At 41.7% G+C, this 141,889-nt stretch overlaps 6 protein-coding genes across 22 annotated transcripts in view; 3 read left to right on the top strand and 3 right to left on the bottom strand.

The window, feature by feature from the left end:
• NOS2 (nitric oxide synthase 2) overlaps positions 1 to 5,832 on the bottom strand; it is a 19,587-nt gene extending 13,755 nt beyond the window's left edge. Inside the window, exons 1-7 of the mRNA XM_086624383.1 lie at positions 5,613 to 5,832; positions 5,425 to 5,511; positions 4,256 to 4,427; positions 3,042 to 3,138; positions 2,327 to 2,452; positions 2,089 to 2,237; positions 1 to 59 (exon numbers count right to left, since the gene is read on the bottom strand). The exon at positions 1 to 59 is cut by the window's left edge and continues 104 nt beyond it. Coding sequence (XP_086480509.1) covers positions 1 to 59; positions 2,089 to 2,237; positions 2,327 to 2,452; positions 3,042 to 3,138; positions 4,256 to 4,362 — 538 coding nt within the window. The 5' untranslated portion in view covers positions 4,363 to 4,427; positions 5,425 to 5,511; positions 5,613 to 5,832. The remainder of the gene's footprint in view (positions 60 to 2,088; positions 2,238 to 2,326; positions 2,453 to 3,041; positions 3,139 to 4,255; positions 4,428 to 5,424; positions 5,512 to 5,612) is intronic.
• Positions 5,833 to 23,143: 17,311 nt separating this feature from the next.
• LYRM9 (LYR motif containing 9) lies at positions 23,144 to 55,687 on the bottom strand. Of its 12 annotated transcripts, XM_086624585.1 has the most exons (6): positions 51,816 to 51,850; positions 42,301 to 42,373; positions 40,016 to 40,057; positions 25,470 to 25,610; positions 24,668 to 24,760; positions 23,144 to 23,488 (listed from the first exon to the last, which is right to left on the bottom strand). In XM_086624585.1, the coding sequence occupies exons 4-6, from the start codon at positions 25,593 to 25,595 to the stop codon at positions 23,471 to 23,473; spliced, it is 237 nt and encodes a 78-aa protein (XP_086480711.1). In that variant the 5' UTR covers positions 25,596 to 25,610; positions 40,016 to 40,057; positions 42,301 to 42,373; positions 51,816 to 51,850; the 3' UTR covers positions 23,144 to 23,470. The 12 variants fall into 12 exon arrangements, with proteins under 12 accessions (XP_086480711.1, XP_086480708.1, XP_086480710.1 ...); XM_086624582.1 differs by lacking the exons at positions 40,016 to 40,057; positions 51,816 to 51,850 and adding an exon at positions 55,610 to 55,687; XM_086624584.1 differs by lacking the exons at positions 40,016 to 40,057; positions 51,816 to 51,850 and adding an exon at positions 55,571 to 55,590.
• A 601-nt stretch (positions 55,688 to 56,288) lies between these two features.
• Positions 56,289 to 120,879, top strand: NLK (nemo like kinase). Of its 2 annotated transcripts, none has more exons than XM_086624795.1 (12): positions 56,289 to 56,310; positions 56,859 to 57,884; positions 89,543 to 89,672; positions 91,264 to 91,319; positions 100,866 to 100,972; positions 102,813 to 102,898; positions 103,823 to 104,032; positions 108,586 to 108,687; positions 112,663 to 112,749; positions 114,500 to 114,698; positions 116,480 to 116,573; positions 117,124 to 120,879. In XM_086624795.1, exons 2-12 carry the CDS (start codon positions 57,427 to 57,429, stop codon positions 117,176 to 117,178), a joined length of 1,584 nt encoding a protein of 527 aa, XP_086480921.1. In that variant the 5' UTR covers positions 56,289 to 56,310; positions 56,859 to 57,426; the 3' UTR covers positions 117,179 to 120,879. The 2 variants fall into 2 exon arrangements, with proteins under 2 accessions (XP_086480921.1, XP_086480922.1); XM_086624796.1 differs by lacking the exon at positions 56,289 to 56,310 and having other exon boundaries at positions 56,622 to 57,315; positions 57,449 to 57,884.
• A 357-nt stretch (positions 120,880 to 121,236) lies between these two features.
• TMEM97 (transmembrane protein 97) lies at positions 121,237 to 124,734 on the top strand. Its single transcript, XM_086624520.1, has 3 exons — positions 121,237 to 121,356; positions 122,630 to 122,774; positions 123,318 to 124,734. The coding sequence occupies exons 1-3, from the start codon at positions 121,237 to 121,239 to the stop codon at positions 123,566 to 123,568; spliced, it is 516 nt and encodes a 171-aa protein (XP_086480646.1). The 3' UTR covers positions 123,569 to 124,734.
• Positions 124,735 to 125,059: 325 nt separating this feature from the next.
• Positions 125,060 to 127,082, bottom strand: IFT20 (intraflagellar transport 20). 2 transcript variants are annotated; one of them, XR_015222759.1, is made up of 5 exons: positions 126,956 to 127,082; positions 126,572 to 126,657; positions 125,966 to 126,069; positions 125,661 to 125,889; positions 125,465 to 125,501 (listed from the first exon to the last, which is right to left on the bottom strand). XR_015222759.1 is itself a non-coding variant. In XM_086624521.1 (4 exons), the coding sequence occupies exons 1-4, from the start codon at positions 127,080 to 127,082 to the stop codon at positions 125,420 to 125,422; spliced, it is 399 nt and encodes a 132-aa protein (XP_086480647.1). In that variant the 3' UTR covers positions 125,060 to 125,419. The 2 variants fall into 2 exon arrangements, 1 of the variants encoding a protein (XP_086480647.1); XM_086624521.1 differs by lacking the exon at positions 125,661 to 125,889 and having other exon boundaries at positions 125,060 to 125,501.
• Positions 127,083 to 127,189: 107 nt separating this feature from the next.
• On the top strand, positions 127,190 to 140,262 carry TNFAIP1 (TNF alpha induced protein 1). Of its 4 annotated transcripts, none has more exons than XR_015222764.1 (8): positions 127,190 to 127,225; positions 129,691 to 130,080; positions 132,185 to 132,354; positions 134,204 to 134,293; positions 134,397 to 134,449; positions 136,925 to 137,120; positions 138,362 to 139,165; positions 139,900 to 140,262. XR_015222764.1 is itself a non-coding variant. In XM_086624606.1 (7 exons), exons 2-7 carry the CDS (start codon positions 129,861 to 129,863, stop codon positions 138,578 to 138,580), a joined length of 948 nt encoding a protein of 315 aa, XP_086480732.1. In that variant the 5' UTR covers positions 127,190 to 127,225; positions 129,691 to 129,860; the 3' UTR covers positions 138,581 to 139,638. The 4 variants fall into 4 exon arrangements, 2 of the variants coding, with proteins under 2 accessions (XP_086480732.1, XP_086480733.1); XR_015222763.1 differs by lacking the exon at positions 139,900 to 140,262 and having other exon boundaries at positions 138,362 to 138,855; positions 138,965 to 139,638; XM_086624606.1 differs by lacking the exon at positions 139,900 to 140,262 and having other exon boundaries at positions 138,362 to 139,638.
• The last annotated feature ends 1,627 nt before the right edge of the window (positions 140,263 to 141,889 follow it).

Genomic DNA, 141,889 nt, shown 5'->3' with positions numbered 1-141,889 from the left:
TTGTTTCTATCTCCTTGGTCACTGCTTCCAGTCGGTCCAGGTGTTCTTCTATTTTTGGCCTTTTGAATAGGAAACAGCCATGGAGAGAAACAATGAGCATTTCATTACTTAGAACTGATTTAAAATGCAGACATTCCTCTCACGTTCTGGGTCAAGAAAAGCACAGGCATTGCTGGAGCCATAAGTCTTTTGAGCATCCTTTTGCACAGGAAGACTTCTACTCACATCACTGATTTTATCTGCCAAGATTCAGGTACATTTCCAGGGAGGGGATTAGAATCTACATAGGCTGAGACATGGAAGGTTTGGAGAAACACTGAGAAACCTGTCCCTGTTATAAATCTACACTCTCTGGATGTGAAACAGGTCAATATAAAATACTCTATCCTTTATGAAAACATCCTTCACCTCATGAAGTCAGCAATTTCACTGTGCTTCAGCCGTGAGAAGTCACCTCACCCCCCCTCTACTGCACCACACTTTTGTCCCCAAAGCATAGCTGTTATCTGTTGCAGCAGTCTAGGCTCCGAGATTTTTATCAAAAGCAAGGTAAAGGGATGAGGACTCTGACTGAAGACTGCTGAGAAGAACTTTTCCTGGCTTCAGAATTTAGGAACTGTCCTTATTGAGTGCAAGTGACAGAGCTTACCAGCCTAATGAAGAAACTAACACACTAGAAATTTAAGTAGCTGTCTTTTCACCACCCAACACACACATGAATCGATCTCACAAGCTTTTCTGCGTAAGTTTTCTGTTTGAATTTGGATTTTCTAGATTAGTTTGGAAAAAATTGTCAAATTCACAAGCAAATGAAAAGTAGAGAAAGAGCTAGCTTCAGCCCAAAAGTACGATTACAGCGACTGTTCCTCTCAAAGTTCTATTAATTTCACAGGGATACAGCTCTTCTGAGCAAAGTAAGTAGGATTTTCATTCCTAAGAGGAAGTGCTGAGCAATTCCTTTGTCAGGGAAAACAACTCAAAAATACTTTAGTTTGATAACAGAGAATGAAGTCAAAACATTAGGAAATATTTATCACAGCACAGACAAAAATTGTTTTGTTGGCTTACAGACAGAATGAAAATAGTCTGCACTGTCTGAGAGTTTTCACATTTTCAACAGGATGAAAGATCAAGGGCAAGCATGTAAGATAGTGTGAATCAATGTGATCAAATAGCCATGAGCAGAAACACAGAGATGTGCAAATGTAATATGCTGGCAAGTGAGCACAGCCTGTGTGTAAGACAGGGACTTTCAGAAAGATTCAGATGGACGCAAGCTTTGTAGAAGAGTTCAAAGTGTCTAAAGAAGTAGCCGTTATGTACTGAGACCCTTTGAAAGTCTGATAGATAATGTTTTAAAATGGGATAAGCAAACACTGAATTATCACTTGAAAGCCTGTCACGTGAAAACTTTGTCACTGCAAACTCTTGGACCTCAACCAGACGTTCCAGCTTTTCCTGCAACAAGATGTCTCTGCACCATGTCCATTTTTTGTGAAAACAGAAACCTCTTTTCTGAAGCTAGAGCACCTCTCAGCACGCTCAATAGCTTACGCTGATGCTAGCACAGAGCAAGGTTGAGAAGCGAGAGACTGGCCTTCCAGTCTTTGGCTAAAGCCTTGAGAGTCAAAACAGAGAACAAAAGAACACAGAGAAAAGATACTTGGAACAGCACAAACAAAAAGCAGTATCCACATCATTCCCGTCCAAGGCTGGTCTGAGTGGGAGCTAATCCCGTTAGCATCCACCGTGAAGAAAACAGAAGGTAACGTTCTGTAAGAGAGCCCGAACCAAGCTGCGTGCTATAAACGTGCTACCGTGTAACACACTCAAGGGATGGGGCTGAGGAGTGCACTGTACAGAGTTCACTTCTGGATTCCCAAGACCTGGGATTGGTGGATATAGCATATGAAGTGCAGTAATAATTTTATTTGCCTTTTCTAATAGTCCTTATCTATTTTTTGAATGCATGCTATGTAACAGGATAGATACTGATAGCGGTGAAGAAACCAAACACTCCTGTAGTCTCACAGACAGGTAGATATGTAGCAAACTTTTATACCGAAAACGAAAATACAGTTGGCTTACTCTTTAAATGAATTGTAGTACTGCTTGATAAAGTCTATTGCCTGAGGTAAAAGCTCTGCCGGTGGAACTGGCCCGTCTCTGGTACCTTTCACCAGGCCCTTCGGGGTCATGAGTGCCCCTTGGCAGGCTTTGGTCCGGCAGTTGATAACCTGAAAAACAACAAATTCTCAAAACCAATGTTGCACTCGGTATCTTTTCACAGTTACGAAAAATGACTGCTCAGGTTTCCATATCTTACCTCCTTTGCTGTCAGGTGTAGTGTGTCGACAAAGCTGGATCCATTTTCTAAGTTTCTTACTTTTACGTGTCTTGGACATCTTGATATTTGGTTTGAAGGTTTGATACCATTTTGAGGGGGAGGGTTCTGGATAGAGAAATGAAAAATACATCATGTCTTCAGATCTATGAAATATCTTAAAGCTTCATTTTCAATTTTATTTGAGCATTAAAATGCTACAAATTAAAAATCAAGGTACTAGGTATAAATGCGATCTTCCCTGACACGTGTGTTTATTCACTTGAGTACAAAACTACTGACCTAATCTAGACTTTGATATGAAATGGCCAAAAAAAAAGTATGTTTGTAATAACCAAACAATAGCTGCTACTGCAAACACCTTTTTAATTTCCATAAGGCCTTAATATAATAGTCACAGTCTCAGCACAACAGTGCACCAGGCAATTTCAGAGGAAGGACATGTTTGACCCTGGAGGCTGGGTTTTCAAAGGTGAATAAAGGAATCAGGCACTTCAATGCCACTGGGTCACCTCTTTTCCTTAAGTCCTACGAAAGCTCCTCTTGGATCAGAAAAGATCTTTCATCCAAAGATCTTCCAGCAGTCCTAACCTCATGTAGCCACAGTTAGTCCTCACACGAGAGCTTTGAGAAGTTCTGAGCAGTGAGCACAGCCTGTGTGAACTGTTAGTATCACACGACGACGCTAGAAACAGACCTCGTTCCCATTACTGGCCTTTGCTGAAGCTATGACGGGTGGCATCTCCATCTTCTTCTTGCTCAGGCCATATAATTCGGCGTCACCATTTTCTAAGCTTTAAGAGATAAAGACAATTCATTATGATGCAGCATGCTTAGTTTTTGTTAGTTCTACCCGCAGCATCAGCAGGGAGTGCTCAGAGCAGCCTCTGAAAGATGCACTGAGTCACAGCAGTGTGAGGGGTAGAGTGGACTACAAGGAAAGAGTAAAGCTACAACCAGCCTTTCCAGATCACTATGTGGGAAGGAAAACAACAGACACGGCCCGGAATGGTAAAGGTTGAACATCACTGCTGTAAGCTAAACAAAAAGGCATCTGCACAGTTATGATCTGGCTAGAAAATACGCCGAGGAATTAAACAAAGAGGTTGAAATCTTCAGGGAAACGTGTGAAAATGTCAGCTGGGTCTCCAGCCCATTAAGCAAATAGTATACTTTCATATTAATTTCCTTTGTTTTCTGCATTAAGTCTTACTTTCTGACCTCCTACATTTTAATTCGGGTAGGTTTCAGAAGCTGTTCAAAAACACCCAAAAGGCATCCCGCGTACAAACTTCAAATAAAGCCCTCAGTTTTAGCTAAGTGACGTGTTTTAGCTGGCAGGACATATGTGATCACCCACTTCCACTAGTCAACTTCGTGTATCTTCACATCTGAGTATAAACTACTGTGAGCAACAACAGGAAAGAGTAGGGAATGGGCAGAGAAAGCAATAGTATGCAATAGAAAACTGAAATAAGTAACAGCCTGAAAACTAAGAAATTTAATATGCATGTGCAATTTATTTCATGCAGTGTCTTTTATAAATTGTATCGCAGAAATACTTTGCCAACTTAATTACAGCATTAATAATCACTTTGCTAGTTTTTATGGCATACACATCTCCTAAGTCCTGGCATATACGAAAACATCGTAAAACACCAAATAAATTTAGAACTGTGAAAGAGAAAGCAAAATAATTTATTTCCTTAATGATTGTGTAACTCAGACACAAAAGCTTGAATGTACCTTACCAAGTCAACACCACTCAGGGACTCCCTGGGACACTGTTCTTTGGTTAATATTATTGCTTTGGAAACGCATTATGGGTTTCTCCAGAACCCATGTCACTTAATACCTTCCCTTTTCAAACAAAAGAGAAACTATGAAACCATTAAAAGTCAAAGACCTTACCCATGGATCTTCAGATCTTTCTCCACGTTATTATTGACATCCTTCTCTTCAAAGGACTGGTTCTTAGCAGCACGAGGTTTGAACACATACTGCCACGGGCACAGCATTTTGTATGCTTCAGGATTTTAGTTCAAGGTGCTGAAATCTTGTTTTGTGAGATGAGGTAACGCTTCTGGGAGGGGGAAAAAACACGGTCAGTTTTTAACTAAGAAGGTAATTTTCTTTAAAAGTACTCAGAAACTCAACAGACTAACTGGTCTGATCTAATTAGCGCCCCATTTTTAAAAATGAAAAATGTTTGACTCAGAGTAGTGATACTAAAACTAACAGTTCTCTGTCAGCGTAACGCTGCAGCCACACCTTACTCTAAAACACTGACAAGAAAATTTCACATGTCCCCCAGTTGCATAAACCAGCAAATATCAGTGTCTAAGAAAAGCACAGGCATGCTTTACTTCTGTGAAAAACGTGTCTTGACACTTGTGGGTTTTTTTAAGTTCTGTGTCTTTCAAAAGTTTGTTTAGTGTTATTAAATGTTCTGTTAATTGGGATCACAGTATATTAGCTAGGAAAAGGGATGTAAAATGTTGCTGTGTTATTCACATAGTAATGAAAAAAAAAATTAGTCTGTAAATTAACTAATATTGCTGGGCTCCCAAGATGCTGTCTGCTGTTCAATTACACAAAAAAAGAAATCCATTCAACTATCTGTGCAAAAACTGTAAGGTGTTAGGACTAGTCTGGTACTCCAAGAAAAAGAAATTGTGTGCAATAAGCATTTTTCTACAGTTAAAAACAGGAACAAATCTAGATTAGGATCCTGCAATAAAATTCTTGTAGTGTATCTATACATTCTTGTAAAACATGGGGAGGAAAGAAAGAGAAAGGGAGAGAAGGAAAGAAAAGAAAGGAAGAAAGAAAGAGAGAGAGAAGCAGAAAGAAGAAAAAAGGAAAAAGATTAAAAAGAAAGAGCAGAAAAACTATACATAAAAAGAAAAAAATAAGAAAAAGAAGAAAAAATTAAAAATAAGAGGAAAAAGACTAAAAAGAAAAAAAGAGAAGACACATTTTCCATTCAGTGGCATTCAGAGCAAGAACTTGCTTTTCATGTTCTCCACAACAGGGTTCTCTGAACAACATTTGCAATGTTACCTGTCATATGCACAAACCTTCAAATCAGCAGCAAGAGGGATAAGTTTTCAGAGCAGCAGGACAGCTTGGAAATAGAGCAGGAGACCAAGTCCAACACTTTACTTCTAACATGGAAAAAAAAAATACATTTTGCCATAAAATTACTTCACTTGCAAGCGGCAACAAACGAATGGCAAAGGAAACACTGGACAGAGTGCTGCCTTACCACGCTTTCGTGAGAGACTTCTCCAAACCTCCTAGGAGATGGTCTTCTCTGCCAAAGTCTCCTTCCTTTACTCGCCCCTGCTCTGCATCCCTACTGGGAGGCAAAAGCATTTTATACTCCAGGCCCACGTATGCAAAGCAGCAGAGGAAGGCTGCAGATGGACAGTGCTAAGAGGGGAATCCCAAAACTCCCAGCACTGCTTTCAGACGGGAGGGTGTGTGGCTGCTGACCCGCCGCAGCGTTACATAAGTGCATGACACAGGATGGAGAGCAGCGACCGGCTCCCGGGGCGCGAGCATCCCCGCCTTCCTGCCCCGTGCTGCAACCTTCGCTTCTGGACGTGCCTAATAAGGACAGAGGACCACACCGAGCAGGTTTTGCAATCTTGCAGGCAACTTTAACATAAAGTGAAATAAAAAAAAGCAAGCAACTCGAAGAGAAATTTTACAGAACCATAGAGCTTTAGGCTATGGACCAGTAAAGCATTTTAACAGGCGATTAAGACAGGTATTTCAAGTTTAAGATAGATATCTATCTTCCTTATTTTTGATCAAGTTCTAAAGAATCTTTCTCAATAGAGTATTTGTAGAATTTCTTCCAATCCAGAGCTCTCTATTCTGTATGTTGCTGCCCGTGAGGTTTGTCCCTTTGTGCTTTTCTAACTTACTAGAAAAACTGGAAGGAAACTGCACCTCCCTGAAGCATAAACTATTTATATCACGTTGCCTGTGTGAATGCCAGAAGGACAGCTAGATGATGAAGATGAGATTAGTGAGCTGATTTTTCATTTTAGACAACATGTGGACACTGACATATTACAAACTCAGGTTTCTGCAGTCGGAAAGGCACAAGCAATGCCCGAGCCAAGGGTGGCACACAGCACACAGTGCTGGCAGGCAACTGCGGACTCCGAAGTGCTGTGGTATGCCAGCACACTCTCAAGGATTTTGGCCAGAGTTATTTGTTCATTGATATTATCTATGACTACTTAAAGGAAACTCTTTGGACCCGTTTTCAAAATAAAGACAGTTCTTAAATCAGCTGACTAATGCAAGGTCAAAATCGTTACAACGATAACTAGAGAAAGATTTACAGGTGCTGATCAAAGATCTGCAGAAATAAGGCACAAGGCTGCACGACAAACAAGGAAACGTGCATTCTCTTTTCACCTGTCACATTTTTAGGGGACAAGCTTGGGCAACACATTTCCTTCTTTCTGTGTCTCGTTTCTTTATTTAAAAATGAACATTAAGTTGTAATGTGTAATGCACTCCTGGAGGTAAACTGAGTTATGTGTACACGTGTTCATGCACGAATACACCTGTACAGATTCCATCTAGGGCAGCTAGAGATGAATCTCTTGAAAAGAGACCTGAGTTTTCTTAGTCTGAGCATTCATCTCCTTGACTGTATCGAGCCCATCCTCCTTTGCATTCACTGCTCATCAATGTTCACACTCAGATTTATATATTTTTTTCTTACATGATGCCCTTCCTCTCACCGGAATTATCACTTGACATCCCCTTGTTTAATATATTCCAGACATCTAATCAGCAGGTAGGAAAAAAAAAAAACAAACACTGAGCTGTGTGACCCAGTGCCATGCCATAAATTTCTACCCTGATTGTGATTCATGACAGCTCTTCCCAAACCATACAGACAGTCGTAATCTTGGGTATGAATACAACACTACGTACCTCAAGGGTCAAACTGAAAGTGCCTGAACTGAAAGTAAACTTCAAAGAACAAGGTTACACTCTTCTTTGCATTTGCTGTTTTGTCAGGGTTTAAAAATTCTATTTGCGCCCTTCCCTTTCTTATTAAATCTGACCTATCTTTTCTACAGAACATGGGGAATCAATGCCTAGGACTGTAAAAAAGAACATATCTTTGTAGAAATTTAACTGAATTCACTTATGTCCAATGGTTTCCAAGTTTTTATTATCCAGTCTCCTTATTTCCGTGTGCTTGGAGACTGCTGAAATCAAGGAAAGGCTACATAGGAACTGGATATGAAAAATCAGATCTGGAACGACCAGAAGAGGAGAAGCATCTTTCCTCATCAGTTGTTTAAAGGATTGGCTGAGGTACAGCCATTCAGGGAACTGCTTAATCATTCCAATTTTTCAAACAGGACCTGCTCTTTTACTCAACGAAATTTATAATAAAACTCCCTCTGTATACGAAGAACAAGAGAGCACCATTCATTTCTTAGGTGGAGTCAGAGATTAACAAAACAAGCTCACTGTGCACTCCTTCTACAAATATTCTACACCGCTTGGAAAGATCCTCCCTCAAAATCAATTCCACTCATATTTCCTATTTTTGCACAGCCACTTCTGCCTCTGTCATATCAAAATGCAAGAACTAGTTGCTTTTCTTGCCCTAACTTTGATGCAAGAGGTGCCCTTTCAGGGCAGAATGTTTGACCTGTTCAGTGGCATTCTGACCGTGCTGTCATTTTGAGTTAAATATTGTTTTGTGTCTGAAAACGAGATAGCCTGTACCCTGAACAATAAGCTTTCTGCAGTTTCATTCAAATCAAGTCACATTCTTTGTCTGACTGCAATATTCTGCATCAGCTTGAAGAGTTGTGTTCTTAAAACCATTTGAAAAAACAAGCTCTATTTGTAAGGCTGTTCCTCTGAGATCAGGACACCTTGAGCCTCCAAAGAACTATTACACTGAAGCAAAGTGCATAATAACAAGGACTGATTTTCCTAACTTCATGTAACCCCAAAGAGGTGGTGTTCAATTGTCCCAACTTTTCATAAATTACTAGCGATTTTTTCTAACTTTCTCCTCTCTAATCTAACTATTTTCTGACTGTTTGAGATGGCTCCATGATGATCTTTCAGAAACGTTGCATACGACATCTGAATTCGACATGTAACATTGCAGGCCCCTGTAAACACTTGGTATCTTGGAAGACTGGTTAAGACTCCACAAGCTCCATCCTGTGAAAAGGATGAAGTACTCCATTTGCAGTTACAGACTGATGGCTGTTCTTTATGCATGTCCTTTTCCTGAGAAAACGCACCCTGCTTCCAGCTCTACCCCATTTGATTAACTTCACTCACTGAATAGGAAATTTGGTCCTTAAAGTACCATATAATCATTAAAAAAGGATTGGAAAGGACCCCAACACAGCACCTGGTCCATCTCCCTGCCCCATCAGCAAGATCAGCTGTAACTAAGATGTTTTTGAACCACCAGAAAACAATTACAAGTCAGTATGAGGGGCAGGATAAAAAAAAAAAAAGCTGCCTAGTAACCTGAGAGGAGACACCCAAGAGACAGGCGATCGGTAAAACCGGAGCCAGATCATACAAGACCATTAAATTGGAAACGGCCTCGTGCTTTTCAGTAAAATGCTTAATGTCCATCAAAAACATTCATTCACTTTGTTCCTTTTCTGGGCTGAAGTGCCGTTTTCTTTCCTAGCTCTGCCTCTTCATTCACATTTTCCAGCTTGCTATCACTTCACTTTAGAAGAGACAATTTCCCTGGCAACACTTTAGTGTTTCTTACATACTGAAAAAGTTATTTTAAGACAAGTATTGTCTCTTTGTTTGTGCTGTATCCAGTGCCTGGTACGATGGGGCACTGAGCCACAGGAAAGCCTCCCTGTACTTCTTCAACTCAGAGCTAAATACATAAATAATGACAATGGTGAAGGTTTGCGTCACAGAGCGGGTGCCAGACCACCCTGGGATAGTATCTACAAGTCTCAGCAACTTGGCACTTCTCATCCCAAAATGTTATCTGCAAAAAACATATTTTTAGTTCCCCAACTCCTGCACTAAATACCCAATATATCAGAAATGGAAGCGAAAGCCTGTGATACATGGGTTGTGATGAATCCAGGAGTTGTAGGAAAGAACTTTTTAAAGGTTATAGGTGACCCACTTCTGTTGGTCTTATTTTTCAGGGCTTGCTAATCTCATGTGGGTACATTTCAGAGACATTGTCCTTAAAGCTCTTCTGAGTAGAGTGTGGTGAAAGTGTTCTGTACTAAAGGATGGAGACACAAACACTGACAACTACATATGCATGTCACACTTGGACAATTACAAAACAATATAGACTAGAAATTTCCACTTTTTCATCCTCTACGTCTTTAAATGACTAATGGAGACATGACAAATGAAACTGGTAACTTCCATAAAATGCAAGATTTCAACTTTATCAATTTGATACATTTAATTTGGAAGGTAAAAAAAATGTAAAAATAATTCTAAGGACACTCCTTCCTTATGACATTCCACCTGTAAACACACAAAAAAGCTGGTACATGGAAGCCAATTCCCAGGTACTGTATGTCTTAAAATGAAGATTTACACAACAAAACAATAGAGCTTCTTGCCCATTCTTCCCACCTTTGGGCTCTGGAATCTCAAGAGATTCACTGTTTTTATTGGAAGCTTCTAGTAGTTTCTGACAAGGAAAGATACAATTAATAACACTGAGAACTACTATTAAAAAGGTGTTCCCAATATCTCCTCATATTGACTACTGCTAATCATCATTTTTTACAGTGGTTTGGTTTTCCATTTCCCAAAGAAAATCTGTCTGATTTGAACATTCCCTCAAACTTTCCAAGATTGCAAAACTGTTTCTTCGGTTTAGAGTTTTGACTGCTTACTGTCCCTTTAAGGATTTTAATGTATTTACCATTAACTGCAGCATCTCCTTCACTAGCTGCTGCTTTACTTTGGAATGTTCTTTATAAAGTGGGGATAACAACTTTCTGTCAAAAGGAAAAGACTCCGATTTAGACACTTTCAAATAATACAAGTAGGATCCCAAATCTACTATCTGGACTCCTTTCTGCAGATTTACGGTCTATTAAAAACAGCAATTTAGATGAAAAGTGTAATGTTTCATTTGCCATCTCCTGATCTAGGCAGCAGAAGTTTGCATGAAAATGATGACAGGGCACAGTGGAAAATTTCATAACGTGAACATCTAAGGGTGAAAATGAAAGTTAAGGAGAGTGTTAAATTGACAGTACTGTGCCTACTGTGCCAGTAAGCCCATCCCTTCCTGTGCACTAGTTGTAAGCATGAGGCTGAATTCAGACATGCAGCAATAACAAAATTCCCTCCTCAGCCACCCTTTTCAAAATTCCCATGTGTGCAAATTACAAACACTGACGAGGAAGGGAAGGAGGGACGAAGCAATTGAACAACCAACAACCACATTTTTCTGTGCCTGGGTGCACGTCGTCCCCAGCAGAACGATTTCTGAGACACTGACTCACTCACAGGATCCTCAGCCACAGCTGCAGCAGGAACAGCTAACGTGGATTAGAGCAAAAATCTAAAATACGAATCATCAGTTGACTGGGCGTAAAAACCAGTATCCTGCGTGCAGTTGTCTGCTGGGCTGCGTCCACCCGGGCTGGGCATCCTACGCTCCTTGACAGAACGCCATCGTATTTAGCCTATGGAAGATGTCTGGAGCAGAAGGAAAAGCTGGCATATGGATGTGGAGAACAGTTGTTTATGTCTCTATACAACAATGTAAAGGAAAATGAGATTATCATGTGCAAAAAAGATTTTTCTGCTTGAGAGCAGAATTGCAAATGTGTTTCCATTCAGTGAAAGCATGGTCTGAGGAGGAAACTCCAATTTAACTAACAGAGCAGAGGTCAGTGTCAGTAGGACTCAATTTCTAATCAAGGTCAGATACAATACGAGAGATTTAAATACTGGTTTTCAAAAAACAATCCATAAATTTCTGGTCTGAAATGAAGAAAAGGATACTGAAGTATAAAAGCAACTTCAACTTTTGTTGCTTTTATACTTCAACAAGTTTTGAAATTTAAAAATACCATAAACAAAAGGGAAAAAAAAGCGAAAATTCAGTCTAAGAAATCATGATAATTATTTTTATATGGTATAACTGCATTCTGCATTTCTGTGCTGTTTTTCATCCAAATACATTAAAATATTGCTAAAATTTTGATACACAAAATTTTCATCTCACAGCACAGTCCCTAACCACAATGTGAAGGAACATAGAGCCAATTGTTATATTATTTTTCATGGGAATATGCTAGAAATACCATTAAAACAAGGCACTTCCGTAGAAACTGCTCCAACACCTGAGAAGTCACATAATGATGTCGTTCCGCACTCGGTAAACCCTTGAGCGGGGCTGTAAGTCTCTGTTACCAGGGACGGTGAATCACGCTTTTCAGCTTAACACAACTTGAAAACTTACCTGCAACTCACACCAAATAAATGTTTAAAGTCAGTCTGGGCAATGATGAAGGCTCTTAATCCAGTGTTCCATCACCGATTTCTGGAATGTGGGGTTTTTTGCTTCTTACCTTTTATGTAACTTTCTCTTAAATGACTGATTTCACATGTTTACATTAGAGCAAAATCCCCAGAGCCTGAAGTTTGCACATAATCAGACTATTGCTGCCATATTCTGTTTTGGAAGCACGTATACACAATATTCGAATAATGAAAATCACATTTTTGCTTAATATTAAAATGAGTAACATACACTCAGGATTACCTTAGACTACAGGATTACTTTAGACTACAGAAGCAACAGCGCTCCATCTTGGATTAAGGTAGTAGGAAGTTAAATAATCAGAAAACTATTAATAGTCTTATCTGTATCAGGAAAGAATCAGAAAACTCGCTTTCAAGTCCCTTTTTTTTTTTTTCCTCACAGCACCATCTTTTCATTATCCTTCCCTTGTGACTGTGGACTCACTAGTACAGGCAACAACCACCTTCACAGCGATCTCTTTCTCTTTCCTTTGGGGACTGTGCTGAGGTCTCTGCCTCTGGAGCTCTGACCAACTGGAAAGCATGTTTTCTCTGCTAAATCACCACTAATCCTCCTGTTGGCCTTTCCCACAAAACCTCTGATGGGTACAAGTGTAAAACTTTCCTTGTCCTCCTGTACCGGACCCAGAGACTGCGTTTCTCTCACTCTACTCCTCTCCATATTTGGAGATATCTCCACACTTTGATACTGACCATCACTTTTTGACTCGGGCCAACGGAAATTGGTCTTAGGCACATGTTCAGCCATTGGTTGAATTTCATTCCCAAAGTAAGTGTTTGCATTCATTGTAGCACTGCATTCCAGTCTGAAAATTCTGGCTCTGAAGAACATGGACCAACTGTGATATTCAGAGAAGGATGGACCATCATCCAGTTCCATACTTCCTCGCTGAGGGACAAACATGAAGTTGAATTTGAAGGGGATGAAATAAGAGCATACTCATAAATCATTTTGTCTTCTGAAAAGTGCACCACTTCCTTATTTATGCCATTAAACCACGTGCTTTCTTTACAAAGCAATTGCAAGACACTTTCCTTCCATAAAAAGTCTGTGATGTTGGCTGGCTACGAATGCTAAAATGAATTCACAAGATGTTACTACTTCATTATCAAAACAGAAGGAACCCTCCCGCAGAAGCCTTTACAATGTTTGCAGCAGTTGCAACTGCTGGAGCAGTTGATTTGCTTAACATGGAGACAGAATTATTGGGCATCTTGGTCATTTGCTCCAAAAATCTCAAAATGGCTCCACTAAACAGTCCACATAAATAAAGAGAAACTATTCCAAACTACCTGGTCTGCATATTTACCACACCTTTCTTTCTATCAAGTCATACTTCCACTCAAATCTCTGGAATTTTCCTCTCTCTAAATTATTTCCTCTAAACAACCATCAGGGAATTTTTCTCAAAAACTGCCTAATATTTCTTTGTCGATAGTGTCCCAGCCTGCTTATCTGTTTGATAAAACCAGGGATTAAATGCTTGGGTAGATCGAGAACATAACAGCCACAGGAACATTTCCCACATCTAAAAACGCTAAATCCCACTCTGCTGACCACATCATCTCTGACCAATCTTTTGTACCCACCCTGACTCACTAAGCCCACGAGTAAGTCTTCGTTAATGAAGCAATAATATTCTGGAAAACATCAGATCTGGAAATAGATGACTGAGACCAGCTCTGCACAGCTTCGTTTTTGCGTAGTTGACAATCCATCCTCGCAGGTCGCCCGTGCAATGCGAAGCACTCCTTTCTGTAACCATGTGTACTTCTTTGGGTCAACCTGGTTTGACAGACTTAGGTTTATCCAAAGAGTAAGTTTCTTAGTTTCTGTGACAGTCTACCATGAACCACGAGGTAACCTCCACATAAAGCCTGGCAGAGAGGCATTCATTACACAAGCACACTACTAGTAAGAGCCAGTGTGAAAAATTTGGTAGAAACTGGTATATTTGGTTTTGGAAAAGGAGACGGAGGTGTTTCATATGGCTTCTAAATTTAAATTTTTTAGTCTATGGGGAATCTGTCCTTTTCTTTCTAATTAGCAGTAGTGGCGAAGCCTTCCTGCCTCAGTCCCGCAGCAAACACAGTGTTCCTGCCACTGCTACCTGCAGCAGAACACACCTTGTTAACGAGCTCATTTCCCCTCACACCAGTCTCTCACCTGCTAAATATAGTACAGACCTCTCTGCTGGAAAGTGAAAATAATTTGCAAACCCTAATTTTGCTTTCAATACCTTTGTTTTTTATTGAAACATACAGCACTGTTGAAACAATTTCAGTAAACCTCGTGCTTATCTTTGTTGCTGACCTACAAGTCTCTAACTTTTCCTTTAAACCAGCCTTTACCTACTCAATTTCTCTGTTTTAATTTAGAAAATCTTGTCTCATCACAAATCTAAATAAAGACTTTAGTCCCAATGGATCTTCTCACTAAATCTACTATGTTTTTTTTATTTGTTTGTTGATCATCCAATGATTACATGAACGGGTAAAACATTCATGCTGAATTGTCACTCAGCAGGAGGCAAGGAGTCTCTAACTCGCAAACTCCTATCCAGGCAGGGCTGTTAAAACGTGATGCTTACTCGTGTCCTTGATATTTTGTCTCTGTTACATACAGAAGGCGTGTTTTGGGAATATCTTCACACACATTCAGACTAATTGAGTAAAACAACTGTTTTCTCATTTGGAAATGCCTAGCAAGCAAAACCAACACGTGGGTGAACTTCAGGGAAGTTCATGGGGAAAAAGTTTCTCCTTATACCCAGTCTGGACTTCTCATTTCAGCTTCCACCCATTGCTTCTCGTCTTCCCACCATGCTCCACTGTGAAGAGCCTGGCTCCATCTTCTTAATCACCTCCTTAAAGTCACTGGAAGGCTGCAGTTAGGTCCCCTGGGTCTTCTCCAGGCTGAACAAGCCTGGTTCCCTCAGCTTCTCACAAGGCATGTGCCCCAGCCCCCATCATCTGGGTGGCCCTCCACTGAACTCACTCTTCTTGTATTGGAGGCCCAAACTGGACACAATATTCTAGCAGTAAAATATGCACACATTCTAATCACGTTGTTTATCCTACGTCACTCTCTTTCTGTAGGAATTCCAGGCTAGGGACATACTATTCAGCTTGTTTTTCATTTGGCAAGCAAACATGCTGCTTATTTACACAACTCCTTAGCACTCTGACAGTGAGGATAGCCTTTGAAGCTGCATTTGGAAGGTGGAACAACACTACAGAGTTTGAAAAGTCACTTAATAAAAAAGAGAGATGTGGAAGAACATGTGTTGATATATAGTAAGGTCAGATTCTAGAAAGTGATGGATGGCTTTATGAAGTGGGTTAAGTCATCGGGCTTAATCTATAATAAGCAGTCCTAGTACAAACATCAAAGGATTGTTACAGCTTAATTAGCAGGTGCTATTATTGCCCATAACAATTTTTGTCTTTATTCCCAATAGGATAAGATGCAAAATAATCACTTTATGCAATCTAAATGCTTCATCTAACCATTGCAGTACGGGAGTACTTGGACCATGGCCACCAAAGCAAACAGAGCTGATGTAGACTGTGTACTTCACTGTTAACTGACAGAAATAGTAAGATTTTTTTGGTCAAAAGCATGTTCTCACCTCAACTCATTTTTATGATTATTAGGTTTGGCTTAGTCACCTAAGCCCTGGCAGAAGGGACGGTAAAGGGGAATTTTCTGTGACTTTACAACATCGTCTGTAAGATTAAAGTAGATTAAGATAGCTCTGACCAGCACAAGCTGAAAACCACTATGTTATTTCCTTCCCTCTTCTCACAGACCGCCTTCTAAGACTTAACGACAAGCTGAGAATTCTCCGAAAGAACACCTTGTTCATCTTCCTAGTAGGGCTTTTGGAGAATCAGTATTTCCTGTATTTCCATGAAGTGTGAAAACCCTCATCCAACATAAACCATTTCTGATCCTGATTCTCTCCCATGTTTTTTTGTTTTGAAATCCCATTACTTTTCAATGGAAGAGCAAATCTGCATGTATGAAAGACAGATGACTAGCATCTTGAAACGACTTCCCAGTGATAAGAGAAATCCTCACAGTTAATGTTCTGATTTGGTAGAATGACCATAATGGGAAAGATGATTTCTCAAGTACATAATGCTATACCTACAATTTCTGCCCACACAATGTCTGATAGTTCTGGAAAAGGAACTAAGACATGACAGCTCCTGCATGCTTTCGGTAATTTTTTGTAATAAGTTCCTCATCTCACATTAGTTCCTACCCAGTTAGATGACCATTTTGCAAAAACACGTCACCTAGCACCTTCCTAAGCGAGAGTCATGCTAGTAGGAGAATAACCATTTTACTGCTACTCCTACCAATAGTCCCAGCCAGTCAGAGAGGTGCTCTGTGCACCAAAATCATCAGGCTAAAGGAAGACGATGAACACAACCCTGGGAGTGGGAGCGAATGAATATGTGAGACACTCAGGTACGTTAAGAGCTCTCACTGGTTCTCAAAAAACCCAAACAGTATTGAGATCCACCATAAGCCACTGTTGACTCCTGTCTTGCCATGACAACCCAACTGTTAACTGCAGTTCCAAGTATGCATCACTATGTAGGTGAGCAAAGCAGAGACCCTTCCGCATAATCCAAACGGACAGGACAGAATACAAACCAGCAGTCCACAGAAGAGATCTTATTTTCCTGAGGTTATACAGCAACACAGTGAAATATGTAAGACTATCACCACATATGCTTTTTAAGGTCTCCCAAGTTAAGCACCTAAAAAGCAATCTGAGAAATACTTTTTTACAATCTTGGCCATAAAGCTGCAACTTACTGTGTGAGGTACTTCCAGCTAAGAGAGGATAAACTCTACAGAGCTTTTCAGGCAGACGAGTCTCCAAGACTCAACAAATTCCTGCATTCTGTACTGTAAACTGCAGTTAAACACATCATTTTGTGACCTCTAAAAAGAGGAGGAAAACACAGAAAATAAAATAGAAAGTAGCCCTTGCAAGTTGCACAATTATGGAAAACACAATACTCTATTTTTAGGCCTTAAAAAAAAAAATCAGCCCTCAGATTGGTAAGTATCAGGGAGGTGTCTCCAGCAAACGCAGCCTTTGCCTGCGTCTGCCATCATGATATAATATTTTCCAAACTACTAACTTCTGTTTGACGTTTGTTTTGAAACAGTTTTCCTTGTTCCTTGTTTCATACCATCTGAGATACAGCCCACCTTCTGTGGATGAAATAACTACTGAGAAAATGAAAGTAAGACAGAAAATCCCAGATCCCATGTGATGTTACCTAATACGGAAAATGAGTCAACCCAATCAGTTGCAACAATTTGTTGCCAATTTTCCATTTTATAAAAGTCCTTTCTGTAGAATGGCAGGGAATATTAATCAAAACACCACCATTTTTAGATTTTGATGAAGGATACCAAAGACTGTGCAAAAAAAAAAAGCTGTAATAATAAAAGGACGTAAAGTGCACCAGTTTTCAAACAGAAGAAGGTGAACCCCAGCAGAAGGAAGCACACAAGCAATGAGGCAGTTCAATCTAATGTTCTGGGGTGGCAACTGAAAGTGTATGTCATATGAGGCACTGAAACACCCAAACAAAGCTGCCTCAGAAGCTACTGATTAAAAAAAAATAATCAATTTAATCCTTCTCAAAATAGATTAATGCAGAATATAAAGGCAGATTCTTCTGGGAGAAAAGGCACTCAGGTTGATAGCTACGGAATAGGGAAGGTGACTTCTTCGGCCTCTCTGTTCATAGGTAAAGACAATAAGCAGCAGCTCAAGAACTGTCCTCCTCACCATCTCCCAGCTCACTTCAGTGTGCAGGATGCTCCCTCGGAGCGTGCCATGCCAGTGACCTCTCCCACCAACGATAAATACAAACATTGTTAAGCTCTTCGCTGCAAATGACAGATGCCTCCATCTGCTTCGAAACTTTTAAAAGCTATTTTAAATATCAAACGCAATTATGAGGAAAACAAATATTCTTCAAAGAACAGGGCTTTTTTAAAAGTTAATGTGTCTGCCCTGATTAATCACAAGCTGAAAGAGTACTCGATGACTAGTGCATACTTCAGTTAACACTATCTCATAAAACCGGGCTTGACAGAAATATAAGATAAATTAATCAAATAATACAAAAGTTGAAAGATGCGCCAGCTGGTTTGTGCTCCAGAAGAAACCCAGTGCCTGCGAGCAGCAGGACGGACGGCGGCAGAGCAGCGCAGCACCGCGCCAAGCCGCTTCCCTGCGTGACTGATGCCAGAACCCGGCTCTTGATGAGACCGCTCACACGTTCCAAACACACACGCTATTTCGGATGACACTGAGGGACACCACGTTGTGGAGCAGAAAGCTCTGAAGGCTCCTTCTTACAGTGCAACGGCGAGGACTCGTACCGAGCGTCACGGCACCGAGCGCCTGGGCCCCGCGGCCGCGGCGCTGCCTGCGGGTTTGCATCTCACCCGAGCCGTGTACAAAGGCACAGTCTGCAATGCCAAGTTCAAAGCTATTCCCAAACGAGAAACTGATTCCCGTAAAAAAAGATCAGTGAATGTTATTTGTTTCTCTCCGAAATGGCGTGTATACTTGTTCTTTACAGTATCGCAGTAACGATCACTTCCTCATGACATTTGAAAATGGGCCAAACACCACAGAAGAGATGTTTTTGTTTAGCATCACACTCTTGAGCTCGTGCGTCTCTAAACAAAAAAGCAATGCCTGTGACATAACACACCAAGTGAAAAGGAGTTTACAAAGTGCTCAAGCTAAAGAATGATTTAAAGAATATTCAGTTATTGACAAGGGGTACCAGGCAAAGCCTCGTTTCGGATGGAAGCATTCTATTCAGTACCCACAGGGCTCAAATGACTTTCAGTGCCAAGAGTGAACTGAAATCAATAACACCTCTGACATAACAATGTGAGCAGAAGAATATACATCTCTTTAACCATGTGAAGTGCAGAATACTATCCTATATTTTAGATAAACCACAGATTTTCTTTTCTATACCAAAATCTGTTATCAACAAAAGAAAAAAAAAAAAAAAGAAATATTTTCACTACACAAAGCTTCTACATCAGGCTCCAAGGCTGGTAATGACAAAAGTAGAACCTTCAACATCTGTCTGTGGGCTTAAGAGCAAGAGCCTATACACTAAAACACTCACATGAACTAACCCACCAGCCAACTGCCATCGTTCCAATCTTTCTAGACCTGTCACTTCCGCATTTATAACACAGATTATTTCCACACAATTTCAGCTTTAGGTTCCTAATGTTAAATATATAGAAGAGAAAATATAGCACCAAACTGGATTCTGTCCTTGGACTGAATGTCAGTAAACCTGTAACTTGGAGCTAATGACTAAGAACTTTTTTCTCATTTTCCTACGCTAAAATGTGATCTAAATAATGTTTCTTTGTATTTTGAAAATTAAAAGCGTGATCCCAGCATATTGATCAGAAGCCTCCCAACTGTCTTTTCCTTGTTCTAATGTTTGTTTTGCATAACAAGCCTCCTGTGAAAACCTCTCTCCAGCTTAACGGACAGCGCTGTCTGTACACAACCTTTGAACCATTAATTCCACTCACCTCCTCTAATTGTGGAGGAGCATTAGGAGAAGTTATTGACTCAAGGTCTTACAGTAACCAGCTGCAGAACTGTTGTTACCAGAATGTAGTTATGCTTGTGTAAACACAATGAAAACTCTTGGGCTAATGAATGGCCAGGTGATACTATTACATGCTGAAAGTGATGCTGGTAACTGAATGCTTACTGCAGAAGTGCTGCTTATCAGCGGGGCAAACAAAAACTGGGGCTTTGGCATGGCATTTTGACAGGCCCTTAATCATTCAGTTATTGCATATTCCTATCAACGGTCCACTACTTACCAGAACTGGCATGATACACAAGTACAGAAATGGGTTCCTCATTTCAGTAAAGAGAAAACACACCCTATGAATAGAATAGGCTTGTCTCTTTTTACTGACGTTATGTTTTGTTGCATCAACAGTTTATTGAGCACTGAGCTTTTTTCTTTTAAACTTTGCAACAGTGATTACAATATATGACACGGTCTCTTTCGACCCCTGTAACTTAATTTGCACCCAACACCTCTATTTTCAGAGATTCTGGATGACTGAATATAGAAATATAGATTCACCCATCCATTTGGTGCTGATGTTTTCTTTGCAAATGCCATCAGAGAACCATGGAGGAGACTGACCAAAGAAGCGTTCCCCTGCGAGCAGCAAGAATAAAACCATGCCTGTGACTGTGCAAGTCTTTCTGCAGCGGGCCCTGTTAGAGCCACTGGCAGCTAATCATTAGCACAGTGGCATTAACACCAAACGAAGACATTGGTGGGACAGAGAACACAGTTCTTCAGTCTCAGCAAGGCTGAGTGGCAGCGAGTTGTTCAAAGGTGACCCTGGGTACTAATGAGCACTCAATTTACCGTATAAACTCTCAGGTCAAACAGGTTAGCGAGCGGTAAATTAGGGCAACTCCAGGATTAAATTACTTCTGAGTAGAAGTTTTCTGGATAATAATTTTGGTCAAAAGCATTGAAGCTCTGCCTAAACCCCTTTTCAGAGTTCAGGTTCTCATCTACATCTTTGGTCTCTAATCACGCTGCTGAAGAGCAGAATTTGTATAAAGTCTCGAAACATAAAAGCCTCAGCTATGCAGCTGACTGACTCTTCAGCCCAGTCATTAGAGAAACACGCGTGTCTCACACTGGTGTTACTTTCACTGTTACAGTTCAGTAAATCATTGTTTGCATGGTGTCTCCTCAGCATGAAGAAAATTATTTGTTCTGTAACAGAGCATATAAAGTTATCTTCACATTATATTTCCATTCTACTAATAGGTTTGTTATTTTGAAAACCAGATTATCTTTGTATGAAAAAATAAAAAGAAAAAATGACTCTGATGTCTCATGCCCTACAACTGAATCACTACTGTCAAAATATTTAGTCATGGCATCTCCTGCCTCAGCAACCATATTCCCCCTCCACACCTTACTAAGAATTGCATGTCTACCAGTTTCCAAAGACTAAAATTCACAGATCCTGGTCCTACCATATCAGTAGGTATATCATACCTATCATACCTTTAGTCTGATGTTCCCATATCTCAGCTGGCATCTCAGACACTTGGAGCTGCAGACATGCCATGGTTGCACCTTCCAGTTCCTCACTGCTTTTCCTCTCGAACCATTCATAAATTAAATAACAGGCATAAGAATGATTTAGACATTATTTAGTAATTGAACAAAATACTATGCCTCACGCTACATAAAGCAAGACAACTAAAGCAATGGAGGACTGCTGAGCACACTACACAAAGTTCAGGAAACTGAGTCATATCGTTTTCACCATTGCACCGATAAAAGGCTCAGTGCATCTCCATACTACAGCCCAAATATACAATAGAACTGGAGTACAGCATGGGTCATCTGTTTGCTGTTCGTGATTAAAAGTAGCACATTCAGTTATCTTCTATCAAATCTACTTGAGCTTTTTTTATGACAGTGTTCAGTTTCATGCTGGATATTCTCTATCAACTGCCAAGGTTGAAGTTTTCTATGCTCTACCTTACATCAAATTACTCTGAAAGATTAAACCAGAGTGGTTATGCTTTCAAAAAAATGTATTAAGTAGAAAGAAACATGGTTTTCCTCACATGAAGAAAAACTTACACCTACTTTGTTGAGAAACTCTATTACCTTCAGGCTTTATTATCTGAAATTAAGGAGGATAGCTCCAGCATAATACCTGAGTATCTCCTGATGGACCTGCCAGAAACGGATTTGAGGAGGAGAAAAAAGTGATGTAGAGAGATGAGAGACAACAGAGTTAAGGAATACGTAGAACAAAAGTTGAGAGTGTAGAAGGTGATGTGAAATATGTAGGACTAGTGAGAGGAACAACAGTGGCAATGACAGAGGAAAGAATAACAGGGCAGGAATTCTTGAAGAGGAGGTTTTAGGGTTAGCAGAGAAAGAGGAAATTTTTGGATACAATGCACTTCATGGTATAAACATCCGCTTATGGCCCCTTTTCCTTTATAGCATTTGTGAAATTCTCAACTACTGTGAGCTAGGATTTTCTTTTTCCTTTTTTCATCACTGAACAAAAAAAAAAGAAAATCTGGACCCTAAAAGAGATCTGCCTCAGTACATGAGTTCTATTTTGGCAGGTGAGGAAGCTCAGCAATTTGGAAACGATAAAAACAAACCCAACCCTCCAATCCTTTGGACTTGGGACACGCACCACAGCAGGCACTGCCATCTGGAGGCACAAAGTTCCAAGTACAGCTAAAAGCCAAGGTCATGTTTCAAAAGTAAACTCTTTTACCCCTAAATTAGTTTTATTTAAGATAGCAAGTATTTCTGTTGAGATTTCCCCGATAAAAATCTATTAGGGCAGTGAAAAAACAGTCTTTTTGAAAAGGACATGGACTCCCATTTGTTAAAGGACATTTATTATATGTTTCAAAAAGTTCTGAAGGCCTTATCTGTACAACATTGCACATTTCAGTGATCACACCATTCAATGCACAAATTCTGTCTGAATGGTGTCTGTTTCCATGAGAGTTTAGAGATGAGGGTGACAGGCACTTATCTTTAAACAAGACAACACAACCATTAAAGTTCGAGTGCAAACCTACAGAGCAGAATGAAGATATGCCCATAGCATGGACAGGCAAGTGGAAAATTCTGTGGTTCAAGTTTCAGATGGGTTTGAAGCTCTTGTGGACATGTTCTCCACTCAGTAGCCTATGCTTTTGTCTCTATTAGATTAAAACCAGACCTGTGCTCTCATCATGCCTCTGCTTCACTCTGAAAATTTATCTGCGGTGCTGACAGAGGATGATCTGACGTAACAGCCTGACTACCCTAATTCAGAATGTTACACAAACACAAATCCACTGTTGCAGAACCACCTTGCCATCAAATAACCCATGGAATCAGTATATCGAATGCTGCTATGCTATGGTGAGCCTAAGCTTAAGAGCATAATCTAGTCCACAATCAAGTACAGAGAAATTTGCTCTGATCCTCAATGAGCATTTCTCAGGTTTGCAGGCTCACAGTAAAAATCTTTATGCTCAGGTTCTTGTTAAGTTCTTCCAGCTGAGATGCTGTAATTCATCAGATATGAATGGCAGACAGGATACTATTTATTACTTGTTAATGACTTGTACTCCATTACATTTTTATTCTTAGTAAAGGTTCCTGAGAAGCTGTGTTACTGAAATGTTAAACAAATTTGGGCTTTAAGCTAAAGTGTGTGATTATACAAGCTAGTACTTTGAACCTAGACTGTGCCTTTTAATCTATAGGCTCAAATAGCTTCAGAAATATTAATTTAGCTTCATGACATCCCAATGACATATAAATTATTGTATTATCAAAGAGAAAACTCCAGGCAATAATTGTAACATAGCACTAGGCTTGACTGCAAGTCCTCTAAGGATGTTTACCGATGACATTCTTGTCTTCATCATTCCTCTTCTACTTCTGTTTTTTATACTAAAAAAGAGAAAAGGAAACAATTATTTGTGGGAAAGAGCACATAACTAAAGGCAACAGTTCATACCGACAAGGATTTACAAACCTCTTCATAATCTACATAAAATTATCTGTTTCCTTTAAGTTAGATTGAAATTTGATAGGCTTTCCCTGTACAGTATAAAATAATGCTTCTTGGCAAGCACTGTGAATCCAGTCCTCCTCTCACACAGTTCAATTACCAGTTTGCCAATGAAGCAGACTACAATCTCTGCCGAAGACTCAGAATGAGGCTTTTCATAATTGTAGGGAGAATAAAATCAGATTCAGGCACAGAGTTATTTACCAGGCTGTAACTGCTGGGATTTGGCTACCGCTGTAATTTTATAATCTATGACTAATCTGTGCTTGCTCCTGTAACAATTCTCATTTGGACTTCATGGGCTGGCAGAAAGAAGGACTTAACAGTAATTTAGTGAATTAAATCACAGATATTTAGAGCAAGCTGAACTTTTGACTTGTTTTGTTATACTCTGAGAAATCCATGTTACCGTATCATGCTCCCCAACCAGATTTAAATCCAAAGAAGTCCAAGTGACTCAGGTGTCTAAGGGTAAACAAGCTTAATTCTTTTATTTAAGGAACCAGTTTGAGCAGTATCTTTCAGTGCTGTGATAGTAAAGAGGCGTATCCACTGGGTGATCACTACAGCACAAGCAAACCAATTACCACAGTTTTGCCACTATGTTGTCTAACCCGGATCTGCGCAGTCACAGGCAAGATATGAAGGGGGAAAAAATAATAATAAAAAAATAGACTCCTGTTAGGAAAGCAACTGATGCATCTCGATAAACTGTGGCTTGCAAAACACTGTTATTCTTTTTCTCTATAACACAGTGATACTAGCCATCCTTGCTGAAATTTAATATAATTATTCATGGAAGCAAAGATTTATACATAGACCAAATGAAAGCATCATCGGTTCTAAAAAATACACTTAAGTTCCTATCAACAAAGAAGGATTTTTAAACAAGAACTACCACAGTCATGAATCCTTAGTGGCTAGATATTTCCTTTCACCCAGACACTTGAACATCCAGGACAATGGAACAGTTTTCTGTTCCTAACTTGCTTTCCAATGTTTTCTTCTTCTTTGATCTGCACAGAAAGCACAAGGCTTAGACAATCTGATGTACTTACTTTGTTCATGACCCAGTCAGCATCTTCAATGGCTCGCTTTATAATCTGCTGGATTCGCTCAGGATTGTCTTCATCTGCATGAACCTTGAAACTCTGCAACATTCAATCCAAGTGTTACACTGACCAGCCAACTTAATGCAATAATTGACAAAATAAGTATCATTTCTAAGCGTCAAAGAAATTATTTGATGCAAACAAACTGTTGATCAGAAAAGGTAAAAATATAAATTGTAGCACCTGGCTGCGCTATTTCCACAACAGGTCTTGTCAAATGTAATTTCCTATTAGGTATTTTATTCCTTTCATGCATCATCAATAAAAACCAGAGAACTTCAATTCAGGACAACAACTGAAGTTGTCTGGTATGTTAAAACTAGAAAGACACAGGACAACACGTATGATCAAAGGCATGAAATTACTTCCATATAAACAATTAGATAAGATTTACCCAGCTAGCGGGACAGGATATATATTGAAAAATGACCAACAAGGAACCAGCAAGTCACAACAACAGTGTTCAGGTGAGTCAGGAATGACTGTGCACTCTCTTGACTAACACAAGAATTAGAGCTGAAAGCCAAGGAAAAGAGAAGGGTTCAGGTTCAAAGTGAACAAAAAGAAATGCTCCTTCACATAGTTCCAGTACAACCCTTTAAATCCACTAATGTCTCAAGCTTGCAGAAGAATAATTTTTTGAGTGCCAGGAGTTATAAAAAGTTGGTCCAACCTGTAGGAAGAGAAAAGCAACAAAAAAAGCCCATGACACTCAATTCTACCAACACAAAAGAAACGTGTTTCTCACCTGCCTGACTGCATGTCTGTAATGCTGACGAATGTTCTCTTCGGGAAGCTGCTTGCAGCACCGAAGCAGGTAACGATACAACTGCAGAGAGCTCTGCACTAGCTCAGCATTCGGCAGCGGCGCCATGAGCAAGCTTTTTAGCTGGTGAAAATAAAACACATCGAAGTATCTAATGAATATTATTAAAAACACAGCAATAAAAGTGTGAAGTAATTTTACAACAATGAAAACAGGGCCAGCAAATTAAGGTTTAGCAGCACAACTTGAGAAGAAGACACAGTATGAAATGAATCAGAACTTGCTTAGTTAACGGTCAGATGGGGGTTAGTTGTCTTTGATCAAGGTATTAAAACACAAAAGTGAGCTGTTCATGCAGGAAGATCGCTTTATAACGGTAATATTAAGGTGTATTACAATATTTATTTTTTTCTAATTTAGAAAGAGACCCACAGCATAAGCTGCTATCAGTACACAAAGCAGCATCACAGCCCCAAGGGAGTTCTCTACTGGGTAAGCCAGGATTCCCAGATTCATTCAAGCTTCCAGTGCTTTTCATGTGCAACCACAGAGCCCATCCACACGGTGACATTGTAGAACCAGGACGCTCATAATCACTGCAAGTGGTGTTGGAATTTAACAATATTCCTAGTATTGCCATTGTCTCAAGCATATCTTGTGAACCAGCCTATGAATGTCAGGCTTTAACTTGAAATAACAGGAGAAGACAGGCAAAAATATTAGAGGTTCGAAATTCTCTTTTTTTTGGTAACAGCAACAGGAAAAGAACAAACCCAACAAGTTTCACCTCCATAACTGCACTTACATATTGTAACAGTAAGTCCACCCAAGCTATATAGAGTGCTAATCAAACACTGTAAATGACCCGTCACTTAACAGATGGTTACCATCTGCAGGGAACTAAATTAACATTTGGAAAAAAGCACTTTTACATCATTACTTTTAAGAATAAAGATAATAAATAAGTAACTGAATAATGAAGTAGGTGTATGGCATTATTTTAGCACCCGTTATGATACTTACTCATCATTTGGAATATTTTTTCCTTTTTCGTAAGTAATTTAAGTCCTTCAGTCAAATTTATTTCAGAATAGAAGATCACAGCTATTGCGTGCTTGGGCTGTATATTTGCCTAGATTAGCCCTTCTTGCAATGGGGAAAATCTCCTCACTATGTACCTATAAAGTGTCCATTATAATGAAATAGTACTATCGCAATCTGTATTTTCAGTAAAACAGAATTCCATCTCGGTCTACAACTAAGTAGATATAAATTAGCATACCTCTATAGCAGTTACAAGAGCTATGCTGATTTACAGTAGCACAGGTCACTGAAAAAAATATTTTAGGCATAAAAAGTGTGATTCTTCTATGAGAAGAAAACTAAAGAATTCTATGATGATAACAGAGTGTCTTATTCTTGAGGGATGGGCTTCTACAACATTGTTTTACTCATGGCACAAAACCACAGTACAAAGTCTTATCGGAGTACCCCACGGTATTGTTTTTTCCTGTTCGTTACTGAAAGATGGAGTGAAATCTATGCTGTACTGATTTTTTGAATCTAACTATCTTTTGTCAACCATAGCATCTTGCAAAACGAGAGCGAGCTGTGCTGTGGCAGAGCTGCTCGTCTGCAGGAAAGGCACGAGAAGGAGCCCTGCCATATTAGCAGTATCATCTGCACTGGAACTGCACCCGTGCTCTGCAGCCAAGCACTCAGGCTCTGCCATGGGGGGTATCATGCACACATGCACCTCTCATGAAGAAGTTTCTGCCACAAAGAATTCACCAGGCAGACTAACGACAAGTCATAAGATGAGGCAGAAGGAGGCAGATGAGCCAAACAGGTGGGATGGGAACGGGGAGGAGGTGGCAGTAATAGGAGGCTGTTTTTGTGCAGACTAATAGAGCTCACAACACAGCTCACCACCTGCTTCGCTGAGAGCAACGGGCAACTTTTCTAACACTGGGTTTGAGGACCTGCAGAAACAGTGAGTCACGCCTGATGGGCGTTATGGAAGCCCCCAAGAAAGGCTCTGATGACACTTCAGAAAGTTTTCTAGCCTCCAAGGGAAAAAGACAACTGTCTTAAGGAAATACTGAACAGGGTTACTATCTCACAAGCTGATGATGCAAATTATTAAAACTAATTCTAAGACATACCATAGGCTTAACAGGCAGAAACCTTTGAAGAACATATGTCAGGATCTTTCTGCTCCTTTATACTGATATTGTTCCTTACGTCTGAAATGGGCTCTGTGTAGTTCATTTAAGACTTTACTCGAAATCACTTTAACAACACTTCCAACAAGCAAAGCTCTTTCCCCAGAGCATTAGAGTACATGGATTTATGACAAACTGTACTGCAAAACAAATGCTGATCGCAGCGACTAACTCCCTAGGGAAAAATACCCGTAAGAGTTACAAAAAAGCCCAATTTGACCTTCATCATCGATATGCCATATTTTTTGTGATTGCAAGGAGCTGAAGGATGCATGTAGGGTGCTGCTTACCCTGATTTTGTTATTAATGTTACAAAAAACCTAACCAACCAAAACACCACTGTTGGACTCCACGCTCTGTAAACGCCACTATCATGGTTGTCACGACTTTCACTTGGAGCTAACGCTACACAGCTTGTCAATCACCTGCACAACATTCAGCTTGGTCACGTAATGATAGGTTAATGACTACCTAGTCAGGGCATCTTGGAAAGAAAAGCAGACAAAGGCCATACCCAAGATGGATGAATGGGTGATGCCAATGTCACACTTGGGACTCGGAAATCCTGTTTTGTATTGTGCTGGTAGTGCCCCATCCAGTACAAGAAGGACTAATACACATCATGGAAAGACAAAAGGCGGATCAAATTTAACAGTTAAGATAATAACATGGATTTGGTTGTTACTACTGAAGACTGGAATAAAGATCTTAGGGATTGAAATGGTATAGCGTATTTAGGAAAGACTCCATGGACAAAACGCAAAAGGTGGTACTTCCCATTTTTAGTTACAGGTAACGCAGAAGCTGATGACCTTGACTGGAGTGAATTTTCAAACACCCTCTATTCTCAACACAGTTGAGTGAGGCATCATGATGTCCCGCAGGCAAGAAAATCTTAACCAGTCGACTCCTGGATTCTGTCATCACAAACTTCACCCTCTGCCAGTTATCTACTCTTCCCACAACTGATGTGCTGTAACTAAGGTAACCTGCCCTGGCCTCTAACAGGTCAGTGCTGTGCCAGTGAAGCTGGCTCGCCCCTGAAGAGTCCCATCTTTCTCTAGAATCTAGAACTGGCCAGTGGACTTCTGCACTTGGTTTCATGAGATGTGTCTGCTTTTGAATATTTGATATGTTCTATCAGTAAAAAGCCATTTGGCCTCAGATACCACAGGAACTGGTTACTGTCCAAACAAGACATATATAGAGCAGAAAGGTGTTACAAAAATTCAGAAATACAGACCAAGAGCTGGCTTTTCAAAGTGGCTTCAGTCTGACTAGTCCAATTGCTGGCTCTCTTTCCAAGCACGCAAGATGTGTCAATTATGGCTTTACCTAAAAGGTTCATCTTGAAATACAGATCAGAATGCTGATCTGTATTTCAAGGCTTCAAAAATCAGAATACTGATCTGTATTCTCAGGCTTCAAAACATTCATCTCCGTTTTCTTCCAATCTTTTTTCTCTAAAATACCTTTTTCTCTTTGCAATGAAGCCTATGCTGGGCATCAGCTCCATGCATTTTTTGGCATTTGAGTACAGAAGGTGATTATACTCTCGACGGTCAGTAGGGAGATCCCTGCATTCCCCCTCCAGCCAGTAGAAAGATATGCAACTATAAAATGTGACTTGGACAATATACAGACTGACTGAATTACTCCCTGACCTTTTCTGCACTGAAGACAGCAGGAGCAGCAAAACAAGAATTATAATATAGATCCTGCAGTTACAAGCCTAAATTAGGTAGGATGATTCCAAGTGTGTCCCATTCTTAAACCAGAAATATAATCATAGCATGGTTTGGGTTGGAAAGGACCTTTAAGATCATCTAGTCCAACCCCCTCACCATGGGCAGGGTTCTCTTTCAATAGATCAGGTTGCTCAAAGCCATCTGACCTGACCTTGAACATTTCCAACAATGGTGCAATATATAACATATAATATAGTACCAAATAATATCAAATATAATTGTTTCAGAGTGGTGCTCAGTTTTGTTTTGGCACACTGGACACCTCATGGTACAACACCTCATCTGGATTACTTTCCAAGTGCTGAAGGTCTCAACCAATACCTCAGGCAGGTGTATGTACATGTTGTTATTTTTCTAACTGCCCCACACGGTTCCATCCTACGGCTTCTCTTCCAGCAGAGAGCTGAGGGCATGTTCCCAGCATACACCTTTCACCCCACATTGATATCCCTCTCAGCACTAACTTCTTTCCTTGACTTCTCTTCTAAAGCTGTTTCCTCAGGAACCCTCTAATTCAAACGGACTTTCAAAAGAGATTCTGGTACCCTCTGTTTTTTTCCCAGTGTTCAGTTCAGTGGTATCTCTGCACGCTTGTACAGTGCCTCAGTGAGAATGCAAATGAAATTTGAAAATAATCTTGTTTTGTTATGCAAATGCTTTTGCTTTCCTGCTTAGGATATTTAGTTTCACCTGACTCTTCCTCCCCTACTATTTAAATTGAACTTTCAGCATTCATTTTGGGGTTGCCAGTTTACACCGTATGTTGTAAGAAATGTTTCCTATACAAACATCCCCTCCTTCAGTCTTCCCCTGGCATGGAGTACTGCAGGTGACAAAGCTGAGAACCATGTATGTAGACTGAGTAATATTCCTGACACATACTGATAGTTCAAGGGATTATGTCAACAATATTCTATTTATAGAAGGAGATGTCAATATTTGTCTTTTTCAGAGGTACTGAGACATAAGGATTTTTTTTTTTTTAATCAGTATCTAGATTTACTTCTGTTTCACCCTGTATTTCACACATTCCCAGTAAATAGAGAGATATATCCCAATTCAATACAGATCCCAAAATACACTTTGGAGCTAGAGCCAATTTGTTGAGTTGTTTCGAGGCTTTGATGTGTAAACTCATCACATGTCATTGTGCTCTAATTAAAGCGAAGTGGTGCAATAGATTTCCTGTCACAATAGCAAAGATCCCTTATAGGACAGCTCACTTCAGCATAAAGAAACCAGCCACATTCACATGGAGGGACTGACTGATCAATGCAATTGAAAATGTTGTTTCACTATACATAATTAGGAATTTTCCACTGCAGTAATTTTTCATTGCAAAATGGTAAGCTGTCGAATCCAGATCATGTGACAAATACATTTATACTGATGAATTTCAGAAAAAAAGATTTTTCACCATCTCACAAATACTGGACTTTCTAGTAGATTTGAAGATTGAAGTTTTCACCACGTCTAGTTATCAAACATACACTGCACATGCTCCCACACCAAAAGAAAAAAATAAAATATCCTGAGTTCTGACACAGATTCATAGCTGCAAAAAGGCTACAAATTTTGTGACATGGGATAAGCTTCACGGGGAGGTTTATCACCAAAGATTTGTATTTTTCTGAGCATGTAGCTTCAGTGTTCGCGATATCATTTCCAGTGAAAACTTCACAGGAAATCTACCATAGCACATGGAAAACTTGATGGCTATTTTGGTAAAGTGGCTGTTTAATGAGAAATAATCTTATTATCTGACCCACTACTAAGTTCTAAGATACTGGGGTACCATATGAGTAAAACTCAAGAGCGAATAGATCCTGAAAACAGGTAAGGCTAAACTCTGCCCTTGGACACATCACAACATGGGAGAATTTGCATAGTTACTATTGATAATTTGCCCCTTGTTTTGCACAAAAGGGCAACGAAGCATAAGAATCTGCACTATTGCCTTTTGTTCTAAAAACATCCCCCCTCAAATCCCACAAATGTTACCATTTTTATCTGCCAAGAAAAAACCCTCGACCTCATAACATCTGGCTATAATCCTGTCTAATAATGTAAATGCCCTTCTCATAACTTAAATATCACGCATAGCGCAACAAACAAACTATGTAAACCAAGAACTGTTGAGTCAGACATAAAATAATCTGCTAATTGTGCTTTTCTGGAATGGGTGACTGTATAATGTCCTGATCAGAAGGCTGAAATCACATTTGCATTTAGATAAAGCCCTGTTTAAAAAGGGACAAGTATAAAAGAAGACACTGAGACTATTGTGGCCTTTCTCAGCATTGCATAATCATTTGCATTCCTGATAATTATATTCAGATAGTGAAGCAAAGGCTGACCAAAGCCAATTAATCTTGCAATCTGCATTAGCAAGCTTGTCAACTGACCCAGTGTATAGCTGAACCCGGGATGATCCTGATATGACATCATGCCACTGCTCGCAGATTTATTCTTTTTCTGCTATCAAAACTTTTTCAGGCAAATCCCTATAGTTCACCAGTTAGAATCTCAATACCATCTCCCTGGGTGTTAGTAGGCCATATTTGGACTAAATCATAAAAATTGCTGAGAAGTAGAGTGAATTTTGCAGATTAGGATTAAGCAAAAAAACCCTGTAAAGTAAAATTAATCAAAGAAAACAAATGTAAAGCATCTACTGAGTAGCATTAATTTGATTTTAATTGGGAAGTTGCTTCAGAATATTCCCAGCAGTTCCTTGAAAACATCTAAGCGTCCAATGACAAACTCAACTCTGCAAGAAAAAACAAATTACTAGTAAAATTACTATTAAAAATTCATAGCCAAGTTCTGTAACCTGACTCATCATGCCTGCCCTGGACCTGCTTTTGTTAGCATGAATACAGATTCCAAAAGGGGTATTTGGGTAAAATGAGATGGTAAAGTTTGCTGCACGGGAAAGTAATAATCAAAATGCCAAAGTAAGAACGAAACTGGAAGCCTCTTGAAACCTCTTTAACCACAAAACATCTTGGTTCATGTTTTGACATCAGTCCAGGAAGACACCCAAGTGGGCTGCTCCTACTCAGAAGGATTCTTACTCTCTTGTCTTAGTATTTGGCTACATCAGTCCTCCCTTCCAGGTTCCACAGCTTCCCAGCTAGTAAATACAGGAATGGCCTATGGCTCTGGGCTCTAGCTAAAGCACGGATACCCAGTTAACAGCAAAAAGTATGAAAGTTCTTTTGAAGAGAGAATGCTGGTTTTGACTGGTGAAAACATCAGTTCTATAAACTATGGGTCACAGAAGCATGGGAAGTACCACCTTAAAGCAGGTCCTCCAGAATCAGTAAGTCTTACACAAGGTTTTGCCACAGCTTCTTGCTCGATTCAGCAAGGTCTGAAACTTGTGAAATTTTTTTACCTTTAGGCTTTAAGACCGGCTTATTTTGTTCATGCAATCCAACTTTTTTTTTTTAAAAATAATCTTTTTTTTTTTAAGAAAAAGGCAAGAAAGTTAAAGCACGTAATTCAAACAAGCAGCTATCAGTGCAAAAACGGCTCTACTTAAGAAAGAAAAAGTATAAAAGTGTGCTAGAAGGACAAAGTCATAGGAAAGTAAAGAGTCAGAGAACTTAGAAAAAGCAAAAGAAGTCAATAGTGTGGGTCACAGTGACTAAATAAAAAACTTTTTTTTTAAAACCAAGAATGGCTACCATATACCTCTTAGCACTCCTTTATGGCAAGCATCATTTCCAGCCTACATGGGAATAAAACCTGCAGCATAACGGGGCTTTCCACTGTGACCCCGCACCTTACTGATCTCCTGCAGCGTATCACTTCCAGTTCCAACCATGCACACGCAATGCCCGGTGCTTGTGCAGTGCCCTGGGATCTCCAGTTCACCCTGCCATCATCCTTCGCAACACACCTTATCCTTTCCAGCAGCATCCAGAACAACTTGCTGTCTTCATTATTTCAAATCCACCCTTACTGAAATTTGGCATTTTCCTATCTTTTGCCCTCAATCTAAGCAATGATCCAAGCCAAAGCCTTCCCTAGCACCAACCCCACTTGTGGCAGAATTATACCAGGGATGAATTTGGCCCACCACATCTTGAGCGAAACACACGCCTGTTCACAGCAGTACCACGGAACATTTAAGTCCAGGAGTCTTTAGCCTCTTAAAGGGGATTTTACCTTGTACAGTGCACTAATCGGGGATTGTCACCATACCAACAGCTAATCATGTGGGCAGGCGCCGCCATATCTCAGGAACATTTCTGAGGTCTTAAAGCCATATCTCAAGTTTGCCCCAAAACTTTACTGTCACTCTCCATGGCCCAGCCCAGCTCAAAGAGAATCTGTTTCATGAGAAAAACAAAGGGAAAGTCTGGCTAGCTTATTGAAAGAAAAGAGTTCCCAGTACAGCAACTGGTTTGAGGGAAAGGATACTTATCCCTGAAAAACCTCTACTGGCTTCAGGGGATGCCACAAGAGAGAGCTCCTCGCAAAGCCAGCTGAGGTATGGGACTTGCACGTTCTCCACGCTTTGGATGGCAAAAGAGTTATATGTGCCCTCTACTCCTTCAGAGACCATTCTCCTCAACGTGTTACAAGATATTGTTACTTTAGAAAGTTGGAAGATATTCTTCTGAGATGAAAAGAAAAACATTGAAGGAACTCAGTCACTCAGGAAATCGGTACCTGGCTCCAGAAAGAGCTACTTAACAATCTATTCCAGTGCTTTGTGATTGGACCCAATTAAAAGTCGGAAGTAATTAAAACTACAGCTGACAGTGATGGCAGATGTTAGCTGGCGTAATGTATTTAAATTGCAGGCTACACATTGCTTGAGCACAGGACTAAATGCATTGTTGCCTACATTAGCCAAGTCCTTGTTGTTTCCCTCCTGTTCTGATTTAACAGAGACTTCCAAAAGGAAAAAATGCTGGAAGAGGACAGTACTGTAAATTCTAAATAAGCTTCAAAAGTCTACCAACAGATCAAGCTTCAACCAATATCAACAAGCTAGCACAGCTCCATCGAGTTTAACAAACTTGCAGTCAGGTATAGTACAGGACCTGACCTCCCGGGAGCGTAATTCTCCCCATGGTGCTAAAAGGGCACCAGTGTGTCCCAGTGCGCCCTGCATGGAAGAAAGCTGTTTGTCATCTGTCTTCATGGTGAAGCCATGGACAAGATTTAGATGAGAACAGAAAGCGTACGTTGAGAATTTCCATGTTAGTAATATGACTACCCTCCTCCTCTCCCATCATTACCTAGATTTAAACTAACATTAGTTAAAGTAGTGAGATGGAAAAAAAAAATTGAGAAAATCTTACAAATCTGAGAACTGCAGAGGTTATCTACAATTTAAAACCACTGCCATCTATTGCTTAGAACAGATAACGACCTCATGAATTGTAACACTATTATATATAGCATTATACATTCTACTATTAGCAATATTGTATTGCACCTTTTCAAAACAAAAGGTGATCTTATTTCTTTCCAACCTGACATTGTCTGAACCTAGGATCAGAACGTCAGCAACAGACTCACTTTCACTTTGTCCCAGAAACTTGTAAGCAGTTTTCAAGCAAGACAGCTTTATCTATCTTCTGCAGTCTGTCCCAGAAAATTCATCCATTGTTAGATAATCCTTACCATACATGGAACTCCCAGAACTTAAATCAAGTATAAATGCAACCCAAGCATCTTTAGCCTTACTTTCCCCAAAGAGACACAAAGAAATTGAGTAATATTTTTAGTCTTCCACATAACACACCAATAGCAGAACCAAAAATAGATCCTGGATATCCTGTTGGCCAGGTAAAAATCTTACAAAAATGATTTCTTCAAATTTTCACTCCCCTCCTGCCTTCTGGCTATTTTTGTCACTGAGCCAGAAGGATATATCAGAAAAAAACACTCTACAGAACTCTGCAGGACATTTGTTTTTGTAGGTACAGAGCTTGCTTTTAATTGATTACACACAACACACCAACTATACTGAGTAACTAATTTATAGCTCTGGCTGAGATGAAGTTAGAGGAAAAAAATATTTATATTGTACTGTCTATATACAGAGTTAAGTTCAAGCCAAAACTCAATCTGAGTGTCCAGCTCAGAGCTCTTTCTACAAACACTGCACTTTGTGGAAAGCAGGAGCTGGATCTCAATTCTGATCCTTGGCTTGCTTTCGCCCTCGGCAAAGGCAGAGCATGGCACCCCAACGCAGAGATCCTTTCAACACCTGGAGACACCAGTGACTGAAATATCCCACTGCACTATGCCTGGATCATGGATGCACAAGCAGAAAGAGACAGCCCTGGCCTCCTGGATGTCTAAGAGTGAAAATATTCAAGAAAAAAAAACTGTACTCCAGGGGGCTTCCGCAAAGTCACACAATGAGTCAACAGCAGAGCTGGGAATAGACACTGCATCTTCCGATTCTCAAACTACGACTTCATACAAGGAATCACGCTAGGGATGTCTCACACAGTGGTTCACAATAGCATCCTTCACTCCAAAAGCTATCCTCTGAGTCTTTGGAACCTACGTCTTAATTCTTTTTGACGTATGTCAGCTGAATCAGGTTCAATATCATCTATATATCTGAATTTTTATTCATGATTATTCTTATCTTTCTGGGTTTGACTGAATGGCTCTGGAGTGATTAAAATATTTCCTTTTTTTCTCAAGTACTTGGATGCTGATACAGAATGCCACAGTGTTCTTTCCCCTTTGCAGCAGACAGCACATTTATCAACACCCTTCCGAGTGAACGGATGTGGCAGGATAGCTCTTCTGACTGGCAACGGCAGCTCCATTTCCATCAAGTGCTTCGCTTTCATCCATGATTCAGATTTGTTTACATTTTGTGAAACCTCGGGAAAAGGGGGATAAAAGCTCTGGTTCAATTGAAGTCATGTTGTTAACCTCCAGTGCTAATAATTAACTCAATTATGCTGAATTAATTTGATGTAATTATTAGTGATGGCACAAAGACAGAGGCCCAGAGAAAGTTTGAGAGACAGGAGGAACAGAAGTCTTAACAATGCAAAATACCCCATAAATAGCATCTTTTTTTGCCAGAATGAGTCAAAGACACAGAATGAGTTCATTACAGTCATCTGGCTTCACTCAACTCTCCAAATTACCCCAATACCCAGACAAATAGCTGTGAAATCCAGCAAGTGAACTAGAATTAAAACATGCCCTGACGAATCTGACACAGCGCTCAGCACAAGTGTCTTTCCCCGGCCTATTATCTAAACAATACAGATTTAATAACATATTTAAGAGAGGCACCATGCTTTTCCTTTAACTGAAGACATTAATTAAGAACATTTTCTTGCTGTGGTGTTGTCAGTTGGGTGGTTTTTTGATGAACAATCTGGAGAACGCTTATGGAGTCTTTTCATTTGATCTGCAGTTTTTAATCCAGTATTTTCAGACTTATTCAGTTCAAAACAAACAAACTCCAACTGTAAACCAAACATTTATCTTTCTCCTTCCCCATTTAATATTTCTGTGAGTTGCTTTGGAAAAGCATAACAAATGTGTTCTTTGCTATGAAAATCCACATATTTTACTGAGCCATTTTTTATTTTCTCATGTACTAAAAAAGTAATTTGAGGAAAAAATCCGATGTGGTTATCTTAAGTCTCACGAATTGAATTAAACTGAAAATGAGAAATAAGAAGCTCTACGCAAATTAATGCTTTAAGTATCACCAGACTCTCTCCAGGACTCTCTCACCTCCTCCCTCCACTCCTCGAGGAAGGGACGTAGACTTTGCTACACTTCCATTTACAGTCCAGTTCGATGCCAGAGACAAGGGATGCATTTATCAAATAAAAACCACAGAAGACAGAACACCAAATACTGCAGCCCAGTCAACACCACAAGCCTCCTACTACTCAGGCTAGAAGCTGCCAGCAGTCTGCCCACCTCTTCTCCCAGTTGTGGACCTGTGCACCTCGGGTGCCCAGACCACCACACACTACAGTTTCGTGTATAAAGCCAGAGGTAAATCTCTCCTTCCCTTGTTCCCATCAAGCTTCACTGCACATATGGTTTAGCACCATGGGTTATTTTCCTGTTTAAAGAATTTAAAAATAAAGAGTGTGGATTACAGCATCACTATATCTAATATTTTACAGCCCTGGAGGACTGGCAATATCTAGCCATGAAGAGTTGGGTGCCTTTGCCTGTCTAGCTCCAGTCAGAAATACTACTGGACTTGTATTTCTCATAATGATGCAAATATACAAGCTTTAAACTTCTACTGCATTTATTATCCTTGGTGACAAGAATAAAAACATCACCTCTAATACCACCAATTACTTCTGAGGAGAGAACCCAAGTGCTTAGCTGTAAGAAATGAATAGTACTTTTCTAATTTGAGAAGTAGGTGCTGCTACCACGCTTACAGATCACATCCACACGGAGAGTTCTGAGGATTCTCAAACACAACTGATCTTTCAGAACTCAGTTTAATGCCATCAGGCTCTGATCAGACTCATCATTTCAAAGCCAGTTATATTACATACATCATTTATGCGTTTGATTTGAATAGATCATTTTCTGCACAGTTTTGAGAGGGCAAAAAGTGTTTTCAATGGGGAAGCCGCTAACATTTTCTGAAGAACCAAACTGACCTTCCTCATGAACAATTTTAAAATATTATTTGAGAAGAGATACTACATATTAAAGTAAATTTAGTGTGATGGATTGTTTGAAGTCTCCTACATTTATTTGGACAGCTACTGCAAGTGTTCTCTATGTCTATTTAGTTTTAGTTTAGCAAGTTGAGAGTTACTGATGGAATTAATTAAAAGAAATAAACTGAAATAGTGTATGTTGCCATAAAAGAATTTATGTCCACCATAAGAATCTGTAATACTCGTATTGTATCTGTACTGGAACTCGAGGACTGGAGGACTTCCTTCTTCTACCATAGTTTCTCCAGGCAAGTGCCGCTGAAGGCAACATTAAAGTCACTAGGCAAAATTCTGGGCTGGTGTAAATCAGCACATTTCTATTAATTTCGGTTGAACCACAAAAACTCACCTTCGCTGGCAACCTGAACAACTGGGCTTGAGTTTTACGGTTGCAACAGAGTTTCTCCAAAGTTACAGAGGAGAAACTGAGCTGGTCAAGGCAACCCTCTGTTATAGATGACAACACTCCTGCAATGCAAGAGTCTTTTAAGGGTTAATTAATGTTAGGATATTTTGTGTATATCAGTACTGTGTATTAGCACTCTGAAGGCCTACTAGGCTACTAGAATTTAATACACTATACAAAGCATCTGAAAAAATTATTTTTTTCATATATTTCCACTGTGGTTTGAGTAAATTTCACTGGACGTTATGCACAAGTTTCATATGTTTCCTCCCATCTTTTCTCCTTCAGCTTCTTACTGCTTAATTAGGTAAACTCTTCCTTTACTACTATTTGTTTGGCTACCTCACTAGCAAAAAAAAAAAAAACAAACACAAAATGAACCCAAAATCTCATCTAGTAAGGTACAACCCCACAAAATGCAAGCAGAGAACAAACCACTTCATTTCTGCTTATGGAGCTGCCACAGAACACACTTAGAATTCTGGAGGCTGACTCAGGAGCCAGAAGAAATACTTCTAACTTTAGCAAATTCAACCATCACGTAAACAGGCAGCGCAAAGAATTCAATAAAGCTGAGCCATTTTGCACCATACTGATTTTAGGCTTGGGAATTTGATAATGTTTTAAGGAGAACAAAAAAAATCTAATGACTAATCCCTACATCAAAGCAGCAAACAGTAACAGGTAAATCAACGAGAATAAAGCTGTGTGGTATCTAGGATAATTCCTGCAAGTGACTGGGATAAGCTGAGACATCCAAGTTAGCAAAGACCAGTCATTAAAGTTTTTTTTTTCCATCAAAATAAGTCAAGTTGGGAAGCAACCAACAAGCTCAGCTTTGAGACCTGCAGGGGAGATAATCAGCAAGGAAAGGGCAGGTGGCATGTCCTGCAACGAGCTGGAGGGAAGAATGGCTAGTAACTTTCTCAGCCAGCACAGAACAAACAAGAGGAGATGTATGTGGTCTAACATTCTAAAACCACTTCACACCAGTCTGACAGTGCAAAGGGTGTTCACGTAGATGAGGAGTTCATCAGCTCTTCCCTGACACCAGCCCACGCCTCCATCTAGAACTCCCTCTTCTCACACCCCCAGCCCTGTCATTTCTGCCGTCACAGACTTGATTTTCCCTTTCATGGATTTTTGCTTGAAAAAGCATCACTGCCTCAATTGTCTATTTCCAGCCTATATTTAAGAAAACCCTTTGGTTCCATTTGCAGCCACATCCTGTCTCAGCCTCCCCCTCTTTTTGTTCCTAAATATAAGGCTGATGCAATTCAATGTGACATGACAACACAGCACATTTGCATCGGCAGAAACTTTCTCTGAACAGCAGTAATTAAAGGGAGTAGATGAGACATCGCTGAAATTGGTGTTTATTTAGCCTGGAAATAAAAGGCTTAAAGAGGACTTGAGAGGGATGTTCGAGTGTGTCACAAACCTGAAAGTCATCGATGAGTGCCTTCTTTTACGTGCTTCCTTACTGTAAAAGCAAATGGTCATTCAAACAATGTAATCGATTTAAAGATATTTTAAAAAAAAATCAGAGATTTTTGTAGACCATATTCCTAACCAGTAAAAATCACTTAATGTGTTTCTTTGGATTATAAATAGTACCAAGACACTTGTGGCTACGCATAAGACGAGTTCACTGAATCTCTAACTTCAGAGCACAGGCTCTCTCAAATGGAGTAGAAGAGAACTGAGATCTCATTGACTACAGTGATAAGTAGGTGCTCAAATATCTTAATTTTTGGTTTGAGATGCATCAGGAGGAGACAGGTACTCATCTTCACCTGCAACAGGTTTTTGTTAATTGTCAGAGACAGGAACTCAGAAACAGCAGCCCCAGACTCTGAATGCCGCGACTTCAACAGGCTTCACAGGACAGATTGAAAACACACATCGACAAAACTTAGGAAATAATTCGCTGCGACTGGCTTTGCTGAACGGATAAACTGCAAACACTCAACAGGATCAGATCCCGTCAGCTTCCTGCACCACATTCCGTTATGGATGACAGCAAGAGAAGGCAGCGGTGGGAGGGAGAGCAGCATGTGGAAGTTGAGGGTTTTTTCTCGATTTTTAGAAAGTAAGTTTAGTTTACTTAATCCACATGAAGAATCCATGGAAAGGTCTGATGGATGTTCCACAGGCCACAGGATTTAACAGACCTAACATGCTTCCAAGTGGAACTTCCTGCTCTCAGGAGAGTCTTCCTTCTCTTCTTGTTCACACTGAGGCTATTCTTTTAAATCCATCTGTGACTGGCACTACCACTCTGCTTAAAAGTGGCAGACCACATTTTGAGCAGGCTCATTTCCATCCTAACACAGATGGCATCCAGAATAGGGCAGGCCAGAAAAAAATCAGTTTGCATATTATGCTTCAGTTTTTATGGGTCAGATTACCATTCCAAGCCATCAAAATGGCAACCCATATGTGATGTGTCTGCCATCGGAACTAAAGTGATACACCATCATAATCTTAACGTGGTTGGCTAGAAAAAGTTTGATTAACCATTAATTAACCTCTGATATTCTGATATTTAAAGGTAAAAATACATTTTCCTTTCCAATAAAATGTTGACTTTGACAAATTAAGAAAATAGCTTTGGTGAACCAAAAAGGAAGAGACATTACCAGCTCCTCATCCCTGAACAACTGTACCAGCAAGGCTCTCTTGGCAGAAGGTAGTTTGGCATCTATGCCAAATATTCATGCAAGTGAGCCAGGTGCAGATGTTGGCTATGTAATTTGTTCTAACTTCTTTGTTCTACAAGCCAGAAAAGTGTTCCCACAGCTTTGGGGAAAAAATGGGGATATGAAGAGCTCTTTGCATGTTTTCATTGGTACAAGGGTATCAGCTGTTCTAAAGAGACTCTCGTAGAAATAAGAAATGTGTCATTAGCAACACATGTAACTATTAATTATAGCATCAGCAGAGAGCTATGTCCTGAGGATACTAATGGGATGCTGAAGCAAGGTCAAAATCATGGCATTCTGTTTCCAGCCTCCTACCCACATCCTGCCTCCCTGCAGTAGCCTACCAGCTACAACTGCTAGATTCTACGCGCTATGGGAGGTATCAGCCCAGCTGCTCCAAAAGCCATGCTTCCACATTTACAGGGTTTGAAGCAGGCCAGTCGCTCCTCTGACGAGTCTATTGAACAGCAAAGACATATTTAAAGTCTCCTGCTATGTTATCATGGCACCTGAAATTCAAGCAACTGTTATGCTAATAACAGTCAGGGCCACCACCCTGTGTCCTTACCAATGGGAGAATTTTTCATTCTCAATTTTTATCACATCTCTGACTTCTCTACATGATATTCTGGTTAAAATACTATGCTGATACTCCAGGTGTTTATTCTCAACCAAATACAACACCCACAGCAACAGCAGATTCCCTCCTCCATGCGGAGATTGCTCATTGTAGTTCTGATAGAAGTAGGGAAATACTGTTTCCTTTGGTATCTTTACTAGCAATTTGCAATTAGGATTCTGCTGCTGCATTTATCAGCACGGCTGGAATGGAGACAGGGGTGTTCCTGAATACAAAACGCTGCTTAGAAATCTCTCCTGCAAACATATACAGTCATTAACAAACCTGCACCAACTTCATTTCTACCATTTGTTTGTGATCTGGCATTTTCACCTTTTTTCCCCTACAGGAGGCAAATAGGGTCCTAACGGTTTCCATAAAATAAACAAAAAAATCACTTACAGCATTCAGGGCAAAGGAACTTCAATTATCTTCACAGATTGGGTCTGTCAAAGTCCAACAGTAAGCAAGAGACCTGCAGAGAAGAATCAATTTTCATTATCTGTTTCTCCTCCACTTGCTACTGAAAGCACCATCGATAACGAAGCGCAGAGAAGCCCACTTACAGCACAACTTCTCAGTACGTAAGCTTTCACTTTTGGCTAACCACTTACACTAAACGTGAAGCTATGGCCTTAATATGAACAGGTTATTGCTTTCAGTAATCTACTCAGAAAACACTTTTTAATAAATATACACTACAAAAAGATAATTAGAGAGAAATTCCAAAGCGCTCAGTGGAACTGAGCCTTCAATATTTCCTGTTAGGAGTTTCCAAAGGTAAAAAAAGCATTTAACTACCTTAGAGACACAGTTTCCAGTACTCAGAACTCTGTACAACGACATAACAATTTCGGAGATTTATATATTTGCCAGAGAGCAGAACGTTGCTTTGGAAAAAGCATTTATCAACGTTAGGACAGTCTGGTAGGTCCTCAGTAAAACATAAGCATTAGGCCTTGATGGCTGTTTGGCTTTCCAGTCCCACTCAAAACACTCAAGTACACTTCTGCAGGAAGTAGCAAAGGAAATAACTTCTTAAGCAACACCCTGCTTGCAGTACTGACCTTCGCCTTCAAAACTCATCTCCAAGAAGGCTGCAGAAAACTAGGAATTACTTCCCTGAGAGTTAGTTTTACTGAAAACAAACAATGCACAACCAACATAAAGTCAAGCATTTTTTACAGCTCTAGCAGACAAACACCACCTGAGAAGCTTCTCTTTCACAGTATTCCTTTAACAACACATTTTAATAGCACATCACATATAGCACATCACACATTGCTTCAGAATCACCCCTTGGGGTAGTTCCGGGATGACTCTCGTTTGGCCCTCAACAGGAGAATTTGGGCTTCCCTCTTCCATCCATCTAATCTTCTGGTGATCTGCACGAGCTTACTCCTTCCACCATGTTTTGCCCTGACAAAAAACTGCTTCTGACCCATGAGACAACTGGCTCCACGCAAGAAACTCCTGCTTTATCAACACTTCATTGTACAGTGAAATCAACTAATTCTCTGAAGTCAACACCAATTCCTTTATTTAGAACTTGATCATCGTTTCTTGCAGTCAAGGGAATGGATTGCTCTGACTATCCAAAGACATCTGGATCAGCTCTTATCTCAGATCATGCGGTACTTCCCAGAATCTTTCAAAAACCACTTGAAACAAAAGTCCTGGAAGATAATAATGGCAGATCAGCTGATCTATTAAGCCTCCCTTTGAAAGGTGAAAGTCTTTGAAAAATCTAAGGCAAAATTCTGAACTACATTTACAAACATGCAGATCAAAGATAAGTGTTGTCATGGGTGACAATTTTTTCTAAGTATTAATAGTATCATAACTTGACAACACTTGATGGTTGACAATAGCTTGAGATGTTCAATTTTTGATATCTAATTTCAGCACTCAATCGTCCTCCAAAGGCACATAATTACCTTGGGAACATGGGTTCCAAGGATTAAGCATTCAAAATGGCACCTCGGTTACACACGCAGGAGATGCTTTGTTTGCAGCTAAGGCCTATGGATCCCTTCTTGCAAGACATCCGAGGCAAAGCCTTTGTCATCAGTCACACAGCTAACACTGCCATCCAGATTCTCAGTCTGCATCTTGAGCACCCAGTGTCCTTTTCTGTGGATTCAGTGTTGTCCTGTTCATCTACGTTATAAAACGTTTTCCTAATCCATTGTCTCATTTATGTGAGTCTTCCCTTCACATCCCCTTACTGCTTCTCCCTTTGATTACATAAACAGAAGAAGAGCACTGACTTAAACACGAATTATCTTCCCAACACCTTTACTAGCTGGTATAAGTTAGTCAAAGCAAATAATCTCCAACTGGCTGTGCTATTTATACCAACTAAAAGCCCAGAGTCTTCTCTTGCTCTTGGAATACAAAGCTGATCTGCACTCAATCACTTCTTTGCATCGTATTGATGATGATATTTCTGGGCATTTGAACATCACCAACAAACAGCTGCAGCCTGGCACAATGTTTGCACGGTACCGTTCATTTTAGAATATAACCTTTTTAGAAAAAGTAATAAACAAATTAAGTTCTAGTGAGCCCCAAAACATGTTTGAGAAAACACAGGCTTGCTTTCCAGTTGTAAGGGCAGACATAGTTCCAAGCAAAACGTGGAGCCCACGTTCATTCCTGACTATGACCTAACAGAAGTGTTGCTGTTCAATTTCTCATTTAGCGTATATCAGACATGCTTGCAATATCCCAAAGGGATAGAAAAATGCTATGTGAAAAGTTTTTACACTTTATAAACAGTGATTAAGTATAATTTATAAATGTAAATAGGTATAAACCTGCCATTTCTAACACACCAACAATTACTTATCGGAAAGTTTAAAATAAAAAGTGATGGGTAGGAGAGAGGAGGATTATACTACTGCAGTACAGAATCATGAAGTTCTGGTCCAAAGGCCAACAAAATCAGTGGAAGCTGACGGGCAGGAACCGGGTCAGAACTCTGAAATGAAATGGGCTTCAGGTACCTTCATCTTTATACCTCAGGTTTCCTCAAAAATTCCAACTTCACAGACCCAGAACAACAAAATCAAGATCATTCTTCAATTTTTGTGTTTGTCTTGATGTAAGTTTTATTCAGTGGGCAGACAAAAACTGAAGCCTTACACACATTATTCTCAAGGGCTGCCGTTGGTCCTTACTGAACCCTGAACCCCACTTTCTTGCCACGTAGCACTGTCTCCATTTCACAGCTCTACTTCCCACTGCTGTTACAACGGGAGCAGAAGCAGAATCAAGCGACATTCTCATTTTTTTCTTCCACAGTGCACACTGGTCAGCTTTTACAGAGAGAAACATTTCCATAAAAATCTGATAAGACTTCTCCTTCATTTGTTTGCAATGAAAGAGTTAATATCTGTGACCCAAATATGGAGACCCATTTTAAACTCGCTGAAAATTGCTTTTTAATCCCAGCTCTCGAGGATTTCCTTTGAAACCATCTGCCATGCACACTGGGTACTCTTTTCCTGTATATATGCAGGATTACTATAATATGGATTCTTTTGTGTAACTTAATACATTTCAGCATATTAAAAAATTAGTTGGAATTTCCATTCTTTTCTGATTTCAACTGCATATCATAAAAATGATGGTAAAAGTCAGTGATAAGTTCATAGCAAAACCAACACCCATATTTATCTTATTTACTGCAGTATTGACATTGCAATTCTAAAATTTAGTCAATCTCACACTGGATAGGATTTAAGCAAATAGTTATGAGTCATTTAACTAACTTACACACATACTTCAAATTGAGCTCAAGCGTTTTCCTGGATAGAAACGGATTTAAGCATTTGATTTCCCAACTAGTGCATAGTTTGAAAGACAATTAACATCATGATAATTAGAGATCAGAAAAGACTTCAAAATATTAGTTCAAATCTATTGTTCAGCTTTTTGTATTTCCCTGCTATGAACCTTCATGCAGTTTTATTTTTATAGTACAAACACTGAGGAGATGCAATAGTCAGATTTCATAAATAAACTGAATCTTAAAATTGGCACAAGCAATCGTACATATTTTAGCAATCCTCAAAAACATAAAACAAAGAAAATATATCGTTTCCTATCAGAATAATCAAAGCCAGAGTGATTGAAATAGCAAGCATCCAGCGAGATTGATCTAATAAGTTGGTTATAAATCTATCTATAAAGTAAAAAAACACAAATCAAAATCCCAACACTAATATTGAACATTTTCAATGTGAAATCCTTCAAAAAAAGTGATTTGCCTGCAAACACTCTGAGTACAGAAAAAAAGGAAATTTATTTGCATTGTTTTAATCATGTAGGTGACAGTAGCATTTCAGAAAACAGGTCACAGCCTGTGAACTTCTTTATTTCACAGAAACACACTCGAGAGCAACATCACTGTGCAGGGGCTCCACGCCAGCAGCCCTCCAAGTCCTCGTTCCCGTTACTCCGTTCCACTGCCAGTCACCTACCATTCAGTAAAAGCAAATGGCAGTACAGAATCCCACACTGAAACATTTCCCTCCTACGGAGACAGATCCCATACTGATTGAATCCCCTTTGATGCCTTTTCCCTGGAAAGGAGCAGTGTTAGATGTGATTAATGTACAGTAAAGATCTACACATGCAGATGTTGGAAGAATATGGAGAGAGGAAAAATCCAAGCAAATCATTTTGTTTCAGCAATACCAGATGTCGGAGCATCATCCTGCAGACACGTTACTTTTAATACAAAACTGCTCATAAAGTGAGTGGGGGCGTGAGGACAGAATCAATGCCCAATTACACAGTTACTTCAGTGTTTCCATTTTAATGAGCTTCCTGCACGATTTTGTCCTTTTAATTTTCCTTCTCTACTAATCATATCAAATTAGTTTTGTCTTAAACATCAGGGAAAAGAAATTCAGCTGCCTAAAAAAAAAAAATCCCAAGACGGCTGGTAGCAGGTTCTTAAGAGTGACATGTTATTCTGTCATTTAAGTCTTTATAAACCCAGAGCAATCCACAAGATCCTATGGCACTATTTGGGACTAGACCTGAGTGGCTGAAAACAGCTTCATGTCCCAATATATCTGCTAATTTGGCAAATGGACAGTAAAAGACTAACAGTGCTATGGCATTTGCAGCTCTATCAGTGCTGAAAAAAAACAACCAAATGAATAATAAATAGATTAAAACCACCTTTCTCTGGCTAAGGGAGGGAATAACTGAAGCCTGGTCTGCATTCCAGCTGGGGAGTAACCTGCTTTCCCACTAGACTGCATTTGCAACTCACGTTATCAATATAGCACCACAGTTGCTTTCCACTTAAAGTTGGTCAGTGACATCGAGGGGCTGGAGAGACACAGGGATGGACATCAAGGAGCTGGAGAGACATCAGGGATGGAAGAGGTGCCAGTGCTGTGGCTACAGAGCATTAAACCAATTGATACATACTCAGCTCTCACCAAGTCTGTCTCTTCATATATGGCACAAAAAAAACCCACCAAAAAAAACAGAAATACATACACACACAACTACGAAGTGAAATACATTGACAAGGTTTGCAGGCAGGGCAGTAGAAGCACAGCACATGAAGGCAAACCCTTCACTGACAACATCCGAGTCCTCCACTAAAAATCACGAATCTAAGTAACATCCAACTACTTCTCAGAAGCAATTCGGAAAAGCTTGCACGAGATGGATGTGAAGATTTGGGTGCTGTAGAGATCCTCTAGGATCTGTCTGCAAATATCACACTGCAAAGATGAGGCTTGGCACATGTTAGAACAAGAGACGTCTCTTCCTCATCAGCAGCTTCTGAACTGTGGCCATCACCTCACTTCCAGTTTCTCTTCAGACTGCATCCCCTTCTTTTTAATGCCGGACTGCTCCTGCGTCACCCACAGTCCCATTTACAGAGTACTTACATCCCACTTCAGTGAACTGAATTGACCACAGGACAGAAGAGTCACCAGCAGCCTTGGACGCCTGGAATTCCGGCTGGTACACTGAACAGAGCGTGGCACCGCAGCAGCAGGCACACAGACACCCCTAGACACACGGGATTTACACAACAGCTACAAACCACTGGTGTACTTGGAGAGCCACAAATATTTGGGTGGCATTCTCCATCGTAAGTATTTCTGGAATAAATTTGCTTAGCTGTGTATAACACAGCCCCTCATTAGAACTCTGTGAAATATGTAGGTAATTAACATCCCAAAAGGAGCTGTCTAAAGCTACCCTGTATTTCTCCATGCACATGTGAAAACCTGCAGGTTTTCAACAGCTGCCATGGAAAAGTTCTATTTCAGAACAAACAAACCCTCACCAAAAAAAAGTAAAGACAACCCCCCCACAGTCATGACTGTTTCCAAAACAGCTTTCTTACAACTGACTGGTCCACCAATATCGCAGAAATTAGTGACGTGTAACTAATTGATACAAATCTCCTGAGGGGAGTATTGCTGCTGATTATCTTGGTACGAGAAATTTAGTCCAGAAGGATAAATTGGACAGACAGCTGAAAAGCTTTAGTTCTTCTAGTAGCAAAGGAATTGATCTGGTAAAGCAAGCCCTTAAAGGGATATTATCATGTCAAAAAGCAGGATTAGGAAAAACATTAATGTTCTTAAAACAACTGAGAGAGCTTAGAAAACTTTGTGTTTTATCAGTAATACTAATTTTATCAGTAATACTAATTATTTCCACCTTCACATAAAAGGTGAAAAATTGCATATCAAACTTTTAATAATCATGCCCATTAGCCACGCTCTTGCCAACAAAACTCTTAGCAAGAGGCACACAATCAATGCCAATCAACTCAAACGCTGTGTTCACCAGTTATTGCTGGAATCAACGGCAGAACAAAAACCTAACTGCTGGACAACCAGACTAGGAAGGCAGGTTGCTCAAAGATAGTGTTCCCAAAAATACCACCACAGCAACAGTGTTTTCTACTCAGATTAAATCTACAATCCCGAAAACTCAACCCATCACAAGTACTGGTGCCTTATCTTCCTTCCTCCCCCATCACTGACTAGAAGATATAGCAGAAATACAAAGTGCTCAGGTATTATTGTAGCTAATTTAATTTGGAGGAAAAGGAAGTAACCTGCTTCTCTCCCCACTCCAAGAAAACATCATTTAGGGATTCTGCTCACACAAAAACAAGTGGCTTGTGGTGGCGTTTTCAGCTCTCCACCTTCTAGGGAGGATAACATGCTGTGGAGCTATTTTAAGAACATCTCATTCACAAAGGTCTCCAATTCAGTCTTCAGAGACAGAGATGATTTTCTTGCTGCTTCAACATCTTTACTGGCATGGTATTTGCTTCAGAAGGAGTTCATTTGCTGTTCCAACATCAAAATGGAGCAAAGCAGCTGCCAGGAGAGGGATAAAAGGAAACGCTGGTGACAGAGATCAGCAGGGTCATTTCTGGTGCAAAGAACCACAGAACAGAGAGAACTGCAGAACTATTATTTTCTCTAAAAAGCCACAGGGGACAAAGACCTCCCCTCTATCTCCTGCAACTGGTGTTTAGCAGCAAGAAAACGTGACAGAGAGAACTAAACAATCAGGTCAAAGTCTTGAAATGGCAAATTATTATAAACCAACTTCAAGCACCTGAGCACTCCTGGTTAAAGCCAGGCTCATGCTTAAGCCCTGCAGCGAGCGAGGAATTCTGCAACTACTTCAGAGAATTCAAAGAAAACACTTGTTAGGAAACAGCACGGCACATGGAGCTCAGTGTCTCGGAGGTGATCACCTCTGGTATGAATTCAAGCCCCGGTGCTTTTCGTGAGCTTCGTGTCTGTACATACAGTACACAGAAACTCGGGGCAAAGCTGCCAACTGCAACATGACCACCACAAAACCACACTGCAGGAGCCACAAACAGGGCTGACAGGCCAGTGGAGCAACGTAAGTGCCTGTAGAGTCTGAGCTCCAACAGAGACATGCACTATCTCAGATGACACTATCTGTCACTTACACCAGTTGCCCCCCACCCCGTATCTCAGTCGTATCAGCGCAGCTCTAGTGAAGCAAGTACCACTCCATCATTTTAATTGCTTTCCAAAGAAGCAGGCAAGTCCCACACTGCTGCTTTAAAGACAAAGAGGAGGCTCATCTTGGACAACATGCCTTTTTGATAGACTAACGAGCTCATGCCAGCTCATCCACCTGGTCTGACGAGGCGATTTTTGCCCTATCTTCTTACTAACACACTGCGCCGAGCAGGACAGGGATTGTCCCTGTTCAACAAGCCAAGGGGAACCTTGCCCTCCTCTTAGGTGAAGGCATATCGCCATCCTGGCAAACTGTTAAGACACAAACCTTTACACATAAAAAAATACTTTCCCTCTGCTCCTCACTGGATTTTACTAATAGATTAATTTCTTCTTTTCCAGTTTTGTAGAGAAAAGGTTTTAAAAGATGAAAACTCTAGAAAATTCTTTGCAAAGAAAAGACCTAACATACACCAACAGGAATTTTAATCCTATGGATACTTAGGATGTATATTAATGTTTATCCTGCTGTATCTTAGGACCACAGTTTATTAAGATCACAATATTTATCTGATTAACAAAACCCCTCAAATTCACAGGCATTAGCACTGTGTTTATGACACCTTAAGGGCTTCAGCTTTAGGATTTATGAATAAGATATTACCAGGGTGTTACAGAATGCTGAAGACTATCTGCAGAGTTGTACATCAAGGTAAGTGTGGGCTTGTCAAACACCCACGTGACAAATTATCAATAGTGCAGCTCAGAGAACCTCTTTTGTAGACCAGAGGCAAATCTGTGCAAGCATTTTATTACTCTTTGTTCCACTTAGTGTTACTTTTTCCTGCATTAAAGGAGCACCAAAAAACCTTACATACGTAATTGCTGAAGGACATTTACACACAATACTCAACCATTAATTCAAAAGACTCGGAATTCCAAGAGTCCTGTTTTCACAGCTAGTTCTGTGGTGCAAGAAAAAAACCCTCAAAGCCTATGTCTGGAACTGGACTGTAACATTTTATACTGTGCAAAATGACACAATCTTTTGTGGAGAATTTTACGGTTAAACACTGCTGAGCAGCACCAAAGAAACAGAACTGGCTGATTACAAGTTGTTTTCCATAAGATTATACCCCTGCAAAGCAAGTGGCAAATCCAAGGGGAAAACAAATCTCTAAGAGTCAGAGAAGACTAAGCTTGACACAGTAGACTTTCAAAAAGGGACAAGTCTGTGCCCTGTGTTTCTAATGCACAGTGTTTACTTTCCTATGAAGTTTTTCAATTACTTTAGCCAAGAGTGCCTGACAAATCGAGGTATACCAGCACTCAGTGTTTGATACTCCAACACAGGCCTGCTACTGCTTTACAGCACTCTCACTGTGGACAAAATAGTGAGAGACAGATGCGTGTCCCCATGAATAACTGCCTTCACCAGTAAGGGATCAGAATTGACCTGTCATGTTCCATCAGCAGGAGTCACCAATCACATACCTCCACGCATCACTGAGGATGACAAATTAGTTGCAATCAAACAAGGCTTTGGCAGGATCCAGAGCAGTGTCTCCACCTGCCCAGTCCAAATTACTACGGTTAGATTTTGCCAGCTCACTCATCAAGCAGCTCAAGCTCAGGGAACTACTCACAAAACATTCTTGCTCAGAGTTCCGAGCCAGCTCTGCAATGAGCTCCCCCTCAGCAGACTTATGCTGCTTACAGAGGCACTAAGCAAGGAAGGGCTGATTGACAACCGCAGAGGACTAACTCGCTCTGCAGCCCTGTTCCCAGGAGGAGTGATCCACAGAACTGGTACGCGGCACATTCGAGTGACACATTTAGATTTTGAGCACTTTGTCTGCAAGCTTCATGTTTCCTTAATATTCTTTTAAGAGGTTTTTTCCTTAAACATACCTTCGTATGAATCAACTGGATCTTGTGCCCCTCAGCTTTCATAGCTTGAAGTGCCTAAAAAGCAGCTGAACTGAGTTTTAAGCTTCACAGCATGACAGAGGCCAGGAACACCAGTTAAAAGCGTTCATAACCCAGTGTGGAAGGAAGATAGACTTGTTAGGGTGGGCCATTCAACGCTGGCATCTGGTACAACTCCGTATGGACACACGAGATAAGCGTATCTCTTCAGCTACCATCTCACCAGTCTCACCCCATTGAGAAGAGCTGGTTCAACTGGAAAGGGCAAATAAAAGACCGATAATATGGCTGTAGCAATTGGTTGAACTAAAGTAAATAAACGATGCAGGTTCCAGATTTCACCTACACTTTACAGACACAGAAATTGGAAAGCGTGCCTTGTAGTCCAGTCAAACTGGTGACAATGCCAGGACTGCAAGCCAGTTCACTTCTTTTGCTTTCACTGCTGAAAATTCACCTGCATGACAGTGTCTAATGACACTTTCAGAGTTATTTATATGACAAGACACTTATTTACTCATGTACAGCCAAAAATGAAGTCACCATGGATTTGGTTCACTAAACCTGACAGAAAAAGGTTGTATGACAAATCAACAGGAAGTCAGTAAGTTTAGATAAAGGTGTGTGGGAAGAAACTATGCTGGATACAGTGCTCTGGTTCAGGCAACTAATCTTACTCCCCAAAGAGCGGACCCAGGCGTTGTCCCAGATCACTCAGTGGCAATACATAACTAAGCAGTCAGACTGAATGCTGTCTGAGCTCACGGAACTGATTCCTTTTTTTCTTTGACATTTACTAAAGACAACCTCTATCCAAAAACCTTGAGATTGTTGGTGTTTGATGATAATCATAAAGAAAAAGAGCATCAATAAACAATATAAAACTTTTTCAAAAGTTTCCCTGCAGTATTATTATTTAAAGTCTGTTTTTCATAAAAATACAGGCAGCATTCATGATATTGTAATGCATCATGTGATACTTGCAATGGAAAGCTGCACATATGTAACATCCTCATGTGTTGATCCTTCCTTAAAGTATTAAGGATAAAGAAACAGCATGAGCTTCAGCTGGAACTTCTCAGGTTAACTGGAAACTGGTTTGCTCATGAGGAAGTGTAAACAGGTGCTTTAAACACTACTGAGAAGTGGATACAATCCCCTTCTTTTCACAAGCACAATACTTAAAAGAATAGGCTCCAGGGAGATGGCTACACAAAGCTTTAAAATACACTACCAGAGATCCAGGCCTGAATTATTCCCTATCCACTGCACAAATGAGCAGGTAAAACCACCCTGCTTAATAGCAAACAGCGCTGGTCAGCAGCTTCTCTCTAAAGGCTCCACATTGTCAACAGGAAAATAAATGTTACAGTGATGTCCTGACACACCTAAGGCATATTCCTCCAGGCAGCAATGCAGTATGTCTCTACCCCGTAACTCCAAGGATCCTACAGAGATCAGGCTCCTAAACCAGTCACCAAAATTGCATGTGTCCATGAATGCTTCTCAACAAGCAGTCAGACTTTATGTTTACGCTAGAAAAAAGTTGCCTTTTTCTATATCACTGAACACTTTGTTTACCACCATGAATTCAATATAGTCCAGGGGCAAGAACAAGGCACATAGTGTCTTCCTTCCCTTCTCTTCCCAGCATGCAGTTGAAGATGATGGACTTTCAGCCAATACACCAGTCAAAATTAAACTCTACTGAAAAATCAATTGTTTAAAGACATGCGATCCAATTAACTCAGTAATGTACCCAACAAAAAAAAACACAAAACTGAGATGACACTCTATATTTGGACTTGAATAATGCCTCTGAGACATTAATCTGCAAACACATTTAGAACTCAAGTTTCCACACAATTATTAGGCAATCGCTTGATTTTACTACTTGGAAAGGTTTTGCAGTAACAGAAAGAAAAAGGTCCATAATGAAAGCGTGTGGGAGAGCTTTAAAAGCCTCCCAGTCCTCATAGCACTTCCCAGGCCCACCCATCCAACTTTTATCCACTTCCTTCCATCATCCCACGCGCCACACCATACCTCTCCAGAGCCTGAGGGGAAGCAGAGACCAAAAGAATCCTCAGTGCATGCCGCATTCATATCCACATTAGCAGTTTGTTATCAACTTCAATAAAAACTTCAAATAGACAGCTACAAATACAAGTTCTAACTAAGTATTCTGCCTCCTCTTCCAATACATAGTATTAAGAAATGGCTGTAACCCAAATCTACTCTTGCTTACTTTTTTTTTTTAAGTGAAGTCTCTGTTTTAAAAACTGTGACATAGCAGCAAAACTCTACTGTATTTCCAGACTGGAATATTAGCTAATAACACTTCAAAATGCAACAGAAACAGTTTTAACAAAGAATCCTGTCTTAATTCCTGTAAGACTTTTCCTGTTTACATTCTTAAAGAGCTAACAAAAGTACCCCAAAATCCATTCTTAGCAAGATTTTATACTCAAGCTTCAGAAACACAACAGGCTTTCGCATTTATAGTCTCCCTTCCTCTACACTGCATGAAGTCCAATGATATTATTCAGTTTTTAAAGAGACACACAGAAGAGACAGACCACAGTACTAGATCCTGTGCCGTCAGGGATTTGTTGGTAAAGCTTCAGCAATGCAGCTGTACTATCGCAGTTCTGATAGTCTTTTTTCCCTGTTCAGGCAGGAACCAGAGGCAGAAAGGAAAGACTGTCAGCTTGCCTGTAACAGGGGCACGTACAAATTCAGTCAGTCATTTATTTCCTTTGGAACTGCTCACCCAATTTAACCATAGGAAGGAACCTCTTCATCACTCTCAATTTAACTCTACTACCATCATGGGTAAGGTTTGGATAACTACGAGTTTTTGTGAAGTAAAATTATTCATCAGATACGATTAATATTCACATAAGAAAGTGGAAAGTGCTAAAATCGTCAAGTTTTTATTAATCTCTATGTTTTAGGGAACACTGACGCATTAAAAACCACACTGCATTCCCCAAGCACGCAGGTTAATGGCATCAGCGAACTAAAACAACAAACCACAAGGGATATTTGGCCCTCGGTTAGCACGTGCTTCATGCTTGAAGCAGAATTTCTGAGCGTTAATGAACACGCTGCAGTCAGCCTCAGAACGACGGACTCGGAGGAGAATTGGCCAGAGTCTCGCGACTAGACAGTCGCTGAAAAGACCTAAAACTTCTTATGTTCCCCCTCCTCAGCTAAGGGAAGGGGGAAGCTGCCCCAGCCGCGGCACTGCGCTCCCCGCCCGCACCGGCGGGTGCCTTGCGGCCTTCGAACAGCAGGAAAAAATCAAAACGAACCCAGAAAAGACCCCTCCCCCCCCAAAAAAAAAAAAAAACAAACAAAAAAAACTTAACAACTCCGCACACATCCCAGGCCAGACCCCGTCCCCAGAGCGCATCCGCCTTTCCGCCAGCCGAGCCGGGCAGGCGCCTGGCGCGAGAACGGCGCCAGCACCCACCGTCCTGCGGAGCGCGGGGCTGAGGCAGCGCATTTACCTCAGGAAACCGCTCCTCTTCCCTCGGGCGGCACCGGGCGGGCGGAGAGGCTCCCCCCGCCGCCCGGGCCGCCCCGGGGGCCCCGCCGCCGGGCACAAGGGCCTCCCGCGCTCCCGCCTCGGCTGCGCCGCGCTCCCCCCGGCCCGCCCAGCCGCGCCGCTTCCCGCCGCCGCCCCTCAGCGCCCACAGTGACCTCCGCGCCCCGCCGCGTCCTCATCTCACCCCGCCCCGGCAGCGCCATTGGCCCCTCGCGCCGCTCACCAGCCGGCTCCCCGCCTCCCATTGGCCAGCCGCCCGCCTGCAGACAGGCGCACCAACGACTTCCGCGTCCGTCACCCAGCGCCTCGCTCTGCGATTTGAAGAGCAACGGCTCCTTTGACCCCCGTCACCGCTAATGACTCGTAAGGAGAGCTGTCAATCATGCCGCCACCTCGCCTCCGAGTACTATTGGCCCAGTAACCCCTTTTCTGGCTTTCTTTTCTCCTCATTGGCTAATTGGATTAGATGGGAAGCTGCGATTGGGCAAAAAGCAGGTCTTGGGGGCGGGACTTGTCTTAAGAGGCGAGTCAATTGGCTGGAGGGCTGGAGCGGCACCATGTGATTGGCAGGAGAGGTGAAGAAGGCGGGGCCACCCGAGGTGAGGGTTGTATGAGGTGAGGGAATCTCGCGGGGTCTCGCAAGCTCTGGGCGCGGAGGCGCGCGGTGATTGGGCGGTGGGGGTCAAGGGGGCGGGACTGAGCCAGGGAGTCTCTGCAGCGGCCGAGTCCTATGGGCCGGCCGAGCTGGGTCCCGCTCGGTGATTGGGTGGGGGCGGCTCTCGCGGAGCCTGGTGGGCCGGGTCCGATTGGCTGCGGGCGGGTGTCGGGCGCGCGCCCCGCATGGGGGGGGGGGGGCCCGGCGGGGGGAGGGCAGGCCGGGTGCGCGTGCCCGCTGTGCGCTCCGCGCTGGGGCTCCGGGAGGAGGTGAGTGGCGGCGGCGGCGGCGGCGGCGGGTCGGGCGGCCGAGGCGGCGGCGGCGGCCGGGGGGCGGAGCGGCGCTGCGCGGCGGGGGCCTGAGAGCCCGCCGCCCCCCACCTCTGCCTGCCGCACGCACGCAGCGGAGACCCCCCCCCCCTCCCCCCCCACCCGGCCCCGGAGCTTCCCCGCCCCGCCGGGGGGGGGGCCGCAGCCGCCGCGCCCCCCGCTGAGGCGCTGCCCGCCGCCGGCGCTGGGTCCGGCTGTCAGCGCGCCGCCGCCGTCCCTCGCCGCCCCCATCGCAGCCTCCCCCCGCCCCTCTTTATCCCCCGGCCCCGCGCGCTGCCCTGTCATTCATTTGTCACTTTCCCCGCTCCCGTTTCCCTCCCCTCGCCCCTTCTCCCTCTCGTCCCTCCCTTGTTTGCTTTGCCGCCCCGTCCCTTTCTCTTCCTCCGCCTATTTTTATCTTCTTGCCATCCCCCCTGCCCTCCCCCTCGCTCCGCGCCCCCCTCTCCCCGCTCCTCTTCACTTTTTGTGGGTGTTTGTGTGTGTTTCAGGCCTTCAGCGAAAAGTTGCAAACTCCCAAGTTTTTTTTCGCTCTATTTTGAGGGAGCAGGTGCCTGAAAGGAGGGAGCGCTATGTAGGAGGTGCCCGGGCGCCCGGGGAGCTGCTGGGAGATCCATGGAGAGGATGTGGGGATGGAGGGGGTAGGCGCGTCGGTCCTCTCGGGGTGTTCCAGGGGAGAGACTCCAGATCCTCCTTCTGGAGGGAAGGGGGATTGAGCACTGTATTGCTTTTTTTTTTATATTTAAAAAAAAAACCAAACCAAAAGTGAAGGAAAAAACCAAACAGAACCCAACCCAGGTGGCCAAGGATGGAGTTTCAGTAGCCAGCCGCAGCTGGGCGCGGGGGGAAGAGGGTTCGTGCACTCTGGCTCACGCACACATGAAGAGATTCTCCAAATTGATTGACTTCCTGAGGAGATAAGGCCAGTTGAGCTCCATGTTTTTAAAGGTGGGCCGTGTATGATGGAACCCAACTTCTTTTAAAGTGTAGCAGATTTCATTTTTATGGCCAAATGACAGCTTGACCCAGTTGTTATCCAATCAAAGGGCATTTTTTTGAATGTCTCTTTGTGGCACAACAGCCAACGCAAAAATGATGGCGGCTTACAATGGCGGTACGTCTGCGGCAGCAGCAGGTCACCACCACCACCATCACCACCACCTTCCTCACCTCCCTCCTCCTCACCTCCATCACCACCACCACCCTCAGCATCACTTGCATCCAGGCTCTGCCGCTGCGGTACATCCCGTGCAGCAGCATGCCTCTTCGGCGGCCGCGGCCGCAGCAGCCGCGGCGGCGGCCGCGGCGATGTTGAACCCAGGGCAGCAGCAGCCGTATTTCCCATCACCGGCACCGGGTCAGGCCCCCGGACCAGCTGCGGCGGCCCCAGCTCAGGTACAGGCTGCAGCAGCTGCTGCAGTTAAAGCGCACCATCATCAGCACTCACAACATCCCCAGCAGCAACTGGACATTGAGCCGGACAGACCTATTGGATATGGAGCCTTTGGTGTTGTCTGGTGAGTACAGAAAAAAACGGAACTGGTTTTTCCTTTTCATTTTTTTTACCAGATCATAATTCATTCTTGGTTTTGTCATTTGAATCGGAGTACAAGGAAGCCGCTTCCTACAGTTTTGTTACTGGTTCTTCTCTGTTCTTAGAAAGTTGGCTTCGCTTGGCTTTGTTGGCAGAACGAGGTCTAGAGCGGTGAGGAGCAGCCTCTGACTAACAGGCTGCACCATCCATCTCTTCTGAAGCAAATGCAACATGTTTCTGTACCTTCTATGCATTCTGTTGTGCAGCTCAGCTGCGCTGCCTGCAGTTTCGGGTTGACAAATGAACATCAGAATGTATGTTTTGACCTGACTTCGAGCTAGAAATTAAGAGCATATGAAAATGTCTGCCTTCTTCAGTCACCTGTCAAGATCTTTGTCTAGGAGATGGTTTGACCTGAGGTGGAACGCTGCGTGCTCCCTGAAACAGAATGTCTGAACTTTGCTCTCCTCTCACAAGCGTAAATGGGATTTTCTGCCTTACTGTAGAGCTGCCCACGGCCCTTTTATTCCCCCAGCTGCTATTTCAGAGGATTTTGTTAGCGGAGCGTAATCTCTTCTAATATATTTTGTGTCCACCTTAATGCAACGTATGTAATTATTGCTCTTCAGGATCACTGAAGCAAAACTGGCATTATTTTTTTAATGTTGTTATTTTTTTATAAACGGTTGCCAGTTTGCCGTGCTCTAAAACGCTCGTTAGAAACACGGAAGACGCCGTGATGGTGTTGCAGCGCACTTCCTGTGCCACAAACACAAAGTTTGAAGTGTGCAACTGTGTCGTGCCCCTGCAGGACCTTCCACAGCGTTCAGGCGAGAGGACTTTCTCTGGCTTTAGGTGCTCTCCATACTTTAATTTTGCTGAATAGAAGTGTGATGTGACTGTGGCTGCAGTCTGTACCAGCAAGTGCTTTGCAGGACAGGCTGAAGAAGAGCAAGGGACTTTTATTTCTTCCTCCCAGCCCTTAACGCTGATCACTCATAACCAGGCTGATGCTGGTAACAAAATCGTGTTTTCTGAGAAGGCTGAACAAGCTGCACCAGCTAGACGTAGGGTAGTGGTGTAGCTGATCCTGTGTCCCTTGATTCCGAAGGCCTGGGGAGTTAATTTAAACGCCGAGTGTTGGCAGTCAGAGGGGTGCTGTTGTACCGTTGGCACTGCTGGGTTCTCGCTGTGGTACAGTATATAAAAGTTGATAGAAAAGAATGAAAACTGACAAGAAGTCTGCTATAAAAAATTATCTAAAGATTATTTCCATCTGTTCGTATGTTTTTTGATAAAGTATGGAGTTTTTTTAACTGGATTGTTATAGGCTTGCATAAATTTAGATTGTTATGTAAGATCAGACCTTGTTGTCGTTTCTACAAGCATTTTGTTTACATTAGACATGTCCTAGGTCTTTATTTTCTCAGTTTGATTTGAAGAAAAATAAGGTACAGAGAGAGATCTGCTTTCATAATATTCACTAGAATAAAAGGTCAAGCTTGCATATTTAAACATAATATCATTAAGAATGCTGAGGGGAAAAAAAGAAGTGTAGAAAGAAGGGTTTGCTCTTGACTGGCATCGGGTAGAACAGTGCCAAAAGCATCCACCCATCCTGAGACCCCCCCACCGCGCAACGGCGTCTGCACGAGCAGGAATTGCCGCTGGTGGGACTGCGCGTGCAAAGTTGCAACAACAGCTTTTACTTCGAGATAACAACAGTTGGGAAAAAAAAAAAAAAGGGAGTGTGTAAACTAAACTAAAAGCAGAAGCGTGGAGGTCAGATGGGCTTTGGAGGACGGTGAGGCTGTGCAGACTGAGCACGTAATTGGTGGAAATTCAGTTCCTCTTTGCTCACGTGTGCGTGAATTCAGCGGTCGCTGTTAGGCTTTTGGCATTTCGTACAACTTCTGCAAGGGAGCGCAGGCTGAATTTAAGAGTCTGTAAGCAACAGTTAAACTGAATTTTAGATTATTCAAAACGTAAAAGAATGCCTGTGTAATTTAATTTTAGCCATGTGAGGTAATGCAGCTGAACATAAACATTGATTTGGATATTTATAGTTTAAGTTGCCTTAGATGTGAAAAATATATACTTTGGTGTGAGTGTTAAGCAGAATTTTCAGTAACATGAAGCCCAATCTAGTTTTGAATAAGGATTCTGTGGCTTATCTGTATCTCTTTCTGAGCATGTGTTGGCGCTAACAGAGACCTGAAAAGTTCAGATCCTTGCTTCTGAGGGGAATGGATGTTGTTCTACAGACAGTCAGAGTATCTGAAGGAGTCTTTCGTCTTCCTACTCGGATGTGTCATGGCATTGACTAGAAAGACCCAGCTCACCCTGCAGTTGAGCTTAGCTGTCACGTAAGGAGTCGGTACGTGCGGTGTGGAGTTTCCCGTTCCTTGCAGGGAGAGCTTTTGACTTGGCAGTTGAATTAATTTGTCATTAGTTCATTTGTCTGGTACTTGATGATGTTTCGAGGTAGCTAATGTGCTGCTGGAGTTTTTCACTCGTGAAAAGCCAAAGCATCGTGCTTCAGCATTTTCATCGTTAACTCCTGCGGGCGTGTGTTGCAGCCACTGGTGTGTGTGCACACAGACTGGGTCCGTACTCATCCGGTCACCGCGATGTTTGGAATCAGCGCTCCTTGGCATCTCGTCTCCTTTGCCACACGTAGAGTTTAAAGTGAACTTAACCCAAACTGGCAAAGTAGAAAAGAACCTCTTGAAGAATCATCGTTAAATTGCTGTATTTATCTGCTTTCTGTGTGCTTTGACATGGAGAGAAGATGTGCACATTAACACAAACCAGACCTGGTGTTCCTGAGCTGTGGCAAAACGGGGGATGCGGTTGCCGAAGCAGGACAGGATGTGTGGGTACCTGCCCCACATTTGCTTCCCAGTGCTCTGCTGTGGCAAATGGCCAAGAACCAAGTTGTGTACCCAACTCGCTGAAAACAGAGCAATTTACTCTTTAAGTATCCACCCATAACACATTCTTGAAGTGTTGGGGAAAAAAACTGAGATTTGAGTTTTGGTGACAAACTCTCTGCGTGCCCCGCGTTTCAAGCTGCACATCTGATTTTTGGAAGCCTTGTGTCTGTTCCCAGAATAAGGAGCTGTCCTTCGCAGAAGTGCTCCCTGGTTTGCTGGGGAGACGTGCTGCTGCCATCTGGTGGGATTCTTAACAGCAATAATAATAATAATAAAAATATCTGATGAACCCGCCAAGGCTTACAGCTTTGGGAGTGAGGGACAAAGCCTCAATACCTCTGCAAGAGATGCTCGTGCTGTTGTCGTGCAGGGCTCCGAGCCCGGTGAAGAGGGGTGCAACTTCTGGGGAGGTGGGCAGGGAGGAATCACGTTTCTTGCTGGTTCACGCTGCTGCTGAAATGTTCTGAAAATGTCTTACAGGCTGGGATATATCCACTCCCGTGGGATAAGAAACTATGACTGTAAGCTGTGGGGGTTGTATTTCTCTTATGTGTGTCTCTAATTTTGAAAAGTTATTGCCATTCTTCAAAAGTTGTGAAATCAAGCAATCTGTTTTATTATTAGCAAAACTATGTTCAAAGGCCTCTCTGTGGGAAATGTGTTACAAATGACCATAGAGAAAGATATGTGAATTCTTTTGGGTTTTATTTCCATTTGTTTGTTGTTTTTTTTTTTTTTTTTTTAAATCCTGATGTATACAATTTTAAATTGCAGTGTGGCTTTTAATTTATTTGCTTCTAATACTTTTTATTCAGGAAGTCAAACAGCAGCATAAAGTTCCAAGTAGTTTGGCTGTTGATGTTACAGGTTACCGTAACTTTTAAAGGCAGAAATGGTTTGTCCAAATCTGCCATTCATTCCTGGCCTTCAAAGCCCTGAAATCACTGAAGTCTTTGCTAAATAAAAATCAAAAGAATCTTGCAGAACTATTTTAAGAGGGTTTTATCACCACGCTGATGCTAAGCACAGCGCTCGGGAAGACGTTTCTGGGATAAACCGATAATCTCCTAACTGTTACGTTAAAGGAACATGTCATACTAAGCAAGTATGGAATATAGGTAATTTGTTTTGGCAAAATTTCTAGAATGTATATTGGGAAGAAAAAAAGATGTTAGAGCTTCAAAAAAGTATGAATAACTGCAGGACAAGTTCCCCTTCTGTTGCCTGATATTGCTGTGAACCACAATGATGTTTTGCATAGTTAATGCAAATAATAATGCAAAAGTCCAGTCTGGTAAGCATGAAAAATTTAGAAAAAGGTGAATTATGAAATTTTGTTTTGTGAAACCCTTTAGAACTTATTGGAGTGAGAGATTTTTTTCCTAAGCTAAAGCTGTTTGTATCGTGATCTTTTTCCAGTCCCTCAAAACTCACCTGTTAGTGGAAGGCAGTGCTTGAAGGTTAGGAAAATGCCCTGTGTTAATTAGCCTTTAGATGGACAGTTGTTTGCTTTGATGTAAACTATTTTATCCTACATTTTGTATCCGTCTAAAATGACTTCTTTGTTAGTGATCAAAAAAATACAAAAGGACTCAAGTTTATCCTGGAGCTCTCGTTGTGAATGAGACTGAGCATCGACGGAGGACGGTGAGCAGGAAGTGATATCTCTGGTGTATGGCACAGAATATCCACCAGGATTGGATAAAGAGGCTCGGGAAGGAGTAATCCACACCAATAGTGTTATCCGGAGAGAAGATCCCTACAAAACATTCAAACTGAGCCAATCCAGGACAAATCCAAAGGGCCTTTTCAAGTGCAGATATTCCAGCTGGCTAAGGTGCAACAGCAGCACTAATCAGAGTTGCAACTCGGGGGATTCTGAAGAGTGAAAAACATCTACAATGTGACGTGGATTTTTGGTGTAGTGAAATTTGCTTTCGGTATTGGGCAACAAAAATGATTGGATGTAATAAATAAAATAGAAATAATTTTGGAAAAAAAATCCTCCCGGGATATTTGGAGCACTCGGCTGTGTGTACTGACCGTTGTTTCGCCTTGCTGATGGTCTTCACTCGTGTAGGTAAATACGAAGCTTTTCCCTGCAAATGATGCATGTGCTTTGTATCCGTGGGCTGTGACAGAAAAATGGGAACAGAAATTTCCAGTTCAGAAAGATTACCACTCTTTAGTTCTTTCTCATTCCAGTATGCGAACACTTCCCATTAGAAGCTGTGATATAAATGTCATTATCATCTCCTGACCTCTCACGGATGACATTTTTTAATACTGTGGCCTTTCCTTGCCCAGCAGGGCAGGGCCTCTTGTCCATTATGGCCTGTCTGGAACGGGCTGTGGGCACCGGGCAGAACCATCCCAGGCAGGAGCACTGCATTGAATAGTGGCTTTTCTGATTTTCCACTTTTTGTGTTATACTTCAGTGAGTTTTTCTGTTGTCTGGGGCATCTGATGCAGATAGGCAGTGATTTCCTAAGAAAGGGACTAAGTCGCTTTTATCCACTTATTTCTTGGAGGAAACCATGAGGATGCCTCAGGCAAAAGAGGCACTACTGGCAACGAGCACGTTACAGAGCAGAGTGTGTATTGTGTTTCACACTTACCATCACAATTTAAGGATCTGCAGGTGATTATCTTTAATCGCTATGTCAGTATTTTTTAAAGGATTGTTTTATCTAAATTGGATTCTGACTCTGTTTGTGAGGAAATATAGTAGAACAATGGCCTTATTCAGGTTTTTTATATGGGAAATTTGCAAAGCTTCTATGTTTGTGTTTTGTTTTTTTTTTCAGATTTCATGAGAAGAAAAATTCTGTTAACATTTAAATGACTATTCCCCAAATGTGCTGAATTGAACGAAATGGATGTAATAACTCCTTGCATTTACATTAGACGTTGGGGATTAAGTGAAATTCTATCTAAGTAATATGCTGGATTGTTCGTTATTGTCTTGTAAGGTGATGCAAGAAGGAAGGAATGTGGGGTAACGTTTTTTTCTCAAAGTTGGGCGAGGACCGTTTTGGATAAATTAGTTCGCTGTGAATTACGCCGAGGTCAGCATTTCACAGGTCACTTGCAATGCTGGGTGTTCTGCAGCACCTGCAAATCTTGATGTTGTTTGTATCCACGTACAACTGTGTGCTAGGAGTGCAGGTGGAGCTTGAGAGTGTCCGGTCTTTGCTCCGTCCTCTCAATTCTGCAAACGTTACGGCAGAGCAGCTTGTGGCTGCGCCTACAGTCTGATACTGATTTCTCAGATGACATATTTCAGATGTTCTTCTCCCCTCTCCCCCCAACTCTTTCACCTTTTTTTAAAAGAGTGTTTAAATTGTTGGTTTCACTAATCCAAAGCCACAAATGCCTTTAGTGTTTGTAAGTGGGTGCAGGTGTGAGCATTGGTACCAATTGCACGTGATCAAACAGAGGCGAGTAACAAGTGTGTGTGTTGTAGGAGGCTGCTTGATTTCTTGGGGGAGCAGTGGGATTGAGAGTGAAAATAGCTTTGGGCAGGTAAAGTAGAGGGAAGCCTCTGGGACAAGTTTGAAGTGTTTTTTGATGACTTGTAATGGTTGCATCTAGGTCTCGTGTATCTTTAATCCTCTGGAAAGTTCTACCTTTTAGTCTGGAATATGTAACATTCAGCTTTTCATGTGAGAAAAGCTAGCTCCAAGTTGATAGCGCTTACTTAAACTGAGTTTGTGTTTCTTAAAATGAACAATAATTTGTTAATAGAATTGTAATGTTTTTTTAAACAGCGTATTGAAAAAAATCCAAAGAACTGTAATTTAAGTGTTAGAAAATAAGAGAATTGAGAAGCTGGCTTAGTCCGCAAAAATGAGCGTAGATGAGTGAGTTTTATGATGGAGGGAGATGTTTGGGGGAATAATACTGCATTTTAGGTTAAATTGTTTCTGTGGGCTCTTGTATGTAAGTAGACCCGTCCGTTCTGTGTTTGGGGGTTGGCTTTGAAGTCCTGTTTGTCTGAGTTGTTTGTAAGCAAATACGGAACAGTGGCTTTACTAATAATTTTGTGTACCAACAAGGTCTACCTCCCAGGTTTTTTTATATGGAAGTTTTGGTTGCTTACCTTTGTTGGTTGTACCTTGGCAATATTTAGATTTCTGTTAGTCTGATTTCTGTGTGTATTCCTAACTCTGGGGATTTCCTGAGAATAGAACTGGCTACTTTGTTGAAGTTGTTGAAAAATGAAAGTCCTTGGAATAAGATGATACAGGGGCGATTTAGATTTTAAAATCCTTCTGGAATATGAGAAGTAGAGTAAAAAGTAGGATCTGTACTCAGAACAGCTTCTAGGGTTTACTGAAAACCCGTTTGTTTCTGGTCAAAAGAATTCAATAAAAAGAAGCTTGGCTCAGTTACTGCAATTTCCTCTGTAACCTTTAGAATCTAGGAGTAAGCACTTGATTAAAGATTAAGTTATAAATATTATTATGAGGGTAATCTATCTGGAAATGTTTGGATTTTGTTTCTGAAATTCAAGTGTGTAGTATGCCTGGTACTTAATAGCTGATCTCTCTTTGAAATTTCTGTAATAGATTATTTAATGCCTGTGATCAATGACTGCGTTCTCTGTTGCTTGGTACCAGCTATTTACAGTGATATCATCACTTTCCATAAACACAAGATAGTCTCAGTTTTCCAAGCCTGTAGCTTGGCTTTATGATGGTTTGAGTCTGTCCTAACTTACCTGTAAAGTTGGGAAATCCTTAAAGTAATAAATACTGGTTTCAGGTGATGTGGCTTTAGTGTTGATTACACTAGTAAACAGACTCGTTAGCATCCTACTGGAAAGGTAGGATGGAGGAGATGGGAGAATCTCTGCTGCATGTGAAATACCCATTGGCCAGGGCCACAGCTTCGTCCTGCATCTGTCACTGAGGACACTTCTCGAAGACGAGAGTTATCTTGTCTAGGTCAGAAAGTGCAGATGGGTTTTCAAACACAGGAAGAAGCTTTACAGCTCTCCAAGCTGTCTGATGTGGAAGTATCCAGCTGTTCGGCAAGCAGTTGAGCGCAGTCGGTGTGGGCAAAGCCCTAGTGCTACAATTTGAAAATACATCACATAGTAGATGCTGTAAGTTTTGCTCTATTGTGAGTCAAACGAACTATTACAACCAATTTTGTGAAAGTAGACCCCTGAGTGAGGTAGTGGATGCTTAAAGGAAAGTGGGTTACGACGGGCGGCATAAACACGTATGTGAAGGATAAAGGCTGCTGTGGTTTCTGCATTTATTGTTGATAACAGTGTTTGGCCATAATAAGTAGTAACAAGGAAAAAGTGAATGTGAGTGGTAGTGGATGGGATGGGTAGTGAATGGGGAGGTAGCTAAAAGTGGTACAAACCATAGCAATTATCTACTGTTTAAATACAGAGAGGATATAAAAATTAATATTGTTGTTGTAGCAATAAGCCATGATCTTTTAAAAAATAACATAGGTAACATATTTTCTTTATTTTTTTCCCCCACTATATGCTGACCATCCTTTTCATCACTTCCAGCCCTTTTTCTTATTTTCTGTTGTTGTCTGTGGTACTTTGTATGAAGTGCAGCTTATCAACAGCATGCTTAAACGAAGACAATAGTGTTTAGATACGAGGGCTAAATTGTAGAAAATAGATACTGCTTCTCTGTGGAAGTCGCTAGAGCTCCATCCATAGTGCATTGTAGGAGTAACCTGGAGAAGAGCAGTGTCATCTGCTCTGCAGAAACTTCAAGCATTTCTCAGTGTGTCATATGGGCTACAGACGTGGATGGGATGTACAGAGGGGCCTGCGGATGTAAAATGTGTGCAGATACCTGGGATTCGAGAGCGTGGATCATAGAACTGAGTAACTTTCAGGGAAATCCCCAACTTGCCTATGGTCAGAAATGCCCACTGGCATTGCCATTAGCTTGGCCAAAGTGTAACACATTGAAATTGGGAAGGTACCGATACTTTTAACATTAGATTATGTATTGTGGAGTGCACTGCTAGCCTTGATCCATCAAATTGCCAGCACGTATTTCTAGATTTCAGAGTTCTGTAATTTTGCTACAAATTGCCTAGTGGGGGTTTCAGTAATCATGTCAAAAATGACAGTTTGTGTTCAGCTGAACTCAGGTGTGTGATGTGTGAGTGCACACAGCACGGTACCAGTGCGATGTTGGAGCAGACGAGCGCACACAGCTTCACAGAAGGGAGAACATCAGACCAGACAAACTGCGTTAGGTGAGTGCAGCCTCTTACAACGGGCATTGCTGTTCAATGCACCAAAACACCAGAAAAATCTGGGCTTCATTTCAGTATGTAGAGCTGTATCTTTTTAATTTCATTATGCGAGAGCGATGGATCAATGAAGGTAGGCTCATATCAGCTTGGTATTAAATAACTGCTGTGGCCGTGGCTGACTTTGGAACGTGGCCGTGTACAGTGTTTCAAGGTGCTTAGTAAGAATTTGAGCTTTAATCATGGGGCTGTAGCAGAATCAGTGTGTCCTGCTGGTATCATTCTTTAATTTCCTGATGTGGAGTTTTTCTATAAAGTCGTGGAAGTGTGTATGGGTGAGTGGAATTTTTATGCTGTTTATCATGTTGGATATAACACCAGAATGGTTATAGCAGAATCATCTTGTAGAATATGTGCTTTGATAAACTATCTTCTGTTATTTCTTTAGAATTTTCTTAGAGCCTGGTATGATGGTATTTGTGTGTGATTTGGAAAAAAGTAAATTCAGAGCTTTCTGCTCAAGAAGTCTTGCAGGAAGTTTTGTGGAAAAATAAGATACACTGGAAAATGTAGGAAGCCTTGGGTTCTAGAGAAGGATTTTCTTTCCTCCTTTCTCTTCCATATGCAAATGCATTTTAATAGGTGAAAAAAAAAATGCTCACCAGAGAAACTGGTGTTTTAGTTTCCTTGTCATTTTGGAATGATGCTATTCCAAATTTTAATCCTAAATCTGTTCCTGGTTTCATGGCAATATTTTTCTTCATTATTCTGGCATCACCAGGCGGTGCTCTCAGAGTTTTCTTCATTTTGTAAGCTAAATGTAGTGTCAGAATAGAGCCTTTGCTTAATGGGAGCAATAAAGCTGAGGATGGGGTTGAACTGATGGTCAAGTAGTTATTCTGGCTCTGATCTCCATTACTAGTTCTTTCCTGAAAAGCTACTGACTTTCCCTTCTGTCTTGAAAGTGTGCGTAGGGTTTTTAATTTCAGATAAGGCATTTTACTACTTTATTTAATACAAACTCTTGCAACTATTGAAGATTATTTGTCTCTGAAGAGCAAAACTTATTCCATGAAGTGGTAGCAGTGTTCAGAAATGAGCAGTCATCTTCGTGCAAAGTGATGCCGAGATCTGCGGTAGCACTTGCCGAGCTCTGCAAATGAGACTTGAAAGCCAGTCTGGTCGTGGGTTGGGAAGGAGAGAGTCTGGCATGTGGTGTGGGTCAGTGGACTCTGTTTCACTGAAAACCGTTTTATTGTTCTTTTGACTGTTTTGGTTCCTAATTAACAGGTTAAGGTTTATTGCAGGAAAAGTTGTATCACACAGTCCATGTGGAACCCTTCGGTTGTGTACGGCGCGTCTGTCCGGAGTGGAAGCTCACAGTGCACTGACTTCCAAAGAGAAGTGTAGGTCTTTCTGTCTTGTAACTTAAGTGCTCTTTTGGCTTCCTCCTGCCTTCGTCTTTAAGGGCTCTTTACAATTGATGTGAAACTATTTGAAAGCCCTAAGTAAGAGCCTTTTTCCCCTCCAGAGATTACATAGTAAGCAGAACAAAAGCACTGTTAAAAAGGCTGTTCTCATATAGCAATATAACTTTTCTTTGGATGTTTCTGTAAGTTCTTGTTGGTTCATTTACTTCAGATTTCTGACTTGGAGGGAGAGTATCTTGCAGGTAAGCTTTAAGGAAGGAGGAAGAGAATATATCAGTTATTCCCAGACTGCTGGCAATCCATCTTCCTTAATTTTATCAATTCCTAGGCTGCCGTTCTTACGTAAAATGAAGAAGAGAATTTTCTGAACCTCTTCCTGCTTTCTGAATCTTCTATATTCTCCCTGAGTGTTTTTGAAATCCTCTAGACCAGACCTCCTTGATGTTGATTTGTAGCTTGTGGGTATACTGATGAATCAAATTTATTCTTTTTGTTATTGTTCTGACTGACTGAAGGGACATGGATCAAATAGGTCATGGAAAGACATGAGATTCCTGAAATTAATATGCATAATGTGATACTGCACAAGGTTACAAATGTAGACTGTATAGAGTACTTGGTGTCCAAGCATGTCTTTACTTCAGTTAAGACAGTCAAAACAATACAAGAAAAATTGAGATGCTGTTTGTTGTTTATTTTTTTTAACAAAAGTGAGGAGTCCTCCATTCAATTAGCATTTTTCAAGTCACGATTCTCATTTCAATTGCAAGGGCGTATCCAGAAGAAACAAGAATAGACTCGGGCTCAAAGTGGTGTCTTGGAAAACGAAGATCCACCAATAGTTTTGTTAAGGGTGCGTGTCCTCCAAGTCATCATTCTGGACACTGCTCTTGTTAAGATGATGCACAGTTAAAGGACAAGGAAGTGTTAATAGTTTTTGCTTTCTTGTAGTTCAGCATATGAAAGAAAAAAAAAAAACAACCCGAAAACAACAACCCAAACACAAAACCAACTAAGGGTTGTATCAAGAAAAATACGCAGGTGTTAAAGTGAAATGAACAGAACGAGTAATAACCAGCATCTTCCTCATTTTTGTGTCTGAATTCTAATTGTTGGGGAGAGAAGCTGTTAATAATTGTTGTTAATTTAAATAGGGAAAACTCTGCTTTTCCCCTTCTCTTATTCCTTTCATTGTTCTGAATGACTGAATTAATTCCTTGTTAGTGTCCGGGATGTTTTCAGATGTTTTTAATGTGCTGACTAGTGCAGTAAATGTCTGATTTGAAGGGACTTGGTGTTGCTTTAGGAGCTGCGTGTGGTTCGGGACGCAGTTTCCCAGCCCACGGCGGTGCCGGAGCCGACATCCATGTGACGGTGTCCGGAGTTGTGACTCCTGTGGGTGCTGCTTCGCAGCTGGATATTCGGGTCGTGAACTGGAACAAAAGAACATGAAATTCAGACCTGCTAGAATTATTTTCAGGTTTAAATCTTAAATTAAAAGTTGCCATTTATGATCTGGCAGGGCAAGACGTTTATCTTCTCCGTATGGATCCAGAGCGCTGGGTGAGAGGGAGCTCTCGGAGCCCGTTCCGTGGAACACTGCTGTGTCACGGGCTAAAGAGCAGCCAGCACAGATCCCGCACGTGTTGGTCTTTGTGCTTAATTGTTCTGACAGGGAATGTCATAAAGCAATACTGATAGGCAAAAAAATGGTGGTTTTGAATCTATTTTACCATCCGTCACCTGATTTAATTCAAGTGAATGAGTTCTACCTGACAGCTTAACTAAAAGCAGCTGTTAATTGTGAAGTGGGAAATTCCTTTTATTTGTATTTTAAGTTATTGCAGATAGCTCAAGGTATCAAAGTGCTTCTCTGAGCATATTTACTCGTTGATTGCATTTGAAAAGTCAGGATTAAGGTCTTCCGCTGGGCTTTTCATGGCAGGGCATTGACATACTTACCCAAGCCCATAATCTGAATTGCAGTTTCCTTTTGCCCCTGCTGGAGGAGAAAAGCATTGATGTTCTTTGGGTTTGAATCGTTTATTGTTCTCTGAAGCAGTTGAAGAAAAGTAGGTGAATGTTGACAGAATCGGGACCAGCCTTGACCTACTTGTGGCTTGTTCTCTGATCTCTGTCTCGGGCATGTCACCTTGTCATTTTTATGCTACTGTTTACTCGTCTAAAGCCTCATTTAAAACATTAAGAGCTGACAGGTGCTTGGTAATTTGAATATTAAATGTGCGTATCATCACTCCCACAGTTGTTCCCAAGATTTTGTCACCTATCATATGACCCATTAAAGAGAATCCTTCTGTAGTAATTTTTATTCTGTACTGAACTATTGTTTAAACTTTTGGTTTAAAGTGGTTTAGAGCCATCAGTTTCATTCCTCTTTGAAATTCTGCACTTTCTTCCAAGGGTCTGTATTTTACTTCAGAATGTCCCAGGACTGGAATTACACCCATGGTAGCAGTGGTTTATGTTAGCACAAGGTTTTTGGCTGACTCAGAGTAGAGAAACATGCATTAGGATTTTCAGATCAGTTCATGGAGATCATTTAAAACTAAATTTAGCTTTGAAACAAATAAGTTAGACAAGAGCCCTGCAGGTCTGGCTTCGGTGCTGCTTTGGATAAATTTGTGAAACCAAAGCAGCTGCTGTGCAGGATGTAAATTAGTTTGGTTTATAACAATTCAGGTTGGGGTTTTTTTGAGGGACAGGAGGAAACATACTTTCCTTGAAGTTCCTGTAATGTTTTAAGCAGTTATTTAAGATGACATATTGTGGGCGAGTTTTAAAAGGGGGGAAAAAAGGCCAAATATCAGTGATATCACTGAAGCTGTGCTGCCTCCTAGAGCGTGCAGTCTCCTGCAGCACCTGCTTCTTGTAGCTCTCTACTTGGGCACTGGCATCATGAGATTAGGAGGGATGATTGGTTTTTTTGTTCTGCTGGCCAGTCTTGTAGGCAGTTATTAATACAAAAAACCTAGACTTTTCGATGGTGTGCAGGGGTACTGCCCTGCCAGCATCTGCTCTTGGAGAGGAACAGGGGACAAGGCCTTTCAATAAACCTTTGAACTTTGCTGCTCTGCCTTAATAAGACACCTTTTGTAATTTAAGTCAATGACTTTAATTGCTGGGCAGTAAGCGTATCACACCTTCAGGCCCTGATCAAATGTATTAAATGAAGACATAAAGCTATTGTAATAAATATTATGGAAGGATGAGATTAAAGGAGCAAGACCGTTCTGAGTGATCTTGCCTTTCTTTGAGAATGCCAATAAAAGAAATGTGTTAAATGTTCTGTTTTGTAATAGAAAATATACTGCACATCAGCCAGCAGAGCTGGAGTAACATCTCTTCCATTTTATTCCTTACGAATTTTTGTATTTTAATCTCTGAGGGTTTGGTATGGTTGGTGGTATCACTGATTAATGGTTCACTTATTGATCATTATAATTCATTTAGTACTCAATTCTACCTCAATCTGAAAATACTATCCTGGAAAAGGAAACGAAAATAAAGTCAGCAATAGAGACCAGCAAAAATCAGTCATCATTGTTTTCACATTGATCATTAATTTTGTTCCTGTATTATTATGCAATTATTAGACATTCAGATTTTGCAAATTTTACAGTGTTTCAGTCGTTGGGAGCAGCAAGCCAAACGATCTCTCACGGAACTATCAACAAGATGAGAAGTTGCTTTGGTTACACGTTCTGCCTGTCGCAGACACGAAAGAATTTTAAAACATCTTGTATTGCTCTCAGCAGGCTGTTAATTCAAAGGTGCTATTTACCTGTCTATTTTAGTCTGTCACTCTAATATCTTAATATTTCTCAAATTGCCTTTTGAGTCTAATGAAAAGGAGTGGTGATGGCTCCAATGTAATTGAGACTGTCAAGGAAATAAGTGGATTTTTTACAGCACTGTGAGACTTGATGGTATGTGACAGAGGATCATTCACTTCACTGGTCCATGGTAATGGGAGACTGATGTCTCTTTAAACTCCCTGGTAATAAATATCAGCCTGATTTTTTTTTTCTTTTTTTTTTTTCTTCTTTGCAAGTCTGTAGGTCTTTCTTAAATCTTCATTAATATATGCTGAAGTAAAAAGCACTTCTTTCACCTTCCAAAAATATCCCATCACCCTAAAGCATCTTCTAGACTTTTGGATTGTAGAGGTTATGAGTTTATTTCACACTTGTATTTTGACATATCCCTTCTGTTCCTACAGTAATTCAAAGAAGGAATGACTGTGCAGAGTTGGTCACATAGAAATCTTTACACAGGAAAAAAAAAGCAGCAGTTCAGTCATGTACAGAAGAAGCATCAGAAAAACTGGTGTCTGCTTACCTTGCGTGCAACAAGGCAGCTGCTGTTAACGTGGCTGGACACTTTCCTGCTGTTGCCAGTTTATACAGGGATTATCTCCAGTTTGAGTTCCCCTTACGACAAAAAGCTGTATCATCTCCGGAGGAGGCAGCACGACAAGAACTTTTGTCAGATGTGCTGTTCGTTTTGTTTCTCAGCTCTTAGTTTTGGTTTATTCAGTAGAGGAGGAGTTGAGATGTCCCTGATCAGTGTTTACTTCGACCATTGGTAAATGTTGGTGTTGGAATTACAGTACCTTATAAGCTTTATATATATATTTTAAGTAATGTTCTAAAGTTCTGTGATTCTAACATCCACTCCTGTGCAAGACAAATAAATAAAAATGTTGTTGTCTAAAATAATTTCTGGTAAAGGGAATGGAAGAAAGAGTGGCAATTAAGAAGTATTCCGAGATGTGATACTGTATTCTGTATTATTATAATAAATATTTGTATTATAATAACAAATGGGCAGGCTGTAAATTGAAACTTGAAAGGCGAGTAAATAATATTTGCCCCTTCCAGGTAAAACCCTTGATGACTGTACGTAGATTCATCATTACTACAGAATTTGGGGAGATGAATATAAATAGCAGTATTTCATTAAATTAAAAGGTACTGTGAGCCTCACACACAAATATATCAAAGTTCTGAGGCTCACTACTGAACCAGCAGATACGACTATTTCCCTTGGTGGCAGCCGAGAACACTGGAGTGTAATTACTGCGGAATGAAGTACCATGTTGCAAATATTTGTTGCAGACTTCAGTTTGAATACTCTTCTGATTTTTCTCATATACTGGAAAGCAGCCAAACGTGATAGCGGGGAAAAAAATGCCTGGTTGAAATACGATAGATTTAACCTGGAAGATGAAGTATTGAGATATTAATTGAGATGAGGTTCACAGTGATTATTGTGAAGCTTCATTGGAGTAATAGGGCAAAAATGAGTTTTAGTCACTATTTTTTGTTCCTATCTTTTGCCTCTGTCCCCCCACACCAAGGAGAGGGTGATAGGGATGATGAGAGGTGCAAGGGACAGCTGGTTGTGAAACTTGAGATGTTGGGGATGATCCTTGTGGGGAAGCTAGGTGTGTATCTGGAGGATATGACCAGAGATTTTATTAACCCACTTTGCTATGGAGGTGCAGAAATATTCTAGGAACTGTGCCAAAGCCTGGAGGCTTGTTGGACATGGAGAAGGTTTCTCATTTGGGTTTTCCTTGGTTGGCTAGTGGGAATGGGAATAGAGGTCAGTGAATTGGGCCAGGGATGTAGTAGTTCCTGTAATTGTGGTATACACTTTAAAAATAAGGAAGAAATACAAAAATACATGGAGAATTATATGTTTATTGGGCATGTTATTTATTTACAAACATCAGAGACCTTACAGAGCTATGCCATTAACTAGAAAAAAGAATTGCTTTTATGGAATTAAAAAATACATCCGAATAAATGTCCTATATAGTGTAATGACTTATTCTAGCTGTGGTTCATAAAGACAGTTGAGAAGTAAATAAAAAGGTCTCAAGCATAGCCAGAAAATTTGGTGTAAATGGGGAAATAAATTTGATTTGGAAAGCAGTTTCAATTTTAAGCTTCCATGAAGGAAGACAAATTAAACATTTTAAAAGATATTAACCATAACAGTAGCCCTTTAATTTTCTATCCTTTCTTTTAAGCAAGATACTCTGAATCAATTTTTGTTCAAGGAGGCAGATTTCTTGCAGTAATCAGTTTTGCTTTTAGCTCTGATTTTTAAAGAATAAGTGGTAATGGCACACATGCTTGAGGGGGTGATTAGAACGCAGCATTAAAAGGCTTTTTAGGACATCTCTGGCTGGAAAAGCAGCTCTGGAGAGGTCTGCTCTGGCAGCTGAGCAGTGAATGAAGCTTACCTTTGAAGTGGGCTGTGAAGAACGAGTCGCTTAACCCTTTCACATCAAATACCTTTTAGTGAAGGTTAAATCTAGGTGTTTTCGGTCAGGCTCATCTGAAATTTGTGCACTGAATCTGCCAGCTTGTATTCAGTGTTTTCTTTCCCTGAATGAGTCTCTTACCTCTGAAAAGACTACCTGTGAAGAACAGGTATTGGCAAAACTTGACTATTTGGAGTAACTTACAGTACGGGTTTTTTGGAATACCTTTGAGTATTTTTTATTACCTTACAGTATTCTATGGAGTATGTTGAGAAAACTTGAATCCTGAGAATGCGCATTGGTAGTGAGTTAATGACATTGTCTTTTTTTAACAATCTTCTTGAGGAAGTTATTTTCTGTTCAGTGCCTTTAAAACGCACACAAACCATTGTTCAAACACAAATTCCTGGATGTAAAACCTACTTTACTTGCCTAAATTTTAGGAAAATATTTAGCTAGTAGAGTATATTTTTGTAGATTCAAGATGTCTAAAATTGTAAGAAGTTTTTACTTTTGTCTGTGAAAACGTTCGCTCGACTTTTATCAACCCATGTCAGTCTGCGCCTGACTCCTGTCTGTTTAACACCAGGTGAGTGTGGAGCACTGAGGCTGCTGGCAAAGTCTGCAGCTGACCCCAAAATGGGTAAAATGGGAGAGCTGTTTGTCAGTGAACTGTGCTCCTGGGGGGGCTTCTGCTCTTCAGTCTTAATGCAAGCTGATGGGACACTTTACACTTTAGGCAGGTGACAAATCTTGAAACAAAGTGGACATCTGGATGGGAAATTTTCCGTCACCCCCCTCGGCCCCCAGTGTTGCTGAGAGTTTCGGCAGTTCCCAGTCAGCCCTGCAGATCCGGCGTGGCCCAAAATACCCCGGAACAGGGAAACGACTCTTTCATCTGCTATTTCCGTAAAAGTCGGCAATCGCTGTTAGCCAAGACTTAACAAAAGCTGGTTGAATGGCAAATATTAGATAGCCAGAGTAGTGCTGCTTCCTCCGAGAGAGTGGCCAGTGGCATCTCACCTTCAGTTGCCGATGGCCATGAACGGTTTCAGGAGAGAAACCGGGACCGTACTGGGTGATGTTCACAGCACGATGCTCTAAGTCAGGTATTGTTCCCAGTGTATTTTAATTTTTCTGGGGTTTGGACTAGCTTCTGTTTTACTCTGTCCCTGCAGAGACCCCGCTCATGCTTCCTACGTTAGGTAGAAATTCTCATTTCTGGTTTAAGTGAGAGATTTTCCCCGAGTGTGGGCCAGGCTTCGCTGCAGGTAGGGGCTGGGTAAGAGGTGAGCTGAGGAAGAGGGGGGAATACTGAAGGTTATTAAAACAGTCAGGACTCTGACTTACTTAAGAAGGGAATTAGAAATAAATTTTTGAAGTGTTTGCTATCATCATTCATAAATCAACCCTTATGCATTTTGTTTTGCTCGGGTAGCTTGAGTAAATAACAGCCTCTAAAATATTTTTCCTGCAGTTTTTCTTATGTTTACCTGTGAACACTGCTGCACATTGTGCTCTTTGCTGCTTTAAATTTCTAATATCTTCACTTCATTAGCTGAAGGTTAACTCTGAGACATTCTCAACACCTCCAGTAACATATTGTACTACTTAAAAAAGGTATAACCAGCCAGACATACTCTCAAATTTTAATTAGCACAGTGAAGATTGACCTGTAAATGAGTAACTAATAGTAAACACCTTTCTATGGAGTAAACATATCCTCTTGCTTCTTCCTCTGCTTTTTACCCTACTTATTTTAAATTACGTCAGTCCCTCCAAGTTATATACTGTTAGTTTTGTTTTTTTTTAACTGTGTGGCACAGTCTGGACTCAGATTTGAGCCAATATTTACAGCACCGCTTCAGATCAGAGGAGGGAAAAAAACCAACAAAACAACCAAAAAGCAAACGAGCAAAACAAACCCAGAAAACGCCAAAGAGGTGGCTGTTAGATATGCCACTTCACTGCATCCATGTTTTTGAGAAAAAAAGGTTTCGTATCACACGGTTAACTTTAAATTCCTTTTACTTAGCTGTAGGGGCAAAGTATGCCATTACCCAAAGACAATAAAGCACGATGCTTCCTTATGTTGCAGAGGTTCTTTTGTAAGAGTGAAATATACATCTGAGAGAGGGCACTGGGTATTGTGTCCTCCGGTGATAGGGATACTCTTCCATCCTCTGATAGATCTGCTGAGCTCTTACCTCTGGCTGTCCTTGCACTGGCTGTATAGTTCCTTATTACTGTGACACTGGTCTTGGATGTCTGTGTCTCAAAGTTAAAGCCAAGTGAAATCAAAGTTTTGCTCAGTAGTATCTCCACAGCTATCTTTTTCACTTCGCTTTCATATCGTATCTCTCAAAATAAAGAATTTTTTCTACCCACTGTTAATATTTCATTTTAGCATCTTTGAAGTGGTGCCAGCTGGAAACAGCTGCAGAGCAATAGTGACCTGAAAATCATTAACAGCACATCAGTTTCTTAAATATCCCCAAAAATAACAGCGGTTCTTTTTGATAATGTCTTTTAACAATGAAACCTTTTTCTTATTTTTCCATGCTTGTGTGCTAAAAAAATTTGCTGTCATTACTGACTTTCACTCGGTGTATTCTTTCAGACTCTGTTAGAAACAGATTAATCTTCTGTGCTGCAGCTACCAGGGCTCTTTGTAGGCAATGATTTGCAGCAGGATCGTAAACAGGTTTTGTGGAAACTTTTGAAGTCCATGTAATCCTGGTGAAAATACGTGTTCACACGTCGTGTCAGTGTTTGTGTTATGTATGTCTGTCTTGTGGGCCCTGATTAGCTACTTAGGGTAAGCAGATATTTGATATAGCTTGCAGGTAGGATAAAAAGAAATTATGTCATTTATCTCTAGAGTTGTGTCTCTGGCCGCTACATGAGCACAGCATCCACCTTTTGTCAGTGCCCTTCCTCACTCCAGGGAGTAGTCATCCTCAGATGTGTTGTGCTTCCCGACCTTCTGCTGCTGCTTCATCATTGAAGATGCTCTGTCTGATCTGTTGATTTCCATTTGTTTATTCTTCCTTAGTGGTGATGGGCCTCACGCAGTAAGTTCAGAACAGCCTTCCAGAGCGCTCTGGTTGTTGCAATAAAGTGAAGATGACTGGGCACTGCAGTGCTGTATTTTTTAACTCCTCTTCGTAACTTATCTGGGTGTGGCTTTTCCTTTAAAAATTATAGCTAAAATGATTATGAATATCTCCTTTGAATGAGATTTTATCAGCTTCTGTGTCTTGTAAACAATACTGCCAGAGGATGAAACACCTGATAACACCGTGCAAATTGCGTGAGTGCCTATGCTAAAACCCTCTTGTTTTGAAAAATCCCACAAAACCAAAACTGAACTCCTGCTCTGGTAGCCGCTGCTCCTGTTCCTCGCTGCGCAGGGAGCCTGTCACTCCAACAGGACAGGATTTAATGTGATTCCTAACACATGGCACTGATTCTCGGTTCAGACATGGCACACAGGGGAAGAAAAGGCTCCTGTAAAGTCAAAAAATTAGCAACCTCTGGTTATCTACAAGTGAGGCTTTGTTCTAACTGGTTCTGCAGTTAACTGGAAGGGTGAGGCACTTCCAGAGAAATAGTCCATGTGTTACCTAAGAGCCCTCTGGAAGAGGTTAATCCCACCTATCCCTCTCCTCCTTGAGTAGACAGAGCCAGCACGACTGACTTAGATCATATTTGACACGTGCTTACGCTGTCATTGTCACTGAAGAAGCAGTCTGGCTGTCTTCCCCTTTGTCTCAGCTCCTCATTTTCCTGCCTTCTCCTTCGCTGTGCCCGCGCAGGCTGAGCGGGTCTGGGAGCCCAGCAGCAGCCAGTAACCAGGTTAAGCACTGCCACACTCGGAGCCCGAGACTGGAAAATTGACTTCAAGCTGCTAAGGTTAGACAAAATGATTTGGCATCTGAATCGTGTAACTTCCATGAAGAATTGTCACAAAGCTTTAAAATGTGTTTTATATGCGTTGGTGAACACCACCGCTGGCGGACAAGAACTGCTTTGGAAGGTGAACTTTTCAGCCTGTGATTGGACAAAATACTCCTGATTTTTAAGCAAAGTCACTGGAGAATCTCGAAGGTTACCTTTGTCCTGTCTCACTTGTATTTGAGTCTTTGGAATAGTGGAATTGTTAAAGCAACTACGTTACTTTGCTTAAAAATTCAGTATACGTGTATAAATTTCCTTTTTATTCAATAAGAAACCTATCGTTATGTGTGCATCCATAGATTGTTTTGTTTTCTTAATGATTTCAAACATTAAGTGCATGCTTTCCTCACCTCTCCCTTCTGCTATCTAATAGTCCATTAAGTGTTGTTGATCACTTTTTGTTGTGTTTCAGTAGGACTCATTGCCTGTCAGTAATTCTACAAAGACCAGTGATGCCGGATCCGATGGCCTGTTCCTCTGTGTAAACTTGATGTGCCCAATCAAATATTTCCCAGAGAAGTGATTTGATAACTGCACACCCTCTCCCTGCCTTGAGAATTTCAGTCTTGAGAATTTCAGTCTTGAGAATTTCAGTCTTGAGAATTTCAGTCTTGAGAATTTCAGTCTTGAGAATTTCAGTCTTGAGAATTTCAGTCTTGAGAATTTCAGTCTTGAGAATTTCAGTCTTGAGAATTTCAGTCTTGAGAATTTCAGTCTTGAGAATTTCAGTCTTGAGAATTTCAGTCTTGAGAATTTCAGTCTTGAGAATTTCAGTCTTGAGAATTTCAGTCTTGAGAATTTCAGTCTTGAGAATTTTCTGGCTTTGTGAACTTTTCTAAAGGATTGTTACTTCTTCCCGTGCTCAAATATGTTTTGAGATATGCCAAGATGTGAGTGATTGTTACTATAAGAGCATAAAATACCTCTAAGCCTTTGCCAGGCAAAAGCAGAACTCTTTTACCTATTAACCTCAGTAGTTTTATTTTAAGCTGTTTGTGGCATTATGGATTTATTGCGATACCATGTACTGTAAAAGTGATATATTGGGTATCACATGGCCTTCAGTATGAGCTGCATTATTTGTTTAAAAGTGGCATATCAAATATGCTTGGGTGAGCAGCTGAAATGCTTGTGGGACCTGATTTATTAAATATCTTCGAGTATGGCTTTCTGCAAAAAGTCTGATTAAGAGTCAAGCAACTGAGGAAGAAAGTTCTCTGACTACTAAGAAAACCTTGGAAAGTAATCCTATTAAGTCTCCCCACTTCTGATAAGTCCTAATGTAAATTTGTAGGTATTCTTTATAAACATAAGGGAATGTTCACTTCCGTCTTAGAACAAACTCCATCAGCAGTTTCCCAGATTGCCCCTGAGAACATTCTTTCATTATCTTGTTTCTGTGTAATAATTGCCATGGAGTAGTCACAAACTTGTTTTTCTACCATTTGAAACTATAGAACAATGTGTATGTGTTGACCTGGATTCAGAGAGAGAGAAAGTTACTGTTGGCATAGTCTCCACCTTGAAAATTTGCCATCAACGTGGTAGAGAGTTGCTAAAGACTTATAATGCGTGGTTGAAAAGACTAAATGCCTGCAAGGATTCTTTGAGATAAGAATTGTCTTTGAAAACAGTTTAACTAGAGGTCTGGATGGTATCATTAATCCTTTCTGTAGTTCTATTACTCTGCAAAATTTTATTATTTCTAGAATGATTAGCCTGCGATGCAAATAGAAGCTACAGTTTTTGTAAAGTATCTTTTTTTCTTGATATGTTCTATATCAGACTTCTTTTTAAAACTTTTAGTGTAGTTCTTGAATATTTATGTTATATATAATCAGCAAAAAAAGTTTTCTGACAGATAGCAGAGCGGCCCTTCTGCACAGGGCACTCAGCTGCAATTCGGGAGATGCAGATCCCATTTCTGGCTCTGTCCATAAGCTCTCAGCAGGACCAAGGACCTGGTTTCCTGCTGTACCTGATCTGGTGTCATCATGAACTGCTCCCAAAAAACTGCCCCCGCCGTGTGCTCACCCAGCTTCCCCTCTGTCACACCGAGGGGTCCTGGGGCTTTGGGATGACTTCATTCCGCTTGTTCAGCACCAAATCTGCCTGCTCCGGCTGCTGTGCTGAGCTGGCTCCGCTTTTGGGCAGCCGTGGGCTATTTCCAGTGCCGGAGGAGGGCAGGAACCAGCAGCGAGTGGGAGCAGGACCTCCTCTTCCTGCAGCAGCTTGCAGCTCTACGAGATAGCGTGGCATGAAACCACGCCGCCGGTAAATCACCTTTACACGCGCCTCCTTATCTGACTTGCCTGTTGAAAGGGTAAAAACCTTTTACTTGAGATAACACCGTGTGTCTGTGATGGTTTGGAGACTCCAGCAGAGCAAGGGCACGTGTGCCTGAAAGCTTGTCCGCTTTACACTGGTTTGTTCCAGTGAAACAACTGGAGTTCTGGTTGCCCTAGTGAAAAACGCGACCTGCAAAGCCAGCGTGGCCGTTAGTGAGCCAGTTCTGCCCTACTGCTGTGGAGAGAGGTGTCCGTGTTCTGGTAGATTTTACTCTCTTTTAAAGAAAAGATAAAACAAAATGATAATATAGTTGTTCTTGTACGGTAGGCAGGTTTAGATTTATTGGTGAGTACAGGACTAGGTATGGAAGAATTACACAAGGTGGACTGTAAGTGCCTTGCAGCCCTTAGTCCGGAACGCGTATGATGCTTTCTGGTTCGGTACAGAAAGCTTGGCTTGGCTTTCAACTTCATTGTGGATTTGTGAAGGAATTTGTAAAGTTTTGGTGTCTGAAAAAAATGGGCAGTGTTTCAAGAGGAACATTTCAGTCTCATATTAAGCATTCAAATATATGTGTATTTGATTTTTTTTTTTTCTTTTTAACAAGAGCCAAAGTCTGGAATAAGATAAATTGTCTTGTTTACCTGTATCTTGAGCTCTTTACTTTCAAGTTTATGTTTCTTTTCCCTCGCTTTGACTAGAGGGATCATTTTTGTTGCGTTTAGAAAAGGAGAACTGACCAAACTGATGTTACGGAGGAAACTATTCAAAATACCATGTTACCAATTACATTAAGAAATCAAGAATAGAAAAATAACTTTCTGTAATGTTTTGGCTTTAGTAGTCTTGGTGTTACCTGTAATGGTAGGTGATACAGCTACAACAAATAGTTATTAGTAACCGTTAGTCACCGTTTTTTAAGTGGCTGAATCGTGAAGTCATCTAGTTTAAGTGGAAATTAGTATAAATGTTTTCTTTCCTTTCTAATGTTCCCCTTAAGTACTAAAAACCCGTTAAGGAGGAAGAGCATCTTCCAATAACTTTTTTGAATTTTACAAAATGTACTGTTTGATAATTTTTAAAACTTAATATTCTACTGTTATTGTGCAGGCAAAGTGTGAGTGACAAGGGGAGACAACGGGACACCGTTAACAGGCCACCAGCAAGAGGAGGGGGTTGTGATCCCGTTGTACCAACGGACATGCGGCCAGGCAGCCCGCTCCTCTGGCAGCACCCAGACTGCTGGTGTGAGCTCAAGTTCATTGTGCTGACAGACTCGTAATGCTGCAAAAGCAAAACCTGTGACTTGGTTTGGGAGTATTAAAAGTAGCTTTTTGCAGTGGTTTACGCAGCGTCATAAAGAATCCTAAATGACTGGGTGTTCTCACAGAGACAACTGGAAATCATATAATTCTCAGAGGCGTGATTAAAGCCAAACTGGATATTCCTTGACATGTTTTCCCCTCCAAATTATATTTATTAACTTATTTTTTACCCCATACCTGTATGTAATTTTTTGCTAAGTTATTTTTGGTTTAAATCTTGGTCTCTTATCTCTTTATCCCCAGCTACAGTTGATGCTTAATAAGGGAAACCTTTGCAGACTTCAGTAGTAGCTTGAAAGAGCACCCCAGTGACTGTGCGGAGTGCTGGGTGGGTTCCTGCCTGCTGGGCCCTTTACTGCTGGATTCACCCAGGGTGTGATATCCTAACAAAGCAGAGGAGGGAATTGAAATGTGTTCTTCTGAGAACAGCAGTAAGTAAAGCTGCCTTTCTAGTTGTTCTCTCAATTAGCTCCTAGGAGATTTCCGTGCTTTTCTAGTTTCTCTTGGGGATGTGTGACCTGATAGCAAATTGCTATAAATAATTATTTTACTGGTATCAAAGTAGGTACTGTACACAAACACAAAGCAACATTTTCAGCATTGGATGCTGTAAATACCAGTTTTTCATATAGGCTTTTTTTTTCCTTCCTTTTCCTGTTCTTTGGAATACAGTTCTGACATTTTTGATCTTTATAACTTTGATTGTTAGTTTTGTGCTGAAAAATGAAGTGAAATTGCTGTCGAGTGGTGTAAAGCTCACAAGCTAAGGCAAGGGGGTGAGGAGCAGTGTGAAATTGTTGCAGCTATGGGGGAAAGAGTAGAGGAATTGCTTTCAATCTGGATATTGCAGGTGATCATTACTTGTTTGTAGAAGTGGATTATTTAACAGAAAAAAGAAATGGGCCTTAAATGCATATGCTGCAGCAACCCCATTTAACTCATTCCTTTATCAGAGACTGCAGCAGGAGCATCAGGAAAACACTGATTTTTGCTATATGGAAGCATTTGAAAAAACAGCTGAGCAGACACCCCAGGCCTTGCTTACACAGCCGTGATGAAGTTTAGCAGTTCTGTAATATGTTCAGCCCTTCTTGTTTATTAAATGGGTCCTGCAGCTAGTAAAAATGGATTTGTGGTAGCTATCAATATAAATTGATAGTCAGTAATATTTGATTAAAGACCAACCATTTTTTCAAATCTTTCACTCTCGCTAGTGAGGCTGTGTGGCAGCTGCAGTCCTGGGAGAAGTGTAAGAATGAGCAGGACGCTGATGCTCGCTGGTGTTGGTTACCTGGTCATGTTCTGACCTAACAGGATCCAGTGCTCCTGGGGAGCTCCTTGTGGATACGGAACTGAAGAGCTGTGGTGCTGAGCACAAAGCGCCGCCAGTTCTCGCGAGTGAGGCTCAGCAACAGAAGAGGCTTTGGGAATCAGCAGTGAGAAGGTTTAAGTGTATGACTTCCATCAGAGAGAAGATGGATATCCATTTCATATTTTGGGGGGCAGTGGTTGAAAGGATTTTTAGGCGTTCAGCAGTTACTTTCATATCCATATAATCTTTCTAAGATAATTTGAATTTTTTTGAAAAGATTAGGAAGGGGGTTAGACGAAGTACAGGATTTATACTGATAGGGGAAAAAAAAAAGTTATGTCGTTTGTATTACTGTTCATGTGTCAGTAACATTGATTTATGAGAAATTTGATTTAGTCAACTATAAACTGCCTCGTGACTTTCTGCAGGGCAGATATAAACTTGCTCAGCTGTAGATGGTCAACATTCACGCCCTAAAATTTATTTTCAGTCTGAACTAGTTTTTGTAAAAGCTCACTGTTGGGTTCCTGTGTTTGTTTGCAACTAGCACAATTTTGTAGCAGTACAGCTGAAGAAAATGAGCGTTTCAAATCCATCAAAAATCCTATTTTAGGTATCTTTTTACAATGGCCTTCACTTCAAACTTTCTGGTTTTCATTTGTCTATTGAAACTCCAGAGATGACTTTCTTTGAATTTGTCTTGGATTCAGATTTTTACCTTTGATTGTGTTACTGGGACAGTCGTGCCCCGTATCGCCACCGTTGCTGCTGGTGGCACAGCTCCGAGGCAACTGGCAGGAGCAGAAGTTGTGCATTTGGCTGTTGTTGCAACATGTAGATGCCATTTGATTTAGGTGATGAGGTCAGAAAGATAAAACAGTTGTTATGGCTTACTTTAAAAGTCGCCACAGGCACAGCTACAGAGGCAGTGTAACTGAAAATCAGGGAATGCCAGTAACTTTAATGCCATTCTGTATTGTAACTTTTCCGTAGTTTTGACAGTGTGAGAGGACTACTTCTGCTCTTTTAAAATAATGTATTGAATTTCGGACTTTGCCTGAAAATGCCTTGGGTTACTATTCTAAGACTGAATTCTGTTTTTCTGTTTTAATATTTTATTAGAATTGGGAGTGACTATTTTAATCTATAGTTCAATTAAGAGGACACCTTTTGAGGTCTTCTGGTGATTTTATGTGGCACTATGTGAAGAGTATACATGAATGTAAGTTATAGGTTTAGTAGCTTGATTTTTAGACTAATAAAATGAAAATGTTAGCAGTTTGTACTTCACATTTCGCTTTGTTAGGCAGGACTATGTAGATAGCTATGTTACTGTAAAAATCCGATGTTCCGTATATGCATTAAAAGCACTCTGTGCGTAATATTTAAACAATTTATGTGAAGTTTAGGTTGAGGAGTAACTGGTCGTTCCGACAGAGAGGTTTTGGACAGGGTCGCTTTCAGGGGGGCTGTGGAAGCTGCCTTCGGAGCGGTTCGTTAGCTCTGCAGCCGACGGGATAACGGGCGCGTTGCGGGAGCGGGGGGGGCTCGTTCAGCCCCAGAGAAAGGAAAGCATCGCTCCGTAGCAGGCGGCAGCACCGGCCGCCGCGCTCGGGTGCTGTTTGTGCTGAACCAGAGCAGCTGCTGCCCGGGGTTCGGAGAGAACAAACTCAACCTGGCGTGAAATTACCGCCCCTCCATGCCCGTTCACTGGAGTTATAGTGTTACCAGCTACCAGTGGGACTGGTCTTTGCGGGAGGAATAACAAGAAATGCTACTCTGTGAGTTTTACCTTAAAACATTAACAAGCCACAGTGCAAACTTTGAAACCGTGTGTTATGGTCCATCTAAGGGTAGATATCATGGTGTTTTTCTTCTCAGTTGCTGCAGTGATGTTTATACTTAGAAGATTTGGAAAAAGACAGATAGGAAGTTTCTGAACGGAAATATGGTTAAAAGGTGGCTGTTAAAGACAACTCCAAAAGGGCTGGAGCGTAGGTTCCCAAAGCTGTGTTGCACCTACTGACACATGCAACCTCCGAGCTATGTCGTGGGGGCGGAGAATCAGTATCAAAATCCTCAAGTACCCAACAGATGATTCCCCTTTGCTCAGTTAGAAATGGACGAGCGAGCGAGTGGAAACTTGTTCCGGTATTTATTCCCCTTCCTGCGGATCGGTTTCATCCTGACTGCTGACAGGTGGAATTTCAGGAACAACTCTGTCGCCCGCCTTGAATTCAGCGTCGTCTTGTTGGTGCCGCTGCAGCAGCGGGACCCGGACGTGGCTGCAGATCCGCGGGGTGCGTCGTTGCCGCGGGGCTGCTGTTTTCCCCCGTGCGCTCCAGTCCACGGCGCGTTTTGTCCAAAAAACCTTTGGGACATTGATGGTGAGGAAACACGTGAAGATCAGAGAGGACTCTGATATGTGCTTTGTCAATCCGGCAACGTAGGATTTTCCTCAACAATTTGGGCTTTATTAGTCTTTAAGCCCAATACCAAAGCAAAGTTATTGCTCTTTTTATCGGCTGATTAATTGCAGGGTGTTCAAGTGCTTTTTCAGTTTCTTGTATCTGCTGCACATCGATATGTGAATTGTATTGCATGAATTTATGAAATTTTAATGTCAAAAATACCTGAAATTTGAAAGCTCATTCCAATATGTTATTTGCTTGTTAACATTTACAGAATGGGTTATTCTTCTGTAACTAACCGGAATGGTGTCCTTCTGTCGTGATAGTGCTCAAATTTAGAAGCTGACTGCGATAGACACAGCCTAAATATACAGCTAGGAGCTTAAAAAGCTTGTGAGTTTATAAAGCTTACAGTCTCCAGAAGAAGAGGAAGAGCGTTTAACGAGGCCGCGAGCTGCCTGCAGCTGGTTCTGTGGCAATGGACTTCCTCTTGCCGTGAGGAGTCAAGGTGATGGCCGAGTTTGAGACGGATTTTCATCGGTCACGGAAGATTGCGTTGCTTGTTTACGTGTCTGTCTGCAAAAATGTTGTTGGTTGTGACTACCAGTTGCTTTAGGTCTGTCCACTGCAGGTTCTATTAAGCTTCTGTAATTTGAGGTAAAGCAAACAAAAAACCTATTAAATCCGTGAAGCTGCAGCTAACTTCTTCAGTGAAGTAAACCTGAAGTAAACAAGTTGCCGTTGCTTTTTGCTTTAGACTCTTTTTGTGTTGTGCAGCCCCTGGACATGATCATTGAAGACTTTTCAGTCTCTCTTTAGAGAAAGTTGTATATGTTTAGCACACGAATTTATTATGGATAGTGGAAATGGTAGAAGTAGATGTCAGCCCTCTCAGATAAGCTGTCTGGATCTTAACTGTTGTTTTATTCTGTCTTCATACCAATTGAAACAATTTTAGAGAATTAATTTGTTTAGAGTGTCAAATAGCAATTGTGTCTATTTAAAGAAAATTCTTTTGTTGTAGTTATGGTTTTTAGCTAAGTTTCTAAGAAAAAGCAATGAAACAAAACCACATACTTAATTTTCTTCACCTTATTCAAAAAGAATTGTAGAGCATGCTCTAAATATGCTATAATATAGCATAAAATACATTTTGAAGGTTTTAAATCAAATATTTTTCATAGCCAAGATAGCTATTTAACTCTTTTTTTAACTGTACTGTTGAATATAACGTAGCTGAGGAAGGTGCTTGTGGTCTGCTGTGGTATTAACAGTCGTTTGTGAGGAAATTTCATGTTGCCAAAGGTCTTAGGTCTTGCATCTGCGTGATGCTGTAGTGCATCATCATTGTGATCCACTAGTGGAATTTCTCCCATAGCTGTGAATATCCTCTTGACGGCAGTTGTGTGCGCAACGGTCAGCAATAGTGTCAAAACTCCAAAGGGAAAAATTAGTAATTCGGTAGCATCTGCAGGGTAATCAGTGAGGCTTTTTATGAATAAAATGTTACGACTTTGTTTTTGTAGCAAGAATATATCTATTTAATTCCCAGGAATCAGCAGCTTTTAAGTGGGTTGGTTTTTTTTTTTACAGGTTAGAGGTTTGGTGGTTTGTGCTTTTTTGTTTTGTTTTGGTTTTTTTAAAAGCTGTTAAAAATGTGATGGGGGCCAGAAATGCTGTCTCATAAAGAGAGAAGAATACCACTAATTAGCTCATCAGTGGTGCTTGACCTCGTGAGCAGTGGGAGCTCTCAGCTCATGCTGAGATCAAATTTATCTGAATTTGTGAGCCACTGCCTGGTACCGGCCCTGCTGTGTGTCATTCAGATCCTGCCTCTGCTGTCATCCCGAAGCTCCGGGCCAGCCTGAAAGGTCCCTGCTCATGGTGAACAGTACCTCGTTTGCAAACAGGCTCGTTGAGGTTCACCATCATCTGTGAATGAAGTTACTGTACAGTGCGAGGGAGGATGTTTCAGTCTGGCCAATGGTGAGTTGCAGTAACAGTGGATTTTCTGTAGCTCTTCCAGTTTTCATTCCCTTTATTTCCAGTTTCGGCTAGAGGCAAGAGGCAAAGGTCCTGGAGAAAACAGGAAGCATCTTGTGAATTAGAAGACTTTTTCAGATTCTTTTCAGCTCTGTGTTTCCCACCATAGAAATAGTCTGGTATCAACTTTCCCAAGTCCTCCTCTGCCCCTTATTTAAAATATAAATATGCAGTGACTTTTAACAAGTGTTCTAGCCAAGCGTGCTGGGATAGTTCTCCGTTGACTCCCAACCACTAGTATCAGTGGCTACTTCTGACTTTTTGGATTGATAGAATTGTTTTGTATTTTGAAGCCAGATGTGGTACTTGGAGATAAGGCAGATATTTGATTACCCCATTCTAATTTTTTGTTTAGGTACTTAAAACAAGGTGGACCTGAGACAAAAGAAGAAGCCTTCCTTGTGCTCTATAGGAGAGTCACATGATAAGTAGAAAAGCCAGCAACTTTTAAGGACTACTGTAGTCATCAGGGTACATAGCTGGGTGCAGATTCGTATGTGGTTACGGAGTTGCACTGAGAAGAAAGTTATTTTGATCATCCCTATAAAAATATGCAGAAAAAAAATCAAGGTTTCCTAACAACTGAAGATCTAGAAACCCTGTTTTGTAGGGAGGTTTGAGAAGTCTCACCTTAAAAACTGTGATTGGGAATTGAGGCACCTTGCTCTAGTTTTATGGTTCTCATTATAAAATTCTATTTTCAGAATCTAATTATTTTAAATTAAAATACTTGCCATGTGCAAAGCACCGTATAATTTCTGAACTACTGTACTTGCATCCCATAAGCATTATGGGAGAAAGACAGGTATCATGCCTGTTTTACGTTTGTGGAAACTTAGATACCATGTGCTGTTGCTTCTCCAGATGTGAAGTGATTTAGTGATAGATCAAGTAATAGTCTTACACTTGCCAGTGCTCTGTCAGAATGGGATTATTAAATTTTTTGCCCTCTTAGGAGGGGAAGAAGAAAGCAGTGGACCCGACAAAATCAAATCTGTGTAACTGAGAAAATGTTTTACTTTAATAAGTTCTTTTTTGGGAGGTGAACAAGTTGTTTGTCATCATATCTGCTCCACAGCTCAAGGTGTTGATCTAACTTTGAGCTGCAGTGTCTACAGCGGCAGGTGGTATATGCAGTGATGTCCATGTGTCCAGAAACTTAACAGCTACCAGGCTTGGCTGGGTATGTGTATATGTACTTGATCACACTGCATTTGGTACAGACTCTGGTAAAGTGCATAATGCCCTTTGCTTAATCTTTTTTCCCTAGAAGTGTCTTCACATTGTTTTGACTCACCGTCTAAGTTGAGAATGATAAGAACTCTGAACTATTTTTTTCTGGTTTAGAAAAATTGTCTAACAGTAGTATGTGATGTTCTAAATCTTTTATTCTGTAGGTCAGTAACAGATCCACGAGATGGAAAGAGAGTTGCACTCAAAAAGATGCCCAACGTCTTCCAAAATTTGGTCTCTTGTAAAAGGGTCTTCCGGGAGTTGAAGATGTTGTGTTTTTTTAAGCATGACAATGTAAGTAAATTCAAAGTAATTTTGAAGTCTTTAATAAAGCCTAATTGTAAAATGGAGCTATCTGTAACAAGTATTTTTTTCTTTTAAATTATAGAATAACTAAAATCCTTTAAAAGCTTTCTGATTTTATGGTTATCAGATTTCCTGGAAACTCAGGTATTACTGTTGCAAACACTATTAAAAATGAAATTATCAAGAATCTAAGGATATTCATAATTTCCCTTCCAAAATGTTTGCCAATAGACAGACAATACACTTCCACCTAATCTTATTTTAGGCTTTAGATGAATGTCAGTCTGCACAAAGCTATGCCAGCTGGAGATGCTTTTGCTTCCAAGCTATTTCTTACTCCCATCTTCCTCTCCCCTTTGTTGGAGTTTATTGCTCTCTCAGCTCTTCTAGCGGAGTGGTTGTACAAGCACTCCCAAATAAATCTGCTTTAGGTAAAATCAGCTAGGTTAAGTTAAAACATTTTAAAAACTATTTGAATTGACCCATATGGTTGTGTCTGAAGTGAATCACAAAGTACTTGCAGAAGCTTGTGCAACTATGGATGTGGTAATCTCTCCCATTGATGAGCAGTAGGGAGCATGTTGGGAGTACTGTCTTCTCCTAGTAGAATGGGGTCAGGAAGTGGGTATCTGTTTCAGAACCTTCTTTCACTGCTTTTCCTCCTTTTTAAAGTTTACCTTTTTTGTCTGAGGGTATCATATTCCAAGAAAGATTTTATTTGTGATTAAGCCCTGGGTTCGGAGAAGTGGTGGTGTTAGTGGTGGACTGCCTTGAAAGCTTGTACCAGATTGCAGAGTCATACCCCGCCCCACTATCCCCAATCCTTGGGAGACAGATTCTGGGATAAGATTTCTTTTGAACTGGTACCTTAAACTGCTCCTCTCCAGAGTCTTCATTATGGAGAAGATTTAACTGAGGGCTATAAAATTAAGTACAAGCATCTCTGTAAGCAGTCAGAAGTTGAGCCTGATAACTGCTGAAGTTTGTGTACTTCACCTAAATGTTGTAGGTATTCCTAGGACAGGATCTAAAAGACTACACCAGGGTAGTATTTTCTCCTGTGGGAGGATGTAAATCCTGTGCTGTTGCCTTTCTACCTTTTTGCTTTGCACAGAACGCTGAGCTTCTGACTCAGAATGTGAACCACTTTGGGTTTTGTAACTCCCATGTGGAAGTAGTGTATCACAAAACTCTTAAAGGTGAAAGGCAGAACAAAGTGTATTATCTTTTGCTTTTGCATTTCTTTGCTAGAATTACTTCTTTCAAATATTTTATGGTTATACGTGTTTTTGAAATAAACTGATTTTTATTAGGTAGATAAATTTGTGCTTTTAAGCTAGTACTTGAACAGCTGGAGAAAGTTTCTTGAATTAAAAAGAGAGAGAGACTCTGAATGTTCAGAATATCTGACTTGGTGGGCTGTCAAATTCCCACGTGCAATGAGACAGGACATTGACCTGTCCGTGTGGAATAGGACAAAGCTAAGCTCTGTAAGAAAGGTGCAATCTGACTGTCTTTTTGAAAGGAATTTGGTTTTGTTTGACCAGGATAGGTCTTGATCTTGTGTGGTGTTTCCTAGGTACTCTCTGCCCTCGACATACTCCAGCCTCCACACATTGACTATTTTGAAGAAATGTATCCTAAATATAAAATAGAGCATCTTAATTGAGGTAGGTGTAATTTTTGTTAGCTTAGAAACTGCAAGTAGTTGGTGGGGTCTATGAAATAGAACTACAAAACCTTGAGCCTGACTCTGAACAGTTTTATCTGAAGAAGTGATCTGTGCTATCAAGAACTCTTAGATGGTGTTAACGTTGGAGGTGAGATGGTGCAGGATGGAACGTGAAGCTGTGAATATGTAAGAGCCAGTGGCTGCTGGGTGTTGTGGTGCTCACCAACAGATACTGCTGCTACTAATGGTGATTCCCCCAAAATATTTTTTTGAAAACTATATCCAATAATTAATTTCCTCTCAGTTATTAGTACCTTAAAGTACTACCTGGTGTTTTCAGAGAGAGCTACTGTCACGTGCTTTGAAACCATGACTTTTCAGAGATTTCAGCTGACTAGTTGGGTGGTGGCTTTCCTCGTTCTGCCTCTGTCTCGATCAAGAAAGCAGATTTCACACAGACGTGTGCTGTGGAACCTGTCGCTGATGGAAAGGTACATGCTGCCTACGGGTCACTGTTATAAATTCGAGTTTTAGTGCATAACTGGACATGAGAACGTTTCGGCGTTTTTTTCGTTTTTCAAACTTTGTTTGGGTTGTCTTCTATTTTTGCAGTTGGGAATTTCTGCACTCTTAAATCCTGAGAAGTCAGTCATTGCCCTGGCCAGGCTCCTTCTGACTCTGGTCGGAACAGAAGTTCTGTGACTCGGAGCAGATCGGTTTAGTACTTACTCCAGTTTTAAAATGGCTAGAAATTACCACAATGAATTAAGTACAGATTTTCATGGTACAGAAAGTATCTAGAAATACTGTGAGATTTAGAACAAAAAAATATTTTAAGTAGGGGCAATTCTGTTCTCTGCAGAGACTTTACTAACTACAGACTAGGAATGATAATGAAGATTGTCTGCTTAGATTAAACCCACTGACTGTTGTCATCTTCACGCTATTTTAAAAGTCTAACATGCTAAGATCCAATTTTTGAGAAGTTTTTTAGCTAATAAAAAATGAGCTTGATAATTAGCACTGAATGAGATTTTTTGTTTGTATTTTATTTGTTATATGTGTGGAAAAAAAGTCCTTCACCAGACTCCTGCCCACAAGTTTCAAGATTATTTGCAGAGTTTTATGAACTGTTCAGCTATTTTTACAACATGCTGTTAGTAACAAAATATCCTTTGTAGAGTTTAGTAAAAGTGATATTTTAAAGAGCAGATAATCAAATATCCTAACACATTGACATTTCCATTATTAAATTAGCATTTCAGTACAGGGATCTGCCATACAGCTGAGGTCAACTAATAGACTTCCGTGTTTTCTGTGGAAAACCCCAAAAACAAACACTGGAAATGAATTCAGTGCTGAATTGTTGAAAGCAAACACTTGAATCACAGCATATTCAATTATGTGTCACCTCATCGTACTGCTGCTCTTGTTAGAGCTTTGCTTGCAGTCGTTCCAGTTTAAAATTCACAACCAAATTGTGCAAATAAAAACTTTCTCCTAAACCCAAAATTGTTACCAAAATCCCCTTGTAGATCAGGCAAGGCATAACAAAGTGTCTGTTATAAGCCTATGTAAGACGCCTGCCAATCAATCTTCATCTGAAAATGTGTGCATATATGTTCAGGAGCATCTGTAAAATGTTCTGATTGCGGATTTGGGGTGGTTTTCTAAAATTATATAGCTTTTATACAATCGCAATTGGGACCTGAGAGCTTTTTCTGTTAACTGGGTGCATAGTAATAGTTAGGTTTAAAAACAACCCACAAAAAAGAATGCCCTGTCCCACAGATGTCCTCATCAAGATTCTGCTTATCTTACAAGTAGCTTTATTCTGCTGGTGTCAGTCTGCACTGGAGCTGCTTGAGCTTTGAGTGCACCAGCTTACTCTTATGGTTAGAAGGTTATTTTTTAATTACTGGTGGGTCTTAGCTGGTTTTTGTATGACCCACTTTACAAGACAATTAATGGGTGGAAAATTGTCACTCTTTATTTTTAGATAAACTGAACGTTGTGAAATATGGTTTGATCTATTTATAATACCTTGAATTGATTGGTGAAGAAAGTAGGTGTGTTTTAAACTTGGTGATTTTAACCGAAGCACAGCGTGATTTACTGACTGATAAACAGCATCATTGGTTGAAAATATTGCCATACTATACTAGGGCTGCTTCGTATGAATGTTAGATAAAGCTCTTAAATTTTGCTTAGATATTTCTTTTATGTGAACAGCATATAAGTAGTCTTCAAAAGCTGGATTTTGGTTGTTTGCACTAGTTCAATGCCCTCGTTTTATAATGAGTCATATGAGTTATAAATCAGATCTAGGTTAAGGATTACTCCTTCCGTGTAATTGTACAGTCAAGAATATTTAAATGGGATAAGCTTATTTTTGTGAGCTTAGCTACTGCCAAGTTTTGAATATAAACCCAGAAATGTTAGTTTTATTCATGGTTAACTGATTTTGAGTCATTCTGACTAGTATTTTATAAGGCTGTCTTTTTTTAATTTGTTTGAATTTCTTGACTCTAATATTAATAACAGAAGACTATTTGCTTTGTGTAGTTGTTTTTCTCCTTTCTTTTGACATAATTACAGTACACTTACAGCCCTTAAATTCGTTAGAAGAATGAATGAATAGGTGTTTCAGTTTATTTGCACGTTTTTAATTGCATGTGCTTCTGTTTAATGGAGTATAAGGAGAACTTATTTCAGGTCCGTTTTAAGAAGATCGGGCAACTACATTCCATATTTGGGGGACGTAGTTGTAAAAACTTCCTTTGTTGATCCACTAGTAGAGTTCCTAAAAATATCATAGTGATGTTCCATTTTTACAATAAGGTACATTGATCAGTGATAAAAGCATAAAGGGATTGAGATGGTGCTGCTTGATTTCCTTTCTTCTTTCTAAGGAGCTGTAGTGCCCTTTTTGGGGAAAGGAAAAAAAAAAGTAAATGAATTGCTAAAATGTTATGGATGATGATGTGTTGCAAATCAGCTGGTAGTTTCTGTTATTCAGTGTCTCCTGGGTACTAGCAGGAATTGCAAAGTATATTTTGTAAACAGAACTAATTATAAAACTGACTTAAAATTTTGGTGATGAATTAAAATATTTCTTAGGAAACTGGTGATGAATAAAGGAGTTCTAATCTGGTGAAATTTTTGTTTTAGAATGAAAATTCTTTGCAAACTCTTAGATTGAGATATAATTTGAATGTATAATGAGGTTTTAGATCAAAAAACTTTGTGAGCATTTAGCATCTTATGCGGGTATTGATACTTTTGCCAATATCACTACGCAAAAATTAACAGATAATGGAGCATATATTATTCTGAGTGTCTGTCTTGAGAAAATAAATGAAAAAGACGTTGTTAGTGAATTTTAGGTTTTTTCCTGTTAATCATTTATTTCATCATTAAGCTGAAGTTCAAGGCTGATCCCTGGTGGAACAGAAGCGCAATGCTGATGCACAGCCGTGGGTGCAGTTTTGGTTCTGTGTGTGCCCGTGCCCCTGGGCGGGCTGACCTGGCGTTAAATCCTGTCGGTTGCCAAGGTAAATAGTGACGTGCAGGTTTTGCTAGAGCATCTGAAAGGCATTTCATTACAGTTAATGTATCTGTTAATTCTTGATTGAACTCATACGGCAGTGTTAGGTTTAAGGTTGGGCTTGATGATCCTAAAGGTCTTTTCCAACCTGAATGATTCAGTGTTTTAAAGCTCTTATTTTACCAATTACAAAATCTTCTGCAATTGATCGTAATACTGAATTGTGCAACTAGAGATACACAGGTGTTCTCTTTTAAGAACTATCCTAAGTTTCTATAGTAACTTTTTGAAAACATTTTCCATCAGCGTGAATATGGGAAGCAGCTGAAAAGACATCCCTTTTGTCAGTCTCGTTATACTGACTGGGAAAGGTTTTACTACTAGTAAAAGCAAAGGTGTGCAGCAATTCTTTTCCATCGATCTTATTAAGAGGTGAAGGAACGGTTTTCTGACAGATTACAGAGTAAATCCCTCACATATGTAGGGTGGAAGAGGGTAGACAGGGACAAGATGGTGGTTTCTCCAGGGGACAGTGACAACACTGTTGGGGTACCCAGTCGCGTATGCTCAGGCTTCCTGTTCTTCCACAGTATCCTTAGAAAGAGTTTCCTTGTTTAAGTAGCCTTCTGAAATGTCACTGGGGCAAGTTCCTCTGGCCAACAGACCAACAAATTGAACAGGGACCTCAAGGACCAAGAGGATGAGTATACTGTGAAGGCTACGGGTTGCTGGTTTGCAGCTGGTAGCACAACAGTTTCTGTTGCTGGGTCGGGCAGAATTGCAACGTAGATTCTCACTGGATATTCATGAGAAGGAATAGCTCGTGGTACTTTCAACAGGTAATGAAAGCATGGTGGCTTTATTGTCAAACTGGGGAACTGGATGAGAGGGAGTCCTGGATGCCTGCATGAACGAACAGCCTGCCACAATGGCTCTGCTCTCTCTATACCATGAGGCTCTTTTGCCCTGGGTTAGAATTTTGCTTTATTCAGCAGTAAAGTTGCAATACCTTTGTTCCAGTGTTTGCAAAATCTAGTTGGATAATATTGCCTGGAACTGAAAACTACTTCCCTAGTATGCATTGATAGGAAATGATTTCTCTCGAGAAGATTGTGTACGTATGGGAAAACACCAGGGAGGTTTTAAAGTTGAATATCGTGTATTGTTAGGGGTGATCTTTCAGGTAGGATCTGCTGGCAGCATGTGCCTGGCTGTCAATGATTCAGTAAAAATAGACTGAAATTTTCCCCTCTTGTCTTTTTAATTTTAAACCTTTTATAGGTACTTAATAAATTATCTTAATTCCTAATTTAAGGATTATGACTTGATTTTTGAATGACCTGAAACGACCCTATGAGAGTAAGTTCTAAAATATTGACTCTGACTGGAAACTTCACACTGTGTGTTTGACTTTGGGTGTTGCATTTTTTAAAAAATGTATTTTAAAAGCTATTTGTAGAGTAAATTATCAGTAGTAGTTAGTTTATCCCCAGATCTACTACTGATTAATCCACATTCCCTCTTGCACTGTTTTGCTTTTTCCTGCTGGTGGAAGTATTTGATAATTGTACTGCATCTGTGAAATATCAGAGTAGTGATCTGCAAGAAGTGCTTTGTAGCAAAAAGTGCATTTCCCATTTGAATATAAAATTCCAGTGACCTCAAGACCAAATAAATAATCAAGTGAAATTTTGAAACTAATGCTGTGAAGTAGTGGAGTTTATTTTTGTATTCTGCAGACAGCTCCTGCCCTGCCTCGGAGGAATGGCTCGCTGTTCCGCTTCAGGCACGTGGTTTTTACTGACACCAGAGAACCTGCATGTCTTACTCTTGCTAACCACAGCATACAGCCAAGAAAACTTGTCACAACAAGCCTGTGCACAACCTTGCAGGTGTGATGTGAGGTCTGTTTGTCTTTCCCAAAACAGAGCTTCCACAACACTCAAGCTTGGTTTTACAAATACATAGATAAAATTCCTTAGATATGAAAATGAGTGATTTTTGTTGTACCTGATACAAAATACGGTGCTACTAAACTGCAGGTGATTAATACCAATGCCATTAACTCAGCTGGTTGATGACGGTGCCTCTGTGGAAGACTGGGCACTCCTGATGAGTTTTGAAACTGGGCAGGAGCAGAGATGGGAGTTGCTGCTTCACCAGTTCACCGAAGCACCTCTCTCGCCGTGCCCCAGCTCAATTCAGTTGAAAGGCTGAATTTTCTCAGTATTAGGAGCTCACTGAGAGCTTTGAAGCCCTCTCCTTACACAGAAGTGAGATTCAGATGGAGCTTGAGTATTTTCTTCCTGGTATGAAAAACTTTTTAAAATTTTCCCGCAACTCCAAAACCACGTGCCTCCAAAAAGCCTCTGCTGTTCCTTGTCTGTGGTCTGGGACACGTGCCGTAGATTTGCCATCTCTACATGGCATAATTAGAGGTCACTTGATGGCAAATATACTTAGGTCAGTCATTTTACCTGTAACAGAGAAGTCAGCAAATTTTGGACATAAAAAATAATTTAGGCATTAGATTCATTAAGGTTTTTTTTAATAATTATAACATTATTTTTACATGGACCAAGTATTTTTTTTTCATGTTTTGGGTATTGATACAAAATTAGGATGTTCCAGAAATATTTCTACTAGGAAGCTATAAAGTCTGCAAAGAGTTAGAAAAGAACAGAGGTGGCATCACAAACTAATCTTGATGTGATCCTAATGTAAAAACACGTATAACTAAAATATATTAAAATAGGAGAAACCTTCTTGTCCCCATTTTATAGAAAATTCTGAAATATATAAGAAAGACTTTGTGTGGATTGTTTTTTAAAAAAGCATGTTTCTTACAGTATCATGCAGATAGACACCTCCACTCCACTGTTAGCATCCAGCTGATCCACCTTCCCCAGAACTTGTTCACAGAATGCTGGCCTCTTCCCAGAAAAGCAGTCTGTAGAATTGGGGTTTGAGGTATGCAGAGACCTCGTAAAGAAGGATCCAAGTCATTCTGGGAACACCACATCACAGAGTGTACTTTATTCCTTTTTAAAGTTTGCCTGTCGCTTGGTAAAATTGACCCGCTCAGCAGGTCTCCCGACCAAGACAGTAAGTGAAGTTCTTTTGTGTCGTGCATTTGCCTTGATAATTACTCTGAAGCAAATTGGTACATTTGTGGTTCTAATTTTATACAGCTACTTAACTAATTACTGCTGTCAGTAGCAATTTGTTATCTGGTAGTGATGTTCAGCTTAGCTGCACGTTACGGCCGCAGTGCCCACCTCAGAGCCACCGTGTTTCACGGTTTGGCTGAAAACCAGGGAGCTGCAGGTGCCCATCTGAGGAGCGGGCTGAAACCCCGCAGGGTTCGTGCCGTTTGGTTTTGCGGAACGTTTGTAGTTCTGGCCGGAGTGAAGTCGTTGACCCGCTTGGATACCAGCTGTTGAAGGGGCTGCCACGTTTGCAAAAGGCAGGAGCATCAAGGAAGGGCTCCCTTTGCTCTTGTTTAGAGACCCTCATTAAATTATCTAGAGACAATAATCAGATAGCTGCTGTCCATGCTAATGGCACCTCTGAGCCCCTGTCAAGAGAGCTTTATTTAATGCGCAGCAGACCTGGAGTGGTGCAGGTGCCATTTCAGGCCCTCATTTAATTTAAGCTGCTTTAGTTGGCATGGCAACTAGTTGAGACATCTGGGAGACATTATGCTCGGGATTGAGATTTAGGAGGATTTGTGGCGTAGCAAAACAAAAATCTTATCATAATAAAGTGCAGAGTAATGCTTTTGGAGTTTTTTAATATTTCGCATTAAAAATGAAATGGAAAGATTTGTTGCAGCCATAAGGTAAAAACGAAATTTTAAAAGACCAGTATAAATATTTAAGAGGGTCTTTGCAAAAGGAAAAGTAAAACTAGAAGACTAGAAATTATGGTGCTACAGGGTTGAGTTTATTCTTTATGAATGCAATTTTAATTTGGTCTTTTTTTTGGTCAAAAAATTTGACAATATTTAAATTATAACATTAATTTTTGTTCAGTGTACTGATGGCAGATGAACAATCTGGCTGATAGAGATTTGGTCAGACAGGGTTTGCAGAGCAACAGATGGAAGGAGAACGTTGATGAGGCAGAGATGGAAGGAGAACGTTGATGAGGCAGAGATGGAAGGAGAACGTTGATGAGGCAGAGATGGAAGGAAACGTGAGTTTTCTCTAGATTGTTTTAAGCGCAGCTTGACCCGTGCCAGTTGGTTGGTGATGACGGTAAGAACAAGCAGAAGTTTCTGCTGAAGTTTCTTGCTTCCTGCGTTACTGAGAGATAAATATCCGGGCTGAAGGCAGGGTTGGCTGCTGTGTTTCAGACTTAGTGTGTAGCAGAGCTGGTTACAAAGAGCGTTGAACCAGCCGATGGGCTCCTGCAGGATGATGGTGAGATTTAAAACCAAGCCCAAAGCAAACCCGCCACGCTGACCCAGTTAGCAGACACCACCACTGCAGGAGTTCCCGGGGCTCGTGCGCGGCAGGACCCCGGTTCTTCCTGCAGAGTGGAAGGCGACGCTGTCCGCGCTCCGGCGTGCCGGTAGCAGCCGCTGGGAGGAGGGCGGCTGAGCCGTTACCAGTGCCTACAGCTGGCCAGCTGTGGTTTCGGAAGGGAGAACTCACTGGCTGCTGCTTCACCTCGTGCCGCGCCTGGACCCGCTGCACGGGGCAGGTGCCGGATCGGGGCCCCGGAGGTGCAGTTTTATTTCCAACTCTCTCCCTGATCTTTCGCCCTGATCTTTTCCGTCTGCCCGGAACGCTGCGGGGCTCGGGGTGACTCGTGGTGCCCAAGGCAGGGTCTGGGTGAGGCACACTGGGTCCCTCGCTGTAGAGGAGGAGTTTGGTTCACGTACGGCTGCGGTGGCTTAGCTTCTTCAGCCACAAATGTGACAATATCCGACGTTTTTGTCTCAAGTGCGCCTGCTAAAGGCGGCTTTTCAAGCAGTAATGCTTCTTAATTATCGAGCGTACTTGTAAAAGTTGAAAATTCTCAGTATTGCAAGTTCAGTCTTTCTGGAAAGTTGAGGTGCTGTGGTTTTGTTTTAAACTCTGTTCTGAACCACAGCTCCAAAATCAAAACTTCATTTGAATATTATATTTTTAGTGCTTCCTGAATAAATACAATACCATTGTTATTCCACACGATACCTTAGTATAAGCCACAGCATATCCAGCTCTTTGTATCTTCAAGTACTTGTTTAAATTATCAGTGAGCGTGACTATTGCGGTGTTCTGCGTGTCTATGAGCACATAAAATAGTGGTTTCTGTTTGTATTTTTTAGTTTTCCCTCCACATAGAAGGTGGTTTGTGGTTTTTTTTTTTTTTTTCTTCTTCTTCTGTTATAACTCACGAAGTTTTATGGCTGGGATTTGTATACATGCATATATGATGCTTGAGAAGGTAAAATAGCGGGGACTGGGTAGATTTAGGGAAGCATGTGTATTTTTAAGTGTCTGCATTACTGATGGTGTAGCCACCTGCAAGGTGCTGCTGATACCCGGCTGCCACAGGCTCGCCCGTGCCCGTTTGCTTAAACCGTGTGCATGTATGGCTGTTATCAGGACGCTGCTGTAGTTGTTTGTAATTTGTGGCTTACCTGTCTTAGGGAAAAATTTGAAGGTTTCAAGATGCCATTAATTATATTAAGATTTTATTTTGTGTTCTGAGTCGTAATTTGACTTTTGAATAATTTTGTAACTACTACCGTAATGCAAACGCTGCTTTATTGAGTGTTCTGTTTTCTTTCACAACCCGTTTTTCATTTTCATTCTTGTAAGAGTCTGGAGACTTGACCTCTGAAGAAGCTTTATTCTTTTTTACTCGATAGCTCTGACCTGTAAGAGCTCGGATTCCAAGGAGTTAGCGTAAATGTTTCAAGAGATTACGTGCTGGATTTTCTGCTTTTGCCTTAACTAATAAATTGAAGATATGTTGTCACTGAATTGATGCAGAGTGACCTCCATAAGATTATCGTCTCTCCTCAGCCACTCAGCTCGGATCATGTCAAAGTTTTTCTTTACCAGATTTTAAGAGGTAATTTTTCTTCTTTTAAATTTAATGTAAATAAAATGTAATGTAGTAGTAGTATTTTTTTTCCTGTTTCTTAATGTTTATTCTTAAGACTTCCTCATCTTGAATAAGTTTCCTGGGGAAACTTGTTCTTTTTATTTCGTATTATGAATTAATAGCAAGCATTAATTATTCTGGTTATAAGAATGTGGCAGCCCTGCTGCCTTCCACCGTAGTCATGGATAAAGATGGCAAGAGTGAAGCTTCAGCTGCAAAGGTTTTGTCAGTGGCCTGGGAGAGTCTTAAGGTGGGTGAGTGTGTTTTAACAGCCCTTCAGAGCTTTTGAATCGAGGCACAGAAGGGGCACCTGGACTGAGCCAAATCGATAAATGTATTGAACTATTCCTGCTGAAGGTGTTCTGGAGAACGGTCTCATTTAAATTGTTATGGAACAGTCCACTAAAGTTTGATTTCTAGCTAAAACAATTTACCATAATAGTAATTTTAAACTTGATTTATTTATTTTTTTTTTAGTCCATTTGGAAATGTTTATCCAAGAAAGGAGAGTATTGTACTTGTCTTTTGAACATCTGATCATTGTTAGTCCAATGCTTTTTCCATTGGCTCTTTTTGAGTATTTTCACTGGAATAAGCTGAAAGTAAGGGGTCAATTTTGTTTGGTAGTAAATAAATAGTAGATCGTATTCATGAAGAGCAGAGCAAAGAAATCTAAATTATATCCAGAATTAGTATAGGCTCTTCCAGGTATCTGTTGTGCTAGAGAAGAGACTTAAACTTCTAAAGAACATTTGTGCCTCTGTAATTACTGGGTTTGGTGACTCAGGGAACACTCAGAAGTCTTAATTTCTCTCCAAATGGCAACGCAGAGCTGCCAGTTAAGGTTTGTGCGAGAGTTACTTGGCTTCTCGCTGCCTTTGCCCAGGCCCTGGACCTGAGAGCTCGGTGTTCCCCACGTTAACGCTATTATTTATTTTGGCTCCATCTGACCCAGCCTGAATTACGGCCGTTGGCCCGCTTTCCATGGACAGCTTGGTGTTGGTATGCTCTCTTCCACTGTGCTTTTTAGGGATGTGCTTTCTGCGTTGCCTTCCTTTTCTTACACAGGTCGGAGTGGTAGCTCCAGGGGTTGCGGCAGCACGCAGGAAGCATAGGTTGGCTTTCTTCCCTAGAAACAGCCCCAAGGGCTGTGATCAGGTGTCTCAAGTTCATGAGCTGTAGCTTGAATTCTTGCACGAATGAAGTTAAGGAAAAGGCCTTGGCTTTGCTGTCGTTTGGGCCCGTGTTCTTTTAGCCTTGTTCTACATTATCTGCTGCTGGCTCGTGAGCTTGTCGTTTGAAAAAAGTGATTTATTTATTTAGCATACAAATTAACTTGGTTTTAATCTGAGTTTGTTTCTGAACTGCAGCTTCCAAACAATTTCCTGTTACCTAGGAAATTGTTAAGTGAAATTTTACTGCTGCAGGAGTTAAATTTGTTACTGGGAAACAGAGCAGTGCGAGGTGTGTGTCAGGATTCCAGTGTTGTGATTAGTGGAATATCCATGTCATAACTAGGGAGGTGATGTTTTGGTTTGGTTTGGTTTTGTTGGGGTTTGTTTGGGTTTGTTTTTTTAAAAAGACTGCTTAAATTACTTTCTCTGTCTAGTTTGCATACTCCAAAAGTTTTATCCTTCCATTGAGTGACTGAGTGTGTACTAGAGACTGGACATTAGCATCATATAAAAAATGAACCAAGGGCAGAGTCTTTGCTGATCAGGAGTTGCAAAACCTTCCAGGAAAATGTTGTCAGCCTTAAACTTTTAAAAGGAAAAAGTATTTATTTTCATTTCATTTAATATTTCAGGTCTGAAATATCTACATTCTGCTGGCATTTTACATCGAGACATTAAACCAGGGAACCTTCTTGTGAACAGCAACTGTGTTCTTAAGGTGCTACTTAAATTTATTGAAAATGTACATGTGTATATGCTGTTCATTATAAATCAGTGTTATTTTTTAAACAGAAACTTTTAATATGAACACTTTTCCTGAAAGCTATTTTAAAAGGAAAAAATCCCACAGGTTCTTTAAAAATTATAAATGAAACTACCATCTTCCTTTCCCCTTTTCTCCCTGCCTCTCCCCAAACCGGTGAAAGCAAGATAGACACGATTCTGTTGTTTGACTGCTTCCATCTCCTGTGCCCCCTTGCGAAGGGCAGGTGGTTTTTCAGGAATTGCCACGTTAGTGCTCAGCATGCTGGTGAAAGTAACGGTGGCACGGAATGCCCAAGACTCTGCCATCAACTTCTTTGGCATATGAAGTTTTGGAGGGCTTAGGCGTGTGCCAAATATTAAAAAAAAAAAAAAAAAAGTTTTGTTTACACTGCTTTGCTAAGCATTCTAATTGTGAAAGTTTTGGTCTGTTTTCTTAACTCTTCTGGTTCAAGAAATTTTTTTAAATTCTCAAAGTCGAAGTGAATAGAAGGCCAAATCTTTCTGTGATGTTTTGAGGCATCTCATGAACAAATGAAATCTGATTTGGGATGAAAGGTTCTGTACTGGAGGTTGACAATATGTATTAATTTTTTTTAGTGCAAAGCTTTTTTAATCTTTTAGCTTATAAGTATTGCAATGCCAACTTAAAACGTACTGTGATTTCAAATAAAATTGTAGAAAGTTTAAATGGATGTGGAATGAAGTAGCATAATTTCTTCCTATTCCCCTTTCCCTTTGTTTATGCAGTTACAGCAGATTATCTGATTTATTTAAATGCTGGTTTGGAATTTCCTGCTTCGTTACCAGAAGGTTACCTATTTGAAATGCACTAAGTGTTTTGGTTATTTTAATTTCTTTATTTACCTTCTCAATTTAGATTTGTGATTTTGGATTGGCCAGGGTGGAAGAATTAGATGAATCTCGTCACATGACTCAGGAAGTTGTCACTCAGTATTATCGAGCTCCAGAAATCCTGATGGGCAGCCGTCACTACAGCAATGCTATTGACATCTGGTCCGTAGGCTGTATCTTTGCAGAATTACTTGGGCGAAGAATATTGTTTCAGGCACAGAGTCCCATACAGCAGGTATAATTAAATTTCCCTTTAAATATTTTTCTACTGCATGATGTCATGGAATCAGTTATTCTGATGCATTTTGAACCTCAAACTTGCTTTTGTTTTGCTTGGCTTACACACAGGCTAAAAACCAAGCGACTGAAACCCTGAAATGATAGCTTCCAGACAGAATTAAAAGCAGTGGTTATTAATGTTAGCTTTTGAAATGTGTATTTTTTCGTAATCCCCTGTAATCTGCTGCAGTACCAAAGCCTGCTGTAGCATTTTATCGAGATAAGGTAAAGGTGATAGAACTGCCATCAAGCTTTTTGTAACAACTAATATGAGAAAGTAGTAATTTTTCTCTCAGGGTATAACTGGAGACACAGTATTGGCACTTGAACTATTTAAACTGCCTATTATTGCTCAGAGTGCTTCATTGTAGTAACGGAGAAGTGTCTAAGAAGATACAGAATAATTTTTGTGGTACGTAGCTGTGGCTGGATATCAAAGCATGAGATGCACCCGAATACTTCATCTCCGTTCCAGCAGTAAGCAAGCTGATATAATAGACATGTATCTCTGAGAAGTGCAGTTTTTACAGTAGATGGAAAGTAATTTCTGCAGCAACATATTAAAGATGGGCACACTTATACTTCTAAGAGAAGGAACAAGGTGTGCTGACATAAAAATGTTTATCTTCAGTGTTGCTAGTATTTATCTATAGATTAGAAACTATGGCACTGAAACTGTAAGGTTGGGTATATTGATTGACAAGAAGTGAAAACACATTCCAAACATTTGTTAAAGGTGACATCCCAAACTGGATACTGTTCTTGTTTGCTTACACACGTAGCATTTTCACAGGTTTGAGAGACAGTCACGTTAGCAGGCTGTTTCCAACAGTCGTGTATCTGAAATCGTGTTGTGTGTAAGTTTTTTTCAATGCTGTGTCCTGTCTCGTGGTACTTACCACGTCACCGCAGTGGTGTTCCCAAGGAGGGACTCGCTAGTCATTCCAGACAGCACTGATGATCACAAAAAGTAGACCACCTCCCAAAATACACCTCTCCCTTACCCTTGTGAAGAGACTGCAGAGGGGAAAAGCAGTGATGTCATCAGAACTACTAGTCAAATTGACAGCTGTGCTGTTGCAGTCTCAAAAATATTTAACATCATCTGGTTTTCTAATCTTTGATCTTTTGCTACACTGAAGCTAAACATAGGTGATTTTAATAGCCTTGACTATCCCTCTGGAAATGTAGAGCGCAAAGGCATTCATCAGATAGCTCTAGAATAGCATTATGGGGTGGGGTTTTTGGGAGTTGGTCGCTTTATTTGATTGAGAAGTTGTACAAAGCTGTGTAAGAGTTCCTAGATCTTTTATAATCCCTGAGCAGTAGAATGATTTAAGCAGTAATCACCATATACACTTCAGTGATGTTCTGGGACATTCAATCCTACTCAGAGGTGGGCAGACTCTACGGAAGTGCCTCGGGCTACTCAGTGTTAGGGTCTTCCCTCAGCCTGTGCTGTGCCCCGTAGCATGGGCAGTGTACTGAAAATGGTTATCCTGTACCCCCAGTGGAGTTAACCCGGACAGGAAAAACTCTCTGATCTCAGGAGAGCCATCATAGAATCATAGAATGGTTAGGGTTGGAAGGGACCTTAAAGATCATCTAGTTCATCAGGCTGAAGTTTTCCTGGTAGAAAAACCAGGGAAGAGATCATTTTACAACTGACTATACTGGAATTTTTAACTCAAATCTGATCAAGAAAGTGAATAAAGCTTTACATCATAAACCAGACTGGAACTGGTGATTTTGGTATTTTAAACTTTGGGTAGTGTCATGTTGAAAGTGATGAATATGTCGAAGTTGCTTATTCGAGTTACAGTAGCTAACTTTTGATAAGGACTTTGTGGGATTTCTTCCAAAAGTAAGAAATGAGATAATCTGTACTGAGATTTAGATGATCGGAACCACTTTCAAATATAGTCTATTAACATGTCCTATTTTTGATTTTTGCTAATACTATTTAGAATAGTTAGCATTTTTGTATGATACTCTTTCTATTTTTGTTTAAAAATGCATTTTTAAAGGTTATTTTTAGCTGTACGTCCAGAAACATTTACTACATCCGATTTTATCTCAGTGCATCCGTGGCGCAGGGCGATCTCTGCCCGTGGGAGCACGTGCCTTTCTCTGCTTGCTTGAACGGCTGCGCCCTGTTTTGTAAGGGGCAGGTTACACAGTGCCAAGTTTTAACCACCTCCCCAGGTTGGCCAGTTCCTCCGGCCTGATTTTGCTGATTATTATTTAAACTTCCGTGAAGATAACTGGTCACATGCCTGAGACTGCAAGGAGAATCAATGGAAGGACCGGAGTGTTAGGAAGGAAGGAGAGCGGGGCAGGTGCTGCCAGCCTAGCGTAGCCGTCCCCCATCAGCTGCAGGACGTCGATGCAGGTGCATTTCTGGGGCACCGTGCAGCCAGGCTCTGGCACGTCGGCTCGCACGGGCGCAGCGAGGACAGCCGGGCTGTGCACCAGGGCTCTGCCTGCTGCTGGGTGCCACCTTGGTATCCCCGACTTCAGCAGCGTGTGCGTGAGCGTTTCGTGTCTGCCAGGAAAGGATCTGCAGGGTGGGGTGGTCGGTGCCGGGGACCTGGCACCCCCGTTTTCCATGGCTGGCAGCGGAGCTGTGCTCTGGGTGCACAGGCTGGGTGCCCGCTGGCAGGTGAAGCACCTTTAGATGTTCCCGTGAAAAGTGTTCCCAGTGAGTCTTATCTAAAAGGAGCCCGGTGCCAGTGCTCCGCTGGGTGCAGAGCAGGGCACAGGCAGTGGCAGCAGTTGAGGAGTTGGCCTTGAAAGTGCACTTGTCCTTCTGACCTAAAATGATAATAATATAATGTAGATTTGCTGTATATACCCAAAGGACTTGAAATTCATGCAGCCGAGGTCAGTTGAATTAAAAATTAATGTTTTGTAATATTTTTTTCTATTTTTAACATCAACATTTCAACATATATTTTGTAATACTTTAGAAAAATATGTTTAATGACTTATGACATGCCTCTGGATTAATGAAATCAGACTGCTTAACAAAACTCTTCTGTGAGTAGATAGCAAATGTATGGGCTCAGGCAAGAGAATTTCTCTCTTGAGAGACGTTAAACAAACTTTCAGGAGATCGTGATGATGTTTTTTTCAGTGTTTTTTCTCGTAACCATTAGAATAAAGTCTGTATTTATATCTGTGTGTATATAGAGATATAAATGTATATTAACAGATCATTGCTGCGTGCTTCAGGAGTAGTTGCCTGAAAAGCACCGGTGTTTATGCAGCCTCCGTACCGCGATGTGCTGGTATAATTTACTATATTACTGTTTTCTATTTTGTAAATCCATTCATCTTTTTTATATCAGCTCCATGTCTCTTTTCCACAACTCAAAACCCCAAGGTTTAGGACTTTTTTCCTGTCTAGTTTTCCCTCTCCTTACTGACATGGGCACTTTGCTGTCCCCCCTCCGTGGCGTTACGCCAGCCCCGGCCGCTCGCTGCCGCGGCAAACGGGGGCACACGCGTTCCCTGCCAAGTCCTGCCGTGGCACGTACCTCGAGGCACTGGGCAGACCAGTGCTGCTGGAGAGAACACACCAACTGGAGAGTGACACGGTGTGGTGTGTGAGCAGCAGCCGTGTTTCACACCGTGACACCAGCAGTCAGTGGGTATTTCCACGCAGGCAGGGCCTGGGTGATGGGGATAATGGGTTTGTTCTCCGAGGAGAGCCCTGCCGTTGTCGTTAGCGCGGGCGGATGGTGGTCACAAGGGAACACTTGGAACCAGGATGCTGATCTCACCACTGACAAGGCTTTTTTTTAATTATTTTGCTTGACTTCTGCAGAGGGTGTTTTTTGTTCGTTTGTTTTTATTCACTAAAGGGTTCTATGCACACACTTCTGTAGAAATTTTGCTTAATAACCAGTATCACTCCTTTTCCTTCCTCTGGAGCTGGACAGATTTTATTATTTTTTTAGTGTATTTTTCTCATATGCTGGAATTTTTTATGTAGTATGTTTGTACTATAGTTCTGAGATTTTTTTTTTTCCCATTTTCTATAGTTTTATTCCTGTTGATGGCAAAATATTTTGTGTAAAGTAGTAGTTAGCCTGGTTTTTGGGGGCAATTTTGTGTGGTATGTTGGTATGCAATGCTGACATTCACGAGAGAATATTTGGGTTTTAGACTGAGTAATACAGCATTAACAGTAATTAATGATTTTCTTAATGATGCAAAATTGACTTTTAAATTGCAACAAAATATTTTACTAAGCCTGTAAATAAAAAAAATCTCCCAGACTTGAAAATCAGCTTCTGTTAGGGCTTTTTCAGTGAAATTACAATGTTTGTATTTGCTATCTAATAAATGTATACATTAATATTTGTAAGCTACTATCTATATAATAGTGATTTCGAACTGATTCATAACTTAAATGTAATTTACATTATCTTAAGAATCTGCTGTCATAGTGAAATATAATAATATATGTCTAAGATCTGAAATTTGTGTGTTCTGTACCTCCAGTTGGATTTGATCACAGACCTGTTGGGAACACCGTCGCTGGAAGCGATGAGGACGGCTTGTGAAGGCGCCAAGGCACATATACTCAGGGGTCCTCATAAACAGGTACAGCTGGAGGCTGCTGGGCTTTTCTCACGCGTGGTCAAGACAGTCCTTCAGTCAGGTCTGAGCAGGATGCTACTGCTGCATCACTGCAGTGTTTCACATCTTGATTAAATTCTCATGGCGTGTTTGTTCATCAATACTTTGGGTATTTAGTCTCAGAGCTGTCTCTGCCTGTAAACCAGGTGAAGTTTACCAAAGGTGCTTGTGGTGCTGCAGTGGCATAGGTTAGTGATGTAGTGGTTCCATCCACTATTGAGCCAAGGTGGTTTTTCACTAGTAAAGTGCCCTTCTGGCTTCTGGCTTGTATGTATTGTTTGACTTGATGATGCAGGTGAAGCAGCAGTGTTTTGATAGATATTCTGAATGAAGACATTAAATTTAAGTGATAATATTGGCAAGAGACATAAATTAAAATTGGTGCTATAGTTCAGAACGCCCCAGAGGGACTCCTGTGCTGACAGGATCAAAAGTGTTAGAAGTAGAAATCGGCTGTTAGCAGATCTGTGAACAGAAGAGTCCAGCAGCTCATCACCAAAGGGTCCCATCCCACAGCGGTGCAGTGACCTGAGCTGTTTGTGAAAGGCTTAACAAGATACTGAAAACTGAGGTACAACGTTCAACATCACCAAAGTAAAAGTTAATTTTAAAAAAAAAAACACAAGAAAAAAAGGCAGGATGATACCATTATGCTGACTGGACAATAAAACGCACAAAAGAAATGAACTGTTAATAGATACGAAGAAATGCTTGTGCAGGAATCCATAGTGCAGTAAGGAAGCAGTATGTCCATCCAATATGGTAATTTTTCTGATTGTAATTAATAACCTGCACGTGTTAATACATCAGACCTTTCCAGTAGTTAAGTTTATGTCTTTATTTTCTGCATGTTGAAGTAATTTCTCAAATGTCTACTCACAACAATAGTTGTTACCATAGAAATGAGCCCTGAATATATGTTCTGCTGTATTATTAACATGCAGGAGTTCTGCCTCCTTGGCACTTTGATTCACTACATCACATGATCTCTATTCCGTTTTATGACAGGTTTTTTTTTTCCTTTTAACGTTAATAATAGGAGGATTTCCTTAAGACTTTCTCTACCACTTTTAAAATCAATCGAGTGTATTTTTTTGCTGTCACGTGCTAGAAGAGTTGCAACTTTTAAGCCCATAGTCCTGCACTTTCAAGGTTCGAGATGTTTAAAAAAAAAAAATTTATAGTGATTGAAGCTGGAAGAAATACATCCACTATACTTCATATATAAGAACGTGTAACAGTATACAAATACATCCAGATACTTGATAGAATACATTGGTTTCAAATTCTGATAATTTGATAATCGCTTGACGTTTCCAAAGCGCGGTAGTTGTGCTCTTGGTAGCAGTAAGCAAGAACTCTGGAGTTGGTTAGCCTTGTTCAGTTTGTTAAACCGGGTTGTTTTGTCAAGAATTGAAACGGATAGAAGAACGTCTCCTGCTTTCTCTAATCCCAGTGCCAAGGCTGGTCTTGTACAAGCCACTGAGACTGTGTGTCTCGGCCCGTTGAACGATGGGAGTGCTAAAAGCAAGTGAGGTGAAATGGTACAAGATGTTTCTAATACAGATTTAATGTCCTTTAGCCACTAAGTCATAGGAAATAAACTATAGTTTGCTGTAGAACAGGTAGTTCCGTGTCTGTTGAGGAAAACTACATCCCTTTTTCATGGAGTGCCACAGAAGCTGAACGGTCTCTGGAGCTGGAGCTCATTTGCCACTTGGAAATAGGGGCTTACGGTGCCTCTAGTTGGCTTCTTCAATGATGTTTCTCAGTTTTCAACTTCAAGCATGCTTCGTGTTTGAATGCAAATTCATGGCTTCTCGTCTTTTAACATAGAGATTTTGCTGGTTATAAATAGCTGAATGCTACTGGTTTCTTAATTGGATTAATAGGGAGAGAAAACCAAGTTGGAAACTGGTGATTACTTTGTCGCACAAATTATTTTTAATCCATGTAGGTGAGCATAGTAGGAGTTAAGAGGTAAAGCTTTGCTGCTTTATATAAAAATAGATTCATGCACGAAGTTTCTCATTTAAAAGAACCAACACCCCACTGTGTGTTGGCATAGTGAAAATTTACATACTACGTAGACTTCTTTGTCAGTTTTGTATTTAAAAATTTTAATTCAAACTAAATTTAAATGAATTGATAAAGTTTCTTAAGCGGCAGCCCTGGGAAGAGCATCTCCTCCCACGTCCACAGTGTACCGTAAGCCGTGGTTTGGACTTCAGGGGCAGTCACGTGCTGACCCACTTCCAGCAGTACCATGTGTTGGAGTCAGTCCCTCCCCGTGGTGGTCCTTGCGTGCTGTTGTGGAAGAGAGAGATCCAGTGTGATGCACATGACTTGCTGAAAGACCTGACCGTTGGTTCCACGATAATCAAATCTTACAGCAATTCAGTTTTTACCAATTCCTTCTGCCCTCGCTGCTGCTCGCCGGGGCTGTTTGTGATCTCTAGCAGTGGCCTTGGGTGCAGTTTGCCAAGAAAGTGCCATCCTTAAAAGCTGTGCGTAAACAGATGCTCCTGGAGTGGCAGACAAGCTGCTGACAAGGGGCATAAGCGTAGTAAAAAAAGTGCATCCTTCATTTGTGCTGGGTGCAGCAGGTTCCCTAAGTAAGGAATGCAATCCTGTTTTTCTGCCCCAGTATGTGGATGAAACCTACTTAATCACGGTGCTGTGAAGACTTTGTAGTCCACCCTACTGCTGTTTTTTAAGCTAAATAGGAATAGGAATAATGTCAATTAAGCAGGAAAATATTTTTCTTGATTTTGGAAACTGACATTGTTGTGGCTTTAAAAAAAATAATCTTTGAAGCTCGTTCCGGAGCCTAGGATATAGCTAATGCTTTACAACGAATGGCATATAACATTAACATTCTTGTCGATTATTTTTTTCATTTTGGGCAGCTTCAGGCAATACTTCTTCCCATGTGTTAGGCATGTGGGGTCGGGGTTGTCTTTGTGTTTTGCTACCTTAGTGTTAACATGTAATGCCAGAGTCAAAGGAGACTTTCAGGCCAAAGAGTACGTGCAGAGTTGTCAAATGGCAGCTTCGGATGCCGAGTAAAAGGCAGTTAGAACGTTCCGTGCCAGTGGAGGGGGCAGGAGCCCGGGGCAGCGGTGTCACCGTGCAGCGGAGCTGCGGGGGCATCTGTGCTGCACGGACCGTTGTGTGTCCCGTTCCCAGAAAGGGCTGGATGGCCCCAGGCTTTAAAATCGGTCTTTACCCGGGTGTTGGCACCGCAGGTGCCAACTGGAAACGTTCGGAACGGGCAGAGTGGCGTGAGCGGAGCGAGGAACCACGGGGGGAGAGGAACCACGGAGCTGGTTTCGGCGGGGCTGAGCCGAGCGGCCGTCACGCTGCTGCCGCCGGCTTCTGGGCTGTTCCAGCTTTTTGTACCCGTGCGGTTCGTGCCTCCAGAACGCCCCTTTCCCCCTCCCCCAGACCTTCCAGCCGGGGTCGTCGGGCTCTTTATCTCCCTGTGAAATGCTGTATGCCCCAAGGTCATTTTGATTGTACTGGATGTCACTGTTGGTTAGATACGGATCGCCTGGGCAAGGAGAAGCAAAATAATCCATCATTTGGCACTGATGGAGATCAGAAAAATGATCTACTGGAAGTGATGTGGTTAATCAAACCCCTGAGCAGCTACAGTCTAAAGTGGTGTCTGTATAGAAAAATAAAGAACTAAAATGTAGGTTTGTCCAGGGATTACATCTGAACTCAGGAAAAAATAATCAATTAGATCTCGGTGACAATCGCTGAGTTTTAGAATAGCGATTGTAGTCTTGTTGGGAAGTGTTAGGTAGTGTGTGTCCTTTTTAGCAAGTTTGTCCTTGGAAACTAGAAAACAACGCGTGCTGTAGCAGTATTTTCTTGCTGACGGATCTGACAGGACAACTATCTGCACTTTTCTTTCTCCTGTTTCCCCTACAGCCATCCCTTCCTGTCCTATATACACTTTCCAGTCAAGCTACACATGAAGCAGTTCATCTCCTTTGCAGAATGTTGGTCTTTGATCCAGTGAGTATGATTTAAAGTTATTTCTAATCCCTTCTAACAGTTTTTGTTGTCTGCTACTTAAGTGAATGTTTTAAGTAAAGGACTGCTTTAACTGGTTTTCTTCTGCATTGCATTTCAGTACTTTGGGGCCTGTAATAGACATAAAAGTATCATTTTATAATTGGTCAGTTAATTTCCCCCTGGAACGGGGGCCATTCGCATTTGAAATCTCGTGGTCTTTTGAAGAAAGCTGTGTTAGGGTGCGGAAGATGAGGGTGTTCATGAATCATGCTGTCTTTTCCTAGCTAGGTGTAGGTAGCAGAACATCAGATACTTTGGTGCAGTTCTAATTAGAGATGCGTGGGTGTTCATGGTCTTGCAACACACAAAAAATTCCTTCTACATCCACACGGGCACATAACAGGATCTTTTTCCCTCAGAGCATCTGTTTTTCTAATAAAAATTCGCTGCTGTGGATTTTGGATTTCATCTCTTGGACCTCACTGTACAAAATTGTCACTGGCAAATCTGATACCTGAATCGATGATCTGTTATTTCATCTTTACAGGAAAACCCCTAACATTTCAAATGAAAAATAGACAAATTGGCTGAACTGCGAAGGAGGAAGGTTGTAATTGATAAAGTATTCAGAAGGCAGTAGTACCTTTTGGTTTTTTTAAACCTGTAGATTGCTTTATTGAACAAAAATATAGAAGTGTTAAATCAAAACTTCTCCATAAAGAAGCTTAATTTTTTTTCCCTTTCTAACTCCCTCAACACTCAGAATACTATTATTCCCAAATTACTTTTAAATAAATGTGGGTTTGTTTTTTTAAAGAATCAGGACAATCCTTCAGAACAGGTGATTTTCGTTTCATCTAAAAAACATCCTGGGAATTGGGACAGCTGGGTTGTACTTCAAGCTTTGCCACTGCTTTTGCTCTGTAACTTTGAGCAAAAGTGTTTTTGTTCTGTTTGTTTGTGATTTGTTTGGGTTTTTTTAATTCACCTGTAACAATGGATTTTTATCACACCTTGAATTTGCACCAGTGCCTCTGTCTGCAATTCTTTAGAAACAGATAGTGTCCTCTTTTTCTGACGGATGGTGTTGGACGCCGTAGAGACTGAGCACTTTGTGCACACAAAAAAGTTTTAATAACGTGCAAATAGACTTTGTAATGCAAACCAGTGCTCTGACCACCTTCTTCCCTGCACTTCCTTCACCACTTGTTTTCTGAAACTGGAAGTGTAAAGTATTTCTCAGAACTCCAGGTGCCATATCCTGAATTATTCTGTTATCAGTGATGATTAATTTTGTGGTTTACTTTAAATATGTACTTAGGGACATATTAAAATGTTTTGCAGAGTACAGACTTACAAAATGCCATATTTGCTAACATTAAATTCTTTGGGCTTTTTTTGATTTATTGTAGGAGTCATAATTTGAAGGTTATCTGGAGAAAGTAATTATTGACAAATATATTTCAAAAAATCATATTAGCAGCATTTTCTATCATTAGCTGTAGTACAGAAAGGTCAATGTCATTTTAGCAACGCTGCTTGTTTTTAGGTAAAATCTCCCCCCTAGTGGCAGCGTTTGCAGATTAAAACATTTTCTGACCTGAACTAATCCGTTAACGTGATTAGGCATTTATGAAACAATTTAGAATTAATTGATGAGTAAGTATTCTTTAGACTGTTTCAATACCTCTGAAAATATCCTAACTATTTTTTTTATTTTCTTTTCTTTTCTTGAAATGCAATATTTCAGTCCAAAAGAATATCTGCTAAGGATGCCTTAGCTCACCCGTATCTTGATGAAGGGCGGTTGCGATACCACACTTGCATGTGTAAATGTTGTTTTTCCACATCTACTGGAAGAGTTTATACTAGTGATTTTGAACCCATCACTAATCCCAAATTTGATGACACTTTTGAAAAGAACCTCAGTTCTGTTCGGCAGGTTAAAGGTGAGTAGCAGTTGACCTTTGCATCTGCATTTATCTTCCTGCTCCATGCTTTAGTAGTACGCAGTTAGGGTGTGCAGTCTGGATGCGCGCGCTAACCCAAGTGGTTTTTTCTTTGCAGTATCTAATATAGAGAAACACTTAAAATAATTTATTTTCACTAAAAGAACAGAATTGCTTGTAAATGTTCTGACATAATACAATATCACACGTAGTAGTTGACGCGCAGAAGTCTGTTGGTGTCAAACCTTAATAGCCACCTTCTCTGATGTCAGTGCCCCCCGTGCCACTCTTGTTGGGGCATCGCACCGGGGAGGAAAGGGAAATCCCTGCGGTTGCCTTTCCGGGGTGCGAGGTGTATCCCACTAGCTGCCCTGCGGAAAGGGTCAACATCACCAAGTAACTGAAGCTGGGGAGTCTCCTGGTTCTCCTGCCTGGTTTCCTCTGCCCCGTCGCACTCTGCTCCCGCTGAAACATCCGTGTCAGGTGCCAGCACAGCAGCTGCTGTCATAAGCTCTGCTGCTGGTGCCGCTCCGTGGTCCCAGCACTAACGCAGGGGATGCGCTCCGGGACATGCTGTCACGAGGAAAATCAATCCCGATGCCTGGGAGAGGAAGCTACAGCTGCAGGTGGTTACTGAATGCCAGCAGTTGCTTTGTGGCACTAGAGATTTGAAGTCTGATTCCATCATAGCAAACAAGCCATAAAAAATAGACTTTGTTTCTTTGGAAATCAGATCCAATCAGGAAAGCAACCTCTCTTTCATGAGAGCAATATAGTACGGAAAAGAGCAGTAGGGATTTAGGTTCTGGTTGGTGACAGCTCAAGTAACTCAAGATGAAAAGAAGGAGAAGGGATGTGTTACCCCAGCAGTTCCTAACAAACAATTCAGTCATTTGAGACAAAAATACTCCATGATGTTGCCATGATAGCGTGACTTATTTCAGATATATCCTGAACTTGTAGTTCTGAACTTCAGATTTATAGTTCCTACACGTTCACGTAACGTCGTTTTCTTATGTGTCCTTCTTTCCATTTCCCACCTCTCTTTGGCCATCACTTTTCAGAGCTGTACATAGATCTGCTGCCTCCTCTGAAATCTGTCGTTCTAAAAGCTGCCTTTAAAGTTTGCTGACGTGGATGCAGATTCCAGCACGTTGCCTCTAACGTACCGCCGGGCACGTGGAGCTCTGTTCTGGCAACTGTTACTGCTGCTTACAGAGCAGCAGCCCCTTGCCAAACCTTCCAGGCTCTGTTTTTTTTGGGGAGTGTGCACGCATGTGTATGAGAAGATGTTTTGTCTGGCAACTCTACACAGAGTTCCTCTTTCCTTAGGAAAATTTACTTTTTTGCTTTAATCATCTCAAGTGGCAGTTTTGTGCTTGGTCGTAGTGACTGAATTCATGAATCAAACCAGGCTGAGTAACAGAACTGTGTCCTTGGTGTTTGCAAGTCAAGTTCAAGTTGAGAATTCTTTGTTTTTCAAAAACTTATACCCTAAAACTGGGATTTAGTCTATAACTGGTTGTCATCAGTTCAGTATTATAGTGGTGATGAGGGGTTTATTTTATATGCTTTTATTTCCATGTGCACCTAAGAGCTCTGTGTGAATTTATGCTCTGAGGTATGGTGCCAGCTTAGGCTTAGGCAAGGTGGAATTCTTTTATCCTGCCTAAAATCCACCTTCAGTAAAGGGAGCTGTATTTTCCTTCAGCCTGTGTTGCGTTTTATTGAAGCAAAAAGTGTTAATGGTATGGTGTTTTTTATTTTTCTCCTACGTACAGAAATAATTCATCAGTTCATTTTGGAACAGCAGAAAGGAAACAGAGTGCCTCTCTGCATCAACCCTCAGTCTGCTGCTTTTAAGAGCTTTATTAGGTAACTGTATGTAATCACATCTGATATTAATTCACATTTATTCGTAGTGCAGAATTCACACATCCAAAATGTTTTAATGTTTTAAGTTTCTGAGAGTAGGAAAGGCCCATAGATGACTTCTGCAAAAAAGTACCTTAAGGACATGTACGGTTGCGTTTTAGAAATACTTTTATGAATTCTTCTAGAATTTAAGTAAAATGTGCAAAAGTTGCAAGTAATATTTTCGTGTGAAAGTGCAGAAGTCAGACTTAAAAATTAGAACTGAAAGAGCAACCAGTTGAATTCCGATGGTAGAGTTGCACTGTAAAAACATTAAAATTAACGACTGATAGACGAAGAATAGTTAAGAAAATTAGTAGCTAAGATGCAGGGAACTGTTTGTTGTCAGTGTTGCTAACTGTTGGTCCGGGGCATGTTGGGTCATTTTGGTTTGGGTTTGGTGGGGTGTTTTTGTTTTCCTTGCGGTGTTTGCTTACCGGTTGAGCATTAACTTTCCTGTCCATGAGCTATTGCAAATGAACACTGATTTTCTGTGTCACCTGCATTCTAGTTCCACAGTTGCTCAACCATCTGAGATGCCACCATCTCCACTGGTTTGGGAATAAAGTGGAAGATAATATACTACTGAAGATGTAATGTAGCTTTCCACTGGAGTCTGGGATTTGCAATTCTGGAGGTTAATCATGCTTGTACTGTAATTTTACTAATGAAGTTTTACATTAACAACCACTACTTGTACAATACGAATAATATTTAGAAATGTACTAGACTTTTAATCTTGTAAAGTGGTTGTGCTTTTAGAAGAAAATATTTTACCCAGAGTTGCACGTGTTTTATGAATTCTAGTGCAGCTGTGATGGCTCAGCTCAGAACAAACAGAATTGAACCAAATTTGGGGAGGTTTTTTCTTTTTTCTTTTTTTTTTTTTTATCAAAGTGAGATTGTACAAAAAGAGAGACATACATTTTGATATTGAGCCATTCCTGAAGAATTTGGGTTTTCTAAAATTAAGGAATACAGAAAACTTGACTGCGACCAATCATGAAGTCACGTCAGATGACGGTGTCCGCAGTACGTGGGTATGTCACCTGATGATCAAATCCTATAAATAGCTTCTCACTAGAGCTGTGATGGTGATGTGTGCTGTTCTAAAATCAAATGTTGTGAGTAGAGAGAATGAGTTTGTGACTAGGAGAGACTAAACTTCTGTTTCCTTACCCAGTATAAATATATATATATATTTAATCTATTTTTATTAGAAGTTTTTCTGCTCTTTCTTACATAAAACCCCCCAGCATGCATCTTCAATGTGTGTAAATAATTCCATTTATGGGCTAATTTCAGAGATCCTTGACATCATTGCTGTATAGAGAGAAACTAGCTTGCACATTTTAGGTCTGTGAAATTTTGTGAGAACTTTTTCCTGCACTGGACAGTTGAGAGAGGGGAAAAAAAAAAAAAAAAAGAAAAGGAAAAAAAAAAGCACATAGGGAATTACGTTAATTGTGTTCGTGTCTTTAGGCGAAGCTGTGGAAGTCTTGAAATGTCACAGTAGTAAATAACTTTTATTACTTTTTGGCTAATTCTTTTTCTGTTGGAACACTGAATTCTGTGCATATGTATATATGAACACAAATTGAAGGCCTCTACCTCCTGGAGTATACAACTTGGTTTGTTTACCTCCACATGATTTTTTTTTTTTTTTTTTTTTAAGTTCAGTGTGGAGACTTGAAACTTGAATGTCCCTTCCAACTTTTATATTTAAAACAAGACTAGAAAATTGAAGACTGTTTTTCACCTGTACAAAGAAATACTAAAGGGTGGTCTTAAAATTTGAGCATTGGTCTGGAGAAAAACCGTGGTGTTTGTTATGGACAATTAACTGTTAAAGTTATTGTAAGTTATCTGTATTTAGCAGAGTATTTTCAACAAGAGTGATCTGAGCTGAAATTGGAGACTATTAGTAAGTTATGTTTGGAAGTTTTAACTTCAATGAAGTAATTATTTGCTGTGAAAGAGACAAACATTGAATAACTGAACAAAGATGGTGCAATATCTTTGTTTTTTATGAGGCTCCTGAGAATAAAAACCAACTGAAGCATTTCAATTCACTTGAATGAGAAACGTGTTTAAATTAAAGAGCCCAAGAAGACACTGGTATGAAAGGTAAAATCTCAGAGGTTGGTCAGTTAATGTGGCACACTTGATGGTCACTTTGTAAAATGTAGATTTGAAGTACAGTGGTGAAAACATTAAATGTGACATTTGAAAAAGAAGTGGTGTTATCTTTATTTCCTGTCTGATCTCCCACCTTTATTTAAGGCTAAGTTGTTACAATCTTGATTAAATATCGCTGTCCAAATGAATACAAGTAAAAAGAGTTTATGACATCTTGTTTTGGGCATGGTTTTGATTTTTACACTCACATGCATACACACACACATGCACATACAGATGAATTCTGAAACAAAATATTCATTTACTCTTTAAGCTGGATCCTGGATAAAGGCAAAACTTGCTGATTAAATCAAAACAGGCAATTGACTTGCACTTTATTGGGAGGTTGAAAGACATCCAGTCAAGGATGGATTTTACTTAATTTGCAAAGTTCATGTCATTTATTTCAGCACAAATGCTTTCATTGTTTTCTGTAGTCCTAATGCAGAGAGTCCAACGTGCAGTGGTGTTGCAGAATATGACTGAAAATGTTTGTGTTTTCTGAGTGTGACCTTTTTAAAGATCAAACAAATTGAACTGTACAGTTCAAGCCTCCGGACCTCACAAGAAATAAGCTGATAAACCTTCTTAGCATGTGCTCTCTGCCCAGGGCTGGCACAGATTTGTTTGTGACTCGTGTCTATGCCTCTTCTTAAAATTCTCCATACTGTTAAGAGCTAAATTTTAACATGTTTTAGAACTGGTGGTGGTGGTGTGTTGTTATTGCTTCATAGCTGTCTGTTGCTGAAGTAGTTGCCATTTCTGCTTAGTCTGCTCATCAGGTTCTCCTTCAGCATAAGACTACAGCACCAACGGGCGCTTGACTTGTTGGGGCTTCTCGTTTCGACACACGGTTTTGTCAGGCTGTGAGCACATAATGACACGACTGGCAAAGACCACTTTGTGCATCAGTGTGGGGTTTTTTGGAGCTAATTGCTCGAGGTCCGTGGGTTAATCGCGTTTATAAACATAAAAAGAATGAAATGTCTTTTGGACGTTTACCTTTCAGTGTCTCTTCGTCCAAACGTGGGCAAGGCACTGTGCAGAATGAGTAATTAAAATTGGCACAAACGTGTGACTAAAATTGTACGTGAAAGTATATATAAAAACCAATTATGATCGTGTTTTCTGTCGCCCCAACTGCATTTTACATGTTTAATGTAGATCAGTTACAATGAAAGTGAGAACCCTTCAGAGCTGTCTGGGAGGAAGAGAGTTCCGTTGCCGAAGTGAACGCGCTCGTGTGTACACGTAGAGGGATCCAAGCGTGAGGTCATCAGGAGAGCTGCTTTCGTTCCCAATGAGGTTAAAATCTGGCTTGCAGTGTTCAGAGTTGCGTTTCAAGCAGTTTGGAGCTTTGTTGGTGTCAATGTCAAATGAATTACAGGTCGTCATCGTAAGTTCTAAGCTCTCTAAATACAGCTTCTGCACCTCCTTTCATAAATTGTGCCTTGAGAAGAACACAGAAGTAGTGAGTGCAAAGCATAACTTGAAAATCATTCACAAGTTGTTGAAGAAACATCCAGATCTTAGAAGGCCTGGTCTCTGTGCGTGTATGTCTTGAAGGTGATGCAAAGGAGCTAAACAAGATCAGCTGTGGAAAAGTAAGTTGCCAAAATCCGTTTCCTGATGTACAGGGAAATATCATTGACTGACTCAAATCCATTGATTTACGAAAGTTCCGAAGTGCTTTTCTCCTTCAGCCAGTTTATTAGTGGCGTATTTGGGACTTTACTATTGGACGTGCTGGGAGCGTGTGAATGCTCACCGGATTGAACAGGTGGTGTTAATATTTACTGGGTACCAATTTTTCTAATCATCTTTTTTACCCTTTATTTGTTTTAGTAATAGAGTATCTTGAGATCCTTGAACTGTTTGTTCTTTGTAACTTTTTAAAATTCTTCTGTCAGGTGTAACTTGATAGAAAATTCTGTTCACTGTACTTCTGTAATCCTGCTCAGGTATGGTTACTTTAAAACTGTTTGTGACATTGATAAATGGGGGAAACTGGAATCCCAGCAGATAATTGATGCATAATCTGCGTGTACACCCGGGACAACTTCTGTGCTCAATAAAGGATGGAATCAGACCCACTGGATTAACTGGTTATGCTGTAACTTGCTGCGCTGGCCTCCTTAAGCGCTATAGCCGAGGCCGACTCGTCACGGGAGAGCGGGCTGGTGCCAGTGAAGAAACTGGTTTTTCCCCAGTTTGATCCCAGAGCCGGAATTCCGGGGAACAGGACACCCCGCGGGCGGCGGTGCCGCACAGGGGCCGGTTGTTTCCCTCGCTCCGGGACTCGTCCCGCCGCGGAGAGAGTGCGAGCTCCGGCCCTTCCTCCGCCGCCTCCTCCTCCTCTTCCCGCTTCGGTGGCTTCGCAGCGGCCGGTCGGCCCGGGGGGGCGGTGGGCGGGGCCCGGGGCGCGGCGCGTGGGCAGGGCGCGGTGATGGCGGCGGCCCCGCGGTGGCGGGAGCGGCTCTTCGCGCTCTATTTCCTCTCGCACATCCCCATCACGCTGCTGATCGACCTGCAGCCGCTGCTGCCCGCCGGCCTCCGCCCGCGGGCCGTGAGTAGCGCGGGGCCGGGCGGGGTGCGCGGAACCTTCCGCTCGGGGCGGCGGCGCCGGGGGGATTTTTCACAAAATGGAGCGCGCGGAGGCGTAAGGGGGGCGGAAAAACCGCAGTGAATTCCCGAAAATGAAACAGCGTTCACAAATAATCCATTCCTCGCTCCCTACGCGACGACTTGCGTTTTCCGTCGGGTCGCTCCCGTGGGACGGACAACCGAGCGATCGTGCGTCCCGGCCCGCGGCTGGGGGCGGGTTTGGGGTTTAAATCCGTAACTGAGGTGCGCGTGGGCCGCCCCGCGCCGGCCCCGCGGGAACGGCCCCGCGAACTGGGGCGGGTGGTGGGTTCCCCGGCGCGGTCCGGGGTTGATAGAGTCAATTAAAGTGATGGTTGGAGAGAAGGGGATCGGTTCAACTCTCACCAGCGGGATGGGATCATCCGTAGCTTCCTGTCCAAGCTAATGAGTATATTATTAATAGTATATTATTAGTAGTATATATCCAATAAGTATATATTGGATATATACTTATTATATATAATATATATATCTAAGCTATAAGTGGATTTGATTTTTGCCGTTCGAAGTGCCTGTAGAATTACTCCATTATAGAAACCATTTTTAATTAATAGCTAACCAGCAAATCTCAATACCTGTCTCTCTGTTCAAAGTCCACCTTAGAGCTGGAATTTACCTTTCTGTCATGGAAACTAATTGCAACTCCTTGAGCCAAAATTCCGACACGGCGCAGCAGGAGCTGCCCGCCAGCCTGCGGTCTGACAACGAGCTCTGACCTAACGAGCCCCAGATCCGCTTGGCGTGGTGAGACCTGGCTGGGGTCACTCCTGGGAAGGCACAGCCAGTGCCTCCAGGTGACACCTCAGCTGGTGACAGTGGGGTCAGAAAGAGGGAAGTATCACCCACGAATGTCAAGGTGCAGGCTTTTTGTGGTTTGGGGTTCTTCTGGTAGGAAACGACATTTCAGGAATAGTTTTTCAAAAGCAACTCTACTTAGCGCTGTAGTAATCCTAAAACCGCCTGGAGTGCAAATTTAAGATACACTTAATTGAAAGGGTTCGTCACCTCAAAGACTTCAGGAACGTTGTCCCTGTTAAAACTGAACTGCTCTATGAAGCCTCCTGAACCAAGATGAGATCACTCGGTTTTCCCGCTGCAATGGTGGCTTCATCTGACCACCAGGCGAGGGTCACAATTTTTTCCCTGTTGCAGTTGACGTTTGTGTATTAATCTGTTGTTTTATTCTTTTTCCTAAGCTGAGAGAGTTGTTAGAGGGGTACGCAGCCGCCTTCAGAGACCCCATGATGCTCCAGCCCCCCGAGTGGTTTCAGGCGTTTATATATTGCGAAGCCTTCTTACAAATGCCTTTCTTCCCCATTGCAGCATACGCCTTCTTAAAAGGTTGGTGTGAAACAAGGGTAAGAATGTGTCCTGTGCAGCGTTTCTGCATAACGCTTGCTTTCTATACAGCAGAAGAAAAAATATTTATCAGTCTTAAGCAATTAGAGAGACGTACCGCATGGAGTGAAGTGCTGTGCCGTTTTCATGGCAGACTTTATCTGAGAAAGCAGCATAGAATGAGGCCTGTCAGAAACAAAACCTGTCACTGTAGGGCTCTTGTCAACTGCAGCCATTTATGTGTAACCAGGATCAAAGTTTGGCATCTGGCACGCTTCTGAGGTAGATAAAGTTCTGGGTCAAGCCTGTGTACTCATTTTGTTACTTTAAAGCTTTCACCGTCACACCGTTGTTCTAAATTTCCATAAAGGTTCATCATTTTCCTGGGTTGCTACGGGTACTTGGGGTTTTCTCTGCTATCTGTTTAACATGACTTGTGGCTTATCCTGTCAGAGATACAGCAGTTAATGTTCTGTTAATTCAAAAGCCCCTGAATTCTGCTTGTTTCAAAATACTTCAATATTGTTTCCTTTTTGCTTTATGCAGGTGGCTGCAAATGGATAAGGACTCCAGCAATTATTTACTCCACCCACGTAGCGACGACTTTGTTTGCCATCCTGGCGCATATCCTGTTCCATGATTTCTCCAAGTCGGAGCACTTGGGACCTCAGACCCAACGTGAGCGCCTGGTTCTGTTATCTATATACGTGCCATACTTGCTGATACCACTTCTGATTCTTTTTACCATGCTCTACAACCCCCATTATAACCACGGGGAGAAAAGGAAAAGGAAGTAGTCCACTCTAAGTCGTACGCGTGACGCTCATACTGGTTTTGATTCAGGCCCTGTGCTGACGTAGTCCTCTGGGACAAACATTGGTCTGGTGTTGGTGGCTGCAACAGCTGGTAGCAGAGCACCTGGCTCCTGCAAGAAAAATGTGAATTGGTTGGAGTTTACAGCACTCCTTCAATCGGAAATAGCTTTGGCAGCAGCCTGTACCACCAGTCCCATCTGGTTTATGGCACACGCAGGTAAAGGGACCTCACTCCTCTCCCACCGTCAGGTTTGTGTGGTGCATCTGTCTAAAATGAACTTTTAACCATTTGATGTGTAATGGGTGATGGGGGCATTACTACAGCTGGTACTTTTCTTTCAAGTTCCCTTTTTCCAAGATGACTGTTAGAAAACCACTGAAGTAAGAGATTTGTCTTCCAAGAACATATTCTACACAATCCGTAACTGATTACGTCGATTCGCAACGCTTTGCTTTTGAAGCATTTCAAATCGTATAATAATTCTTAACTTCCTCGCCCCTTCCTTTACAATTGCACCTTCCTTTGCTCTGCTTCAATTTTGATTAACCGTAAAAGTCTGATCAGCGATAAATGTGCCAAAATCTGGATTTATGAATGCTGAAAGTTAACTTTCTTTGACAATGAGGTGTAACAGGATTTTGAAATACTTCAGGAATTGTAAACAAGGATTTGCAAATTTCCCTCTTCTACGAAATCACTTCTAGCGTGGAAATAAATAACTAAACGCATTAAACTGCATTTAATCTTCTTAAGGCAACGACTAAAATGATTGAAATGACGATGAGACCGTAGATAGTTCACACAGTAAATACATGTGTAAGTTACAGTAAGTAAAACCTACTCCTGATCGAGTTCTGGGGGCTGCTTTTGGTGTTTCAAGATCTGCAAGAATCGAACGTGGAGACTTGCGCAAGACGACGGGTCACCGAAGCAGCGTGTCAGTCACTGCCCGTGTGCTCAGCACTTCACTGGTCCAAGATTTAAACCTTCCACCAGCTTGGAAAAGGCCAACGTTCCATAGCTGGTTGCCTAAAGACAGGCAGAAAACGCATCTACTTGCACCTCAACACGAGTCTTGATTTTAGATCACAGGCATTTAGTTTTTAAATGTCACATTTGTATTTAGAGTTTGTATATATTGTGTACACTGAGAATGGTTTGCAGTTCTACCAGTGAAAAAATTCAGCTCCAGTATTACTGCCTGTGTGGACATAGTTTGAAGTTCTTAACTCTGCTGCATTTTCTGCTTTTTTATCTGTCTCTAATTGATCTGTTCTGTTAATCATAAATTTCTGAGGTTTTTTCCTAACTCTACACAAAAAAAAAATCTGGTCAATATAGAAAAAAGTTACTGCTGCGTGTGTGTTGTGTCTTTACACAGATGGAAACTACAACACACAGGACAACCACTGTGACTGTCTGGGGTAGTTGTAAACTCTGAAGCTCAAAAATAACACAGCAGAAGCAACTAATTCTGGTCTATTCAGAAAGTGTGAAAACAGTAATTTATTTCCCGATTTCTTTGAAAGAGCTGTACACTTCGAAACGTGAGAGACATAACATAGCAACAGTAGTATTAATTCAACTATAGCTTGAGTTGGTGCTACTGACTGTACAAAACTTCTATAAAATCAAAGGACAGAACAGTCTTTACATCTGTTAGAAAGTCCTTATTGCCACTTTTAATGTAATTCACACTGAATTAAAAGACACTTCCATTTGTACAAGCCATCTCTTCATTCGTACACAGTGAAAAAATGCATATTCTTGCAGTTCTCAAGATTCTGGAATGGTCGCGGTTCCAAGTTAGTTTGCTTCTATCTTGAAGTCCTCTATTTCTGAAAAATGAATTGGTCGATGAATTCATTCTGGTCTGCTTCAGTTTTACACAGAGTCTCGTACTCTATTCGGTATCTGAAAGAGGAAAAAACAAACGGTCACCAGCTGCATCCAGCCCATGTCAGATGGTTCAGTACCACGTTCACTGGTCTGTGGTGGAGGGAAGTGAGGCTGCATCTGTCAGTCATCTGCACAGCACGGCTGCCCCAGTCAGCCCTCGCAGATCTCACGTGCCTTCACGAGTCGGACACGTGGGACGCTGCCACAGCTTCACTCCCTTCTCCAGCTGCGTGATCTGGTGCTGCCTGTTTACTGAGCCACACAAGTCACCAGAGATGAACCTTCCTGGCGGGTGGCACACAGGGCCTGAAGCCTGGCGGCTCTGCGTGGCTCCACGCGTGCTCTGTGCAGGAGGACACATCTCCCCGCTGCAGATGGACAGTCTGAGCTCGTTCCAGCAGTCCTGCGGCCAAGCACAGGTGGCGAGACTGACTTCCCAGCCTACATAACGCCCCAAAAGTAGTTAATAGAGAACTCACCTTTCCAGCTGCATCTTCTTCTCAGCTATTAAAGCCTGAAGTTGCTGCTCCTGAGCTTCTCTTTGCTTTGCTATAGACTTCAGAAAATTCCGTGCACCGATGGCCTGTCAAAAGAGGACTGTCGGTCATGTGGTTGTATTGGGATTTTTTAATGATTGTACCCCTTTCACGACTAGCAGGTTGATTTTGAAGTGTTTCAGCCACGCTCACAATAAAGGAGGGTGACTCTGGAACACTGAATGGTTGGTGGAACCGGCCTGGCAGAGCCTCACCTGCCTCTTGAGGACAAAGCTCTACCACTAAGTAGGAGGAATAAATACACGTTCTATTTACGTGCAAATAGACAGATGAGCAGCAACAGCAGTGCTGTTAAACGCAGCAGTAACGTGGCACTCCGAGCGTGCCTGGGAACGTCTTGTAGAGGTTGATATCCCTGGAAAAGCACCGTGCTTTCATGCTGCGGACAGCCAGCTGTTAACCATCACGGAAACGCCTGACAGGCTGACAGAAAAAGCTTGCTTATGCCGTAAAAAGTGGGAGAGATCTGGTTTTTCATGGACGGGACAGAGCAGAGTGCGTGTCAGCCAGTAACTAACTGCACAGTACCTTCATCTTCTCACTTTCAGCCGCTTTTGCCAGTTGATCGACAAGTTCGATTAAGCTGCCCACTGTCTTCTGAAACTCCACTATTTCTGTAAAGGAAAAAGAGTCACATCATGTTCAGAACGCCCCGAATTCGAGTAACGCTTCTCCTACACGCCGTGATTTTCAGACGCGGCGCGTATTTCGGGAGCTCGCTGGGAGCGGCCGCACTTCGCTCAGATGGCGACAAAGCGGGGCGACAGGCGGGCACCCCGCCAGTGGCCCGCAGCCCCCCGGGGCGCGCACGGTGCCGTCGCGGCTCCATCTCGCCCGAGCGGCGCTGCCGGGCGGGCCCCGCGCCGGGCCTGGCTGTGGGGGCGCGGGGGCCGCCGCTCGCCCCGGACCCACCGTCCAGGAAGGCCCCGCACTCCTCGCGGAGCTGCGCCGTCCGCTGCGCCACCTCCGGGTCGAGCACCCGCAGCTTGTTCAGCTCATCGAAGTGCAGCCCCGCCGCGCCCAGCGCCGCCTGCGCCATCGCCGCCCGGCCCGGCCCGGCCGCTGCCACGGCAACAGCGCGGGGCACGCCGGGAGCGGCGCTCGGCTCGGGAAGCGCTTCCGGGTTGCCGGTTCCCCGCGGGGCGCGGAGGAGATGAGCTCAGCCGGGGGCCGCGGCGGCGGGTGAGCGCTGCGGGCCGGGCCCGGCGCCCCGCAGCAGCGGGCCGGCCTCCGGTCGTGTTTCCCGGTGCCGGCCCCGGCCCGGGCCCAGGCAGGACGCGCGGAGCGCCCTCCGCGGCCGCGCAGCCGTGCCCCGGTGTGCCAGGCCGCCGTGCGCGCTGCGGGCCGCGCTCGGCGCGGTCGGGCTCCGGCCTCTACTCCGCCGTGGCGGGGCCCGGGGGGGCCCCGAGAACCGGGAGGAGCGTTCGGTGTAAACCGGGGAGGGGCTGGCGGATTCAGGCCGGAGCGAGCCCGGTTCGCCAGCAGCTCCGCGCGGCAGCGGTGGGGTTCGGGTGTTTTTCTCCGTGAGGGGATTCCTGGCTATGGAAGTTCTCACCGGGACCGCGCCCAGCTGCGGTGCCCCTGCTCCGCCCGCCGCCCCGGGCAGGGAGGGGCGCGGAAAGCCCGCTCCCGTGCTCGCGGGTCATTAAAGGACGCGTTAGTGCCCATTACCAACGCCTCCAGCTAATTAGTTAATGAGCACGTCAGAGCAGCAGCGCTGCCTGCTGCCCGGGTGGGCCGGGGGGGTTGTGCCCTTGCAGAGCGCCGCTCTGCGCGGCCAGAGGAGCGGGTGGCGGCCCGAAAGGGTAAAACTGACCGAAACCGCCGCCCTAATGGGCACCGCGTGTCTAGTGAGTCCGTCACCGAGCGGCGTCACGTCGGGGAGCCCCGTCTGCCTTTGTGTCTCCCGACAGACCGGGCCTGGCTGCCTTGGGAATGTGCCTTTGCTTCAGGACAGGGATCGCCGGGGGTCGGAGCGAGGTGGGACACCAGCGACCAACGCGCGGCCGCGGGTCCGTCCGTTGTTACCGGAGGTGTAACCGGGGGACGAGGCGCGGTCTGTCCGGTCCTGATGCACTTACTCGTAACGGGTGGTAGCGAGCACCCGTGAGCCGGCGGGAGGAACCGCGTTACCTGCCGCGTTTGGGCCCTTTCCGACGGGTTTCTTGGTGGCCCTTAGCTGCTCTGTTGGGTAGCTGACTTCTTGTAACACACAACTTTTGGTTGCCACTGCTTGCTTACCAGTCAGGAGTTACTTTTCTGGCCAATTCCGTTTGTAGTTCGCGATTGCCTTTGCCTTATGGTTGCTCATGGACTACTTGACTCAAGTGGTGTCACCAGAAAAAGCTTCGTCTTGCCCAGCTGAGGCTCGCCGCGGGGCGTTGTGGTGATTAGCAGGGAGTGGGAGTTCCAGTTAAAGCACTTACAGACAAATCGAGCTTTTGTGCCACTAAAATTCATAGAATTGGTTTGTGCCTTGATGTTCTGCGCAGTATTTGCACTGCTTGTTATGTAATGGACGTCGTTGGGAGCGTTTGCTTAATTAGAGTAACCGCGCTAAGAGTCGCAGAGTAACGTTGTGGTCTAGGTGGTGGTCTAAGCTCAGTCCTTACTCAAATCTCTGGCAATTTTAAGGTGCCGTCTGTAGCTGCCGAGTAATTTGCTGTACAGATGATTGGCTGTGGGTTTTTGCTCCGTTGGAAGCTGAGGTGGAGCGAGAAGGAAGAGGGATGTAGGAAGAACAGCACCATAATTAGCAAGTTATTATTTATTTATGAAAGGTTACTCGTGTGCCATAGGCACAGAACAGAGAAGGGAGGAGATATTTGTAGTCTGAAAGTTTTAAAACAACAACAAAACTCAACAGCAAAATGCTTTTGAGAACAATAATTATTATTAGAAGGATAAGTAAGAAACTTGTAAGAACTTCAGATCTGGCCCGTTAGAGTTTCGTTCTTTTATTTGTTTGTTTCCATCTCGAGGTTGTCGTGGATGGAAGGGTAAGCGCAGTGAGACTGGGGAGAGGAAGAAGCAGTGAACATCCAGCTGACTTTTTAAGTGAGACTGATCTTCCAAAGGCTGGATGTACTTGGCGAGGAGGTGATGTTACAATTTATTATTTTTTTTAATTAAAACTGCATTGACTGCTTGGCATTCCAGGGTGGAGGAAGAAGAGTTTTGAATGAAAGGAGTTGCCAGGAAATAGAACGTTATTGTCCAGCATTTCACTGTCAAGGCATTTGAAGAAACGTTTGTGACTGTCTCCAGTTAAAAAACGAAACAGCACCAGCAAACCCCAGGCACACAGACACGCACCCCGGCCCAAGGAAGGGCAGGAAGCTCTTCCACTGAGTTTCAGCTCTGCACAGAAAAAGTTGTGTTCTTTTGGGAAGTTGAGAGGGAGCTGAGTTCCAGACTTAGCATGTAAACCGGGGCTGCGGATTTGCGTGGCGTTTGCAGTGTTGGCTGAAGACAAAACAACTGGAAGCTAGGAGAAGTTGGGCGTGCCTCAGCTGTATCGCGGCTGCGCTGCATTGCTGCGTAAGGTGTCTGAAAAACTGCGAGATCTCTTTTTGTCAGGATGTGTGCGGATGTGTCCTTAGTGGAAGTATATCTTCTCTAACGTGGGCTTCATGTTTTTGTTGTAGATGGAAATTCCAGACTTGTGTACTGATCTCACCCCTTTCTGCTCCAGGAGCCCAGTGGTTATGACTGCCTTCGCCTTGCCGTCCTCGCCTGGTGACGTGTGACTCCACCAACCACGGCGGAATCTGTCAAGCCCACGCTCTGCAGGGTCGTCATCTACCTACAGAAGGAGATGTCCGGGGACACGTGTCTAGCCACCACCACCCTTTGTCCAGCTGCAGGGCCCAAGCCCAGAGCTTGCAGCTTCAAAGGGGGCAGCCTTGGTAACAAGTACGTGCGGCTCAACGTCGGGGGCTCTCTGTACTACACCACGGTCCAAGTCCTCACCAGGCATGACACGATGCTTAAGGCCATGTTCAGCGGCAGAATGGAGGTGCTCACAGACAAAGAAGGTAAGGGAGTGTCTTTTGTTGTTGAGGATTTAAAAAAAAAAAATGGGGTGTGGTGGTGTTTTTTTAAATATCTTAAGACTAACACTCGGTTAAGGACGTAGGGAAAGATGTGTTCCAAAAATAACTGGTAACATTAGGCAGCCAGCTCCCATTGGTGCTAACAGTCCTCTGCGCTTTATAAAAATGTGGGTTTTTGTTACTGAAATCAGCTCGTGGAAGGACTGGTTCTCTTTGCTGCCATCACAGCTGGCATGCAGATTGTTGGTGATGTGATCAAGACTGAACAGGCAGTATGTGGGTTGTCGTTTATGTGGTGTCAGGTCGTGGCATCATTCAAAATGCATATGTTGGGAGGGACATTCAGTTTTCATCTTTAAAACTCAGCATAGCCTTGCTTGTTTTGTAGAAAATTCCTTTTTTTCCCTCCTCCCAGTAGCACGTTCCACTTACGGCTTATGATGCTGTGACAGTATTTAGCCATCAGTCAAGTGGTGTGTCACCTCCTGCTGGACACTGAATCTGGGCATTATAAAACCCCGTATTAATTTACAGAGAGTAGAGCAAGTAAGAAGACCAATATCAGAAATGGCTATGGGTCCTTTCATTCTCCTCTCTCTAGTAGTCCAGGGCAAAATGACACCTTAGGAATGAGGGTTGTGACACTGTGGAGAAGAGGCTGAGAGGCTGGCAAGTACGTCACCTCTTGGTGTTTGGGAGCGCTCGCACGCGGAAGCTCTTCTGCGTGGCCGGATTACCTCAGTTTAACCTTGATGCACAACAGTGTGTTTACTGAAACCGAAAAGCTCCACGTGGATTTTGCCTGTAGTTTCAACCAAGATCCCCCTGAGCAGGCTGGGTCTTGCTGAGTGTTACATACAACTAAATCCATTTAGTCCAGCAGTTATGTGTAAGAGCCTCAGCCTGAATGGAAAACAAAGTTCACGTTCTGGCTCCTACAGCTGGAGAAACTAGCAGTGGTTAGCTTACTTTCCTGTGTTGTTTTCTGTACCTGGGTCCCAAAATAATGCTTTTTTGCCTGTCTTCCACATTATGGAACAGAGTTTGGCACTGCATTGAGCTCCCTGCCTGTGTGCATCCTACATTGCTATTGTTTGCCGGCAAGTCAGACATCCTGTTTCCGAGGGAATGTGACTTCAGGGATGTTTTAAAATTGCACAAACTGTCTGTCTGCTACTGTTTCCTGTGCTGCATCCCCTCTCCTTCCTGGCCTGTCTCTGTCCTGTTCTTTGCTCTTATTTGGAGACTAGAACAGCTTTTTTCCCATGCTGGGTTTTCTGGGCTAGTCTACCTTTTTGCATCTTCGGAACACTTCTCTCTCTTTAACTCTGAAAAACAGCAGAAGATGTGGCTGGAAAACTGCCAAGTCTTCCAAACCTTTAGGCCACAGGACTTATCCCAAATCTAGTTGTTGCAAACATTTTTGGATTCTCTCTTGTCTTTCCTTGGCTTTCTTAGTGATAAGTTTCTAATTGCCCAGCATGACACTGTAGTGGCAGTTATTACATTTATTCCCATACAAATACGGCACACCGGTTTTGCTGGGAATAGGACAAGCCTCTAAATAAAAGCAGCAAACTACCTAACAATAAGCGTTTTTGGTTTTTTTTTTTAAGATTCGAATAGCTTGGACAGGCAGTTGAATAGATGTAGATTAGACTTCCCATAGTAGTTATAAAGGTCCATTCCTTTAATGAGAACCTAATGCAGAAAAGGTGAAGCACAGATAATGGTTTTGGACAGGAAGCCCACTGACTGATCAATTGATTCAGTCCAGTCAGGTTCCTGCAGCAATTTTAGGGTCTTGTGATAGGAAGCCAGGCATTTTTAGATTGACACTTTTCTTTTGGGGTGCTGGAAAGTAGTGAGAACGTGCAGGAGGTACCAAAGGAGTGGTTCCACTGTCAGTTTCTGTTCTGTAACAAACTTTGATTTGCTTAAAGCCAGTAAAGACTTCTGCTGAATGAAATGGGGAGAGTCTCATATGCAGTTTCAGGAAACATTAGGCTTATTTAACCTCTTGGAGGAGCTTTTTCTTGCCCCATAGTGTTGGGGTGGTTGAAACGATGTGATGATTATTTTTCAGGCTGGATCCTTATAGACCGTTGTGGGAAGCACTTTGGAACAATTTTAAACTATCTCCGAGATGACACGATTGCACTTCCGAAACACAGACAGGAGATCAAAGAGTTGATGGCAGAAGCCAAATATTACCTCATTCAGGGCTTAGTGGACATGTGCCAGGCAGCCTTGCAGGTAAGAAATAGAAGTAGCCTGCAAAGTTTCTCATGGGTGTTTTGCTTATATTTACTGATTTACAAAAGACAACTTAAGAATGGCCTTAGAGGTGGCATCAAGTCTCCGGTGTGCAAGACAGCCTGGAAAGAAAATGAAACAGCAGTCAGGTAAGTGTAAGAGCTTATCTGGTATGTTTATCAAGGCCATAGTTGTCCTTGCTCTGTGTGCACACCTGAGATTCTGCAATGTTTTCAGTGAGATGAAATTCAGTTTATGATCTCCCTGGAAATGTTTTCAGATCCATGTGCTATCATGGCACAGCCTTCCAGGCCACAGGTACCTGTGCTCCGAAGGCATTCAGTGCAATTAGTGAGGTGGTTGCGTTATCAAGAGAGCTATTTCTTTTTACAAAAAGAAAAATTGTCCCACCCTTTTTAAGAAAAGAAAGATTCTATGAGTCTAGAATGTGCAAGATGTAGGTTTGGGTTCCTGTCATTTCAGAGATGTCTGGTATGATGATGGGTAAATCCTTTCCCTTTGTGCTTCCATTCAGTTGTCCAGCTGCCCCCTCAGAATGGGGATGGTAGCACTTTTCTACCTCAGAAGTACGCCAGGAGGATGAATAAAGTAGAAACTGTATTCACAGTTTGTCATGTAACTAGAAGGACTCATTCTTTGCTGTTTCCTTTTTAAAAAATTTTATTTAGGAAATAGATAGTGAATGAGTTCCTCTTGCGTGAAATGATATAAAAGCCAGAAATTTAAAGGAATCTGATTGAATAAACATGATTATTTTGAGCATATGTTTTAAAAGACGTTATGACATTTGTCTAAATTTCCCTCAAGTTATGTCACTTCTAATTAGGTAATGTTTATAGACGGAATGGGTTTGAGTCTTTGGAAACGTGATAGCTGTTTTCCTAAGTTTGAATCTTAATGGAGAAAAAGACCTATGTGGTAATAAGCACTGAGTATTTTCAGGACTTTTCTCCGTACCCGTTTTGCAAACGCCTGAGCCCATAGTAGCTTTATTTGCTTTACGAGTCTCTGTGCATTCTGCTGATTGAAATCAGCTTGTTCTGCCAGCTTTTTAATGAGGTTCGCCCAGATGCAATGTATAAAACTTACTATTAGTCTTGAGATTGTGAAATTACTGCTTTGTGCAGGACAAAGCTTAGTAATGAATAAATGCCTCACATACTAGGTTCAGCATACTTGTATCCTCTGAAAGAAATGCAAAGCCACGCTGACAGTTTTCCTTCTGGTTTGGAATTTAAAGCCTTTCTTCTGAAAGCAAAATGTTCTGAGGCTTTCCTGTTAGCTATTGAGCTTTCCTTAATTTGCCACGGGAAGAATGTGGAGCCACAGACTGTACCACATGCTCTTGACTGTTGCTTTTGCATCACAAGGGGCCGAAGCCCGTTCTGGTGACATGCTGTTCTTGCCAAATGTTCAGTTCATCATGGCTGATATTCTCATATTCTGTAGTGTTTTGAGCTAGTTAAAAGTGGTGTGAACTCTTACTATTCTGTTCTTCAAAAAAGGATGGAATAAGAATCCCACTTAAACCAAATATGACTTGAGCTTGGGGTCCTTGATATAGCTAAGAAGGACATCCACCTGCATCCCGATATTTCAATTACTGCTGCCTCCTGGGGATGGGAAATCTCTCCGCTGTATTTCTGAGTTGCAGATCAAGGTAGTGCTGTGTGGTTACTATAGCAACACAGAACTGATTTTTTTCTCCTTTGCATCACAGGATTTGGGAACATGGCTGGAGGGGTTGGAGAACACAGCAGCAGCAGATGTTAGCTTTAGCATTTATCTCTCGAGTTTATTTCCTCTCTCTCTTCTTTCTTTAAAACAGGACAAGAAGGACTTGTATGAACCTGTCTGTAGCATCCCTATTATCACATCTCCGAAAGAAGAAGAGAGACTGATAGAATCATCAATGAAAGTAACTGCTTTTCCACAACTATCCAGTGATCAACTGAATTTTTGCTAAATGTATTCAAACACACAACTTACCTTTTCTGCTTTTTTTCTTTCTCTCCCAACAGCCTGTTGTTAAGCTGCTTTATAATAGAAGCAACAATAAATACTCCTACACCAGGTATGTCAGTTTTTTCCCCACTGTAATGGGAAAGTTTTACTTTGACTACAAGAGTGGAGGAAGATGTGGTGCAACCTAACGTGGGCTTTTTGGTTAGGTTGATTGGTTTGTTTTGGGGGGGTTTTTTGCTTACAAGAGTGCTTTTCTATGGATTTGAGTGCAGTTATTTTTGACTGATGTGAATCTAAACGGGAGGGGAACACACCAAACTGTATCTGTTGAAGTGTAGCCTACAGTTCAGTTGTGCGAGAAGGATGACCAGAAACAAGGGACCAGAGATAAGATCAGCGAGGCTGAGAATATTGGCTGAAACTGGATGTAATTTAGGGAATGCAGCACGAACTGGTAAGGAGAGCATTACCTTGTCAATGTAAAGCTGAGGAGCCATGATCCCTGCCTCATCATTTAGCTTTACTTTTGAGTCTGCATACACCTCTGCCAGCACTCTTACTGTGACCTACAGACGTTCTTGATGTTCCAACACCTCTAGTGCCTCTGAGTGAATTAGTTATTTGGTTACAAAGGAAAGTGTCTGCTCTGCTCAGATACAACCCAGATTGGGCCAGGGCAAGAATTTACTGGTCTTCCTCCTGCATAAAGTAATGTTATTTATTTAGTTTTATGCTGTAACTATCATGATCCTTTGTTATGATGCTATCAGAATGGCTTTGGATTTTCCCAAACCAGTCAGTGAAGCAATGTGAGTGATCCTTTATGCTATGCAGAATCTTCATTTTTGGCCTTTTCAGGCTGAGATGCAATCTTGGAACCTTTTTTCTCTAGACAAACTGATGGTCTGTCTGTCAGAGAGATGGATTCTAACAATCACGATGTTTCAGGTAGTCAGGAAATGCTCCCTGTGGGAGTGCTGAAGAGCAGCCTGTTTTTCAGCAGAGTGCATTCTGCATCTGCCAGTTGTATGGGACTCCTCTCTGTGTTACCCTGGAGCTTACAGCAGTGATGCTAAAGCAGGCACCAAATAGCGTGTCAGTCACCATGGCTCTGGAAACGTGAATGTAGCAGTAATGCCCGCGACAGAATCCCCGATACCAGGAGGTGCTGGCTGCAGGGTTCCAGTTAATCCTTGCGCATGAATCTGCATGCCATGGTGGTGTTTGAGTGGGGCATCTTCGCTTCAAATCCCACACTGGCTGCTAGCAAGGAAAGATTTTTTTTTTTCTTCTTGCTCATCAATGGTATAAAAGGAGCTTTCGCAGCTCCGTTGTCAGTGTGCTCTAAGAACACCTGGATGAAGACTTCCACAGTCTTTTCCCAGCGCTGCTGCTTGGTAGAGGCTGGGACTTGCCACTGGCTGAATCCCAGATTGCTTCAGCAAATGATTCTTGCGAGCTGCAGGTTTGGTCTGGTTGCAGATCACCCTTGTTTTATTCAGATCCGAACAGGAATACTTCTCGGACCCCGTGTTTGACGTGGAGCCCAGCCGGCCGTTCTTATTAGCAGTGCCTTGGTTCACAAGGGGCTCGTAGCCTTCCTGGACCACTTGCAAAAGTGAAGATACTGCGTACAAAAGTATGATGTCATGTCTCTGGGTAGATTCTTGGCAGCAAGGTGTGAACTTTGAGCTTCTGGGTCCAAAGAGGAAGGAATTTTACTGTTAAAGCTAGCAAGGTTGGCTTTGTTGTTTAGGCAGTAATGCGTTCACTAATTTCCACATATCCGCACGTAATTTCCCAGCCACCTATAAAGAGAGACAAAGGGGCACAGAGTACCTATTTCCAGTACAGCTGCATTCAAGCTAGTATTGGAGGAGTAAGGCTTTTAGGTTTTGGGTGTGTTTTACTTAATCAAATTGGACATTTAGTGGCCACGATGTTGTTATTTAAGTAAAATACTTGAAATTTTAAGAATAGCTTTCTGATAGCTTACTTGATTTTAAAGCTATAATACAATACATTTTATTTTTCTCTAGAACATCTAGATCTTGCTTTGAAAAGTAATTAAGATCCCATGTTGCACTGGCTGTCATTAAAACTTAGGTTTCTAAATAATGCATTCACCCTGGAAATGTGTATATGGTGTCACTAGTGTGACTTGCAGAACACCTTGCTTTTTAGCTGGCTTCCTACCATGCAGCATTGACTCTTTGGAACTTTGCTGTCCCTAAGCGAAGGAAAACTGCAGTTAGCAGAGGATTTAACAGTCTTGAGCGTCAGTCAAGAGATGTAGACAGTTGATGTAATGATTTGGGAAATTGTGCTGTCGTTATTAATTATATAGCTTGACCTCCAAAGGCTGCTGTGTTTGCTCATGGGGATCAGAGCATCTTATTTGTATCTGAAATTGGCTATTACCCTCTCTTTTCTTGGCAGCAGATGGCCATGAGTCACTACTTGTTTGTGTGCTGCAGTTAGATCAATGCTTAAAGCTGTGGTGGAGCAGGCATATAAATTCTGTAGAGATGGCCCGTTGAAAAACCACGGAAACCATATTCCTTCTCTTGTCGCTGTGTTGCAGTAACTCAGATGACAACCTGCTGAAGAACATAGAGCTGTTTGACAAACTCTCTCTCCGATTCAACGGCAGAGTTCTTTTCATTAAGGATGTTATAGGGGATGAAATCTGCTGCTGGTCTTTCTACGGACAGGGTCGGAAACTTGCTGAAGTCTGTTGTACCTCGATAGTGTATGCTACAGAGAAGAAGCAAACCAAGGTAAGAGTTTTACCCACCTGTCTCTTATGGTTAAAAAAAATCAGGTCGATGATACAATGCAGAAAGAAGTTAAGCCAAATTGCTAGGGGCAAGCACTACCAGTTTGATACCAGTTTGATACCAGCTCTCCTGAACATTGACTGGAATGGATGGTCGGTGACATTGGAGTTAGCAGGGTGGCTCGCTGCTTAGGGAGCAGCAGGGTGAGCTGGTGTCCTGGGAGAAGATGCTGCGTACTAGATAGAATTCAGAGAACACTAAATGTGGCAGCGGGTTTAAAGAAGGAAAGACTGAGAATAATAGTTCTGAAAGCATGTGCATTTTAGCACTAGTCGCTTAAAATTGATGGACTGTGTCCCTAAAGCATGTAAATGCCTTTAAATTCTTCTGTAATTAAGTGAAGTAAAGATCTAATTTGGCTCCTAATTATACCTACATAAGTTTACTTCATCGCAGTTACTTTGTTTCACTTGCACTGATGTAATCATTGTATGTAATTGGAATAAATGGTTGTGTCTGGGAGTATAAATTTCTCCAGAGTGTTGGAAAATATGTGCCAAAAAGGAGAAGACTGAAACTGATCTGTCCCAACCTGAATAACTGAAATGGATGGAATGAAATTAATGAAATGGAAACTTGAGCTCAAAGACTGTTTAAAAACATGGTATTTTTATATCATTGTGCTATTATGTGCAAAACTATAGAATATCTGTTAAAAAACCCCAAGTTCAGCAGGAGCGCAGATTCCCAATAATCAGCTTATCTTGATTTCCCTACATTTCCAGCCATTTTTCTCATAGTCTTCCCACCTCTGATTTTGCAAAGGTTACCGAAAGACTTGCTTCCAAGCACGGTGCATCCTAAAGAGATGAGTTACGTGCATGAAAATATGGTAACGATTAGCATGATAAATTTCCAGAGTTCCCCTGACTTCAGGAGTTAACTTCTGACCTGCAGTGGTGCAGGTAAGGTGGCCAGGGTCCCACATAGCACTTAAGAATCAGAAATACTCTATTCCATTCTAGAACAATCTAAAAGAAGAGGTGAGGTGGGTGAGCTGGTGGTGGGAGTAATCCTCTACGAGGAATTAGACTGCTTTGCTCATCTTCCTCATTTACAATTGTTTTACTCTTTATAGTGTATGTCTTTTTACGGCTCAAGTGTCTTTTTACATATGGGCACGTGTTCCATTCGTGTTGTCCTGTGTAGATCAGGAAAAGGACGTGTGCTGTTTTTTGTAGGTTGAATTCCCCGAGGCACGAATTTATGAGGAAACACTAAATGTCTTACTGTATGAAACACCACGGGTTCCCGACAACTCTCTGCTGGAAGCAACAAGCAGGAGCCGAAGCCAGGCGTCCCACAGTGAGGATGATGAGGGTTTTGAACTTCGTGACCGAGTGCGCAGAATCCACGTGAAGAGATACAGCACCTATGACGACCGTCAGCTTGGCCACTAGCACACGGGTCAAGGAGAAGGGGTTTGGTGTCCAGGCTTGTGGCGATATTCTCGGAGGGAGATCGAGAAGCGGGAGGGGTCGGTCGGACTCTGGATTGATCCTCGTTTGGCTTCTTGGCTCCCTAGAGAGGCAAACGGGCATTTGTGCGCACAAGGCAACACTAAAGGCCAAAGGCTTTGAGAACTAAGATGTTAATTTTGCACCGTGTGCTTTAATTACAGACTGGCCCCTTCTCGTGCCACTGAGGAATGGAATCCGGAACGCCGATTCCGAGGGTTTGTGGTTGCTCTTTCATGTGTAATGACTTGCTGGTTTTCTTACTTCCTGTAGGAAGTACTGCTTTCCCCGAGTGAGATGGCATGATTTGAAAATCTTTTTTTCCAGATACCTGCCCATTTAGGGTTTTGTATAATGGAACTTCCAGTTTTTAAATCAAGATACTGAAGAGGGGATGGAGAGAACTTGAACACGACTACTCTTAGCAAACACCACATCTGATAACCCCCAGAAGAAATGGCTAGCTATCCAATAGTCAGAGGCATTGCACGCGTGATTTCTCCCACCTCTTTCCCCCAGTACACAAAGGTTGGTGTTCCAAGATAGCTGTATTTAAAATTCTTTAATTCTAAGACAAGCTTTTCCACAGAGGTAAGAGTCAAGTCATCAAAAGAACCTCCCATTGTGAAAAATGAGAAAACTTTGGAAATTTAATATGTAATGACTTGCCTTGGGAGATGGAGAAATGGATATGGTGAAGGAAGAAACTTCTTCAAGTAAGAAAACTTCAGGAATGGATCGTGGCAGAGCTGCCATCGTTCAGGCTTGTGATAGTGTAATCCTGTTTATATGAACAGTGGCATCGGGGCGTAAGTTTTACGTGAGTTACCTCCTGTGGCCCAGAAGTGCTGTTTCATGTTAAATTTCTCAAGCAGCAGGGGGAAAGTTGCAGTGACTGGGCAAGTACAGACTAATCAACGTTATAAAATGTTAGATAATGTTCACATGCTGAAGGGTGAACTCAAAGTTTTCTGTTCTGAATCCCTTCTAGAGCATAGAAGTTGAAGTGGAAAGAGAAGAATAGTCATAAAAATCTTGTTCTAGGGTGAAACTGCAAGAGGCTTTGGACACAGGAGAGAGGTAGCTTTTGCTGAATTTTAAACTGAAATAATCACTTTTATTCCGAGTGCTTGGCAGGCTGCTAATTGTAAAGGGCTTTTTGGAAGTCACGTCCGCTCTGCAAATTGGGTCTCTGGAAACAGTTCCAAGATGAGTATGAAAAGTTGTTCCTGTATTTTTAAACGTTTGCTTTTATGTTTCAGCTGTAGGTTGCAGATTCAAATTTTACCACTGTCATAAACGGTTATTACCTGACGGCTGTTCGTTGGCAGCTGCGGACACGGGTCAGCAGCGGAGCGTGTTCCCGTGCCGTGCGTGGACACGGATGCGTCAGGTCCCACGATGGTTGGTCTTGAGCTGCTTTGGCAGTTTCAAAGCAAATTACTGCAAAAGCCTGCAAGAAAATAATCCCAAATTCACCCAGTGAAGCCGTAAGTAGGATGAAGATGGTAGATGGTTTGGTAGAAATAGAAGCAGGGGAGGGAACAAAAAAATGATTTCCACTCATTTAGGCTTTTGCAAATGAAATGGTTGAGGCTTGGTAAGAAAACACTACTGGCCGCGACTGTCGGGACGCGGTCGGCTCGCCCGGCCTCGCTGCGCGTTGCCGGCGCCTGCGTCGCTCTCCTCGCCGTCGGGAAGTCGTGCTGCCACGGTAAGGGCCTCTCCACAACTCTGATAACCTCGTTTCTTTTCGTAGTGCTTTCTGAAAGTTCTTGTTTTCCAGCTGGTTTTTCTGTTGTGCCAGTGAAAATACAGCTGCTGAGATTAGTTTTGACAAAGTTTTTTTTTTATTGGTTTTTTTTTCTTTAATTCTGCTAGAGCGTGATGTGGATTTTATAAAAAAAAATTTCCCCTCCACTGATACTATTTAAATTCCACTGCGGTGGGTGCCTTGCAGCTACCAGCAGAGCCTGTAGTGATAGGGTCTTTGTGCTGAACTTAATAGCTTCGATTTATTTTGTTTTGTAACAAATAAGACTGCCATTTGAAATTCATGTGTGGCACTTCTGTTTCTTGGCAAATGATTGATATTATTTTTTCTTGTTACTGTCACAGTGAATGTTAGCAGATTAAGTAAGTGATGCTGGTAGCTTTGCAAAACCGTTTAGAAGAATTTATAAGCAGAAAAATGTCATATTTGCATTTCTTTTCTCTGGAGAGTGCAGGTATGGGAAGGAGTGTGTGAAGGAGACTGAGTGTCAGATCTGTGTGCTAGTCCAGAGCTTTTCATTCCATGGTTGGATTCTGTACTCCCAGGATTCATTAATGAAATGGATTCAAATTGTGAATTATTATGCAATAAGAAGCAGAGAAAAGCTTGTGTTTTGGTTTAGTTGGTTTTCTTTTCTGTGTCTCCCATAGCCAACAAGTAGTATTAATTCCTGATTAGAATTTAGATTAAATTAATCTTGGAAACAAACTGTTTTGAGAACCATCTGGGTTGTGAGAATCATTTAAAAAGTGCAAAATAACTTCTTGGTGTTTGGAGAATGTGGCGTATCAGTAAGAACAGTAAGCAGTTGTGAATGTTTTTTAAACATGTACAGATATCCTTTTCATAGAACCACAGAACGGTTAGGGTTGGAAGGGACCTCAAAGATCATCTAGTTCCAACCCCCCTACCATGGGCAGGGAAATCCTCCACTACACCAGGTTAAATTCATTTCACCGTCTTCTCTCATCCCCATTCATTCTCCCTTCTCTACCCCGATTACTGCTGATCACAAAACATCTGCTTTCAGGTGAAGATATGACTAGAACTGGAACGATGTTAAGCAATGCTTGGCCGCTCCGGGCAGAACGCTCCTGTCAGTCCGCAAGCTTTACTTAGAGTAAAAATCTAATTGCATAACCACTGGAGTTTTGTCTGTTCAAAAGACATTTCAGAACCATGGTCTTGGTGTTCTTTGTCCTGATAAGAATTTCTGGGTGTGGGGCTGAGAGATCCCAGTTGAATACCTGTGGCTGGGTTTGACGAGCAGTTCTGTAGCTCTGCACTGGTGGGCCGAGGGGAATGGGAGAACATCAGGAAATCCCCTGTGTAAGTGTGTTCTGGGAAACGTGCTATTTGGACATGCACGGGGCTAAATGATTGTAGTATTAGAGATCTCCCTAGGTGGGGCTGCCAGACTCGGGTTTCTGATAACATCTGGAATGCCCAGAGTTACTCCTTACCTGAGTGCTTACATA

Source organism: Tauraco erythrolophus, chromosome 21 (assembly GCF_009769465.1).
Source record: "Tauraco erythrolophus isolate bTauEry1 chromosome 21, bTauEry1.pri, whole genome shotgun sequence".
Lineage (NCBI taxonomy): Eukaryota > Metazoa > Chordata > Aves > Musophagiformes > Musophagidae > Tauraco > Tauraco erythrolophus.
Note: the sequence above shows the minus strand (reverse complement) of the source record. Positions and strands in the feature narration are given on the sequence as shown.

Excerpts from the sequence above, each read along its gene's own strand:
- LYRM9 (XM_086624576.1), bottom strand. The coding sequence starts at position 51,857 with ATGAAAGCTGAGGGGCACAAGATCCAGTTGATTCATACGAAG. Across the intron at positions 25,611-51,815 it reads TCCAGTTGATTCATACGAAG|CTAAAAAGCTTGCTCATGGC; the intron begins GTATGTTTAAGG and ends TATTTTCACCAG. Across the intron at positions 24,761-25,469 it reads ACAGACATGCAGTCAGGCAG|AGTTTCAAGGTTCATGCAGA; the intron begins GTGAGAAACACG and ends TGAATGTTGCAG.
- NLK (XM_086624795.1), top strand. The coding sequence starts at position 57,427 with ATGTCTCTTTGTGGCACAACAGCCAACGCAAAAATGATGGCGGCTTAC. Across the intron at positions 57,885-89,542 it reads GGAGCCTTTGGTGTTGTCTG|GTCAGTAACAGATCCACGAG; the intron begins GTGAGTACAGAA and ends TTTATTCTGTAG. Across the intron at positions 91,320-100,865 it reads ATTGACTATTTTGAAGAAAT|ATATGTTGTCACTGAATTGA; the intron begins GTATCCTAAATA and ends AATAAATTGAAG.
- TMEM97 (XM_086624520.1), top strand. The coding sequence starts at position 121,237 with ATGGCGGCGGCCCCGCGGTGGCGGGAGCGGCTCTTCGCGCTCTATTTC. Across the intron at positions 121,357-122,629 it reads CCGGCCTCCGCCCGCGGGCC|CTGAGAGAGTTGTTAGAGGG; the intron begins GTGAGTAGCGCG and ends CTTTTTCCTAAG. Across the intron at positions 122,775-123,317 it reads AGCATACGCCTTCTTAAAAG|GTGGCTGCAAATGGATAAGG; the intron begins GTTGGTGTGAAA and ends TGCTTTATGCAG.
- IFT20 (XM_086624521.1), bottom strand. The coding sequence starts at position 127,082 with ATGGCGCAGGCGGCGCTGGGCGCGGCGGGGCTGCACTTCGATGAGCTG. Across the intron at positions 126,658-126,955 it reads GTGCGGGGCCTTCCTGGACG|AAATAGTGGAGTTTCAGAAG; the intron begins GTGGGTCCGGGG and ends TTTCCTTTACAG. Across the intron at positions 126,070-126,571 it reads CTGAAAGTGAGAAGATGAAG|GCCATCGGTGCACGGAATTT; the intron begins GTACTGTGCAGT and ends CTCTTTTGACAG.
- TNFAIP1 (XM_086624606.1), top strand. The coding sequence starts at position 129,861 with ATGTCCGGGGACACGTGTCTAGCCACCACCACCCTTTGTCCAGCTGCA. Across the intron at positions 130,081-132,184 it reads GGTGCTCACAGACAAAGAAG|GCTGGATCCTTATAGACCGT; the intron begins GTAAGGGAGTGT and ends ATTATTTTTCAG. Across the intron at positions 134,450-136,924 it reads AATAAATACTCCTACACCAG|TAACTCAGATGACAACCTGC; the intron begins GTATGTCAGTTT and ends GCTGTGTTGCAG.